A 144,179-nucleotide genomic window follows, 5' to 3' on the forward strand; every position below is an offset into this window, starting at 1 on the left:
ATTCTTTGATGATACATTTGCCTCTTTTTCTCAGCTGCAGGAAAAGTTCAATCTCCCCCAATCCCACTTTTTCCGCTATCTCCAGACTAGAAACTTTGTCAGGGCTAACACCTGGATTTCCCAATAGGCCTGCGAATACAGCTATAGAGAGCATCTTGGAGCTGAACAAGCTTCCTAGGGGCGCAATTTCAGATGTATATGCAATCATTCATGACTTACAGAACCCTTCTTTGGTGCCTTTAAAGACTCGATGGGAAAAGGATTTGGGGGAGGAACTTGGGGAAGACGCCTGGGAATCTGTGCTGCACAGGGTGCACTCGTCCTCTTTTAGCACTAGACACAGCCTCATTCAATTCAAGGTGGTTCACCGTATCCACTGGTCGGGGTCCAAACTTGGAAGAATATTCTCTGATTTTGATCCTACCTGTGTCAGATGTAAAGTGGAACCAGCCACACTGTTGCATATGTTTTGGGGCTGTCATAAACTGTCAGGTTTCTGGGAATTAATATTTAAATGTTTCTCTGATATGTATGACACTGTTATAGATCCGTCTCCCCTTACAGCCCTTTTTGGAGTATTGCCCATGGGTACCCCCTATCAAGAATCCAGTCGGACACTGTTGCTTATACAACTCTTTTAGCTAGACGGCTAATACTACAGAACTGGAAGATGGCAGCTCCCCCATCTTATAAATATTGGGTGAGGGATGTGTTGTGCTCTCTGAAACTAGAAAAAATAAAAATTAAATTCACGTGGGAACCCCAAACGGTTTGATGAGGCTTGGGCTCCATTCCGGTCTTACTTTAAACAGTCCATCCTCTGATGGCATTCCAATTAATACTAAAATAAGTCTGTGACTTAAGGGTTGGAGGAGCTTCTCTCTGTGTTTTTGCTGGGGGGGGCATTAAGGTCCATGTGCTTATTGATTGTGATCCGCAGATGCCTTGTTCATCTTGCCCAGGCAGAGACTGAAGTGTGAGCTTGTTTTTCCCAGTTATTTTTACATTTTGTTCACGCCTACATGAATAATCATTTTATTTTAAAGCATTGTAAACTTTTTTTTTGTCCAGTGGATGGTCGGTCTGTGGCCATGACTCTGAGTGGTTGCATTTCTCCACCCTTATCCCTTGACTGTTTACAGGAACAATGGTGAGATGTTTGCCCTGTCCCTGTACTATAGATTGCCCTTTAACCTCTGTAGCCTTCTGCCCGGTGTGTTTAACTTGTCTAAAGTATGGTTTCTTTAAAGCTATTTTTTTATTTGTATTTTTATTTGTATTTTTTTTTCTAGTTGAGTATATTATTTATATTGCTTTGTCTTGTCTGTGTGTGTGTATGTTCAAAACTTAATAAACAGAGTTAAAAAAAAAAAAATTCTCTGTTTGATAGGCTTAGCATCCCCGATGTCTATATCATGCTCAATTAAGTGGGTTTGCAATGGAGTTTCAGAACACAAAACTGGGTAGTTTCTAATAAGAGTTACCAATTCATCACGTTTCTCAGAGTCTATATGATCTACCAAAACCCCAAGGTTTTGCAAAGTCTGGGAGTTTTTCAACCGACCCTGTAAGACCTAATCCGAAACCCTAACGTCCTCCTCTTCTCATCCCCTCCACCAAATTAAAGCCACAAGATGTAGTGACTGGAGCAGCAGTCAACGCTGACCTCATTGCTGGAGTGCCTTCTGCTTTGCTTAGATCCCGGGAGTGATAACATTTTAACATGGCATAATTTAGAGGACTTCCTATGACTAGAGGTTTCAATAAGAGTTCAAATCTGACACTTTACGCAACACAGTGAAAGGACCACAGTATTTTGCCTGAAAAGGTGAACTGACAAGAGGCAGAGGAGCAAGTACACGATCACCGGGACTAAACTCACGCAGCTCAGCCTGGCCGTCATATCTCACTTTCATTTTCCGTTGAGAACATTTTAGTTTCTTTCGCCAGTTCACCAGCCCTATACAACTTCAACCTAAAACCATTTACATCGTCAATAAGGTTCTGAGGTGGTTCCTCAGGCAAACAACCATCCTGCAACACTGCTAAAGGCCCACGCACCTTATGACCAAACACTAAGTCGTTTGGGCTAAACCCTGTGCTTTCCTGCACTACTTCACGAGCAGCTAGTAACAGCCAAGGTAACCCCTCCTCCCAATCTGCAGACAGTTCTGTACAGTATGCACGAAGCAAGGATTTTAAAGTTTGATGAAAACGTTCCAAAGCTCCCTGGCTCTGGGCATGGAACGCAGTAGACTTGTTGTGTTTAACTTTAAGCTGTTTGAGAACCTGAGAAAATAAATGGGAGGTGAAGTTAGACCCCTGATCTGACTGGATGATTTTTGGAATCCCAAATGTTGAAATAAATTGAGTTAACGCTTTAACTACTGATTTTGAAGTTATGGTACGCAAGGAAAAAGCTGCCGGATATCTGGTTGCTTGACACATAACAGTTAATAAAGTAGCTATGACCTGACTTGGACCTTGGTAAAGGCCCAACACAATCGATAATAAGATGCTCAAAAGGTTGCCCTACGGCTGGTATTGGATACAAAGGTGCTGGCTTTACAACCTGGTTTGCTTGTGCGCTGACACGTATCACAAGTTTTAATAAACTGAGCTACATCCCGCTTTAAACGTGGCCAGAAAAAATAACGAAGTATGCAATCATAAGTTTTACGAACACCCATATGACCTGCCACATCTCTTTACTTACACACACACACACACACACACACACACACACGACCTGCCACATCACCATGTGAAGTTTGCAACACTTTATTTGGCAAAGTAGTAGGTACAACTATTTGAAAGACTGGACCCTGATCATAGTGTGGAACCCATTTCCTGACCAACAGCCCATCAAGAAGAAAATAACACTGAGCACTATTCGTCACCACTGAATCAGGAACAACTTTATCAAAAACAGATCAGCCAAGGTAGTATCGGCCTTTTGCTCAGCCATCAATGAATCTCTAGAACTAGTCAACTGTTCTGTCTGGAGTTTGACTGGCAACTCAAGACTTTCTGGCTTACTCTCAATCTCCTTACGAGAGGCCGCGCGGGTAACCGCACAAACTGGAAATACCTCAGGAGACATAGTTTTGATCCGGCGATTCCCTTGCAGGTGACACTGAAGGTTGCTTCTTACAGATGTTTAGTTTGCCATCTGCCCACACCTTACTACCTGCCAAGTCATTCCCCAAAATCATGTGGACTCCCTCTACTGGCAAATGGGGTCTAACCCCAACATCTACATCACCCTCTACCAGACCACATTTTAGGGTAACTTCATGTAAAGGACAAGAGAATGGAACTAAACCAATACCACATACCATTACACAACTGCCAGTATCAGACTCTTTAGAGAACGGCAAAAACAGATTCCAGAATAAAATAATCTAAAGCTCCAGTGTCTCTTAAGATCTTGATTTAAACATTTTTGTTGCCATCTACCAGGGACACTACACCATCTGAAATAAAGGCTGAAAAAAAATCACAGTGGGAAGACTGAGAATCAAACTCAACGAGTGGCTGAAAAAGCTCACCCTGGTGGTCAGAGGCTGTAACAGGACTTGCCATCACAGCAGGTTTAACTTGACCTGACTTTTTTTTGATTTAAGCAGAGGACAATCTTTCTTCCAATGTCCTTCAACTAAACAGCAGCGACAGGTATTTGCATTAACCGGTGCTTTAAGTCCTCCAGACCCAAACTTCTGCTGAGGCCTTTGGAAAGAAGCCCCAAAAAAAGGTGACCTACTATTTCTAGGAGTAAAGTTATTTTTATGGTACATGTCACTGTTTGTCTCAAAATGGCTTTTACTGTATGTGTGTATGCCTCATCTGCAAGGACTGCTGCATCACTTGGAGACTTATTAACTTCACGTTCATTCATGTATGTAGCAACCTGGTCAGACACAGAATTTCTTAACTGTTCTAACACAATCAAATTAGACAGACCCTCAAAAGTACTAACTTCAGAAGCTGTACACCAACGATTAAATGCAGAAGTCAAAATCACGAACAAACTTAGAACAGTTTTGTGAATCTAACTTTCTCCTGTAACGAAAACGTTGACGATATGCCTCTGGCACAAGCTTGTAGACCTTCAGAACTGCTGATTTAACCTTAGCAAAAATGTTACTGTCAGCTACACTCAGTGCTGTAAAAGCCTCACGTGCTTTACCTGTAAGTACACATTGCAACAACAGTCATGTCCAAATCTGACCGAGCTCTAGCTTCCACAATACGCCCAAATAAAGCAAAGTATGTGTCTGGATCTGACTCATCAAATTTAGGCAACAAACAAAGATTCTGTGAACCATCAAACTGTGCTAGTCCTTCTGGTCTATTAACATTTCTCAATCGCTCTATCTCTAACTGCATTTGCAACAGCTCCCTTTGCGGCTCAAAAGTTAATGAAGGGCTAGACTGAAAACCTGCACCCTCACTACTAGCAGACTGACCCCCAAAAACACCCATTTCTCTAAGACCCTGCTTTAATCTAGTTAACAGTCTCTTTAATTGTTTTATCAACAATCTTAATCTGATAATATTCAGCAATTTCAATGAATTGCTCTTTAGTACACAACTCTAAGGCTACCTCTGAAGGAGCTTGAACAAAACTACTCAAAATGGAAGACATTTTCCTCAACCAATACAAATATTACAAATGACATACATACAGACATACAGGCAACCCCTGGAGACAGTCACACAGTCAACCCCTAGATACAGTCAACCCCTGGATACAGACAGACAGTCAACCCCTGGATACAGTCAACCCCTGGATACAGACACACAGTCAACCCCTGGAGACAGACACACAGTCAACCCCTAGATACAGTCAACCCCTAGATACAGTCAACCCCTAGATACAGTCAACCCCTGGATACAGACACACAGTCAACCCCTGGATACAGTCACACAGTCAAACCCTGGATACAGTCAACCCCTGGATACAGACACACAGTCAACCCCTGGATACAGACACACAGTCAACCCCTAGATACAGTCACACAGTCAACCCCTGGATACAGTCACACAGTCAACCCCTGGATACAGTCCTACAGTCAACCCCTGGATACAGACACACAGTCAACCCCTAGACACAGTCAACCCCTGGATACAGTCAACCCCTAGATACAGTCACACAGTCAACCCCTGGATACAGTCACACAGTCAACCCCTAGACACAGTCAACCCCTGGATACAGACACACAGTCAACCCCTGGATACAGTCTTACAGTCAACCCCTGGATACAGTCACACAGTCAACCCCTGGATACAGACACACAGTCAACCCCTAGACACAGTCAACCCCTGGATGCAGACACACAGTCATCCCCTGGATACAGTCACACAGTCAACCCCTGGATACAGACACACAGTCAACCCCTAGATACAGTCAACCCCTGGAGACAGACACAGTCAACCCCTGGATACAGTCACACAGTTAACCCCTGGATACAGTCTTACAGTCAACCCCTAGATACAGTCACACAGTCAACCCCTAGATACAGTCAACCCCTGGAGACAGACACACAGTCAACCCCTGGATACAGACACACAGTCAACCCTAGATACAGTCAACCCCTGGATACAGACACACAGTCTACCCCTGGAGACAGTCACACAGTCAACCCCTAGATACAGTCAACCCCTTGATACAGTCAACCCCTGGATACAGACACACAGTCAACCCTAGATACAGTCAACCCCTGGATACAGACACACAGTCTACCCCTGGAGACAGTCACACAGTCAACCCCTAGATACAGTCTTACAGTCAACCCCTAGATACAGTCAACCCCTAGATACAGTCAACCCCTGGATTCAGACACACAGTCAACCCCTACATACAGTCACACAGTCAAACCCTAGATACAGTCAACCCCTGGATACAGTCAACCCCTAGACACAGTCAACCCCTGGATACAGACACACAGTCAACCCCTAGATACAGTCACACAGTCAAACCCTAGATACAGTCAACCCCTGGATACAGTCAACCCCTGGATACAGACACACAGTCAACCCCTAGATACAGACACACAGTCAACCCCTGGATACAGACACACAGTCAACCCCTGGATACAGTCAACCCCTGGATACAGACACACAGTCAACCCCTAGATACAGACACACAGTCAACCCCTAGATACAGACACACAGTCAACCCCTAGATACAGTCAACCCCTGGATACAGACACACAGTCAATCCCTGGAGACAGTCTTGCGGTCAACCCCTGGATACAGACACACAGTCAACCCCTGGATACAGTCACACAGTCAACCCAAGGAGACAGACACACAGTCAACCCCCGGAGACAGACACACAGTCAACCCCTGGATACAGTCAACCCCTGGATACAGATTAACAGTCAACCCCTGGAGACAGACACACAGTCAACCCCTGGAGATAGTCAACCCCTGGATACAGATTAACAGTCAACCCCTGGAGACAGTCAACCCCTGGATACAGATTAACAGTCAACCCCTGGAGACAGTCACACAGTCAACCCCTGGAGACAGATTAACAGTCAACCCATGGAGACAGACACACAGTCAACCCCTGGAGACAGTCACACAGTCAACCCCTGGAGACAGATTAACAGTCAACCCCTGGAGACAGACACACAGTCAACCCCTGGATACAGGTACACAGTCAACCCCTGGAGACAGACATACAGTCAACCCCTGGATACAGGTACACAGTCAACCCCTGGAGACAGTCAACCCCTGGAGACAGATTAACAGTCAACCCCTGGAGACAGTCAACCCCTGGAGACAGTCAACCCCTGGAGACAGATTAACAGTCAACCCCTGGAGACAGACACACAGTCAACCCCTGGAGACAGATTAACAGTCAACCCCTGGAGACAGTCAACCCCTGGAGACAGTCAACCCCTGGAGACAGATTAACAGTCAACCCCTGGAGACAGACACACAGTCAACCCCTGGAGACAGATTAACAGTCAACCCCTGGAGACAGACAGAGAATGAAATCAAACACTGGATGCAGACACACACACATCGTTTATTAGGTTTCGTCATCATTTAATATATTAGACCAACATGGGGGACACACACATGGAATTCACTTCTGAAGGTTGTTATTATTCATTCATGACTAATATTATTTATTTATACATGTGTAATATAATATAGATAACAAACTATTTGCCTCCCTTTCAAAGCGGGAGAGATTGACATCAGATAAATGTAAAAAATATGAAAATAATATTTTATCATGATAATAATAATAATAATGAAAAACAATGCATAGCATATAGGCTTTTCCAGAACAGCAAGTCTCTATCATCAGGTCTGAGGTGGTAAACTAGCTCTCCCCCCCCCCCCTCCTTCCTAGCCAATAGAAACCTGAGGAGGGTGTCCTATGCATCCTGGTACAAAGAACATGGTGAAACCATCTTGAAGCCCAGGCCTGCACATTTCCAATACTTTTACATTAGTGACGGAGTGCACACGTCAGGAGATAGGAGAGATTATTGGGATGCAGATTCGTGTAGGAGACCAGCTGTTTTGTATAGTATGACTCAGGATGGTGGCGAAGCCTCACTTATCTGTGATCGCTTAGCTTTGCCTGGTTCTGCACTGATCTGTGATCGCTTAGCTTTGCCTGGTGCTGCACTGATCTGTGATCGCTTAGCTTTGCCTGCCTGATTGTAAGTAAAGTGCAGTGGTCAACAGACTGCTCTGTCTGTGGTCATTTAAAGGAGCATGGAGTGTGTCTGTGGTCATTTAAAGGAGCATGGAGTGTGTCTGTGGTCTGGAAACGTCCTCAAAAGGCACCCTATTCCCTATTTAGTGCACTACTTTTGACTAGAGCCCTAAAGTAATCCACTACATATTGGATAGGGTGCTATTTGGGATGTGGACTTTAGTAGTGTGTGAGGAGGAGGAAGGGTGGGTTCAAAACACATTGATGAAAGACACTACCAGATTAAGAGGTATGGTCTATGGAATGGATCCAGGGTATGGTCTATGGTATGGATCCAGGGTATGGTCTATGGTATGGATCCAGGGTATGGTCTATGGAATGGATCCAGGGTATGGTCTATGGTATAGATCCAGGGTATGGTCTATGGTATGGATCCAGGGTATGGTCTATGGAATGGATCCAGGGTATGGTCTATGGAATGGATCCAGGGTATAGATCCAGGGTATGGTCTATGGTATAGATCCAGGGTATGGTCTATGGTATAGATCCAGGGTATGGTCTATGGTATAGATCCAGGGTATGGTCTATGGTATAGATCCAGGGTATGGTCTATGGAATGGATCCAGGGTATGGTCTATGGAATAGATCCAGGGTATGGTCTATGGAATAGATCCAGGGTATAGATCCAGGGTATGGTCTATGGAATGGATCCAGGGTATGGTCTATGGTATGGATCCAGGGTATGGTCTATGGTATAGATCCAGGGTATGGTCTATGGAATGGATCCAGGGTATGGTCTATGGTATGGATCCAGGGTATGGTCTATGGTATGGATCCAGGGTATGGTCTATGGTATAGATCCAGGGTATGGTCTATGGAATAGATCCAGGGTATGGTCTATAGAATGTATCCAGGGTATGGTCTATGGAATGGATCCAGGGTATGGTCTATGGTATGGATCCAGGGTATGGTCTATGGTATGGATCCAGGGTATGGTCTATGGAATGGATCCAGGGTATGGTCTATGGAATGGATCCAGGGTATGGTCTATGGTATGGATCCAGGGTATGGTCTATGGTATAGATCCAGGGTATGGTCTATGGAATAGATCCAGGGTATGGTCTATGGAATGGATCCAGGGTTTAGTCTATGGAATGGATCCAGTGTATAGTCTATGGTATATATCAAGGGTATGGTCTATGGAATGGATCCAGGGTATGGTCTATGGTATAGATACAGGGTATAGATCCAGGGTATGGTCTATGGAATAGATACAGGGTATGGTCTATGGAATAGATCCAGGGTATGGTCTATGGAATGGATCCAGGGTATGGTCAATGGAATGGATCCAGGGTATGGTCAATGGAATGGATCCAGGGTATGGTCTATGGAATAGATACAGGGTATAGATCCAGGGTATGGTCTATGGAATAGATCCAGGGTATAGATCCAGGGTATGGTCTATGGAATGGATCCAAGGTATGGTCTATGGAATGGATCCAGGGTATGGTCTATGATATAGATCCAGGGTATGGTCTATGGAATGGATCCAGGGTACGGACTACTGAATGGATCCAGGGTATAAATCCAGGGTATGGTCTATGGAATAGATACAGGGTATAGATCCAGGGTATGGTCTATGGAATGGATCCAGGGTATAGATCCAGGGTATGGTCTATGGTATGGATCCAGGGTATGGTCTATGGAATGGATCCAGGGTATGGTCTATGGTATAGATCAAGGGTATGGTCTATGGTATAGATCAAGGGTATGGTCTATGGAATGGATCCAGGGTACAGTCTATGGAATGGACCCAGGGTATAGATCCAGGGTATGGTCTATGGAATAGATCCAGGGTATGGTCTATGGTATAGATCCAGGGTATTGTCTATGGAATGGATCCAGGGTATGGTCTATGGTATGGATCCAGGGTATGGTCTATGGAATGGATCCAGGGTATGGTCTATGGTATAGATCAAGGGTATGGTCTATGGTATAGATCCAGGGTATGGTCTATGGAATGGATCCAGGGTATAGATCCAGGGTATGGTCTACGGTATGGATCCAGGGTATGGTCTATGGAATGGATCCAGGGTATGGTCTATGGTATAGATCAAGGGTATGGTCTATGGTATAGATCAAGGGTATGGTCTATGGTATGGATCCAGGGTATGGTCTATGGAATGGATCCAGGGTATAGTCTATGGAATGGATCCAGGGTATGGTCTATGGTATAGAGCCAGGGTATGGTCTATGGTATAGATCCAGGGTATTGTCTATGGAATGGATCCAGGGTATGGTCTATGGTATGGATCCAGGGTATGGTCTATGGAATGGATCCAGGGTATGGTCTATGGTATAGATCAAGGGTATGGTCTATGGTATAGATCCAGGGTATGGTCTATGGAATGGATCCAGGGTATAGATCCAGGGTATGGTCTACGGTATGGATCCAGGGTATGGTCTATGGAATGGATCCAGGGTATGGTCTATGGTATAGATCAAGGGTATGGTCTATGGTATAGATCAAGGGTATGGTCTATGGTATGGATCCAGGGTATGGTCTATGGAATGGATCCAGGGTATAGTCTATGGAATGGATCCAGGGTATGGTCTATGGTATAGAGCCAGGGTATGGTCTATGGTATAGATCCAGGGTATGGATCCAGGGTATGGTCTATGGAATAGACCCAGGGTATATGGTCTATGGAATAGATCCAGGGTATGGTCTATGGTATAGATCCAGGGTATGGTCTATGGAATGGATCCAGGGTAAAGGTCTATGGTATAGATCCAGGGTATGGTCTATGGAATGGATCCAGTGTATGGTCTATGGTATAGATCCAGGGTATGGTCTATGGTATAGATCCAGGGTATAGATCCAGGGTATAGATCCAGGGTATGGTCTATGGAATAGATCCAGGGTAAGGTCTATGGAATGGATCCAGGGTATGGTCTATGGTATAGATCCAGGGTACGGTCTATGGAATGGATCCAGGGTATGGTCTATGGTATAGATCCAGGGTACGGTCTATGGAATGGATCCAGGGTATGGTCTATGGCATAGATCCAGGGTATGGTCTATAGTATAGATCCAGGGTATGGTCTATGGTAAAGATCCAGGGTATGGTCTATAGTATAGATCCAGGGTATGGTCTATGGTATGGATCCAGGGTATGGTCTATGGAATGGATCCAGGGTATGGTCTATGGAATAGATCCAGGGTACGGATCCAGGTTATGGTCTATGGTATGGATCCAGGGTATGATCTTTGGTATGGATCCAGGGTATGGTCTATGGTATAGATCCAGGGTATGATCTATGGAATGGATCCAGGGTATGGTCTATGGTATAGATCCAGGGTATGGTCTATGGAATGGATCCAGGGTATGGTCTATGGTATAGATCCAGGGTATGGATCCAGGGTATGGTCTATGGTATAGATCCAGGGTATGATCTATGGAATGGATCCAGGGTATGGTCTATGGTATAGATCCAGGGTATGGTCTATGGAATGGATCCATGTTATGGATGGAGTCGATGTAAAGGGAACAAGATGCCTTGGACCGGTCCAATGTGCATGGAGGGGTGTGTCGTGTGTGTGTGTGTGTGTGTGTGTGTGTGTGTGTGTGTGTGTGTGTGTGTGTGTGAAGTATATATGTCTGTGTGCATATTGGTGTTTTTCCCCCTGGTGCACATCGTCATGGGCATTTGGCTGTTGTCACGTCTCGTTGCTACTATGCGAGCTGTTGTCATGACCACAGTTGTCATGGCTGTCCTCAAAGTGGGCATAAGGCACACACACAACAAGCCACGGCGACCGGTCACGAGGACTAAGGAATAAGAGACGTCATAATCAAGCTGTTTAGATTACCACATTCTCCTGCTGATCTTCATCTGTTTCCTGTCTCTTCATCTGTTTCCCCCTCGCCACCTCTCTCTCCATCTTGTTCTTTGGCACTGGGAGGAGTGGATGGACAGGAGTGAGGGATGATGGGAGGAAGCAAGGGGGCATCCCTGTTGTAGCTCGTTCTCTCCGTCTATTTGGAGAGTTTACTGATGACTCTGATCAGCGCTCCGTTCTCGTCTTTCAGCCTCTGGTTGTCAGCTCTCAGGTCACCGAGCACCTAGAGGAGCAGCGTTGTTATTGGCTGAGAAACTGACGATAGATGCAGCCAATGCACCCTACACACTGAGTATACAAAACATTAAGAACACCTTTCCATGACAAAGACTGACCAGGTGAATCCAGGTGAAAGCTATGATCCCTTATTGATGTCACTTGTTAAATACACTTCAATCAGTGTAGATGAAGGGGAGTAGACGAGGGTGAATGGGCAAGACTAAAGATTTAAGTGCCTTTGAACAGGGTATGGTAGTAGGTGTCTTTGAACAGGGGTATGGTAGTAGGTACCTTTGAACAGGGTATGATAGTAGGTGTCTTTGAACAGGGTATGGTAGTAGGTACCTTTGAACAGGGTATGGTAGTAGGTGTCTTTGAACAGGGTATGGTAGTAGGTGTCTTTGAACAGGGTATGGTAGTAGGTACCTTTGAACAGGGTATGGTAGTAGGTGTCTTTGAACGGGGTATGGTAGTAGGTGTCTTTGAACGGGGTATGGTAGTAGGTGTCAGGACTTCCGCTGTTTGTTGGACTGAAAACTAATTAACATTAACTTCAGCTGTTTGTTGGACTGAAAACTAATTAACATTGACTTCAGCTGTTTGTTGGACTGAAAACTAATTAACATTGACTTCAGCTGTTTGTTGGACTGAAAACTAATTAACATTGACTTCAGCTGTTTGTTGGACTGAAAACTAATTAACATTGACTTCAGCTGTTTGTTGGACTGAAAACTAATTAACATTGACTTCAGCTGTTTGTTGGACTGAAAACTAATTAACATTGACTTCAGCTGTTTGTTGGGCTGAAAACTAATTAACATTGACTTCAGCTGTTTGTTGGGCTGAAAACTAATTAACATTGACTTCAGCTGTTTGTTGGACTGAAAACTAATTAACATTGACTTCAGCTGTTTGTTGGGCTGAAATACATGTGACAGAAAGGAGGACCATTGGATAGCAGTACCAGTGATCTACCACCCTGAGCCTGGGTTCCCAAAGTGTCTAAGTATCAGGAGTGCTGATCTAGGATCAGTTTGGTCTTAGCCACCTTGTCCGAGAGAGATTTGCACGGTTATCAAATTGAATATAGGGTTCTATAGGGCTCTGGTCTAAAGTAGTGCACTATATAGGGAATAGGGTTCTATAGGGCTCTGGTCTAAAGTAGTGCACTATATAGGGAATAGGGTTCTATAGGGCCCTGGTCTAATGTAGTGGACTATATAGGGAATAGGGTTCTATAGGGCTCTGGTCTAAAGTAGTGCACTATATAGGGAATAGGGTTCTATAGGGCCCTGGTCTAATGTAGTGGACTATATAGGGAATAGGGTTCTATAGGGCTCTGGTCTAAAGTAGTGCACTATATAGGGAATAGGGTTCTATAGGGCCCTGGTCTAATGTAGTGGACTATATAGGGAATAGGGTTCTATAGGGCTCTGGTCTAAAGTAGTGCACTATATAGGGAATAGGGTTCTATAGGGTTCTGGTCTAATGTAGTGGACTATATAGGGAATAGGGTTCTATAGGGCCCTGGTCTAATGTAGTGGACTATATAGGGAATAGGGTTCTATAGGGCTCTGGTCTAAAGTAGTGTACTATATAGGGAATAGGGTTCTATAGGGCTCTGGTCTAAAGTAGTGCACTATATAGGGAATAGGGTTCTATAGGGCTCTGGTCTAATGTAGTGCACTATATAGGGAATAGGGTTCTATAGGGCCCTGGTCTAATGTAGTGGACTATATAGGGAATAGGGTTCTATAGGGCTCTGGTCTAATGTAGTGGACTATATAGGGAATAGGGTTCTATAGGGTTCTGGTCTAATGTAGTGCACTATATAGGGAATAGGGTTCTATAGGGCTCTGGTCTAATGTAGTGGACTATATAGGGAATAGGGTTCTATAGGGTTCTGGTCTAAAGTAGTGCACTATATAGGGAATAGGGTTCTATAGGGCTCTGGTCTAAAGTAGTGCACTATATAGGGAATAGGGTTCTATAGGGCTCTGGTCTAAAGTAGTGCACTATATAGGGAATAGGGTTCTATAGGGCTCTGGTCTAAAGTAGTGCACTATATAGGGAATAGGGTTCTATAGGGCCCTGGTCTAATGTAGTGGACTATATAGGGAATAGGGTTCTATAGGGCTCTGGTCTAAAGTAGTGCACTATATAGGGAATAGGGTTCTATAGGGCCCTGGTCTAATGTAGTGGACTATATAGGGAATAGGGTTCTATAGGGCTCTGGTCTAAAGTAGTGCACTATATAGGGAATAGGGTTCTATAGGGCCCTGGTCTAATGTAGTGGACTATATAGGGAATAGGGTTCTATAGGGCTCTGGTCTAAAGTAGTGCACTATATAGGGAATAGGGTTCTATAGGGTTCTGGTCTAATGTAGTGGACTATATAGGGAATAGGGTTCTATAGGGCCCTGGTCTAATGTAGTGGACTATATAGGGAATAGGGTTCTATAGGGCTCTGGTCTAAAGTAGTGTACTATATAGGGAATAGGGTTCTATAGGGCTCTGGTCTAAAGTAGTGCACTATATAGGGAATAGGGTTCTATAGGGCTCTGGTCTAATGTAGTGCACTATATAGGGAATAGGGTTCTATAGGGCCCTGGTCTAATGTAGTGGACTATATAGGGAATAGGGTTCTATAGGGCTCTGGTCTAATGTAGTGGACTATATAGGGAATAGGGTTCTATAGGGTTCTGGTCTAATGTAGTGCACTATATAGGGAATAGGGTTCTATAGGGCTCTGGTCTAATGTAGTGGACTATATAGGGAATAGGGTTCTATAGGGTTCTGGTCTAAAGTAGTGCACTATATAGGGAATAGGGTTCTATAGGGCCCTGGTCTAATGTAGTGGACTATATAGGGAATAGGGTTCTATAGGGCCCTGGTCTAATGTAGTGGACTATATAGGGAATAGGGTTCTATAGGGCCCTGGTCTAATGTAGTGGACTATATAGGGAATAGGGTTCTATAGGGCCCTGGTCTAATGTAGTGGACTATATAGGGAATAGGGTTCTATAGGGCTCTGGTCTAAAGTAGTGCACTATATAGGGAATAGGGTTCTATAGGGTTCTGGTCTAATGTAGTGGACTATATAGGGAACAGGGTGAAATTTCGGACTCAGGCTCAACGTACCCCTACAACACTGATGATTTGCAGCACAGTGATCAGTAATCAGGCGTGTGCATGTAGTGTCTGTGTGGAATACATGCTGGGTTCAAATACTGCTCATCCTACTGCTCATCTTACTGCTCATCTTTCTGCTCATCTTTCTGCTCATCTTACTGCTCATCTTACTGCTCATCTTTCAAATACTGCTCATCTTACTGCTCATCTTTCAAATACTGCTCATCTTATTGCTCATCTTTCAAATACTGCTCATCTTAATGCTCATCTTTCAAATACTGCTCATCTTACTGCTCATCTTTCAAATACTGCTCATCCTACTGTTCATCTTTCTGCTCATCTTTCTGCTCATCTTACTGTTCATCTTTCTGCTCATCTTTCTGCTCATCTTACTGCTCATCTTACTGCTCATCTTTCAAATACTTTGAGTGTTTAGCAAACGGCTTCTCTATTGGTTCCATTGCAACAGGCAATCTCAATCAAGCCCAGATAATGGATTTGAAAGATTTCGGATACTATTTGAACCCAGGTGAGATGATATATTTTCACCTTCAACTCTGCCTCCAGCTCAGCCACACGCCGCTCCAACATCCGACGCTCCTGATGAGACAGAGACAGAGAGAGCGTGAGAGAGAGATACAGAGAGAGAGAGACATTGACAGAGATATAGAGAGACAGAGAAACAGAGACAGAGACAGAGAGAGCGTGAGAGAGAGAGATACAGAGAGAGAGAGAGACATTGACAGAGATAGAGAGAGAGAGACAGAGAGAGCGTGAGAGAGAGAGATACAGAGAGAGAGAGAGACATTGACAGAGATAGAGAAACAGAGAAACAGAGACAGAGAGAGAGAAACAGAGAGAGAAACAGAGAGAGAGAGACAGAGAGAGACAGAGAGAGGAACGAAGAAAGCGTTTCAGGCAGCAGTAGCCAGTCATGAGGCTAGGCTCAGCATCAGGTGTTTGACACTAGTTACTGTACATATAACACAACACAAGCCACACACGGCAGGAAGGAGAGACTTACCTTCTTCTCCATCTCTAGCATTGCTGAACAATCACTAAAGCGCTCCTGTCTCTGTAGGATACAACACACAGACCAGCAGAAACATTGTTCATGTCAATACGTGTTATACAGTATGCAGTTCAATTGAAAGGCTGTAGGAGACTGTTTATCACGGTCATTATGAAACATATAATGTATGTTAGTGTTTGAGCTGTCTCCACACTGTCATTCAGGGATGTTCTGTAATACCGCCACTGAACACAAGGGGCACTATTTTCTAACCTCACAGCCTCAGTCCACCAAAAGGTTAGCAATGCCAACAAGTACATGTAAAATCCCATAGAGAATGTGAACCAAATGCTAACGCGCGCATTGCGAAGAAATTTATACAGTCTCTTGACCTAAACTACTTATCCGTACACCCTTCCTGTACCCAGGTCGACTCGAAGGCGACCAAACTACCTGTCAGTTATTTTCAATAGAAGACACACAGCAATGTAACCTTAACGTATGACCTGGGTAGGCTTGTCCACTCTGTCTGTGTCTCTGTGTGTGAGACCTGAGCAGGCTTGTCCACTCTGTCTGTGTCTCTGTGTGTGAGACCTGGTTAGGCTTGTACACACTGTCTGTCTGTGTCTCTGTGTGTGAGACCTGGTTAGGCTTGTCCACTCTGTCTGTCTGTGTCTCTGTGTGTGAGACCTGGGTAGCCTTGTCCACTCCGGGGGGGGGGGGGGGGGGGGCGGGGTGGGTGGTGTGTGTGAGTCAGTGAGTGAGAGAGAGAGACCTGGGTAGCCTTGTCCAGGTCCAGTCTAGTCTGAGAGACGGTCCTCTGGGTGTCCTGCAGCTGAGACTGGAGTTGACCATTCTCCCTGGACACCACCTCAAACAGCTGGGACAGAAAGACATTACTTTTTCATTCATACAAATGTTTTTTTAAATGTTTAATTCACTCTACTATAACAAGCAATGTTTGTAATAGAATTTCATCCACTATATATATAGCAAAAACATTGCCAATCCATTTGAGAGAGCGGGAAACGGAAACAGAGAGAGAAGGAGAGAGCGGAAGAGAGAGTTGAAGAGAGAGAGGGAAACAGAGAGAGAGTTATAGAGAGCGGGTAACGGAAACAGAGAGGGAGGGAGAGCGGGAGACATGGAGAGAGAAAGAGTCTGAAAACAAACAGGATGAGACTCCCAAATATTGACTAGACCCTTCCAACCATTCAAACTTTATTCCATGTCCCTACCTTCTTGTAATCGTTGGTCTCAGAGCCTCCTCTGTCGATACAGTCGTTACATGACACGTCAGACCTGGGTAAAGCACAGGTCAGAGATATAATAACGACAGTCAGGAAACAGGTCAGAGATATTATAATGACTCACTACTATGACAGTCAGGAAACAGGTCAGAGATATTATAACGACAGTCAGGAAACAGGTCAGAGATATAATAACGACAGTCAGGAAACAGGTCAGAGATATTATAATGACTCACTAATATGACAGTCAGGAAACAGGTCAGAGATATTATAATGACTCACTGCTATGACAGTCAGGAAACAGGTCAGAGATATAATAACGACAGTCAGGAAACAGGTCAGAGATATTATAATGACTCACTACTATGACAGTCAGGAAACAGGTCAGAGATATTATAACGACAGTCAGGAAACAGGTCAGAGATATTATAATGACTCACTACTATGACAGTCAGGAAACAGGTCAGAGATATTATAATGACTCACTACTATGACAGTCAGGAAACAGGTCAGAGATATTATAACGACAGTCAGGAAACAGGTCAGAGATATTATAATGACAGTCAGGAAACAGGACAGAGATATTATAATGCCTCACTACTATGACAGTCAGGAAACAGGTCAGAGATATTATAATGACTCACTACTATGACAGTCAGGAAACAGGACAGAGATATTATAATGACAGTCAGGAAACAGGTCAGAGATATTATAATGACTCACTACTATGACAGTCAGGAAACAGGACAGAGATATTATAATGACTCACTACTATGACAGTCAGGAAGCAGGACAGAGATATTATAATGACTCACTAGTATGCCAGTCAGGAAACAGGACAGAGACATTATAATGACTCACTACTATGACAGTCAGGAAGCAGGACAGAGATATTATAATGACAGCCAGGAAGCAGGACAGAGATATTATAATGACTCACTAGTATGACAGTCAGGAAACAGGACAGTTCAGTGTAAAGGTCAGATCCATACCTGGTGCTGGCGCGCCCACTGCCTCCAAACCCCTCCTCTCCACTGGGCTCGTTGTCATCAGTCTACAGGACCACAGACCACAGAACCTTATAACCACTCATTATGGATGTCAATGTCATCATTACGACAGGTTATTACCAGGATATAAACCTAGTAACCTTATAACCACTCATTATGGATGTCAATGTCCTCATTACGACACGTTATTACCAGGATATAACCTAGTAACCAGTTACAAACAGGACTATGACAGGTTATAATGCCCTGTTGAAAGGTTATAACCAGGACTAGCTCATGCACTCACCTTGCAAGAGAAATGAGGGTTATGAGCCATGCTCAAGGGAACAGAGAGATATTTTACCTAGTCATCTTTTGGTTACTGGCCCAAAGCTCTTAACTGCTCTGCTTCCTGCTGCCCATATATGACGGCGATGTCATCCTTATGAGCAAGGTTTTAGTAGGGTTACAGGGGTTGGAACCGACGTTTCGTTCAGAACAGAACCATTCTCTTCACTGTTCTGACCAGCAATATAAAGTTCTGAACCGGTTTGAACCCCCCAAAAGTACCGGTTTATATCGTTCCTTTCGGTTCCTTTTTTAACCTGTGAAATTAACAGTTTGATTTTTACACGTTTAGCACATTAAATGACTTCACCAATCAGTGCAGATGGAGGAGGTCAGCTAGTTGTTTAGACCAATCAGTGCAGATGGAGGAGGTCAGCTAGTTGTTTAGACCAATCAGTGCAGATGGAGGAGGTCAGCTAGTTGTTTAGACCAATCAGTGCAGATGGAGGAGGTCAGCTAGTTGTTTAGACCAATCAGTGCAGATGGAGGAGGTCAGCTAGTTGTTTAGACCAATCAGTGCAGACGGAGGAGGTCAGCTAGTTGTTTAGACCAATCAGTGCAGGTGGAGATCAGCTAGTTGTTTAGACCAATCAGTGCAGATGGAGGTGGTCAGCTAGTTGTTTAAACCAATCAGTGCAGATAGATGTCAGCTAGTTGTTTAGACCAATCAGGGCAGATGGAGGTCAGCTAGTTGTTTAGACCAATCAGTGCAGATGGAGGTGGTCAGCTAGTTGTTTAGACCAATCAGTGCAGATGGAGGAGGTCAGCTAGTTGTTTAGACCAATCAGTGCTGATGAAGCCGGCAAGCTAGTTGTTCAGATGCATGATGGACACACAAGTGTAGTCTATAGAGCAAGATGCAACTGAAATTTTGCAGGTGAGGAGAGAGCAAGAAAGGGTTGAGGAAGAGGCTTGAAGCACTGGGCATCTTGTTATGACATCATTATCTGAATTAGGTCCACAGAATTATACCTAAGAGGCTTCTATGGAGGAACCTTGAATGTCTTTTGAGCTAACTAGCTAACAATATTGTGTGTGCAGAGCGACACCAGAATTAAAAACACTTCTTACCTTTTTGTAGTTAAGAAATCCAAAGTGAAACGTGATAACTAAGCCTTTAGTATTTGTACTAGTTAATCCAATAATCTCTCTCCCTATCTTCTGAATAATGCTTGTAACGTCAGTACAGTAGCCTGGGATTCAGAGGGGGGAGGGGCTACAGTAGCCTGGGATTCAGAGGGGGGAGGGGCTACAGTAGCCTGTTTCAGTGGGGGGAACGTCAGGTAGCCTAAACAAGCACAGACACTGGAACAAGTTTCTGAGTGACAGATGCCAGAACTTAAAATAACGTAATTAACCGGTTCCCATGCTTTTAAAATAACAGTTCTGTTCTGTAACAGTATAGATCACTTTCATTCCTGGTTCCGTTTCTGTTCCTTGAACATTTTAGTTTTTTCCCCTCCTGTTTTTGGTTCTGTTCCCTGAACCAGTTCTAACCCCTGGTTATAAAGCATGGCTATGACAGATTACAATGCACTCACCTCTCCAGCCCTCTGAGCTCTCCTCCTGGTCCTCCGTCTCTCCCTGGCGATACGGTCGCTCTCACGTTCCCCTCCACTAGTCTCCTGGCTAGAGGTCGGGGGGCGAGAGGTACCATCCGGTTGAGTCAGCCCCAGCAGGTCAGACTTCTGCAGGTTGGCGATACGGGACCTCCAGCTTACCTCCTGAAGACAATAATACTACAATAATAATACAATCATAACAGAATACATAAACACAGATCACATCCAACATACAGGTGTAACAGTCACAACCAACACAACTATGCACCGTCAATACCACTGACCAAGAAAATCCCAGGGTAGGCAACTAGATTCAGCCGCGGGACGATATTTATCTGAGTGGATGACCACAACTAAGCCCCAAAATAGAGATTGTATTTGAAAATAACAATAATTTCATACCTGGGTTACATTGAGACACGATCACATCTCTTTTATTCCTGGGAAAACTTAGGAACAGATTTTTCCTAAATTAAATTCAAGTTATTTTTGTATATATTTTTTCAACAACCTTGGGGAGGCCAAGAAAAAACATCCGAGGGCCGGTTTAGGCCCCGAGGGCCGCCTGTTGTCAAACCCTGGCAGTACGTCCCGTGGTCGGTGACGTCACTTGCATGATGTTGTTCACCCCCTCATATATAAACACTGCTCTCACCCCCTCTTCTGCTCTCTTCTTATTGGCCGCCTCCTCCTCCTCCTCTTTCCTCGTCTTCTCTCTCCCTTCGTCCGTCTGGGCTGTCTTCATTGTCTTGTCAGCTTCCTGCAGGTCTGTGAGCGTCACGCCCTGATTGGACAACAGATAGAAGGTGCTGCTCATGTTAAATCAGTAACTTTTTGATAATTACATTTTTTAAAATGTAACCTTTATTGAACAAGTCAGTTAAAAACAAATTCTTATTTTCAATAGTCCTGTTGTTTCCGTGTTTTGTTGGCATCTCTATAAGCTGATTAAAGGGTGAATCCACAGTTGAAACAATAAAGCGGAGGGAGAAATGGAACCGCTCTCAGATGAACTGACATAACTACGGATGCAAGCACTGACCAGCCATTTTAGTTTTAACCATGTTATGAGGCTATACAATGTCTGTTTACATATACAATGTTTACAAACATTGGTTGAAAAACTGTTTTCTATTTTGGATTCTCATAACAGTTGAACTAAGCTCATTAGGCATCTTAAAATGAAATACTTCCAGGATCAATGGGTACATATATATAATTCATTTATAAGTCCAAAAATGGATGTAGAAACTACAGATTGCCCCTTTAAGTCTATAAAAAGCGTGTGAGTTTGATCATTTGTCTATTAGGCCTATGGATCTTTTATCTATTCAGCATGAATTTGATTGAGCCATAAAAGCCCCACTTCCCGGTCTTCGTTGTTGACAGTATGGAGCACAATGATTGACAGGCAGCCTACACTTCATCAATTCAATCTATATTGGGTTAAAATACACAGCAACCTCCATTCAATCTATATTGGGTTAAAATACACAGCAACCTCCATTCAATCTATATTGGGTTAAAATACACAGCAACTTCAATTCAATCTATATTGGGTTAAAATACACAGCAACCTCCATTCAATCTATATTGGGTTAAAATACACAGCAACCTCCATTCAATCTATATTGGGTTAAAATACACAGCAACCTCAATTCAATCTATATTGGGTTAAAATACACAGCAACCTCAATTCAATCTATATTGGGTTAAAATACACAGCAACCTTAATTCGTAAGACATAAAACAGCTAAATGAGAGAGCAGCAGTGTGATTCACATCAATATGTAGATATCAATAATAAGTGATATCCTTATCGCTCGTAGACTACGCCACTGATAATCTATGGATGCCGACAGCAGTCACGCCATTGGGGCGGCAGGGTGGCCTAGTGGTTAGAGCGTTGGACTAGTAACCGAAATGTTGCAAGATCGAATCCCCTGAGCTGACAAGGCAAAAACTGTCGTTCTGCCCCCTGAACAGGCAGTTAACCCACTGTTTCCTAGGCTGTCATTGTAAATAAGAATTTGTTCTTAACTGACATGTCTAGTTAAATAAAAGGTAAAACATTTGTTTTAAATTGGACTTAGATAACAAACGCCTATTCCTGTCAAAGTCCAGACCTGAATCCAATCGAGAATCTGTGGAAAGAACTGAAAACTGCTGTTCACAAATGCTCTCCATCCAACCTCACTGAGCTCGAGCTGTTTTGCAAGAAGGAATGGGAAAAAATGTCAGTCTCTCGATGTGCAAAACTGATAGAGACATACCCCAAGCGACTTACAGCTGTAATCGCAGCAAAAGGTGGCGCTACAAAGTATTAACTTAAGGGGGCTGAATAATTTTGCACGCCCAATTTTTCAGTTTTTGATTTGTTAAAAAAGTTTGAAATATCCAATAAATGTCGTTCCACTTCATGATTGTGTCCCACTTGTTGTCGATTCTTCACAAAAAAATACAGTTTTATATCTTTATGTTTGAAGCCTGAAATGTGGCAAAAGGTCGCAAAGTTCAAGGGGGGCAAATACTTTCGCAAGGCACTGTACATCTCCTGAACAAGCTTTGACCTGAGTGGATGGTCCTGACTGTCTGGCGAGCCAGCCTTTAATGTGTTTAACTGTACATGTCTAGGCATGTCTAGGCATGTGGGTCTGCCTGAGTGGATCGTCGTGACTTACAGTTGAAGTCAGAAGTGTACATACACCTTAGCCAAATAAATTTAAACTCAGTTTTTAACAATTCCTGACATTTAATCCTAGTAAAAATTCCCTGTTTTAGGTCAGTTAGAATCACCACTTTATTATAAGAATGTGAAATGTCAGAATAATAGTAGAGAGAATGATTTATTTCAGCTTTTATTTCTTTCATCACATTCCCAGTGGGTCAGAAGTTTAAATACATTCAATTAGTATTTGGTAGCATTGCCTCAAATGTTTCAGGTAGCCTTCCACAAGCTTCCCACAATAAGTTGGGTGAAATTTGGCCCATTCCTCCTGACAGAGCTGGTGTAACTGAGTCAGGTTTGTATGCCTCCTCGCTCACACACGCTTTTTCAGTTCTGCCCACAAATGTTCTATATGATTGAGGTCAGGGCTTTGTGATGGCCACACCAATACCTTGACTTTGTTGTCCTTAAGCCATTTTGCCACAACTTTGGAAGTATGCTTGGGGTCATTGTCCATTTGGAAGACCCATTTGCGACCAAGCTTTAACTTCCCGACTGAGGTCTTGAGATGTTGCTTCTGTAAATCTACATAATTTTCCATCCTCATGATGCCATCTATTTTGTGAAGTGTACCAGTCCCTCCTGCAGCAAAGCACCCCCACAACATGAGGCTGTCACCCCCGTGCTTCACGGTTGGGATGGTGTTCTTCGGCTTGCAAGCCTTCCCCTTTTTCCTCCAAACATAACAATGGTCATTATGGCCAAACAGTTCTATTTTGTTTCATCAGACCAGAGGACATTTCTCCAAAAAGTACGATCTTTGTCCCCATGTGCAGTTGCGAACCGTAGTCTAGCTTTTTTATGGTGGTTTTGGAGCAGTGGCTTCTTCCTTGCTGAGCAACCTTTCAGGTTATGTAGATATAGGACTCGTTTTACTGTGGATATAGATACTTCTGTACTTGTTTCCTCCAGCATCTTCACAAGGTCCTTTGCTGTTGTTCTGGGGTTGATTTGCACTTTTCACACCAAAGTACGTTCATCTCTAGGAGACAGAACGCGTCTCCCACCTGAGCGGTATGACGACTGCGTGGTCCCTTGCGCACTATTGTTTGTACAGATGAACGTGGTACCTTCAGGCGTTTGGAAATTGCTCCCAAGAATGAACCAGACTTGTGGAGGTCTACTATTTTTTCCTGAGTTCTTGGCTGATTTCTTTTGATTTTCCCATGATGCAAGCAAAGATGTACTGAGTTTGAAGGTAGGCCTTGAAATACATCCACAGGTACACCTCCAATTGACTCAAATGATGGCAATTAGCCTATCAGAAGCTTCTAAAGCCATGACATCATTTTCTGGAATTTTCCAAGCTGTTTAAAGGCACAGTCAACTTAGTGTATGTAAACTTCTGACCCACTGGAATTGTGATACAGTGAATTATAAGTTAAATAATTTGTCTGTAAACAATTGTTGGAAAAATTACTTGTGTTTAAGCATAAAGTAGATGTCCTAACCGACTTGCCAAAACTATAGTTTGTTAACAAGAAATTTGTGGAGTGGTTGAAAAACTAGTTTTAATGACTCCAACATAAGTGTATGTAAACTTCTGACTTCAACTGTATATCTCCCTCTCTAACTTTAAGCAGCTTACAGATAGTACTGTACCTGTACACAGCCCATCTGTAAATAGCCCACCCGACTACCTCATCCCCATATTATTACTTACCCTCTTGCTCCTTTGCACCCCAGTATCTCTACTTGCACATCATCATCTGCACATCTATCACTCCAGTATTGATGCTAAATTGTAATTATTTTGCCTCTATGGCCTATTTATTGCCTACCTCCCTACTCTTCTACATTTGCACACACTGTATACAGACTTTTCTATTGTGTTATTGACTGTACGTTTGTTTATGTGAAACTCTGTGTTGTTGTTTTTGTCGCACTGCTTTGCTTTATCTTGGCCAGGTCGAAGTTGTAAATGAAAACTTGTTCTCAACTGGCTTCCCTGGTTAAATAAAGGTGAAATAAAAATAAATAAATCTGTCTGGCGAGCCTTAAATGTAAATGTCTCGGCAGGTGGGCCTACCTGAGTGGATCGTCGTGACTGTCTGGCGTGTCTGGATCGAGCCTTCCTCTGAGCCTCCGCCTCCTCATCACGAACCGGGGTCAAGTAGGATCTGGACCGGGGAACACAGAACATTACCCATAACACACCACACCATTTAGACATCTCCCATCTGATCCCAATGTGTGAACATAACTACATGCATCTACATCTATATGACTACATTCATCTACATTTATAAATCTATGACTACATTCCTCTACATTTATAAATCTATATGACTACATTCATCTACATTTATAAATCTATATGACTACATTAATCTACATTTATAAATCTATATGACTACATTCATCTACATTTATAAATCTATATGACTACATTCATCTACATTTATAAATCTATATGACTATATGCATCTACATTTATAAATCTATATGACTACATTCATCTACATTTATAAATCTATATGACTACATTAATCTACATTTATAAATCTATATGACTACATTCATCTACATTTATAAATTTATGACTACATTCATCTACATTTATAAATCTATATGACTATATTCATCTACATTTATAAATCTATATGACTACATTCATCTACATTTATAAATTTATATGACTACATTCATCTTCATTTATAAATCTATATGACTACATTCATCTACATTTATACATTTATAAATCTATATGACTACATTCATCTACATTTATAAATCTATATGACTACATTCATCTACATTTATAAATCTATATGACTACATTCATCTACATTTATAAATCTATATGACTACATTCATCTACATTTATAAATCTATATGACTACATTCATCTACATTTATAAATCTATATGACTACATTCATCTACATTTATAAATCTGACTACATTCATCTACATTTATTATTTCTGACTACATTCATCTACATTTATAAATCTATATGACTACATTCATCTACATTTATAAATCTATATGACTACAGATAGGAGCAGAGGGGAACACAGAACATAACTACATTCAACTACATTCATCTACATTTATAAATCTATATGACTACATTCATCTACATTTATACATCTATATGTCTACATGCATCTTCATTTATAAATCTATATGACTACATTCATCTAAATTTATAAATCTATAGGACTACATTCCTCTACATTTATAAATCTATATGACTACATTCATCTACATTTATAAATCTATATGACTACAGATAGGAGCAGAGGGGAACACAGAACATAACTACATTTAACTACATTCATCTACATTTATAAATCTATGACTACATTCATCTTCATTTATAAATCTATATGACTACATTCATCTACATTTATAAATCTATATGTCTACATGCATCTTCATTTATAAATCTATATGTCTACATGCATCTTCATTTATAAATCTATATGACTACATTCATCTACATTTATAAATCTATATGTCTACATGCATCTACATTTATAAATCTATGACTACATGCATCTACATTTATAAATCTATGACTACATTCATCTACATTTATAAATCTATGACTACATTCATCTACATTTATAAATCTATGACTACATTCATCTTCATTTATAAATCTATATGACTACATTCATCTACATTTATAAATCTATATGTCTACATGCATCTACATTTATAAATCTATGACTACATGCATCTACATTTATAAATCTATGACTACATTCATCTACATTTATACAATTATATGACTACATTCATCTACATTTATAAATATATGACTACAGATAGGAGCAGAGGGGAACACAGAATATAATTGCATTTAACTACATTCATCTACATTTATAAATCTATATGACTACATTCATCTACATTTATAAATCTATAGGACTACATTCCTCTACATTTATAAATCTATATGACTACATTCATCTACATTTATAAATCTATATGACTACAGATAGGAGCAGAGGGGAACACAGAATATAATTACATTTAACTACATTCATCTACATTTATAAATCTATATGACTACATTCATCTACATTTATAAATCTATAGGACTACATTCCTCTACATTTATAAATCTATATGACTACATTCATCTACATTTATAAATCTATATGACTACAGATAGGAGCAGAGGGGAACACAGAACATAACTACATTTAACTACATTCATCTACATTTATAAATCTATATGACTACATTCATCTACATTTATAAATCTATATGACTACAGATAGGAGCAGAGGGGAACACAGAACATAACTACATTTAACTACATTCATCTACATTTATAAATCTATGACTACATTCATCTTCATTTATAAATCTATATGACTACATTCATCTACATTTATAAATCTATATGACTACATTCATCTAAATTTATAAATCTATATGACTACATTCATCTACATTTATAAATCTATGACTACATTCATCTACATTTATAAATCTATATGACTACATTCATCTACATTTATAAATCTATATGACTACATTCATCTACATGTATAAATCTATATGACTACATTCATCTACATTTATAAATCTATATGAATACATTCATCTACATTTATAAATCTATGACTACAGATAGGAGCAGAGGGGAACACAGAACATAACTACATTTATCTTCATTTAACTACACTATAATTATGTAAAGACATTCATCTTACATTTAACTACATATATAAATCTATGACTACATTTATAATAAGGACTACATTCATCTACATTTAACTAAATTCATAAATATATGACAATATTTATAAATATATAACTACATTAATCTACATTTATTCAGACAGAAAGGTAAGTGGGTTTTATGTATTCAGACAGAAAAGTAAGTGGGTTTTATTTAGACAGATAGAAAGGTAAATGGGTTTTATTTAGACAGACAGAAAGGTAAGTGGATTTTATTTAGACAGATAGAAAGGTAAGTGGGAAACAGAAATGGACAAAATTGAAAACTTGTAGATCAGCGATTTGAACCCCCATCACAGGTGACCATGCATGGCCCAGAGTTGGCAGTCTCCACTGTTACACCAGACATTGGCACTGCAGATGACCTCAACTATAAACCATTCACCAACACTCAACTACAACTGCAGGCAAACACTCCCAGCACGCCAGTGGTTAAGAGGTCAAACATCCATTAAACAGACTGCCTCTGTATCGCTGTCGTCATGGCAAACAGACTCACTTGCGCCTCTGCTTTGTCTCCAAGTCACCGCCGGTCGTCGTGGTGACAGAGTTGGAGGTGACAGAACACTGCTCCTTCTTCTTCTCTGCCTGCTCCTGAGCCAGTCTGAGGGAGATAAAGGGCTTAGGGTTGCATGGCAGATAAATGGTTTTGATACGTTTTTAAACAGACACTACAAAAGTCTGTCCTCTCCCAGTCTCCACCCCTCTGCGTCTCCTTCCCTGTCCTCCACTCCTCCCCTGTCCTCTTCCCCTCCTCCTCCCCTGTGCCCTCCCACTCCTCCCCTGTCCTCTCCTCCTCCTCTTCCCCTCCTCCTCCGCCCCTGTGCCCTCCCACTCCTCCCCTGTCCTCTTCCCCTCCTCCTCCTCCTCCCGTGCCCTCCCACTCCTCCCCTGTCCTTGCCTGTCCTCTCCTCCTCTTCCCCTCCTCCTCCTCCTCCTCCCCTGTGCCCTCCCACGTCCTCTCCTCCTCCTCCTCCTCCTCCCCTGTGCCCTCCCACTCCTCCCCTGCCCTTGCCTGTCTTCTCCTCCTCCCCTGTCCTCGCCTCCGCCCCATCTCCTCCCCTGTCCTTGCCTGTAATCTCCTCCTCCCCTCTCCTCGTCTACTTCCCTTCATCAGCACCAATTGGAAAAGACTTGAGGTGAAGTATACAGAGTCTTCAGAGAGTTTTCACACTCCTTGACTTTTAACAAATTTTGTTGTGTTACAGCTTGAATTTAAAATGGTTAATTGTCATTTTTTGTCTACACAAGTAGAAGGAAAAATGTTAAATAAATAAATATATAACTCAGCAAAAAAAGAAACCTCCTCTCACTGTCAACTGCGTTCATTTTTAGCAAACTTAACGTGTGTAAATATTTCAACAACTGAGACAAACTGAACAAGTTCCACAGACATTGTAAAATGTGTTAACTAACCTCCAGACGAGCTTCAATGCCATTACAACTCTCCTTCCGTGGCCTCCAACTGCTCTTAAACACTAGTAAAACTAAATGCATGCTTTTCAACCGATCCCTGCCCGCACCTTCCCGTCCAGCATCACTACTCTGGACTGTTCTGACTTAGAATATATGTACAAATACCTACAGTTGAAGTCAGAAACTTACATACACTTGTAAGTTGGAGTCATTAAATCTCATTTTTCAACCACTCCACAAATTTCTTGTTAACAAACTATAGTTTTGGCAAGTCGGTTAGGACACCTACTTTGTTTATGACACAAGTCATTTTTCCAACACTTGTTTACACACAGATTATTTAACTTATAATTCACTGTATCACAATACTAGTGGGTCAGAAGTTTACATACAGTTGACTGTGCCTTTAAACAGCTTGGAAAATTCCAGAAAATGATGTCATGGCTTTAGAAGCTTCTGATAGGCTAATTGCCATCATTTGAGTCAGTATAAACACCATGGGAACACGCAGCCGTCATACCACTCAGGAAGGAGACGCGTTCTGTCTCTTAGAGATGAACGTACTTTGGTGCGAAAAGTGCAAATCAATCCCAGAACAACAGCAAAGGACCTTGTGAAGATGCTGGAGGAAACAGGTACAAAAGTATCTATATCCACAGTAAAACGAGTCCTATATCGACATAACCTGAAAGGTCGCTCAGCAAGGAAGAAGCAACTGCTCCAAAACCACCATAAAAAAGCCAGACTACGGTTTGCAACTGCACATGGGGGCAAAGATCGTACTTTTTGGAGAAATGTCCTCTGGTCTGATGAAAAATAAAACTGTTCGGCCATAATGACCATCGTTATGTTTGGAGGAAAAAGGGGGAGGCTTGCAAGCCGAAGAACACAATCCCAACGGTGAAGCACGGGGGTGGCAGCATCATGTTGTGGGGGTGCTTTGCTGCAGGAGGGACTGGTGCACTTCACAAAATAGATGGCATCATGAGACAGAAAAATGACGTGGATATATTGAAGCAACATCTCAAGACATCAGTCAGGAAGTTAAAGCTTGGTCGTAAATGGGTCTTCCAAATGGACAATGACCCCAAGCATACTTCCAAAGTTATGGCAAAATGGCTTAAGGACAACAAAGTCAAGGTATTGGTGTGGCCATCACAAAGCCCTGACCTCAATCATATAGAAAATGTGTGGGCAGAACTGAAAAAGCATGTGTGAGCGAGGAGACCTACAAACCTGACTCAGTTACACCAGCTCTGTCAGGAGGAATGGGCCAAAATTCACCAAACTTATTGTGGGAAGCTTGTGGAAGGCTACCCGAAACATGTGACCCAAGTTAAACAATTTAAAGGCAATGTTACCAAATACTAATTGAGTGTATGTAGACTTCTGACCCACTGGGAATGTGATGAAAGAAATAAAAGCTGAAATATATAATTCTCTCTACTATTATTCTGACATTTCACATTCTTAAAATAAAGTGGTGATCCTAACTGACCTAAGACAGGGAATTTTTACTTGGATTAAATGTCAGGAATTGTGAAAAACTGAGTTTAAATGTGTTTGTCTAAGGTGTACGTAAACTTCAGACTTCGACTGTAGGTGTCTGGCTAGACTGTCAACTCTCCTTTCAGACTCACATCTCCAATCCTAAATTAAATCTAGAATCGGCTTCCTATTTCGCATCAAAGCATCCTTCACTCACGCTGTCAAACATATCCTCGTAAAACTGACTATCCTACCAATCCTCGACTTCGGCGATGTCATTTACAAAATAGCCTCCAACACTCTACTCAACAAATTGGAAGCAGTCTATCACAGTGCCATCCATTTTGTCACCAAAGCCCCATACACTACCCACCACTGCGACCTGTACGCTCTCGTTGGTTGGCCCTCACTACACATCCGTCGCCAAACCCACTGGCTCCAGGTCATCTACAAGTCTTTGCTAGGTAAAGCTCCGCCTTATCTCAGCTCACTGGTCACCATAGCAGCACCCTCCCCTAGCACGCGCTCCAGCAGGTATATCTCACTGGTCATCCCCAAAGCCAACACCTCCTTTGGCCGCCTTTCCTTCCAGTTCTCTGATGCCAATGACTGGAACGAATTGCACAAATCACTGAAGTTGGAGACTTATATCTCCCTCGCTAACTTTAAACATCGGCTGTCAGAGCAGCTAACCGATCGCTGCAGCTGTACACAGCCAATCTATAAATAGCCCATCCAACCACCTACCTCATCCCCATGTTGTTTTTATTCACTTTTTTGCACACCAGTATTTCTACTTGCACATCCTCATCTGGACATCTATCACTTCAGTGTTAATTGCTAAATTGTTAACTTAATTAACTGCTAAATTGTAATTACTTCGCTACTATGACCTGTTTATTGCCTTACCTCCTCATGCCGTTTGCACACACTGTACACATATTTTCTATTGTATTATTGATAGTACGTTTGTTTATCCCATGTCTAACTCTGTTGTTGTTTGTGTCGCACTGCTTTGCTTTATCTTGGCCAAGTCGCAGTTGTAAATGAGAACGTGTTCTCAACTGGCCTACCTAGTTAAATAAAAGGTAAAAATAAAATAAATCATTTTTTTTAAATTAAAGGTGAATTTGTCTCCCAGTGACTGTTGGAAAGCAGACTGAACCAAGTCTTCCTCTAGAATTTTGCCTGTGCTTAGCACTATTCCCGTTAATTTTTATCCTAAAAAAAACTCTTTAGTCCTTGCTGATGACAAGCATAGCCATAACATGATGCAGCTTGAAAATGTGAAGAGTTGTACTCAGTAATGTGTTGTGTTGGATTTTCCCCAAACATCACGCTTTGTGTTGAGGACAAAAAAATGCATGTTGCCTTTTTTGTTGTTGTTGCAGTATGACTTTAGTGACTTGTTGCAAACAGGATGCATGTTTTTGAATATTTTTTATTCTGTACAGACTTCCTTCTTTTCACTCTGTCATTTATATTACTATGTTTATGTTCAGGCTGTAACAACAAAATGTGGAAAAAGTTAAAGGGGCGGGAATACTTTCTGAAGGCCCTGTACATGATGGAAGCTGGTCATTAGGCTTAGCCCTGTACATGATGGAAGCTGGTCATCAGGCTTAGCCCTGTACATGATGGAAGCTGGTCATCAGGCTTAGCCCTGTACATGATGGAAGCTGGTCATTAGGCTTAGCCCTGTACATGATGGAAGCTGGTCATTAGGCTTAGCCCTGTACATGATGGAAGCTGGTCATTAGGCTTAGCCCTGTACATGATGGAAGCTGGTCATCAAGCTTAGCCCTGTACATGATGGAAGCTGGTCATTAGGCTTAGCCCTGTACATGATGGAAGCTGGTCATCAAGCTTAGTTAGCCCTGTACATGATGGAAGCTGGTCATTAGGCTTAGCCCTGTACATGATGGAAGCTGGTCATCAAGCTTAGCCCTGTACATGATGGAAGCTGGTCATCAGGCTTAGCCCTGTACATGATGGAAGCTGGTCATTAGGCTTAGCCCTGTACATGATGGAAGCTGGTCATCAGGCTTAGCCCTGTACATGATGGAAGCTGGTCATCAGGCTTAGCGTTCACCTGGACAGTTCTTTCAGATCAATGAAAGACATGAGAAAGAACCAATCACCCACCTCTGGGCCACTAGGATGTTGAGACGACTGAGTCCAGCAGAGAAGCTACTTCCAGTTCCTGTTGTTGAGGTCACTGTGGGGTCATCCAGTCTGCGTCCACAGGATGAGCTGGGAATACAACCAGACTTATTGACAATAATAAATACAGCCTCTGCCCTACAGCAGTGGTTCCCAAACCAGGGGTCGCGACTGCTATGAAAATGGGGTCGTGGGAGAATTTGCAACCCCCCGCCCCCAAAAGATATATATATATAAATAAACACTAAAAAAATATATTATAATATCTTCTTTGTATCTCAAAAGAATGTAAATGTGGTTTACTTAAAACATCTAAATGAAAATGATTCCAATTTAACGGCCACACTGTTGCACTTGAATCATTCCCATGGTGAATGACTAGCTACAATATGAAACTACACACTATAGCAGAGACTTTGATATTACCGGCCGCAATTGATATGGTGAAAACAATGAGTTGGGAGGCAGAGGAACAGAAACGAACAGCAATGCCTTTGTCAGATAACACTGTTAAACAAATCATTTATTCAATATCTAGCAATCAAGAGGAAACTCTGACTCAAAAACTCCCCAACCTTTGCTCTCCAAATGGACGTTAGCTGTGAGGGACACTCACAGCAGTTAATGTCCATTTGTAGAGAAGACAATCAGAAATACTGTTAATGTTTTTCAATGACAGTCACAGCTCTAAATAAAAAAAGTCAACATTGGCTGTTAATTACATAATTTTTGTTCACATGGGTGAGGGTCACAAATGGGGTCGTGGGGCAAAAATGTTTGGGAACCCCTGGTCTACAGCATATTCCCCACAGCATATTCCCCACAGCATATTCCCTACAGCATAACCCCTACAGCATAACCCCTACAGCATATTCCCTACAGCATAATATTCCCTACAGCATAACCCCTGATCTACAGCATATTCCATATGCTATTCCCTACAGCATATTTTCTACAGCATATTCCCTACAGCATATTCCCCACAGCATAACCCCTACAGCATATTCCCTACAGCATAACCCCTGATCTACAGCATATTCCCTACAGCATATTTTCTACAGCATATTCCCTACAGCATATTCCCCACAGCATAACCCCCTACAGCATATTCCCTACAGCATAACCCCTGATCTACAGCATATTCCCCACAGCATAACCCCTGATCTACAGCATAACCCCTACATCATATACCCTACAGCATATTCCCTACAGCATAAACCTTGATCTACAGCATAACCCCTACATCATATTCTCTACAGCATATTCCCTACAGCATATTCTCTACAGCATAACCTCTACAGCATATTCTCTACAGCATAAACCCTGATCTACAGCATAACCCCTACATCATATTCTCTACAGCATATTCCCTACAGCATATTCTCTACAGCATATTCTCTACAGCATAACCCCTGATCTACAGCATAACCCCTACAGCATATTCTCTACAGCATATTCTCTACAGCATATTCCCTACAGCATAACCCCTACAGCATATTCTCTACAGCATATTCCCTACAGCATATTCCCTACAGGATATTCTCTACAGCATGTTCTCTACAGCATATTCTCTATAGCATAACCCCTGGTCTACAGCATATTCTCTACAGCATATTCCCTACAGCATAACCCCTACAGCATATTCCCTACAGCATAACCCCTGATCTACAGCATAACCCCTACAGCATATTCCCCTACAGCATATTCTCTACAGCATATTCCCTACAGCATAACCCCTGATCTACAGCATAACCCCTACAGCATATTCCCCTACAGCATATTCTCTACAGCATATTCCCTACAGCATAACCCCTGATCTACAGCATAACCCCTACAGCATATTCCCCTACAGCATATTCTCTACAGCATATTCCCTACAGCATATTCTCTATAGCATAACCCCTACAGCATATTCTCTATAGCATATTTCCCACAGCATATTCCCTAAAGCATATTCTCTACAGCATATTCTCTACAGCATATTCCCTACTTCATATTCCCTACAACAGCCACATAAATAGCGTATGGCTGGTGCTTCCTTGTGAAATACGTTTTTTAGCCACTCTATGTTTCAGTGTTAAATCAGTTTGGATGGCAGACGAAGAGATCAAGCAGCCGGTTCAGACAGGAAACTCCAGTTCTGAATCAGATGCACCAAATAGTTAATCACTCTGTTAATATGACTGTCTATTTAGTCCACGAGGTTCTGCACACACTTCCCTGATGGCTGTGTCCTGGTGTGTCCTGGTGTATCCTGGCTATGTCCCTGGTGTATCCTGGCTATGTCCTGGTGTATCCTGGCTATGCCCTGGTGTATCCTGGTGTATCCTGGCTATGTCCTGGTGTATCCTGGCTATGTCCCTGGTGTATCCTGGCTATGTCCCTGGTGTATCCTGGTGTATCCTGGCTATGTCCCTGGTGTATCCCGGTGTATCCTGGCTATGTCCTGGTGTATCCTGGTGTATCCTGGCTATGCCATTGTGTATCCTGGTGTATCCTGGCTATGTCCTGGTGTATCCTGGCTATGTCCCTGGTGTATCCTGGCTATGTCCCTGGTGTATCCTGGTTATGTCCTGGTGTATCCTGGCTATGTCCCTGGTGTATCCTGGCTATGTCCCTGGTGTATCCTGGCTATGTCCCTGGTGTATCCTGGCTATGTCCCTGGTGTATCCTGGCTATGTCCTGGTGTATCCTGGCTATGTCCCTGGTGTATCCTGTTGTATCCTGGCTATGTCCCTGGTGTATCCTGGCTATGTCCCTGGTGTATCCTGGCTATGTCCCTGGTGTATCCTGGTGTATCCTGGCTATGTCCTGGTGTATCCTGGCTATGTCCCTGGTGTATCCTGGTGTATCCTGGCTATGTCCCTGGTGTATCCTGGCTATGTCCTGGTGTATCCTGGCTATGTCCTGGTGTATCCTGGCTATGTCCCTGGTATATCCTGGCTATGTCCCTGGTGTATCCTGGCTATGTCCTGGTGTATCCTGGCTATGTCCCTGGTGTATCCTGGCTATGTCCCTGGTGTATCCTGGTGTATCCTGGCTATGTCCCTGGTGTATCCTGGTGTATCCTGGCTATGTCCCTAGTGTATCCTGGCTATGTCCTGGTGTATCCTGGCTATGTCCTGGTGTATCCTGGCTCTCTCCCTGGTGTATCCTGGCGATGCCCTGGTATATCCTGGCTATGTCCTGGTGTATCCTGGCTATGTCCCTGGTGTGTCCTGGTGTATCCTGGTGTGTCCTGGTGTATCCTGGCTATGTCCTGGTGTATCCTGGTGTATCCTGGCTATGTCCCTGGTATATCCTGGCTATGCCCTGGTGTATCCTGGCTATGTCCCTGGTGTATCCTGGCTAAGTCCCTGGCTATGTCCTGGTGTATCCTGGCTATGTCCTGGTGTATACTGGTGTGTCCTGGTGTATCCTGGCTATGTCCCTGGTGTATCCTGGTGTATCCTGGCTATGTCCTGGTGTATCCTGGCTATTTCCCTGGTGGATCCTGGTGGATCCTGGCTATGTCCTGGTGTATCCTGACTATGTCCTGGTGTATCCTGGCTATGCCCTGGTATATCCTGGCTATGTCCTGGTGTATCCTGGCTATGTCCTGGTGTATCCTGGCTATGTCCTGGTGTATCCTGGCTATGTCCTGGTGTATCCTGACTATGTCCTGGTGTATCCTGACTATGTCCTGGTGTATCCTGGCTATGTCCCTGGTGTATCCTGACTATGTCCTGGTGTATCCTGGCTATGTCCTGGTGTATCCTGGCTATGTCCTGGTGTATCCTGGCTATGTCCTGGTGTATCCTGACTATGTCCTGGTGTATCCTGGCTATGTCCTGGTGTGTCCTGGTGCATCCTGGCTATGTCCTGGTGTATCCAGGCTATGTCCTGGTGTATCCTGGCTATGTCCCTGGTGTATCCTGGTGTATCCTGGCTATGTCCCTGGTGTATCCTGACCATGTCCTGGTGTATCCTGGCTATGTCCCTGGTGTATCCTGGCTATGTCCTGGTGTGTCCTGGTGTATCCTGGCTATGTCCCTGGTGTATCCTGGCTATGTCCCTGGTGTATCCTGGCTATGTCCCTGGTGTATCCTGGTGTATCCTGGCTATGTCCTGGTGTATCCTGGCTATGTCCCTGGTGTATCCTGGCTATGTCCCTGGTGTATCCTGGCTATGTCCCTGGTGTATCCTGGCTATGTCCTGGTGTATCCTGGCTATGTCCTGGTGTATCCTGGCTATGTCCCTGGTGTATCCTGGCTATGTCCTGGTGTATCCTGGCTATGTCCCTGGTGTATCCTGGTGTATCCTGGCTATGTCCTGGTGTATCCTGGCTATGTCCTGGTGTATCCTGGCTATGTCCCTGGTATATCCTGGCTATGTCCTGGTGTATCCTGGCTATGTCCCTGGTGTATCCTGACTATGTCCTGGTGTATCCTGGCTATGTCCTGGTGTATCCTGGCTATGTCCTGGTGTATCCTGGCTATGTCGTGGTGTATCCTGGCTATGTCCTGGTGTATCCTGACTATGTCCTGGTGTATCCTGACTATGTCCTGGTGTGTCCTGGTGCATCCTGGCTATGTCCTGGTGTATCCTGGTGTATCCTGGCTATGTCCCTGGTGTATCCTGGTGTATCCTGGCTATGTCCCTGGTGTATCCTGACCATGTCCTGGTGTATCCTGGCTATGTCCCTGGTGTATCCTGACCATGTCCTGGTGTATCCTGGCTATGTCCCTGGTGTATCCTGGCTATGTCCTGGTGTGTCCTGGTGTATCCTGGCTATGTCCCTGGTGTATCCTGGCTATGTCCCTGGTGTATCCTGGTGTATCCTGGCTATGTCCTGGTATATCCTGGCTATGTCCCTGGTGTATCCTGGCTATGTCCCTGGTGTATCCTGGCTATGTCCCTGGTGTATCCTGGCTATGTCCCTGGTGTATCCTGGTGTATCCTGGCTATGTCCTGGTGTATCCTGGCTATGTCCTGGTGTATCCTGGCTATGTCCCTGGTGTATCCTGGCTATGTCCTGGTGTATCCTGGCTATGTCCCTGGTGTATCCTGGTGTATCCTGGCTATGTCCTGGTGTATCCTGGCTATGTCCTGGTGTATCCTGGCTATGTCCCTGGTATATCCTGGCTATGTCCTGGTGTATCCTGGTGTATCCTGGCTATGTCCCTGGTGTATCCTGACTATGTCCTGGTGTATCCTGGCTATGTCCTGGTGTATCCTGGCTATGTCCTGGTGTATCCTGGCTATGTCGTGGTGTATCCTGGCTATGTCCTGGTGTATCCTGACTATGTCCTGGTGTATCCTGGCTATGTCCTGGTGTGTCCTGGTGCATCCTGGCTATGTCCTGGTGTATCCTGGTGTATCCTGGCTATGTCCTGGTGTATCCTGGCTATGTCCCTGGTGTATCCTGGTGTATCCTGGCTATGTCCCTGGTGTATCCTGACCATGTCCTGGTGTATCCTGGCTATGTCCCTGGTGTATCCTGGCTATGTCCTGGTGTGTCCTGGTGTATCCTGGCTATGTCCCTGGTGTATCCTGGCTATGTCCCTGGTGTATCCTGGCTATGTCCCTGGTGTATCCTGGTGTATCCTGGCTATGTCCTGGTGTATCCTGGCTATGTCCCTGGTGTTTCCTGTTGTATCCTGGCTATGTCCCTGGTGTATCCTGGCTATGTCCCTGGTGTATCCTGGTGTATCCTGGCTATGTCCTGGTGTATCCTGGCTATGTCCTGGTGTATCCTGGCTATGTCCCTGGTGTATCCTGGTGTATCCTGGCTATGTCCTGGTGTATCCTGGCTATCTCCCTGGTGTATCCTGGTGTATCCTGGCTATGTCCTGGTGTATCCTGGCTATGTCCTGGTGTATCCTGGCTATGTCCCTGGTATATCCTGGCTATGTCCCTGGTGTATCCTGGTGTATCCTGGCTATGTCCCTGGTGTAACCTGACCATGTCCTGGTGTATCCTGGCTATGTCCCTGGTGTATCCTGGCTATGTCCTGGTGTGTCCTGGTGTATCCTGGCTATGTCCCTGGTGTATCCTGGCTATGTCCCTGGTGTATCCTGGCTATGTCCCTGGTGTATCCTGGTGTATCCTGGCTATGTCCTGGTGTATCCTGGCTATGTCCCTGGTGTATCCTGTTGTATCCTGGCTATGTCCCTGGTGTATCCTGGCTATGTCCCTGGTGTATCCTGGCTATGTCCCTGGTGTATCCTGGTGTATCCTGGCTATGTCCTGCTGTATCCTGGCTATGTCCCTGGTGTATCCTGTTGTATCCTGGCTATGTCCCTGGTGTATCCTGGCTATGTCCCTGGTGTATCCTGGCTATGTCCCTGGTGTATCCTGTTGTATCCTGGCTATGTCCTGGTGTATCCTGGCTATGTCCTGGTGTATCCTGGCTATGTCCCTGGTGTATCCTGGTGTATCCTGGCTATGTCCTGGTGTATCCTGGCTATGTCCCTGGTATATCCTGGCTATGTCCTGGTGTATCCTGGCTATGTCCCTGGTGTATCCTGACTATGTCCTGGTGTATCCTGGCTATGTCCTGGTGTATCCTGGCTATGTCCTGGTGTATCCTGGCTATGTCCTGGTGTATCCTGGCTATGTCCTGGTGTATCCTGACTATGTCATGGTGTATCCTGACTATGTCCTGGTGTGTCCTGGTGCATCCTGGCTATGTCATGGTGTATCCTGGTGTATCCTGGCTATGTCCTGGTGTATCCTGGCTATGTCCCTGGTGTATCCTGACCATGTCCTGGTGTATCCTGGCTATGTCCCTGGTGTATCCTGGCTATGTCCTGGTGTGTCCTGGTGTATCCTGGCTATGTCCCTGGTGTATCCTGGCTATGTCCCTGGTGTATCCTGGCTATGTCCCTGGTGTATCCTGGTGTATCCTGGCTATGTCCTGGTGTATCCTGGCTATGTCCCTGGTGTATCCTGTTGTATCCTGGCTATGTCCCTGGTGTATCCTGGCTATGTCCTGGTGTATCCTGGCTATGTCCTGGTGTATCCTGGCTATGTCCTGGTGTATCCTGGCTATGTCCCTGGTGTATCCTGGTGTATCCTGGCTATGTCCTGGTGTATCCTGGCTATGTCCTGGTGTATCCTGGCTATGTCCCTGGTATATCCTGGCTATGTCCCTGGTGTATCCTGGCTATGTCCTGGTGTATCCTGGCTATGTCCCTGGTGTATCCTGGCTATGTCCCTGGTGTATCCTGGTGTATCCTGGCTATGTCCCTGGTGTATCCTGGTGTATCCTGGCTATGTCCCTAGTGTATCCTGGCTATGTCCTGGTGTATCCTGGCTATGTCCTGGTGTATCCTGGCTCTCTCCCTGGTGTATCCTGGCGATGCCCTGGTATATCCTGGCTATGTCCTGGTGTATCCTGGCTATGTCCCTGGTGTGTCCTGGTGTATCCTGGTGTGTCCTGGTGTATCCTGGCTATGTCCTGGTGTATCCTGGCTATGTCCCTGGTGTATCCTGGCTATGTCCTGGTGTATCCTGGCTATGTCCCTGGTGTATCCTGGTGTATCCTGGCTATGTCCTGGTGTATCCTGGCTATGTCCTGGTGTATCCTGGCTATGTCCCTGGTATATCCTGGCTATGTCCCTGGTATATCCTGGTGTATCCTGGCTATGTCCCTGGTGTATCCTGACTATGTCCTGGTGTATCCTGGCTATGTCCTGGTGTATCCTGGCTATGTCCTGGTGTATCCTGGCTATGTCGTGGTGTATCCTGGCTATGTCCTGGTGTATCCTGACTATGTCCTGGTGTATCCTGGCTATGTCCTGGTGTGTCCTGGTGCATCCTGGCTATGTCCTGGTGTATCCTGGTGTATCCTGGCTATGTCCTGGTGTATCCTGGCTATGTCCCTGGTGTATCCTGGTGTATCCTGGCTATGTCCCTGGTGTATCCTGACCATGTCCTGGTGTATCCTGGCTATGTCCCTGGTGTATCCTGGCTATGTCCTGGTGTGTCCTGGTGTATCCTGGCTATGTCCCTGGTGTATCCTGGCTATGTCCCTGGTGTATCCTGGCTATGTCCCTGGTGTATCCTGGTGTATCCTGGCTATGTCCTGGTGTATCCTGGCTATGTCCCTGGTGTATCCTGTTGTATCCTGGCTATGTCCCTGGTGTATCCTGGCTATGTCCCTGGTGTATCCTGGTGTATCCTGGCTATGTCCTGGTGTATCCTGGCTATGTCCTGGTGTATCCTGGCTATGTCCCTGGTGTATCCTGGTGTATCCTGGCTATGTCCTGGTGTATCCTGGCTATCTCCCTGGTGTATCCTGGTGTATCCTGGCTATGTCCTGGTGTATCCTGGCTATGTCCTGGTGTATCCTGGCTATGTCCCTGGTATATCCTGGCTATGTCCCTGGTGTATCCTGGTGTATCCTGGCTATGTCCCTGGTGTATCCTGACCATGTCCTGGTGTATCCTGGCTATGTCCCTGGTGTATCCTGGCTATGTCCTGGTGTGTCCTGGTGTATCCTGGCTATGTCCCTGGTGTATCCTGGCTATGTCCCTGGTGTATCCTGGTGTATCCTGGCTATGTCCTAGTGTATCCTGGCTATGTCCCTGGTGTATCCTGTTGTATCCTGGCTATGTCCCTGGTGTATCCTGGCTATGTCCCTGGTGTATCCTGGCTATGTCCCTGGTGTATCCTGGTGTATCCTGGCTATGTCCTGCTGTATCCTGGCTATGTCCCTGGTGTATCCTGTTGTATCCTGGCTATGTCCCTGGTGTATCCTGGCTATGTCCCTGGTGTATCCTGGCTATGTCCCTGGTGTATCCTGGTGTATCCTGGCTATGTCCTGGTGTATCCTGGCTATGTCCTGGTGTATCCTGGCTATGTCCCTGGTGTATCCTGGTGTATCCTGGCTATGTCCTGGTGTATCCTGGCTATGTCCCTGGTGTATCCTGGTGTATCCTGGCTATGTCCTGGTGTATCCTGGCTATGTCCCTGGTATATCCTGGCTATGTCCTGGTGTATCCTGGCTATGTCCCTGGTGTATCCTGACTATGTCCTGGTGTATCCTGGCTATGTCCTGGTGTATCCTGGCTATGTCCTGGTGTATCCTGGCTATGTCCTGGTGTATCCTGACTATGTCATGGTGTATCCTGACTATGTCCTGGTGTGTCCTGGTGCATCCTGGCTATGTCATGGTGTATCCTGGTGTATCCTGGCTATGTCCTGGTGTATCCTGGCTATGTCCCTGGTGTATCCTGACATGTCCTGGTGTATCCTGGCTATGTCCCTGGTGTATCCTGGCTATGTCCTGGTGTGTCCTGGTGTATCCTGGCTATGTCCCTGGTGTATCCTGGCTATGTCCCTGGTGTATCCTGGCTATGTCCCTGGTGTATCCTGGTGTATCCTGGCTATGTCCTGGTGTATCCTGGCTATGTCCCTGGTTATCCTGTTGTATCCTGGCTATGTCCCTGGTGTATCCTGGCTATGTCCCTGGTGTATCCTGGTGTATCCTGGCTATGTCCTGGTGTATCCTGGCTATGTCCTGGTGTATCCTGGCTATGTCCCTGGTGTATCCTGGTGTATCCTGGCTATGTCCTGGTGTATCCTGGCTATGTCCTGGTGTATCCTGGCTATGTCCCTGGTATATCCTGGCTATGTCCCTGGTGTATCCTGGCTATGTCCCTGGTGTATCCTGGCTATGTCCCTGGTGTATCCTGGTGTATCCTGGCTATGTCCCTGGTGTATCCTGGTGTATCCTGGCTATGTCCCTAGTGTATCCTGGCTATGTCCTGGTGTATCCTGGCTATGTCCTGGTGTATCCTGGCTCTCTCCCTGGTGTATCCTGGCGATGCCCTGGTATATCCTGGCTATGTCCTGGTGTATCCTGGCTATGTCCCTGGTGTGTCCTGGTGTATCCTGGTGTGTCCTGGTGTATCCTGGCTATGTCCTGGTGTATCCTGGTGTATCCTGGCTATGTCCCTGGTATATCCTGGCTATGCCCTGGTGTATCCTGGCTATGTCCCTGGTGTATCCTGGCTATGTCCCTGGCTATGTCCTGGTGTATCCTGGCTATGTCCTGGTGTATCCTGGTGTGTCCTGGTGTATCCTGGCTATGTCCCTGGTGTATCCTGGTGTATCCTGGCTATGTCCTGGTGTATCCTGGCTATGTCCCTGGTGTATCCTGGCTATGTCCTGGTGTATCCTGGCTATGTCCTGGTGTATCCTGGCTATGTCCCTGGTATATCCTGGCTATGTCCCTGGTGTATCCTGGCTATGTCCTGGTGTATCCTGGCTATGTCCCTGGTGTATCCTGGCTATGTCCCTGGTGTATCCTGGTGTATCCTGGCTATGTCCCTGGTGTATCCTGGTGTATCCTGGCTATGTCCCTAGTGTATCCTGGCTATGTCCTGGTGTATCCTGGCTATGTCTTGTGTATCCTGGCTCTCTCCCTGGTGTATCCTGGCGATGCCCTGGTATATCCTGGCTATTTCCTGGTGTATCCTGGCTATGTCCCTGGTGTGTCCTGGTGTATCCTGGTGTGTCCTGGTGTATCCTGGCTATGTCCTGGTGTATCCTGGTGTATCCTGGCTATGTCCCTGGTATATCCTGGCTATGCCCTGGTGTATCCTGGCTATGTCCCTGGTGTATCCTGGCTATGTCCCTGGCTACGTCCTGGTGTATCCTGGCTATGTCCTGGTGTATCCTGGCTATGTCCCTGGTGTATCCTGGCTATGTCCTGGTGTATCCTGGCTATGTCCCTGGTGGATCCTGGTGTATCCTGGCTATGTCCTGGTGTATCCTGGCTATGTCCTGGTGTATCCTGGCTATGTCCTGGTGTATCCTGGCTATGTCCTGGTGTATCCTGGCTATGTCCTGTCGTATCCTGGTGTATCCTGGCTATGTCCTGGTGTATCCTGACTATGTCCTGGTGTATCCTGACTATGTCCTGGTGTATCCTGGCTATGTCCCTGGTGTATCCTGACTATGTCCTGGTGTATCCTGGCTATGTCCTGGTGTATCCTGGCTATGTCCTGGTGTATCCTGGCTATGTCCTGGTGTATCCTGGCTATGTCCTGGTGTATCCTGACTATGTCCTGGTGTATCCTGGCTATGTCCTGGTGTGTCCTGGTGTATCCTGGTGTATCCTGGCTATGTCCTGGTGTATCCTGGCTATGTCCCTGGTGTATCCTGGTGTATCCTGGCTATGTCCCTGGTGTATCCTGACCATGTCCTGGTGTATCCTGGCTATGTCCCTGGTGTATCCTGGCTATGTCCTGGTGTGTCCTGGTGTATCCTGGCTATGTCCCTGGTGTATCCTGGCTATGTCCTGGTGTATCCTGGCTATGTCCTGGTGTATCCTGGCTATGTCCTGGTGTATCCTGACTATGTCCTGGTGTATCCTGGCTATGTCCTGGTGTGTCCTGGTGTATCCTGGTGTATCCTGGCTATGTCCTGGTGTATCCTGGCTATGTCCCTGGTGTATCCTGGTGTATCCTGGCTATGTCCCTGGTGTATCCTGACCATGTCCTGGTGTATCCTGGCTATGTCCCTGGTGTATCCTGGCTATGTCCTGGTGTGTCCTGGTGTATCCTGGCTATGTCCCTGGTGTATCCTGGCTATGTCCTGGTGTATCCTGGCTATGTCCTGGTGTATCCTGGCTATGTCCTGGTGTATCCTGACTATGTCCTGGTGTATCCTGGCTATGTCCTGGTGTGTCCTGGTGCATCCTGGCTATGTCCTGGTGTATCCTGGTGTATCCTGGCTATGTCCTGGTGTATCCTGGCTATGTCCCTGGTGTATCCTGGTGTATCCTGGCTATGTCCTGGTGTATCCTGGCTATGTCCTGGTGTATCCTGGCTATGTCCCTGGTATATCCTGCTATGTCCCTGGTGTATCCTGGCTATGTCCTGGTGTATCCTGGCTATGTCCCTGGTGTATCCTGGCTATGTCCCTGGTGTATCCTGGTGTATCTTGGCTATGTCCCTGGTGTATCCTGGTGTACCCTGGCTATGTCCCTAGTGTATCCTGGCTATGTCCTGGTGTATCCTGGCTATGTCCTGGTGTATCCTGGCTCTCTCCCTGGTGTATCCTGGCGATGCCCTGGTATATCCTGGCTATGTCCTGGTGTATCCTGGCTATGTCCCTGGTGTGTCCTGGTGTATCCTGGTGTGTCCTGGTGTATCCTGGTGTATCCTGGTGTATCCTGGCTATGTCCCTGGTATATCCTGGCTATGCCCTGGTGTATCCTGGCTATGTCCCTGGTGTATCCTGGCTATGTCCCTGGCTATGTCCTGGTGTATCCTGGCTATGTCCTGGTGTATCCTGGTGTATCCTGGCTATGTCCCTGGTGTATCCTGGTGTATCCTGGCTATGTCCTGGTGTATCCTGGCTATGTCCCTGGTGTATCCTGGCTATGTCCCTGGCTATGTCCTGGTGTATCCTGGCTATGTCCTGGTGTATCCTGGTGTATCCTGGCTATGTCCCTGGTGTATCCTGGTGTATCCTGGCTATGTCCTGGTGTATCCTGGCTATGTCCCTGGTGGATCCTGGTGTATCCTGGCTATGTCCTGGTGTATCCTGACTATGTCCTGGTGTATCCTGGCTATGTCCTGGTGTATCCTGGCTATGTCCTGGTGTATCCTGGCTATGTCCTGGTGTATCCTGGCTATGTCCTGGTGTATCCTGGCTATGTCCTGGTGTATCCTGACTATGTCCTGGTGTATCCTGACTATGTCCTGGTGTATCCTGGCTATGTCCTGGTGTATCCTGGCTATGTCCTGGTGTATCCTGGCTATGTCCTGGTGTATCCTGGCTATGTCCTGGTGTATCCTGACTATGTCCTGGTGTATCCTGGCTATGTCCTGGTGTGTCCTGGTGCATCCTGGCTATGTCCTGGTGTATCCTGGTGTATCCTGGCTATGTCCTGGTGTATCCTGGCTATGTCCCTGGTGTATCCTGGTGTATCCTGGCTATGTCCCTGGTGTATCCTGACCATGTCCTGGTGTATCCTGGCTATGTCCCTGGTGTATCCTGGTGTATCCTGGCTATGTCCCTGGTGTGTCCTGGTGTATCCTGGTGTATCCTGGCTATGTCCCTGGTGTATCCTGGCTATGTCCCTGGTGTATCCTGGCTATGTCCTGGTGTATCCTGTATTGCTCTAACATACATGTCTGTTTTCTGCTTTGCCACCTTCCTGTTAGGTTCTGGTTTTCCGTCCTGCAGGAAGTTGGTACAGAGTACCTTGTTCTCTGGCTGGATTTACTATCATCTTAACGCGATGCATGTTCTGGCAGCGAGAGAGCAGAGTCTACAGGCCACGTTCTGACGTACTGCGTGTATCTTATCTAACAAATGGTTCAACCAACCAAGCGGAGTTTCCTGTCTGAACCTGGTTAAAGAAAGGCTGAATGAACATAATATTCAGGAGACATCCAGCGACAATACTGAACACACAAACACCACAGAACGGGAAATTCACACTTCAACCAGAAGCCCCAAGAGTGGGAAGACACACCGACGGACGGAGCCAAGGCTGTAGGACATACCTGAGAGGCAAGGAGGGGGTGGAGCTACTGAGATCACATCCTGTGCTATTGAGGCGGCGGGTGTAAGAGGCGCTACGACTCAGCCAGCTGAGAGAGAGGGAGAGAGGAGGAGGGGTGTAAGAGGCGCTACGACTCAGCCAGCTGAGAGAGAGGGAGAGAAGAGAGAGGAGGAGGGGTGTAAGAGGCGCTACGACTCAGCCAGCTGAGAGAGAGGGAGAGAGGAGGAGGGGTGTAAGAGGCGCTACGACTCAGCCAGCTGAGAGAGAGGGAGAGAGGTGTAAGAGGCGCTACGACTCAGCCAGCTGAGAGAGAGGGAGAGGAGAGAGAGGAGGAGGGGTGTAAGAGGCGCTACGACTCAACCAGCTGGGAGAGAGGGAGAGAAGAGAGAGGAGGAGGGGTGTAAGAGGCGCTACGACTCAACCAGCTGGGAGAGAGGGAGAGAGGAGGAGGGGTGTAAGAGGTGCTACAACTCAACCAGCTGAGAGAGAGGGAGAGAGGAGGAGGGGTGTAAGAGGCGCTACAACTCAACCAGCTGAGAGAGAGGGAGAGAGGAGGAGGGGTGTAAGAGGCGCTACAACTCAACCAGCTGAGAGAGAGGGAGAGAAGGGTGATGCAGTGAAGCTCAAAACCTGTTTAGCTATTCTCACAAACGCACTCAGCCACACACACACAGTGAAGCCGATGAGCAGCCTTTCACTTCCATTCCATACTGTGGTACGTGACAGCATCATGTGAGGCAAGCTGAGCCCACCTGCTAGTGTTGTCTGGGTTGGTGTCTGGTATACTGAAGAGACAGACGTCTGGTTGGAATGGGGTTCACAAACCTGCTACTGCTGTCTGGGTTGCTGTCTGGTATACTGAAGAGACGTCTGGTTGGACTGGGGTTCACAAACCTGCTAGTGCTGTCTGGGTTGCTGTCTGGTATACTGAAGAGACGTCTGGTTGGAATGGGGTTCACAAACCTGCTAGTGCTGTCTGGGTTGGTGTCTGGTATACTGAAGAGACGTCTGGTTGGACTGGGGTTCACAAACCTGCTAGTGCTGTCTGGGTTGCTGTCTGGTATACTGAAGAGACGTCTGGTTGGAATGGGGTTCACAAACCTGCTAGTGCTGTCTGGGTTGGTGTCTGGTATACTGAAGAGACGTCTGGTTGGACTGGGGTTCACAAACCTGCTAGTGCTGTCTGGGTTGCTGTCTGGTATACTGAAGAGACGTCTGGTTGGACTGGGGTTCACAAACCTGCTAGTGCTGTCTGGGTTGGTGTCTGGTATACTGAAGAGACGTCTGGTTGGAATGGGGTTCACAAACCTGCTACTGCTGTCTGGGTTGCTGTCTGGTATACTGAAGAGACGTCTGGTTGGACTGGGGTTCACAAACCTGCTAGTGCTGTCTGGGTTGCTGTCTGGTATACTGAAGAGACGTCTGGTTGGACTGGGGTTCACAAACCTGCTAGTGCTGTCTGGGTTGCTGTCTGGTATACTGAAGACACGTCTGGTTGGATTGGGGTTCACAAACCTGCTAGTGCTGTCTGGGTTGCTGTCTGGTATACTGAAGACACGTCTGGTTGGACTGGGGTTCACAAACCTGCTAGTGCTGTCTGGGTTGCTGTCTGGTATACTGAAGACACGTCTGGTTGGACTGGGGTTCACAAACCTGCTAGTGCTGTCTGGGTTGCTGTCTGGTATACTGAAGAGACGTCTGGTTGGACTGGGGTTCACAAACCTGCTAGTGCTGTCTGGGTTGGTGTCTGGTATACTGAAGAGACGTCTGGTTGGACTGGGGTTCACAAACCTGCTAGTGCTGTCTGGGTTGGTGTCTGGTATACTGAAGACACGTCTGGTTGGACTGGGGTTCACAAACCTGCTAGTGCTGTCTGGGTTGCTGTCTGGTATACTGAAGAGACGTCTGGTTGGACTGGGGTTCACAAACCTGCTAGTGCTGTCTGGGTTGGTGTCTGGTATACTGAAGACACGTCTGGTTGGACTGGGGTTCACAAACCTGCTAGTGCTGTCTGGGTTGCTGTCTGGTATACTGAAGAGACGTCTGGTTGGACTGGGGTTCACAAACCTGCTAGTGCTGTCTGGGTTGGTGTCTGGTATACTGAAGAGACGTCTGGTTGGACTGGGGTTCACAAACCTGCTAGTGCTGTCTGGGTTGCTGTCTGGTATACTGAAGAGACGTCTGGTTGGACTGGGGTTCACAAACCTGCTAGTGCTGTCTGGGTTGGTGTCTGGTATACTGAAGAGACGTCTGGTTGGACTGGGGTTCACAAACCTGCTAGTGCTGTCTGGGTTGCTGTCTGGTATACTGAAGAGACGTCTGGTTGGACTGGGGTTCACAAACCTGCTAGTGCTGTCTGGGTTGGTGTCTGGTATACTGAAGACACGTCTGGTTGGACTGGGGTTCACAAACCTGCTAGTGCTGTCTGGGTTGGTGTCTGGTATACTGAAGAGACGTCTGGTTGGACTGGGGTTCACTCTGGCAGTCCTGGGTTCCTGAAAGTACAAGGACGTTTGATGATCTATCAATATCTAGCTATGAATAGTTTCAAACATATCACTACTAACTAGATGGTCCAGTCTAAGAGGACAGTAGTGATGTCGTTGGTCCAGTCTAAGAGGACAGTAGTGATGTAGATGGTCCAGTCTAAGAGGACAGTAGTGATGTAGATGGTCCAGTCTAAGAGGACAGTAGTGATGTAGATGGTCCAGTCTAAGAGGTCAGTAGTGATGTAGATGGTCCAGTCTAAGAGGACAGTAGTGATGTAGTTGGTCCAGTCTAAGAGGACAGTAGTGATGTCGTTGGTCCAGTCTAAGAGGTCAGTAGTGATGTATTTGGTCCAGTCTAAGAGGACAGTAGTGATGTCGTTGGTCCAGTCTAAGAGGTCAGTAGTTTATTAGAGGTGGTGATGTAGTTGGTCCAGTCTAAGAGGACAGTAGTGATGTAGATGGTCCAGTCTAAGAGGACAGTAGTGATGTCGTTGGTCCAGTCTAAGAGGTCAGTAGTGATGTATTTGGTCCAGTCTAAGAGGACAGTAGTGATGTAGATGGTCCAGTCTAAGAGGACAGTAGTGATGTCGTTGGTCCAGTCTAAGAGGACAGTAGTGATGTCGTTGGTCCAGTCTAAGAGGTCAGTAGTGTATTAGAGGTGGTGATGTAGTTGGTCCAGTCTAAGAGGACAGTAGTGATGTAGATGGTCCAGTCTAAGAGGACAGTAGTGATGTAGATGGTCCAGTCTAAGAGGACAGTTGTGTATTAGAGGTGCTGATGTAGATGGTCCAGTCTAAGAGGACAGTAGTGATGTAGATGGTCCAGTCTAAGAAGACAGTAGTGATGCAGATGGTCCAGTCTAAGAGGACAGTAGTGATGTAGATGGTCCAGTCTAAGAGGACAGTAGTGATGTAGATGGTCCAGTCTAAGAGGACAGTAGTGATGTAGATGGTCCAGTCTAAGAGGACAGTAGTGATGTCGTTGGTCCAGTCTAAGAGGACAGTAGTGATGTAGATGGTCCAGTCTAAGAGGACAGTAGTGATGTAGATGGTCCAGTCTAAGAGGACAGTAGTGATGTCGTTGGTCCAGTCTAAGAGGACAGTAGTGATGTAGATGGTCCAGTCTAAGAGGACAGTAGTGATGTAGATGGTCCAGTCTAAGAGGACAGTAGTGATGTAGATGGTCCAGTCTAAGAGGACAGTAGTGATGTAGATGGTCCAGTCTAAGAGGACAGTAGTGATGTAGATGGTCCAGTCTAAGAGGTCAGTAGTGATGTCGTTGGTCCAGTCTAAGAGGACAGTAGTGATGTAGATGGTCCAGTCTAAGAGGACAGTAGTGATGTAGATGGTCCAGTCTAAGAGGACAGTAGTGCATTAGAGGTAGTGATGTAGTTGGTCCAGTCTAAGATGTAGTTGTATTTCCTTGATTCCTTGTGTTCTCTCTCCTTGCGTACTTCTCTAAATAGATTAGAGGTTGTTTTGTGAAGGAAATGAGGAGAGGAATCAAAGAAATACAATGAGGAGAGGAATCAAGGGAATACAATGAGGGGGCGAATCAAGGGAATACAATGAGGAGACGAATCAAGGGAATACAATGAGGGGACGAATCAAGGGAATACAATGAGGAGACGAATCAAGGGAATACAATGAGGGGACGAATCAAGGGAATACAATGAGGAGACGAATCAAGGGAATACAATGAGGGGGCGAATCAAGGGAATACAACTCAAATTCACCCTGTGATGCTCCTGTACTGTATCTGTAAAGAATCAACAGTTGTCACAAATAATTCTCAGCCTGTGATGCTCCGGTACCTTTTAAAGGTGTGTTTTTACCATCAATGTGGTCTGGTTCCAGTACCTTGGTGTCTGTACTGGTGTCAGAGCTGAGGCGTGGGCTGGAGGCAGAGCGGATCATACCCAGGCCCGACTGAGGCGCCCCGCAGTTGGACTCCTGGCTTGGGTCGGTGGTACCTGAAGGCCCCAGGGTCACGGAGCTGCCTGCTTTACGAAGAGAGGTCCTCCAGGAGCCAGGGGCAGCACCATGGGCTGAGCTAGGTGCTGCCTCTGGGGCTGGGGGCTTCCCTGGGTCCTGCTGCAGAAGGAGAGAGAGATGTACGATTCACTGATCAAATCAACTTAGATTAATGACCTGCCAACAGAGGTAATAAAAGACAATTTACCAAATCACTTTAAATAGTCAATAGCAGAGTGCACAGGTTGTTCATCTGAGTCCCCCCCAGGCCGTAGCTGACTCCATCACCAGGGAGATACCAAGTCATAGCTGCCCTACCCAGCATTCTGGCGTTCAAACACCAACAGAAACATACCTTTTTAACAGTGTTTCCTGAAGTGCTGGTTGCCATGGAGGTAGCATGGGGGGAGGAGCTGTTGCGTTTGTTGTTCAAGTTGTTGATGATCTCTCGGTTTTTGGCTTTCTCTGCAACAATCACCATAAGCCAGTTAATGACATGATTCTCTGCAACAATCACCATCAGCCAGTTAATGACATGATTCTCTGCAACAATCACCATCAGCCAGTTAATGACATGATTCTCTGCAACAATCACCATCAGCCAGTTAATGACATGATTCTCTGCAACAATCACCATCAGCCAGTTAATGACATGATTCTCTGCAACAATCACCATCAGCCAGTTAATGACATGATTCTCTGCAACAATCACCATCAGCCAGTTAATGACATGATTCTCTGCAACAATCACCATAAGCCAGTTAATGACATGATTCTCTACAATAGAACAACTCCACATGATTCCCTACAATAGAACAACTCCACATGATTCCCTACAATAGAACAACTCCACATGATTCCCTACAATAGAACAACTCCACATGATTCCCTACAATAGAACAACTCCACATGATTCCCTACAATAGAACAACTCCACATGATTCCCTACAATAGAACAAGTCCACATGATTCCCTACAATAGAACAAGTCCACATGATTCCCTACAATAGAACAACTCCACATGATTCCCTACAATAGAACAACTCCACATGATTCCCTACAATAGAACAACTCCACATGATTCCCTACAATAGAACAACTCCACATGATTCCCTACAATAGAACAACTCCACAATGGGTTTCAGTCTTTTAGGTATCTGTCATGACAGGGTTTAGGTCCATTCCATTTCAATTCAGTAAACTCAAATGTTACTTCATGAATGGACTAGACTGAAATGCACTTGACACCAGGGAAACTTCATTTTCTCTCAGTCGCTCACCTGATTCTGCATCGCTCTCAGACTCGTCCTCCTCTTCTTCTGAACTGGAGCTGCTGGAGGCTTGGGCCTGTCCCTGTGTCCCATGCTGAGTCTGTACCCCCTCCTCATCCTCATCCTCAGCAGGGCTGCTGGTCAGGGCAGGGGGAGGGTGCTTCTCCCTCTCGTGGAGGCAGATCTTCTCTCGGCTGCTCATACGAGAGATTGAGGTCCTGCAGGGGAGAGGATGACAGGTAGGCATGGAGGAACCAGTCAGTGACGGTGATCACTAAGGGCGAAGACAATCCGTGTGTGTGTGTAAACAAAAACAAACAAAACCAGGATTTGGACTGTAACTGGATCCTGTGTGGGAGACTGAGGGACAGCTTAACTATATGAATACTATTGGATGACCAGGCCATCACTGTAAATAACAACTGTGTCTGATTCTATTGGTAGAGAGGTGTCAGGTGGGTAACAGACCGTGTCTGATTCTATTGGTAGAGAGGTGTCAGGTGGGTAACAGACAGTGTGATTCTATTGGTAGAGAGGTGTCAGGTGGGTAACAGACAGTGTCTGATTCTATTGGTAGAGAGGTGTCAGGTGGGTAACAGACAGTCTGATTCTATTAGTAGAGAGGTGTCAGGTGGGTAACAGACAGTGTGATTCTATTGGTAGAGAGGTGTCAGGTGGGTAACAGACAGTCTGATTCTATTAGTAGAGAGGTGTCAGGTGGGTAACAGACAGTGTGATTCTATTGGTAGAGAGGTGTCAGGTGGGTAACAGACAGTGTGATTCTATTGGTAGAGGTGTCAGGTGGGTAACAGACAGTGTCTAATTCTATTGGTAGAGAGGTGTCAGGTGGGTAACAGACAGTCTGATTCTATTAGTAGAGAGGTGTCAGGTGGGTAACAGACAGTGTGATTCTATTGGTAGAGAGGTGTCAGGTGGGTAACAGACAGTCTGATTCTATTAGTAGAGAGGTGTCAGGTGGGTAACAGACAGTGTGATTCTATTGGTAGAGAGGTGTCAGGTGGGTAACAGACAGTGTGATTCTATTGGTAGAGAGGTGTCAGGTGGGTAACAGACAGTGTGATTCTACTGGTAGAGAGGTGTCAGGTGGGTAACAGACAGTGTGATTCTATTGGTAGAGAGGTGTCAGGTGGGTAACAGACAGTGTGATTCTATTGGTAGAGAGGTGTCAGGTGGGTAACAGACAGTGTGATTCTATTGGTAGAGAGGTGTCAAGTGGGTAACAGACAGTGTGATTCTACTGGTAGAGAGGTGTCAGGTGGGTAACAGAGTGTGATTCTATTGGTAGAGAGGTGTCAGGTGGGTAAAAGACAGTGTCTGATTCTCTTGGCTCATATCAGTAACACACTAAGCTACGTCTGTGGTTCTGTATCAGTGATTCCTAGGTGGGTAACAGACTGGCACAGACAACAGACATGCTGGGGCACTGACTTGCGTGGTCGAACCGATGCCATATTGATAGGAGGGCTGGTCTCGATGACAGGAGGCTGGGACAGCTTGGCTTTTTCTGTACGCAGCTAGAGAGATATACAGGAAGACATATACAGAGTAAATATACAGGAAGACATATACAGAGTAAATATACAGGAAGACATATACAGAGTAAATATACAGAGTAAATATACAGGAAGACATATACAGAGTAAATATACAGGAAGACATATACGGAGTAAATATACAGGAAGACATATACAGAGTAAATATACAGGAAGACATATACAGAGTAAATATACAGAGATATATACAGAGTAAATATATAGAGTCAATATACAGAGTCAATATAGAGGAAGACATATACAGAGTAAATATTTATTGATTTATTTATTTTCACCTTTATTTAACCAAGTAGGCAAGTTGAGAACAAGTTCTCATTTACAATTGCGACCTGGCCAAGATAAAGCAAAGCAGTTCGACACAAACAACGACACAGAGTTACACATGGAGTAAAACAAACATACAGTCAATAATACAGTATAAACAAGTCTATATACGATGTGAGCAAATGAGGTGAGATAAGGGAGGTAAAGGCAAAAAAGGCCATGGTGGCAAGGTAAATACAATATAGCAAGTAAAACACTGGAATGGTAGATTTGCAATGGAAGAATGTGCAAAGTAGAAATAAAAATAATGGGGTGCAAAGGAGCAAAATAAATAAATTAATTAAATACAGTAGGGAAAGAGGTAGTTGTTTGGGCTAAATTATAGGTGGGCTATGTACAGGTGCAGTAATCTGTGAGCTGCTCTGACAGTTGGTGCTTAAGGCTAGTGGGGGAGATAAGTGTTTCCAGTTTCAGAGATTTTTGTAGTTCGTTCCAGTCATTGGCAGCAGAGAACTGGAAGGAGAGGCGGCCAAAGGAAGAATTGGCTTTGGGGTTCACCAGAGAGATATACCTGCTGGAGCACGTGCTACAGGTGGGTGCTGCTATGGTGACCAGCGAGCTGAGATAAGGGGGGACTTTACCTAGCAGGGTCTTGTAGATGACCTGGAGCCAGTAGGTTTGGCGACGAGTATGAAGTGAGGGCCAGCCAATAAGAGCGTACAGGTCGCAGTGGTGGGTAGTATATGGGGCTTTAGTGACAAAACGGATGGCACTGTGATAGACTGCATCCAGTTTGCTGAGTAGAGTGTTGGAGGCTATTTTGTAAATGACATCGCTGAAGTCGAGGATTGGTAGGATGGTCAGTTTTCCAAGGGTATGTTTGGCAGCATGAGTGAAGGATGCTTTGTTGCGAAATAGGAAGCCAATTCTAGATTTAACTTTGGATTGGAGATGTTTGATGTGAGTCTGGAAGGAGAGTTTACAGTCTAACCAGACACCTAGGTATTTGTCCACATATTCTAAGTCAGAGCCGTCCAGAGTAGTGATGGACAGGCGAGCAGGTGCAGGCAGCGATCGGTTGAAGAGCATGCATTTAGTTTTACTCGTATTTAAGAGCAATTGGAGGCCACGGAAGGAGAGTTGTATGGCATTGAAGCTCGCCTGGAGGTTAGTTAACACAGTGTCCAAAAGGGGCCAGAAGTATACAGAATGGTGTCGTCTGCATAGAGGTGGATCAGTGAATCACCAGCAGCAAGAGCGACATCATTGATGTAAACAGAGAAGAGAGTCGGTCCAAGAATTGAACTCTGTGGCACCCCCATAGAGACTGTCAGAGGTCCAGACAACAGGCCCTCCGATTTGACACACTGAACTCTATCAGAGAAGTAGTTGGTAAACCAGGCGAGGCAATCATTTGAGAAACCAAGGCTGTCGAGTCTGCCGATGAGGATGTGGTGATTGACAGAGTCGAAAGCCTTGGCCAGGTCAATGAATACGGCTGCACAGTATTGTTTCTTATCGATGGCAGTTAAGATATAGTTTAGGACCTTGAGCGTGGCTGAGGTGCACCCATGACCAGCTCGGAAACAAGATTGCATAGCGGAGAAGGTATGGTGGGATTCGAAATGTTCGGTAATCTGTTTGTTGACTTGGCTTTCGAAGACCTTAGAAAGGCAGGGTAGGATAGATATAGGTCTGTAGCAGTTTGGGTCTAGAGTGTCACCCCCTTTGAAGAGGGGGATGACCGCGGCAGCTTTCCAATCTTTGGGAATCTCAGACGACACGAAAGAGAGGTTGAACAGGCTAGTAATAGGGGTGGCAATAATTTTGGGAGAGTAAATATACAGGAAGACATATACAGAGTAAATATACAGAGTAAATATACAGAGTAAATATACAGGAAGACATATACAGAGTAAATATAGAGTAAATATACAGGAAGACATATACAGAGTAAATATAGAGTAAATATACAGGAAGACATATACAGAGTAAATATAGAGTAAATTTACAGGAAGACATATACAGAGTAAATATACAGAGTAAATATACAGGAAGACATACACAGAGTAAATATACAGAGTCAATATACAGGAAGACATACAGTACCAGTGAAAGTTTGGACACACCTACTCATTCAAGTGTTTCCCTTTAGTTTTACTATTTTATAAAATGTAGAATAGTGGAGACATCAACACTATGAAATAACACACATGGAATCATGTTGTAACAAAAAAAGCGTTAAATAAACCAAAAATATATTTTATATTAATAGTAGTGCACTTTATAGGGCATAGGATGCCATTAGGACGGCGACAGAGACTTACAGAATTTTGTTTCTTTGTCAGCTCCTCCAGAGTGTCCACTAGGGTGTCATCTGCTACCTCTAGAGGGGTTTGTCCCTGGAACAAGGACACACATGGTTTAATGTAGAGCATCAGAGTCCACTAGGGTGTCATCTGCTACCTCTAGAGGGGTTTGTCCCTGGAATAAGGACACACATCATTTAGTGCATTGACATTATGAGTGTCCAAAATGGCACCCTATTCCCTGGATAATACACTACTTTAGTAGTGCGCTATATAGGGAATAGGGTTCTATAGGGCTCTGGTCCAAAGTAGTGCACTATATAGGGAATAGGGTTCTATAGGGCTCTGGTCTAAAGTAGTGCACTATATAGGGAATAGGGTTCTATAGGGCCCTGGTCTAAAGTAGTGCACTTTATAGGGAATAGGGTTCTATAGGGCTCTGGTCTAAAGTAGTGCACTATATAGGGAATAGGGTTCCATTTGTGTAACAATACTGCTGAGTCAGCATGTAGTACAGATGTGATTACATTGCATGAGCCGTTACATACTCAGCGTGATTGAGATGCTCCGTGTCTGGGCACATAGGGAGACTAATACAGCCCCAGACTGGAGGTGTCATAATACCCATAAAACCTAGCGGTCAAACAGGGAAACGCTTCCAATCGTTTTTCTACCATTCATTATCCTGATAGGGGAAAACCTGTAGGTGTGACTTTTCTATAACCGTGTAAATCTCTCTCGGACAAGGTGACTTTGATCAATAAAATGCAGCTGTATTTACTTTCAGATTGGAACATGCTAATTGTTGCTAATGCTAATGCTAATGCTAATGCTAACATGCGGGGGGGGGGGGTGTGTACTTAATGCTTTGTACATTCAGGGAGTGCGTGTATCTTCTCCCACTCACCACGTTGTTGAGAGCAGCCATCTCACACATGTTGTCAGCCAGCAGAGAACACACCTCCTGCTGTCCCCAGTGAGCAGCAGCATGCAGGGCTGTCCAGCCGTCCACATCACCACTGTCCAAATCCAGACCACACTGGAGCAGGACCCTGTGAGGGGGCGGGGGGGGGGGGGGAGAGAGAGAGATGAACAGGGTGAGGGAGAGAGAGAGAGAGGAAGGGGAGAGAGAGAGAGAGACAGGAGAGGGAGAGAGATGGAGAGAGAGAGAGAGACAGGAGGGGGAGAGACAGATGGAGGGAGAGAGAGAGAGAGAGAGAGAGAGAGAGAGAGAGACAGGAGGGGGAGAGAGAGATGGAGAGAGAGAGAGAGAGAGAGAGAGAGAGAGGAGGGGGAGAGAGAGATGGAGAGAGAGAGAGAGAGAGATGGAGAGAGAGAGAGAGAGAGAGATGGAGAGAGAGAGAGATGATCGTGAGAGACAGAGGAGGGGGAGTGAGATGAACAGGGTGAGGGAGAGAGAGAGGAAGGGGAGAGAAAGAGAGACAGGAGGGGGAGAGAGATGAACAGGGTGAGGGAGAGAGAGAGGAAGGGGAGAGAGCGAGAGAGAGAGAGAGAGAGGGTGAGACAGGAGGGGGAGAGAGAGATGAAGAGAGATGAGGGTGAGACAGGAGGGGGAGAGAGACAGGAGGGGGAGAGATATGAAGAGGGAGAGAGAGACGAAGAGGAAGGGGAGAAAGAGAAGCAGACAACTAGAAAGAGGAGGAGGTTGAGGTAAGGCAAAATGTGAGGTGGTGATGAGGATGACTAACAATCGGGGCAACGTTGAGCATTTTTAGCATGTGTAGCATGTTTAGCATTTTTAGCATGTGTAGCATGTTTAGTATGTGTAGCATGTTTAGTATGTGTAGCATGTATAGTATGTGTAGCATTTTTAGCATGTGTAGCATGTTTAGTATGTGTAGCATGTATAGTGTGTGTAGCCTTTTTAGTATGTGTAGCATGTATAGTATGTGTTGCATGTTTAGTATGTGTAGCATGTATAGTATTTGTAGCATGTTTAGCATGTGTAGCAAGTTTAGCATGTTTAGCATGTTTAGTATGTGTAGCATGTTTAGCATGTTTAGTATGTGTAGCGTGTTTAGTATGTGTAGCATGTTTAGCATGTGTGGTATGCGTAGCATGTTTAGTACGCGTAGCATGTCTAGTATGTTTGGTATGCGTAGCATGTTTAGTACGGTCTAGTATGTTTGGTATGCGTAGCAAGTTTGGTACGTTTAGTATGCGTACCATGTCTAGTACATTTAGTATGCGTAGCATGTCTAGTATGTTTGGTATGCGTAGCATGTTTAGTATGTCTAGTATGTTTAGTATGTGTAGCATGCGTAGCATGTTTACTATGTTTAGTAGCACCTGGCCCACTGACTAGCACCCGACCCACTGACGAGCACCCGACCCACTGACGAGCACCCGACCCACTGACGAGCACCCGACCCACTGACTAGCACCTGATCCACTGACTAGCAACTGGCCCACTGACTAGCACCTGATCCACTGACTAGCAACTGGCCCACTGACTAGCACCCGGCCCACTGACTAGCACCCGACCCACTGACTAGAACCTGACTAGCACCTGACCCACTGACGAACACCTGACGAGCACCCGACCCACTGACGAACACCTGACGAGCACCCGACCCACTGACTAGCACCTGACCCACTGACTAGAACCTGACTAGCACCTGACCCACTGACGAACACCTGACGAGCACCCGACCCACTGACGAACACCTGACGAGCACCTGACCCACTGACTAGCACCTGACCCACTGACTAGCACCTGACGAGCACCCAACCCACTGACTAGCACCCGACCCACTGACTAGCACCTGACGAGCACCTGACCCACTGACTAGCACCCGACCCACTGACTAGCACCCGACCCACTGACTAGCACCCGACCCACTGACGGGCACCCGACCCACTGACGGGCACCCAACCCACTGACTAGCACCCGACCCACTGACTAGCACTTTGACTAGCACCCGGCCCACTGACTAGCACCTAACCCACTGACTAGAACCTGACTAGCACCTAACCCACTGACTAGCACCTGACGAGCACCCGACCCACTGACGAACACCTGACGAGCACCTGACCCACTGACTAGCACCTAACCCACTGACTAGCACCCGACCCACTGACTAGCACCTGACCCACTGACGAACACCTGACGAGCACCCGACCCACTGACGAACACCTGACGAGCACCCGACCCACTGACTAGCACCTAACCCACTGACTAGCACCCGACCCACTGACTAGCACTTTGACTAGCACCCAACCCACCGACTAGCACCCAACCCACTGACTAGCACCTAACCCACTGACTAGCACCTAACCCACTGACTAGCACCCGACCCACTGACTAGCACCTAACCCACTGACTAGCACCTAACCCACCGACTAGCACCCGACCCACCGACTAGCACCCGACCCACTGACTAGCACCTAACCCTCTGACTAGCACCTAACCCTCTGACTAGCACCTAACCCACTGACTAGCACCTAACCCACTGACTAGCACTTTGACTAGCACCCGACCCACTGACTAGCACCTAACCCACTGACTAGCACCTAACCCTCTGACTAGCACCTAACCCACTGACTAGCACCTAACCCACTGACTAGCACTTTGACTAGCACCCGACCCACTGACTAGCACCTAACCCACTGACTAGCGCCTGACGAGCACCCGACCCACTGACTAGCACCTAACCCACTGACTAGCGCCTGACGAGCACCCGACCCACTGACTAGCACCTAACCCACTGACTAGCGCCTGACGAGCACCCGACCCACTGACTAGCACCTGACTAGCACCTGACGAGCACCTGACGAGCACCTGACGCACTGACTAGCACCTGACCCACTGACGAGCACCTGACGAGCACCTCACCCACTGACTAGCACCTGACCCACTGACGAGCACCTGACCCACTCACTTCATGACCTCTATGTAGCCCTTGGCAGCGGCCACGTGCAGCGCTGTGGCCTTGGTGTTAGGATGAGGTGTCAGCACGCCACTTCCTGCCAGCACCGCGTTGGCATCCGCCAGCATCACCCGCTCTTCTTCCCGCCGTGCCATGTCCACGTCAACCCCTAAGAGAGAGGAAGAGGGACACAGGCAACAAACTACATAATAATCCCTAGTTGACCTGCATCTAGAACACCCAGACTACATAATAATCCCTAGTTGACCTGCTTCTAGTATTATAGAACACCCAGACTACAAAATAATCCCTAGTTACCCTGCTTCTAGTATTATAGAACACCCAGACTACATAATAATCCCTAGTTGACCTGCTTCTAGTATTACAGAACACCCAGACTACATAATAATCCTTAGTTACCCTGCTTCTAGAACACCCAGACTACATAATAATCCTTAGTTACCCTGCTTCTAGAACACCCAGACTAGATAATAATCCCTAGTTGACCTGCTTCTAGTATTACAGAACACCCAGACTACATAATAATCCTTAGTTACCTGCATCTAGAACACCCAGACTACATAATAATCCCTAGTTGACCTGCTTCTAGTATTATAGAACACCCAGACTACATAATAATCCTTAGTTACCCTGCTTCTAGAACACCCAGACTACATAATAATCCTTAGTTACCCTGCTTCTAGAACACCCAGACTAGATAATAATCCCTAGTTGACCTGCTTCTAGTATTACAGAACACACAGACTACATAATAATCCTTAGTTACCTGCATCTAGAACACCCAGCCTACATAATAATCCCTAGTTACCCTGCTTCTAGAACACCCAGACTACATAATAATCCCTAGTTGACCTGCTTCTAGTATTACAGAACACCCAGACTACATAATAATCCTTAGTTACCCTGCTTCTAGAACACCCAGACTACATAATAATCCTTAGTTACCCTGCTTCTAGAACACCCAGACTAGATAATAATCCCTAGTTGACCTGCTTCTAGTATTACAGAACACCCAGACTACATAATAATCCTTAGTTACCTGCATCTAGAACACCCAGACTACATAATAATCCCTAGTTACCTGCATCTAGTATTATAGAACACCCAGACTACATAATAATTCCTAGTTGACCTGCTTCTAGTATTATATAACACCCAGACTACATAATAATCCCTAGTTACCCTGCATCTAGTATTATAGAACACCCAGACTACATAATAATCCCTAGTTGACCTGCTTCTAGTATTATAGAACACCCAGACTACATAATAATCCCTAGTTGACCTGCTTCTAGTATTATATAACACCCAGACTACATAATAATCCCTAGTTACCCTGCTTCTAGAACACCCAGACTACATAATAATCCCTAGTTGACCTGCATCTAGAACACCCAGCCTACATAATAATCCCTAGTTACCTGCATCTAGTATTATAGAACACCCAGACTACATAATAATTCCTAGTTACCCTGCTTCTAGAACACCCAGACTACATAATAATCCCTAGTTACCTGCATCTAGTATTATAGAACACCCAGACTACATAATAATTCCTAGTTACCCTGCTTCTAGAACACCCAGACTACATAATAATCCCTAGTTACCCTGCTTCTAGAACACACCCAGCCTACATAATAATCCCTAGTTACCTGCATCTAGTATTATAGAACACCCAGACTACATAATAATTCCTAGTTACCCTGCTTCTAGAACACCCAGACTACATAATAATCCCTAGTTACCCTGCTTCTAGAACACCCAGACTACATAATAATCCCTAGTTACCCTGCTTCTAGTATTATAGAACACCCAGACTACATAATAATCCTTAGTTACCCTGCTTCTAGAACACCCAGCCTACATAATAATCCCTAGTTACCTGCATCTAGTATTATAGAACACCCAGACTACATAATAATTCCTAGTTACCCTGCTTCTAGAACACCCAGACTACATAATAATTCCTAGTTACCCTGCTTCTAGAACACCCAGACTACATAATAATCCCTAGTTACCCTGCTTCTAGAACACCCAGACTACATAATAATCCCTAGTTACCCTGCTTCTAGAACACCCAGACTACATAATAATCCCTAGTTACCCTGCTTCTAGAACACCCAGACTACATAATAATCCCTAGTTACCCTGCTTCTAGTATTATAGAACACCCAGACTACATAATAATCCCTAGTTGACCTGCTTCTAGTATTATAGAACACCCAGACTACATAATAATTCCTAGTTACCCTGCTTCTAGAACACCCAGACTACATAATAATCCCTAGTTACCCTGCTTCTAGTATTATAGAACACCCAGACTACATAATAATCCCTAGTTGACCTGCTTCTAGAACACCCAGACTACATAATAATTCCTAGTTACCCTGCATCTAGAACACCCAGACTACATAATAATCCCTAGTTACCCTGCTTCTAGAACACCCAGACTACATAATAATCCCTAGTTACCCTGCTTCTAGTATTATAGAACACCCAGACTACATAATAATCCCTAGTTGACCTGCTTCTAGTATTATAGAACACCCAGACTACATAATAATCCCTAGTTGACCTGCTTCTAGAACACCCAGACTACATAATAATCCCTAGTTACCCTGCTTCTAGTATTATAGAACACCCAGACTACATAATAATCCCTAGTTAACCTGCTTCTAGTATTATAGAACACCCAGACTACATAATAATCCTTAGTTACCCTGCTTCTAGAACACCCAGACTACATAATAATCCCTAGTTACCTGCTTCTAGTATTATATAACACCCAGACTACATAATAATCCCTAGTTGACCTGCTTCTAGAACACCCAGACTACATAATAATCCCTAGTTACCCTGCTTCTAGAACACCCAGACTACATAATAATCCCTAGTTACCCTGCTTCTAGAACACCCAGACTAGATAATAATCCCTAGTTGCCCTGCATCTAGAACCCTCAGACTACATAATAATCCCTAGTTACCCTGCTTCTAGTATTATAGAACACCCAGACTACATAATAATCCCTAGTTACCCTGCATCTAGAACACCCAGACTACATAATAATCCCTAGTTACCCTGCATCTAGAACACCCAGACTACATAATAATCCCTAGTTACCCTGCATCTAGAACACCCAGACTACATAATAATCCCTAGTTACCCTGCTTCTAGAACACCCAGAATAATCCCTAGTTGACCTGCATCTAGAACACCCAGACTAGATAATAATCCCTAGTTGACCTGCTTCTAGTATTATAGAACACCCAGACTACATAATAATCCCTAGTTACCCTGCTTCTAGAACACCCAGACTACATAATAATCCCTAGTTACCCTGCTTCTAGAACACCCAGACTACATAATAATCCCTAGTTACCCTGCTTCTAGAACACCCAGACTAGATAATAATCCCTAGTTGCCCTGCATCTAGAACCCTCAGACTACATAATAATCCCTAGTTACCCTGCTTCTAGTATTATAGAACACCCAGACTACATAATAATCCCTAGTTACCCTGCATCTAGAACACCCAGACTACATAATAATCCCTAGTTACCCTGCATCTAGAACACCCAGACTACATAATAATCCCTAGTTACCCTGCATCTAGAACACCCAGACTACATAATAATCCCTAGTTACCCTGCTTCTAGAACACCCAGACTACATAATAATCCCTAGTTGACCTGCATCTAGAACACCCAGACTAGATAATAATCCCTAGTTGACCTGCTTCTAGTATTATAGAACACCCAGACTACATAATAATCCCTAGTTACCCTGCTTCTAGAACACCCAGACTACATAATAATCCCTAGTTACCCTGCTTCTAGAACACCCAGACTACATAATAATCCCTAGTTACCCTGCATCTAGTATTATAGAACACCCAGACTACATAATAATCCCTAGTTACCCTGCATCTAGAACACCCAGACTACATAATAATCCCTAGTTACCCTGCTTCTAGTATTATAGAACACCCAGACTACATAATAATCCCTAGTTACCCTGCTTCTAGGTCTCTCCCTATAGCATCGTCAGGGGGGTAATGACTATGTTAATATGGGTCATTGTGTTAACACCCTACCTTGTTTCTTGATCTCCCCCTTCAACAGTCTCTCCATAGCATCCTCAGTGACCACATCCAGAGGAAGCTCTCCTTCACTGTTCACCGCCCCCACACGTGCACCGTGCTCTATCAGGTACCTGCAACATAGACACACAACATAATGGTTCCTACACACAACATAATGGTTCCTACACACAACATAATGGTTCCTACACACAACATAATGGTTCCTACTCACAACATAATGGTTCCTACTCACAACATAATGGTTCCTACTCACAACATAATGGTTCCTACTCACAACATAATGGTTACTACACACAACATAATGGTTCCTACGCACAACATAATGGTTCCTACACACAACATAATGGTTCCTACTCACAACATAATGGTTCCTACTCACAACATAATGGTTCCTACACACAACATAATGGTTCCTACGCACAACATAATGGTTCCTACACATAACATAATGGTTCCTACTCACAACATAATGGTTCCTACACACAACATAATGGTTCCTACGCACAACATAATGGTTCCTACACACAACATAATGGTTCCTACGCACAACATAATGGTTCCTACACACAACATAATGGTTCCTACACATAACATAATGGTTCCTACTCACAACATAATAGTTCCTACAAACAACACCACATCAATATCAATGTATTGCACAGTGCAGTGGTTCTTCATCCTGGTCCCAAGGGGTGCATATTTAACACTACACACCTGATTCCACTGATCAAAGGTTTGATGATGATTAGTTGAGTCAGGTGTGCAACCCCCTTTGGGGTCCTCAGGACCAGGATGTAGAACCAGTCGTATAGTGGAACGGTGTAATATTAAATAGACACCCACTTGGTGATCTGTATGAACCCACAGGAGGCAGCAGCGTGGAGGGGAGTCCACCCCTCGTTGTCCCCCCGGTTCACATCACTCCCACTCTCCACCAGGAACTGGACCATCTCTGCATTCTCATCTATACACGCCTGGAGACGACAGGAAACACATTGGAAGGTGAGATATGAGAGGACATGAAACACATTGGAAGGTGAGAGATGAGAGATGAGAGAGGAAACACATTGGAAGGTGAGAGATGAGAGATGAGAGAGGAAACACATTGGAAGGTGAGAGATGAGAGATGAGAGAGGAAACACATTCGAAGGTGAGAGATGAGAGATGAGAGAGGAAACACATTGGAAGGTGAGTGATGAGAGGACAGGAAACACATTGGAAGGTGAGATATGAGAGGACAGGAAACACATTGGAAGGGGAGATATGAGAGGACAGGAAACACATTGGAAAGTGAGAGATGAGAGGACATGACACACATTGGAAGGTGAGATATGAGAGGACATGAAACACATTGGAAGGTGAGATATGAGAGGACAGGAAACACATTGGAAGGTGAGAGATGAGAGAACTGGACACACATTGGAAGGTGAGATATGAGAGGACATGAAACACATTGGAAGGTGAGATATGAGAGGACAGGAAACACATTGGAAGGTGAGAGAGAGAGAGGAAACACATTGGAAGGTGAGAGATGTAAGTGACCTTGATTATAAATCAAGTTTTAAAAGCATACTGTGAGTTTTGGGTCTAATGAGGCCTTCATCAGACAATACATGATCAAACGCTAAATCTTTACACATTGATCAAAACATTTTTCCTCGACCTAGAGAGGGGGAACAGAGACTTGTTAGAGATGAGATTGTGGTTTCAATGGCTAAATGGATTAGTGCACGGTGCTAGCAACACCGGGGTTTGGGGTTTAATTCCCAGATGGGCCATTGAATAAATACAGTCTCTGTCAATGTTGACATTTCTGTCCCATCGCATAAAAGCATCTGCTTAAATAACCATATTTCTTATTCTGGACAACTTTGGACTATGTAAGGCAATAAGAGGTGTTCTTGATTAGTAGCACACTCCTGGATAACTAACCTTGGGCAAGCAGCTAATACAAGCGACAGTTCTAAAACCTGGAGTGTCTGTCTGTCTCTAAAGGGCCTGGAGTGTCTGTCTGTCGCTAAAGGGCCTGGAGTGTCTGTCTGTCTCTAAAGGGCCTGGAGTGTCTGTCTGTCTGTCTTTAAAAGGTCTGGAGTGTCTGTCTGTCTCTAAAGGGCCTGGAGTGTCTGTCTGTCTCTAAAGGGCCCGGAGTGTCTGTCTGTCTCTAAAGGGCCTGGAGTGTCTGTCTGTCTCTAAAGGACCTGGAGTGTCTGTCTGTCTCTAAAGGGCCCGGAGTGTCTGTCTGTCTCTAAAGGGCCCGGAGTGTCTGTCTGTCTCTAAAGGGCCCGGAGTGTCTGTCTGTCTCTAAAGGGCCTGGAGTGTCTGTCTGTCTCTAAAGGGCCCGGAGTGTCTGTCTGTCTCTAAAGGGTCTGGAGTGTCTGTCTGTCTCTAAAGGGCCCGGAGTGTCTGTCTGTCTCTAAAGGGTCTGGAGTGTCTGTCTGTCTCTAAAGGGCCCGGAGTGTCTGTCTGTCTCTAAAGGGCCTGGAGTGTCTGTCTGTCTCTAAAGGGCCCGGAGTGTCTGTCTGTCTCTAAAGGGCCCGGAGTGTCTGTCTGTCTCTAAAGGACCTGGAGTGTCTGTCTGTCTCTAAAGGGCCCGGAGTGTCTGTCTGTCTCTAAAGGGCCTGGAGTGTCTGTCTGTCTCTAAAGGACCTGGAGTGTCTGTCTGTCTCTAAAGGGCCCGGAGTGTCTGTCTGTTTCTAAAGGGCCTGGAGTGTCTGTCTGTTTCTAAAGGGCCTGGGGTGTCTGTCTGTTTCTAAAGGACCTGGAGTGTCTGTCTGTCTCTAAAGGGCCTGGAGTGTCTGTCTGTCTGTCTCTAAAGGGCCTGGAGTGTCTGTCTGTCTGTCTCTAAAGGGCCTGGAGTGTCTGTCTGTCTCTAAAGGGCCCGGAGTGTCTGTCTGTCTGTCTCTAAAGGACCTGGAGTGTCTGTCTGTCTGTCTCTAAAGGGCCTGGAGTGTCTGTCTGTCTCTAAAGGGCCCGGAGTGTCTGTCTGTCTCTAAAGGGCCCGGAGTGTCTGTCTGTCTCTAAAGGGTCTGGAGTGTCTGTCTGTCTCTAAAGGGCCCGGAGTGTCTGTCTGTCTCTAAAGGGCCCGGAGTGTCTGTCTGTCTCTAAAGGGCCTGGAGTGTCTGTCTGTCTGTCTCTAAAGGGCCTGGAGTGTCTGTCTGTCTGTCTCTAAAGGGCCTGGAGTGTCTGTCTGTCTCTAAAGGGCCCGGAGTGTCTGTCTGTCTGTCTCTAAAGGACCTGGAGTGTCTGTCTGTCTGTCTCTAAAGGGCCTGGAGTGTCTGTCTGTCTCTAAAGGGCCCGGAGTGTCTGTCTGTCTCTAAAGGGCCCGGAGTGTCTGTCTGTCTCTAAAGGGTCTGGAGTGTCTGTCTGTCTCTAAAGGGCCCGGAGTGTCTGTCTGTCTCTAAAGGGTCTGGAGTGTCTGTCTGTCTCTAAAGGGCCCGGAGTGTCTGTCTGTCTCTAAAGGACCTGGAGTGTCTGTCTGTCTCTAAAGGGCCCGGAGTGTCTGTCTGTCTCTAAAGGGCCTGGAGTGTCTGTCTGTCTCTAAAGGACCTGGAGTGTCTGTCTGTCTCTAAAGGGCCCGGAGTGTCTGTCTGTTTCTAAAGGGCCTGGAGTGTCTGTCTGTTTCTAAAGGGCCTGGGGTGTCTGTCTGTTTCTAAAGGACCTGGAGTGTCTGTCTGTCTCTAAAGGACCTGGAGTGTCTGTCTGTCTCTAAAGGGCCTGGAGTGTCTGTCTGTTTCTAAAGGGCCTGGAGTGTCTGTCTGTCTCTAAAGGGCCTGGAGTGTCTGTCTGTCTCTAAAGGGCCTGGAGTGTCTGTCTGTCTCTAAAGGGCCCGGAGTGTCTGTCTGTCTCTAAAGGGCCTGGAGTGTCTGTCTGTCTCTAAAGGGCCTGGAGTGTCTGTCTGTCTCTAAAGGGCCTGGAGTGTCTGTCTGTCTCTAAAGGGCCCGGAGTGTCTGTCTGTCTCTAAAGGGCCCGGAGTGTCTGTCTGTCTCTAAAGGGCCTGGAGTGTCTGTCTGTTTCTAAAGGGCCTGGGGTGTCTGTCTGTCTGTCTTTAAAGGGTCTGGAGTGTCTGTCTGTCTGTCTTTAAAGGGTCTGGAGTGTCTGTCTGTCTCTAAAGGGTCTGCGGTGGGAAGGTAGACAAAATAGCATGTTTAGAAGGTACCAGGTTAGGATTTGATTTGGGGTTGCAGGGTACTAGGTTAGGATTTGACTCCAGACCTCACGCTGAACTAATAAACAACTCCAGACTTCAGGCTGAACTAATAAACGACTCCAGACCTCAGGCTGAACTAATAAACGACTCCAGACCTCAGGCTGAACTAATAAACGACTCCAGACCTCAGGCTGAACTAATAAACGACTCCAGACCTCAGGCTGAACTAATAAACGACTCCAGACCTCAGGCTGAACTAATAAACGACTCCAGACCTCAGGCTGAACTAATAAACGACTCCAGACCTCAGGCTGAACTAATAAACGACTCCAGACCTCAGGCTGAACTAATAAACGACTCCAGACCTCAGGCTGATCTAATAAACGACTCCAGACCTCAGGCTGATCTAATAAACGACTCCAGACCTCAGGCTGAACTAATAAACGACTCCAGACCTCAGGCTGAACTAATAAACGACTCCAGACCACAGGCTGAACTAATAAACGACTCCAGACCTCAGGCTGAACTAATAAACGACTCCAGACCTCAGGCTGATCTAATAAACGACTCCAGACCTCAGGCTGAACTAATAAACGACTCCAGACCTCAGGCTGAAATAATAAACGACTCCAGACCTCAGGCTGAACTAATAAACGACTCCAGACCTCAGGCTGAACTAATAAACGACTCCAGACCTCAGGCTGAACTAATAAACGACTCCAGACCTCAGGCTGAACTAATAAACGACTCCAGACCTCAGGCTGAACTAATAAACGACTCCAGACCTCAGGCTGAACTAATAAACGACTCCAGACCTCAGGCTGAACTAATAAACGACTCCAGACCTCAGGCTGAACTAATAAACGACTCCAGACCTCAGGCTGATCTAATAAACGACTCCAGACCTCAGGCTGAAATAATAAACGACTCCAGACCTCAGGCTGAACTAATAAACGACTCCAGACCTCAGGGTGAACTAATAAACGACTCCAGACCTCAGGCTGAACTAATAAACGACTCCAGACCTCAGGCTGATCTAATAAACGACTCCAGACCTCAGGCTGAACTAATAAACGACTCCAGACCTCAGGCTGAACTAATAAACGACTCCAGACCTCAGGCTGAACTAATAAACGACTCCAGACCTCAGGCTGATCTAATAAACGACTCCAGACCTCAGGCTGAACTAATAAACGACTCCAGACCTCAGGCTGAACTAATAAACGACTCCAGACCTCAGGCTGAACTAATAAACGACTCCAGACCTCAGGCTGAACTAATAAACGACTCCAGACCTCAGGCTGAACTAATAAACGACTCCAGACCTCAGGCTGATCTAATAAACGACTCCAGACCTCAGGCTGAACTAATAAACGACTCCAGACCTCAGGCTGAACTAATAAACGACTCCAGACCTCAGGCTGAACTAATAAACGACTCCAGACCTCAGGCTGAACTAATAAACGACTCCAGACCTCAGGCTGAACTAATAAACGACTCCAGACCTCAGGCTGAACTAATAAACGACTCCAGACCTCAGGCTGATCTAATAAACGACTCCAGACCTCAGGCTGAACTAATAAACGACTCCAGACCTCAGGCTGAACTAATATACGACTCCAGACCAGAGGCTGAACTAATAAACGACTCCAGACCTCAGGCTGAACTAATAAACGACTCCAGACCTCAGGCTGAACTAATAAACGACTCCAGACCTCAGGCTGAACTAATAAACGACTCCAGACCTCAGGCTGAACTAATAAACGACTCCAGACCTCAGGCTGAACTAATAAACGACTCCAGACCTCAGGCTGATCTAATAAACGACTCCAGACCTCAGGCTGGCTGATGAACTAATAAACGACTCCAGACCTCAGGCTGAACTAATAAACGACTCCAGACCTCAGGCTGAACTAATAAACGACTCCAGACCTCAGGCTGAACTAATAAACGACTCCAGACCTCAGGCTGAACTAATAAACGACTCCAGACCTCAGGCTGAACTAATAAACGACTCCAGACCTCAGGCTGATCTAATAAACGACTCCAGACCTCAGGCTGATCTAATAAACGACTCCAGACCTCAGGCTGATCTAATAAACGACTCCAGACCTCAGGCTGAACTAATAAACGACTCCAGACCTCAGGCTGAACTAATAAACGACTCCAGACCTCAGGCTGAACTAATAAACGACTCCAGACCTCAGGCTGAACTAATAAACGACTCCAGACCTCAACTAATAAACGACTCCAGACCTCAGGCTGAACTAATAAACGACTCCAGACCTCAGGCTGAACTAATAAACGACTCCAGACCTCAGGCTGAACTAATAAACGACTCCAGACCTCAGGCTGAACTAATAAACGACTCCAGACCTCAGGCTGAACTAATAAACGACTCCAGACCTCAGGCTGAACTAATAAACGACTCCAGACCTCAGGCTGAACTAATAAACGACTCCAGACCTCAGGCTGAACTAATAAACGACTCCAGACCTCAGGCTGAACTAATAAACGACTCCAGACCTCAGGCTGAACTAATAAACGACTCCAGACCTCAGGCTGAACTAATAAACGACTCCAGACCTCAGGCTGAACTAATAAACGACTCCAGACCTCAGGCTGAACTAATAAACGACTCCAGACCTCAGGCTGAACTAATAAACGACTCCAGACCTCAGGCTGAACTAATAAACGACTCCAGACCTCAGGCTGAACTAATAAACGACTCCAGACCTCAGGCTGAACTAATAAACGACTCCAGACCTCAGGCTGACCTCAGGCTAATAAACGACTCCAGACCTCAGGCTGAACTAATAAACGACTCCAGACCTCAGGCTGAACTAATAAACGACTCCAGACCTCAGGCTGAACTAATAAACGACTCCAGACCTCAGGCTGATCTAATAAACGACTCCAGACCTCAGGCTGAACTAATAAACGACTCCAGACCTCAGGCTGAACTAATAAACGACTCCAGACCTCAGGCTGAACTAATAAACGACTCCAGACCTCAGGCTGAACTAATAAACGACTCCAGACCTCAGGCTGAACTAATAAACGACTCCAGACCTCAGGCTGATCTAATAAACGACTCCAGACCTCAGGCTGAACTAAAATAAACGACTCCAGACCTCAGGCTGAACTAATAAACGACTCCAGACCTCAGGCTGAACTAATAAACGACTCCAGACCTCAGGCTGAACTAATAAACGACTCCAGACCTCAGGCTGAACTAATAAACGACTCCAGACCTCAGGCTGAACTAATAAACGACTCCAGACCTCAGGCTGAATCTAATAAACGACTCCAGACCTCAGGCTGAACTAATAAACGACTCCAGACCTCAGGCTGATCTAATAAACGACTCCAGACCTCAGGCTGAACTAATAAACGACTCCAGACCTCAGGCTGAACTAATAAACGACTCCAGACCTCAGGCTGAACTAATAAACGACTCCAGACCTCAGGCTGAACTAATAAACGACTCCAGAGGCTGAACTAATAAACGACTCCAGACCTCAGGCTGAACTAATAAACGACTCCAGACCTCAGGCTGAACTAATAAACGACTCCAGACCTCAGGCTGAACTAATAAACGACTCCAGACCTCAGGCTGAACTAATAAACGACTCCAGACCTCAGGCTGAACTAATAAACGACTCCAGACCTCAGGCTGAACTAATAAACGACTCCAGACCTCAGGCTGATCTAATAAACGACTCCAGACCTCAGGCTGAACTAATAAACGACTCCAGACCTCAGGCTGAACTAATAAACGACTCCAGACCTCAGGCTGAACTAATAAACGACTCCAGACCTCAGGCTGAACTAATAAACGACTCCAGACCTCAGGCTGAACTAATAAACGACTCCAGACCTCAGGCTGAACTAATAAACGACTCCAGACCTCAGGCTGAACTAATAAACGACTCCAGACCTCAGGCTGAACTAATAAACGACTCCAGACCTCAGGCTGAACTAATAAACGACTCCAGACCTCAGGCTGAACTAATAAACGACTCCAGACCTCAGGCTGAACTAATAAACGACTCAAGACCTCAGGCTGAACTAATAAACGACTCCAGACCTCAGGCTGAACTAATAAACGACTCCAGACCTCAGGCTGAACTAATAAACGACTCCAGACCTCAGGCTGATCTAATAAACGACTCCAGACCTCAGGCTGAACTAATAAACGACTCCAGACCTCAGGCTGATCTAATAAACGACTCCAGACCTCAGGCTGAACTAATAAACGACTCCAGACCTCAGGCTGATCTAATAAACGACTCCAGACCTCAGGCTGAACTAATAAACGACTCCAGACCTCAGGCTGATCTAATAAACGACTCCAGACCTCAGGCTGAACTAATAAACGACTCCAGACCTCAGGCTGAACTAATAAACGACTCCAGACCTCAGGCTGAACTAATAAACGACTCCAGACCTCAGGCTGAACTAATAAACGACTCCAGACCTCAGGCTGAACTAATAAACGACTCCAGACCTCAGGCTGAACTAATAAACGACTCCAGACCTCAGGCTGAACTAATAAACGACTCCAGACCTCAGGCTGAACTAATAAACGACTCCAGACCTCAGGCTGAACTAATAAACGACTCCAGACCTCAGGCTGATCTAATAAACGACTCCAGACCTCAGGCTGAACTAATAAACGACTCCAGACCTCAGGCTGAACTAATAAACGACTCCAGACCTCAGGCTGAACTAATAAACGACTCCAGACCTCAGGCTGAACTAATAAACGACTCCAGACCTCAGGCTGAACCACTTACTCCAGGTTCCAGTCTGAGATCCCCGCTCTGCCATTTACTCGGACTGGGAAGGCCAACCGTCAATAAGCCATTCTCTAAGAGGCTTTCCTTTTAAAATCAACCAATTACAAAGCTATTTTAGGTCCACTTCCTTGTTCATAAAGTGAGATAACTGGTTGACTGGAACAATAAAAATAAACTTACCCTACACCACATTACATAGACTTAGAGCTAATTTACTGTAGCGAGAGAGAGAGGAACAGGGAGACCCCCTCCAGGCTAATACTATACTCCTCTCACCGCAACATAGTCCAAGTACCTATTCCCCATAGGGGCCTGGTCTAAAGTAGTGCACTATATAGGGAATAGGGTTCTATAGGGCTCTGGTCTAAAGTAGTGCACTATGTAGGAAATAGGGTTCTATAGGGCTCTGGTCTAAAGTAGTGCACTATGTAGGAAATAGGGTTCTATAGGGCTCTGGTCTAAAGTAGTGCACTATATAGGGAATAGGGTTCTATAGGGCTCTGGTCTAACGTAGTGCACTATATAGGGAGTAGGGTTCTATTTGGGACTCAGACTACTCCCCTCCACGGGCCAACTAGCTGAATGAACAAGAGGAAATTTCTTGTCTCTTTCTCCTTGTTGTGAATGTGGCTGTGCATAGTTTTCTACCAGTGGTTCAACGGTTCCTTCACTGGTTCATCAAGTAACTCGGTCATTGTGGAAATGGAGCAGCAGCAGCTTGAGCAGCTGTTAGAAGGAGAATGTTTTCCATTTCTTCATCTGAAATTCCCAAAGTCCCCACCATCGGGATTGGAAAGGGAGAAACAGAGGGAGAGAGAGAGAGAAGAGGGGAGGAAGGGGGAGAGAGAGACAGAGAGAGGGAAGTCCCCACCATCGGGATTGGAAAGGGAGAAACAGAGGGAGACTGAGGGAGAGAGAGAGAGAGAGAGAGAAGAGGGGAGGAAGGGGGAGAGCGAGACAGAGAGAGGGAAGAGGGAAATGAGGGGGCAGAGGAGAGAGAAGACAGAGGCTTTAGATGGAAAATGGGTGGAAAGTTTGGAGTGAGGGCCTATATTTAATTATCGTTGCCATGCAACTAGTGAGCAACAAAGGAGAAAGGGATGGATGGCACTGGGTGACAGCAGGACCAGACCGAAGTATAGTCTGCTTCCCAACGAACACCCTGTTCCCTACGTAGCCAAAAGAAGTGTACTACGTAGGGAACATGGCGCCATTTGGTACGTACATCTAGAGAAGGGAGCAGTTGCAAGGACACGTGCAAAAGACCGCAACCTCACATCTCACATAGACACGTTCTCATCAGTAGAACAACAGGCCACAGGAAAGTGGAGATGAAATAGAAATGAAATTTCGTCACAGGCCCATCCTCTCTCTAAACTGGGGGGGGGGGGGGGGGGGGGGTTCGTTAACAACTCTGTAGAGATGTTAGGGATCTCCAGAGTTAGCCATATCTCTGGCCCGTACATCTATAGGTTAACAACTCTGTAGAGATGTTAGGGATCTCCAGAGTTAGCCATCTCTCTGGCCCGTACATCTATAGGTTAACAACTCTGTAGAGATGTTAGGGATCTCCAGAGTTAGCCATCTCTCTGGCCCGTACATCTATAGGTTAACAACTCTGTAGAGATGTTAGGGATCTCCAGAGTTAGCCGTCTCTCTGGCCCGTACATCTATAGGTTAACAACTCTGTAGAGATGTTAGGGATCTCCAGAGTTAGTCATCTCTCTGGCCCGTACATCTATAGGTTAACAACTCTGTAGAGATGTTAGGGATCTCCAGAGTTAGCCATCTCTCTGGCCCGTACATCTATAGGTTAACAACGAGGTAAGGTGTGGAGGAAGTTTATGCAAGAGGGCTGTATTGACAAGGAGGGTGCAATGCATTGATCTACGAGACTTTAAGAAGGGCCAGCCCACATTCTGATACAGAATGCAGTGATGTGTACTGAACCTATCGACCATAATAAAACGATATCCCCATAGTCACACAGACGATATCCCCATTGTCACACAGACAATATCCCCATAGTCACACAGACGATATCCCCATCGTCACACAGACAATATCCCCATAGTCACACAGACGATATGCCCATAGTCACACAGACGATATGCCCATAGTCACACAGACGATATCCCCATAGTCACACAGACGATATGCCCATAGTCACACAGACAATATCCCCATAGTCACACAGACGATATCCCCATAGTCACACAGACGATATCCCCATAGTCACACAGACGATATCCCCATAGTCACACAGACGATATCCCCATAGTCACACAGACGATATGCCCATAGTCACACAGACGATATCCCCATAGTCACACAGACGATATCCCCATAGTCACACAGACGATATGCCCATAGTCACACAGACGATATCCCCATAGTCACACAGACGATATCCCCATAGTCACACAGACGATATGCCCAGTCACACAGACGATATCCCCATAGTCACACAGACGATATGCCCATAGTCACACAGACGATATCCCCATAGTCACACAGACGATATCCCCATAGTCACACAGACGATATCCCCATAGTCACACAGACGATATGCCCATAGTCACACAGACGATATCCCCATAGTCACACAGACGATATCCCCATAGTCACACAGACGATATCCCCATAGTCACACAGACGATATGCCCATAGTCACACAGACGATATCCCCATAGTCACACAGACGATATCCCCATAGTCACACAGACGATATCCCCATAGTCACACAGACGATATGCCCATAGTCACACAGACGATATCCCCATAGTCACACAGACGATATGCCCATAGTCACACAGACGATATCCCCATAGTCACACAGACGATATCCCCATAGTCACACAGACGATATCCCCATAGTCACACAGACGATATCCCCATAGTCACACAGACGATATGCCCATAGTCACACAGACGATATCCCCATAGTCACACAGACGATATCCCCATAGTCACACAGACGATATCCACATAGTCACACAGACAATATGCCCATAGTCACACAGACGATATCCCCATAGTCACACAGACGATATCCCCATAGTCACACAGACGATATCCCCATAGTCACACAGACGATATCCCCATAGTCACACAGACGATATCCCCATAGTCACACAGACGATATCCCCATAGTCACACAGACGATATCCCCATAGTCACACAGACGATATCCCCATAGTCACACAGACGATATCCCCATAGTCACACAGACGATATGCATGTTGAATTAGTTGTTTTCAGCTTTTTAATGAAAGACAGAACCTTTTCCTATAGAAGACTATTTAAAAAAGAATATTAATAATTTGTAAACTAACTCATCAACATGCTTTTTGAAAGATAGATTTTCATCAATCCAGATGCCCAGATATTTTTAAACAAGGACACAAATCAATGAGGGTACCATCCAAAGTACACAAGCCGAAGAAAACCATCCCAACTGTGTAGCACGGGGGTGGCAGCATCATGTTGTGGGGGTGCTTTGCTACAGGAGGGACTGGTGCACTTCACAAAATAGATGGCATCATGAGGATGGAAAATTATGTGGATCTATTGAAGCAACATCAAGACATCAGTCAGGAAGTTAAAGCTTGGTCGCAAATGGGTCTTCCAAATGGACAATGACCCCAAGCATACTTCCAAAGTCGTGGCAAAATGGCTTAAGGACAACAAAGTCAAGGTATTGGAGTGGCCATCAGAAAGCCCTGACCTCAATCCTATGGAAAATTTGTAGGCAGAACTGAAAAAGTGTGTGCGAACAAGGAGGCCTACAAACCTGACCAGCTCTGTCAGGAGGAATGGGCCAAAATTCACCCAACTTATTGTGGAAGGCTACCCAAAACATTTGACTCAAGTTAAACAATTTAAAGGCAATGCTACCAAATACTAATTGAGTGTATGTAAACTTCTGACCCACTGGGAATGTGATGAAAGAAATAAAAGCTTAAATAAAATCACTCTCTACTATTATTCTGACATTCTTAAAATAAAGTGGTGATCCTAACTGACCTAAGACAGGGAATTTTTACTAGGATTAAATGTCAGGAATTGTGAAAAACTGAGTCTAAATATATTTGGCTAAGGTGTATATAAACTTCCGACTTCAACTGTATCATCATTTGGTTGTAATCCAGAGAGGTTAGAAAAAGTATCTAGATCCTCTGAGGCTGTGGAGGGATTCTAATTATGGATTTAAAAGAAAACATGAATCAATGGCACCTTTGTTTTTAAGCCCTGGATTTCTAGGCCCTTGATATTATTGTTGGATATGAATTTAATAGCTAACATTTCGATGGCCATAATAAATAGATATGCCGATAATGGACAACCTTGTTTTACTCATCTTGATGAACGTTGTTTCCTCGGGGACATTGATGCAGCTGGCTTCCGGGTTAAGTGAGTGGGTGGTAAGAAACTCGGCTTGGGGGTCATGTTTCTGAGGACGCATGACTCGACCTTCGGCTCTCCTGAGCCCGATGGGGAGTTGCAGCGATGAGACAAGATCGTAATCTCCCAATTTTTTTTTATTTTAAATATCATAAAATAAAATGTATAAAAATAAACATTGTCCTGTGTCTTGAAATTTCGTTACAAAAACCCACATATTTTCATGAGGAGGGAGGAAAAAGAAACTCCACAGAAGTAACAAGTATTAAATAGTAAGGTAGTAAGGTATTAGTAAGGTAGTAAGGTATTAATTAGTAAGGTAGTAAGGTATTAATTAGTGAGGTAGTAAGGTATTAGTAAGGTAGTAAGGTATTAGTAAGGTAGTAAGGTATTAATTAGTAAGGTAGCAAGGTATTAGTAAGGTAGTAAGGTATTAGTAAGGTAGTAAGGTATTAGTAAGGTAGTAAGGTAGTAAGGTATTAATTAGTAAGGTAGTAAGGTAGTAAGGTATTAATTAGTAAGGTAGTACGGTATTAGTAAGGTAGTAAGGTATTAAGGTAGTAAGGTATTAATTAGTAAGGTAGTAAGGTATTAAGGTAGTAAGGTATTAATTAGTAAGGTAGTACGGTATTAGTAAGGTAGTAAGGTATTAAGGTAGTAAGGTATTAATTAGTAAGGTAGTACGGTATTAGTAAGGTAGTAAGGTATTAAGGTAGTAAGGTATTAATTAGTGAGGTAGCAAGGTAGTAAGGTATTAGTAAGGTAGTAAGGTAGTACGGTATTAGTAAGGTAGTAAGGTATTAATTAGTAAGGTAGTAAGGTAGTAAGGTAGTACGGTATTAGTAAGGTAGTAAGGTATTAAGGTAGTAAGGTATTAATTAGTAAGGTAGTAAGGTATTAATTAGTAAGGTAGTAAGGTATTAATTAGTAAGGTAGTAAGGTAGTAAGCTATTAGTAAGGTAGTAAGGTATTAATTAGTAAGGTAGTAAGGTATTAGTAAGGTAGTAAGGTATTAGTAAGGTAGTAAGGTATTAATTAGTAAGGTAGTAAGGTATTAATTAGTAAGGTAGTAAGGTATTAATTAGTAAGGTAGTAAGGTATTAATTAGTAAGGTAGTAAGGTATTAATTAGTAAGGTAGTAAGGTAGTAAGCTATTAGTAAGGTAGTAAGGTATTAATTAGTAAGGTAGTAAGGTATTAATTAGTAAGGTAGTAAGGTATTAGTAAGGTAGTAAGGTATTAATTAGTAAGGTAGTAAGGTATTAATTAGTAAGGTAGTAAGGTAGTAAGCTATTAGTAAGGTAGTAAGGTATTAATTAGTAAGGTAGTAAGGTATTAGTAAGGTAGTAAGGTATTAATTAGTAAGGTAGTAAGGTATTAATTAGTAAGGTAGTAAGGTAGTAAGGTATTATTAAGGTAGTAAGGTATTAATTAGTAAGGTAGTAAGGTATTAATTAGTAAGGTAGTAAGGTATTAATTAGTAAGTCTTGGTAACAGAAAATTGTTATCGGAATTGGTGACGCAATAAAAACAAAATCATAGTAGTCACAAACCACAGTTGGGTTCACAAGATTGTACAGAAAAGTAGAGTTCAGCACAGCAGAAAGGAAAAGTAGAGTTCAGTAAAGTAGACAGTAGCACACAGAGTATACTATAACGGGGCGGCAGGGTAGCCTAGTGGTTAGAGTGGAGGGGCGGCAGGGTAGCCTAGTGGTTAGAGCGTTGGACTAGTCACCGGAAGGTTGCAAGTTCAAATCCCCGAGCTGACAAGGTACAAATCTGTCGTTCTGCCCCTGAACAGGCAGTTAACCCACTGTTCCTAGGCTGTCATTGAAAATAAGAATTTGTTCTTAACTGACTTGCCTAGTTAAATAAAGGTATAATTTTTTTTTTTAAATGTACTGTATTATGTATGCTCTACTGCACTTTGATGTCTTAACTTAACTTGTGAAACATAGACATCTATGATTGGTTCAAATTTGGTCTCGCTTCTGGGCAGATCTCATTAAATAATATCCAGTGTATAGAATGTATAGAATCATGGCCTTGAAAGATGCTGCAGAGGACCAGGATCAAGTAAGTCAGCTCTAGCAGATTGATGAAAAAAAAACAATCAGAGGATCAGGATCAAGTAAGTCAGCTCTAGTAGATTGATGTAAAAAAACAATCAGAGGACCAGGATCAAGTAAGTCAGCTCTAGTAGATTGATGTAAAAAAACAATCAGAGGACCAGGATCAAGTAAGTCAGCTCTAGTAGATTGATGTAAAAAAAACAATCAGAGGATCAGGATCAAGTAAGTCAGCTCTAGTAGATTGATGTAAAAAAAACAATCAGAGGATCAGGATCAAGTAAGTCAGCTCTAGTAGATTGATGTAAAAAAACAATCAGAGGATCAGGATCAAGTAAGTCAGCTCTAGTAGATTGATGTAAAAAAATAAATAAATCTTGCGCATCACAAGAAGAAAGTTGTTGAAATGAAAATAAATGATTCACTAGAAGTTGAGGGATCTTCCATCATGTCAACTAGAGACTTGAAGAAAGGGCAGGCAGTCAACTGGCTGACCAGAGTCAATTAAAGCACCTTTAATTTCAAATAAAACTCCTGCCGAGATAACATGCTGATTAAAAGTGTCACTTGTTTATTTTTTCTCAGTAATGATGTGAGTCTGACAACTTGGACGGAGAGGAATTTCCACAATTCAATGCATTAACTGCATATGCCACTGTCCTACAAGTAAAACAAATTGCTATTAAGAAAAAATATATAAATATTAGATTGAGCTATGTCGGAGTGGCATTGACTAAAATACAATAGTCTTTTTAAAATGTTTATTTCACCTTTATTTAACCAGGTAGGCTAGTTGAAAACAAGTTCTCGTTTACAATTGCGACCTGGCCAAGATAAAGCAAAGCAGTTCGACACAAACAACAACACAGAGTTACACATGGAATAAACAAGCGTACAGCCAACACAATAGGAAAAAAAGAAAGTCTATATACAGTGTTTGCAAACGGCATGAGGAGGTAAGGCAATAAATAGGCCAATAGTAGCGAAGTAATTACAATTTAGCAATTTACACTGGCGAGATAGATACAGTGCCTTGCGAAAGTATTCGGCCCCCTTGAACTTTGCGACCTTTTGCCACATTTCAGGCTAAAGATATAAAACTGTATTTTTTTGTGAAGAATCAACAACAAGTGGGACACAATCATGAAGTGGAACGACATTTATTGGATATTTCAAACTTTTTTAACAAATCAAAAACTGAAAAATTGGGCGTGCAAAATTATTCAGCCCCCTTAAGTTAATACTTTGTAGCGCCACCTTTTGCTGCGATTACAGCTGTAAGTCGCTTGGGGTATGTCTCTATCAGTTTTGCACATCGAGAGACTGAAATTTTTTCCCATTCCTCCTTGCAAAACAGCTCGAGCTCAGTGAGGTTGGATGGAGAGCATTTGTGAACAGCAGTTGTATGCATATGAGGATGTGCAAGTAGAAATACTGGTGTGCAAAAGAGCAGAAAAACAAAAACAAATATGGAGATGAGGTAGGTAGTTGGTTGGAGGGGCTATTTACAGATGGGCTGTGTACAGCTGCAGCAATCGGTTAGCTGCTCTGACAGCTGACGCTTAAAGTTAGCGAGGGAGATATAAGTCTCCAACTTCAGTGATTTTTGCAATTTCTTCAAGTCATTGGCAGCAGAGAACTGGAAGGAAAGGCGGCCAAAGGAGGTGTTGGCTTTGGGGGTGACCAGTGAGATATACCTGCTGGAGCGCGTGCTACGGGTGGGTGTTGTTATCGTGACCAGTGAGCTGAGATAAGGCGGAGCTTTACCTAGCAAAGACTTATAGATGACCTGGAGCCAGTGGGTTTGGCAACGAATATGTAGCGAGGACCAGCCAACGAGAGCATACAGATCGCAGTGGTGGGTAGTGTATGGGGCTTTGGTGAAAACGGATGGCACTGTGATAGACTGCATCCAGTTTGCTGAGTAGGGTATTGGAGGCTATTTTGTAAATGACATCACCGAAGTCAAGGATCGGTAGGATAGTCCGTTTTACGAGGGTAAGTTTGGCAGCGTGAGTGAAGGAGGCTTTTGTTGCCTCACACGTAAATCCTTAAAGAGATGGGTGGGGCTAAAGCTTAAAGAGGGTGTGAACGATGCTGAATGGGTGGGGCTAAAGCTTAAAGAGGGTGTGAACAATGCTGAATGGGTGTCGACAAAGAAGAGCTCTCATCATTACGACTGACTGAACAGTCGCTGAACTACGTGTCAATCATTTCCCCCACCTTTCAGGGATATAACTTTACAATTGTATAGCTAATAGACTATATCTTTATAGGTGGACTGAGGTGAAGGAACCTTCAACGGTGATACTGGCTGGGGATATTTGTTGCTACTCTCCAAATAGCATTTGTGTTGTTGTTGTATAGAAATGCAGTAAATGAACTTCAAAAAAACAATTTCCAAAATAAAAATGTTGCAATGACATAATATTATAATAATATAATGCCTACTATTCTGAACTGTTTTTGGATAGGAAGCATGCAGAAAAGCCTTCATGGCCCTGATTCTATTCCTGCAATGAGGTAAGTGTGCCTACTCATATCCCTGTTCTGTGGCGTCTTAATATAACCATGATTGCGTTCCGACCCCAGTGCAGCTCAGTGTAAACAAGCCTAATGGCAGGGTAGGAGTCATCTGACTAGCAGCCGCCTTTTCCAGTCTTGTGTCGAGTTCATCCGAGAGAGAGAGAACACACACTTGGAAGGCAACAGTTCCAATGAACCAATCTACTTTAGCGCGCGCACACACACACACACACACACACACCGGAATTATCATGACAATGTTCCAACATCACGATAAACAAGTTGTGTAGTTTTATAAACATTCAAACCACTGATTTGAGCATGATTAAAAGTTGAGTTAATGTTACTTGTCGATGTTTAATTTGACCAAAGGGTTACTGTGTTACAGTAGCTATGTGGACATGTTTGTTTGGCGGTAGGATACAACACAGATCGTTACATAGTTTCAACCCGCCATTACCACTAGGTTCCCCAAACACCAGCCTGCAACAATGGAACTACTTTGTAACGAGTTAAATACCTGGTGAAGCGCTGTCAGTCCGTCTATATTGGCGTGGTTGATGTCAGCGCCCTGTCGTAGGAGCGCCGCTACCTCCTCTCTGTCCCCGGCCGAACAGGCTGCCATAAACACGGCTCCCTGAGCGAACCGAACCCGGGCCCGCCGCGTCCCGGTTCCCGTCGACCCGTCCCGCGTCCCCGGTCCCGTCTGATCGGTTTCCGAGCCCAGCCATCGCTGTAACTGATCCTGCCGTCGCTGCTTTGCAGCTTCAGACCGGGAACGGTCCGTGGCCGCCATCTTCTTCGGTCTGTCCCGGGTAGAGTCAGTTGATGTCGCGGGTAGAGCCAAAGTGGAGCAGCAGCAGCTCCTCTCGGAGAGACTACGCCCCCTGGCCGTAGCAACACGACCGTAGGAAACCAACCCAACTTCAGAAAGGACTGGACATTCTCCAGAGGTGTATTCATTACGGAAACCGTTTACCGTTTAACAACCAAACGGAAGCTAACAAAGCTAAACGTGTTACTATTGAACATATTCACTTAGCTCACTCCCGTTTCGTTCAGTTTGCTTCCGTTTAAGACACGTTTTTGCACTAGAATCTGCGTAATGAATAGACCCCAGGTATGACTATTGCGTTGCAGAACTCCCACGCAGGCTTTTACCCCAACATGGATAAGCTGTCCTGTGTGTAATGCAAATATGATAAAGCTTCGACATTAGCCTAGGCAAAACAGAAACAGACTGTAGCCTGCACAGAACATGAACTGGGACGTCAACAGTTGGCCCTTGAGAACCTATAATTGGAGAATATTATTTGAGAGGTCATGGAAAGTTAAACTTTTTATATAATTTCCTGACAAACACATGATTCTCTGCAATATATATATATATATATTTAAAAAAAATACAAAATCAAAAGTCCAACCTGAATTAACATTTTATTGAAAGGAATTGAGGACAACAAAAAAAATCCAAAATTAAGTAAGCGTTTATATTTATTTAAAATCCAGAACCCATAATTTATTTAATTTCATCTACAGTTAAAGGATATACTGTATGCAGTGAACCATCCATATCATTCACTGGCATTTCCATTCAGTATTGACCAATGTGTGTAATAAAAAAAAAATGAAAAACAACATTCATACTAAACTAACAACAAAACACATGTCTATTTTCAATATTTATCCCATGTGTTCATTCATGTAAAGTATTTTATTTGGTATTATTATTGACATGTATTCCCGTTGGATCTCATTGTATATTTCAGAGTCATGCTGATTGTTTGTTGGTAAGACAGAATCATGTGTCCGTGGTACATTTTTAAATACTGTAATAGCAAGGTATTGTCAGGTTATTAATAAATATTATCAAAACAAGTTGACCTGTAGAAAGTGGCACAAATAAACAGTACAATTGGTTCATAATGAATACTGCATTGGTTGGCACATGCATTGAGTCCCTTATAGTCATTAGTCATACAGAGAGCCAGGTACTGCATAGAGTCCCTTATAGTCATTAGTCATACAGAGCTCTAACAGAGAGCCAGATACTGTATAGAGTCCCTTATAGTCATTAGTCATACAGAGAGCCAGGTACTGCATAGAGTCCCTTATAGTCATTAGTCATACAGAGAGCAAGGTACTGTATAGAGTCCCTTATAGTCATTAGTCATACAGAGAGCCAGGTACTGCATAGAGTCCCTTATAGTCATTAGTCATACAGATCTCTAATAGAGTCCCTTATAGTCATTAGTCATACAGAGAGCCAGATGCTGCATAGAGTCCCTTATAGTCATTAGTCATACAGATCTCTAATAGAGTCCCTTATAGTCATTAGTCATACAGATCTCTAATAGAGAGTCCCTTATAGTCATTAGTCATACAGAGAGCCAGATACTGCATAGAGTCCCTTATAGTCATTAGTCATACAGAGAGCCAGGTACTGCATAGAGTCCCTTATAGTCATTAGTCATACAGAGAGCCAGGTACTGCATAGAGTCCCTTATAGTCATTAGTCATACAGAGAGCCAGGTACTGCATAGAGTCCCTTATAGTCATTAGTCATACAGAGCTCTAACAGAGAGCCAGATACTGTATAGAGTCCCTTATAGTCATTAGTCATACAGATCTCTAATAGAGTCCCTTATAGTCATTAGTCATACAGAGAGCCAGGTACTGCATAGAGTCCCTTATAGTCATTAGTCATACAGATCTCTAATAGAGTCCCTTATAGTCATTAGTCATACAGAGAGCCAGATGCTGCATAGAGTCCCTTATAGTCATTAGTCATACAGATCTCTAATAGAGTCCCTTATAGTCATTAGTCATACAGATCTCTAATAGAGAGTCCCTTATAGTCATTAGTCATACCGAGCTCTTTTCCCTTATTATATTCTTGGTATTTTCTCAGGTCTGTTGGTGCTGCTGGGTCAGTTCACTTGGCACCTAACATTAGATAATACTCTGAAACAGAGTGAAATGTCCAATAAGACATACTTGTTTGTTTTCGTTGTCCGTTTGGAAACAGTTTTGCGTCGGTGTACCCTGCTGAACACAGTTCTGTGTTTGAGTAGAGACTGTGTTCAGCCTGTGTTCAGCCTGTATTCCTGTGTTCCTGTGTTCAGCCTGTGTTCCTGTGTTCAGCCTGTGTTCAGCCTGTATGTGTGTTCCTGTGTTCAGCCTGTGTGCGTGTGTGTGTGTGCGTGTGTGTGTGTGTGTGTTCATGGTTCTAGGCTACCTGCTCTAACCACTAGGCTACCTCCTCTAACCACTAGGCTACCTCCTCTAACCACTAGGCTACCTGCTCTAACCACTAGGCTACCTGCTCTAACCACTAGGCTACCTGCTCTAACCACTAGGCTACCTGCTCTAACCACTAGGCTACCTCCTCTAACCACTAGGCTACCTGCTCTAACCACTAGGCTACCTGCTCTAACCACTAGGCTACCTCCTCTAACCACTAGGCTCCCTCCTCTAACCACTAGGCTCCCTACTCTAACCACTAGGCTACCTGCTCTAACCACTAGGCTACCTGCTCTAACCACTAGGCTACCTGCTCTAACCACTAGGCTACCTGCCTCTCTAACCACTAGGCTACCTGCTCTAACCACTAGGCTACCTGCTCTAACCCCTAGGCTACCTGCCTCTCTAACCACTAGGCTACCTGCCTCTCTAACCACTAGGCTACCTGCTCTAACCACTAGGCTACCTGCTCTAACCCCTAGGCTACCTGCTCTAACCCCTAGGCTACCTGCTCTAACCCCTAGGCTACCTGCTCTAACCCCTAGGCTACCTCCTTTAACCACTAGGCTACCTCCTCTAACCACTAGTCTACCTCCTCTAACCACTAGGCTACCTGCTCTAACCACTAGGCTACCTCCTCTAACCACTAGGCTACCTGCTCTAACCATTAGTCTACCTCCTCTAACCACTAGGCTACCTGCTCTAACCACTAGGCTACCTGCTCTAACCACTAGTCTACCTGCCACCCTAATAATAATAATAATAAGTAGTAGTACATGTCAATATAAGACACGTGGAAAATAGATCAGATCAGAAGAGATCAGATCAGATGAGATCAGATTTTGCTGTCGACTCACTGACCCTCATTTAAGGACTGACACACTTTCCAAACAGTAAAATGACGTGATCAACAGCAAATACTATCAGATATCTGTATATGCATGACCAGATGCTTATCGTCTTACAGTCAAAAGGCTATATTGAATGGACAACTCCTGGAATTAAACAGATAATAAAACCCTAATTTACCAGAATGCAATTCACTGGGGAACCGCAATTAATAGAACCAATAGAACCTGACGCGAGAGATTCCAGATGTGACAGACATGAACATCTTCATTAGTAACTTAGAAAGAGGAGGAATCTAATAGCAACAACCAGGATGGGTTGATAATATGACCAGGATGGGTTGATAATATGACCAGTATGGGTTGATAATATGACCAGGATGGGTTGATAATATGACCAGGATGGGTTGATAAAATGGGTTGATAATAGGACCAGGATGGGTTGATAATATGACCAGTATGGGTTGATAATATGACCAGGATGGGTTGATAATATGACCAGGTTGGGTTGTTAATATGACCAGGATGGGTTGATATGACCAGGATGGGATGATAATATGACCAGGATGGGTAGATAATATGACCAGGATGGGTTGAGAATATGGGTTGATAATATGACCAGGATGGGTTGATAATAGGACCAGGATGGGTTGATAATATGACCAGGATGGGTTGATAATACGGGTTGATACTATGACCAGGATGGGTTGATAATATGACCAGGATGGGTTGATACTATAACCAGGATGGGTTGATAATAGGACCAGGATGGGTTGATAAAATGACCAGGATGGGTTGATAATATGACCAGGATGGGTTGATAATAGGACCAGGATGGGTTGATAACATGACCAGGATGGGTTGATAACATGACCAGGATGGGTTGATAACATGACCAGGATGGGTTGATAATATGACCAGGATGGGTTGATAATAGGACCAGGATGGGTTGATAATAGGACCAGGATGGGTTGATAATATGACCAGGATGGGTTGTTAATATGACCAGGATGGGTTGTTAATATGACCAGGATGGGTTGTTAATATGACCAGGATGGATTGATAATATGACCAGGATGGGTTGATAATATGGGTTGATAACATGACCAGGATGGGTTGATAATAGGACCAGGATGGGTTGATAATAGGACCAGGATGGGTTGATACTATGACCAGGATGGGTTGATAATATGACCAGGATGGTGCCTTTGGCTTCTGGACAACGAAAGAAAGTTGATATGAAAACCAATAGAACAGGAGAGAAATGCTGGTTAACGGCATGAGGAAGTCTATATATAATAATTGATTCCATGTTGCTATGGATGGATTTTTGGCAAGGCTACTTAGACGCAAGGTAAGACACACCTCATTATTTGAAGTAAAGTAACACGTTCAGGTTTCAAACAATTCTACTGTCTCCACATTACATTATACTGTCTCCACATTACATTATACTGTCTCCACATTACATTATACTGTCTCCACATTACATTATACTGTCTCCAGCTCACGTTACATTATACTGTCTCCACATTACATTATACTGTCTCCAGCTCACGTTACATTATACTGTCTCCACATTACATTATACTGTCTCCACATTACATTATACTGTCTCCACATTACATTATACTGTCTCCAGCTCACGTTACATTATACTGTCTCCACATTACATTATACTGTCTCCAGCTCACGTTACATTATACTGTCTCCACATTACATTATACTGTCTCCAGCTCACGTTACATTATACTGTCTCCACATTACATTATACTGTCTCCACGTTACATTATACTGTCTCCACATTACATTATACTGTCTCCACATTACATTATACTGTCTCCACATTACATTATACTGTCTCCACATTACATTATACTGTCTCCACGTTACATTATACTGTCTCCAGCTCACGTTACATTATACTGTCTCCAGCTCACGTTACATTATACTGTCTCCACATTACATTATACTGTCTCCACATTACATTATACTGTCTCCACGTTACATTATACTGTCTCCAGCTCACGTTACATTATACTGTCTCCAGCTCACGTTACATTATACTGTCTCCACATTTCATTATACTGTCTCCAGCTCACGTTACATTATACTGTCTCCACATTACATTATACTGTCTCCACATTACATTATACTGTCTCCACATTACATTACACTGTCTCCACATTACATTATACTGTCTCCACATTACATTATACTGTCTCCAGCTCACGTTACATTATACTGTCTCCAGCTCACGTTACATTATACTGTCTCCACATTACATTACACTGTCTCCACATTACATTATACTGTCTCCAGCTCACGTTACATTATACTGTCTCCACATTACATTATACTGTCTCCACATTACATTATACTGCCTCCACATTACATTATACTGCCTCCACATTACATTATACTGTCTCCATCTCACGTTACATTATACTGTCTCCACATTACATTATACTGTCTCCAGCTCACATTACATTATACTGTCTCCAGCTGGTAGGCAGACTATAGCCTATGACTATAGCCTATGCATCTGAATGGCGAATGGGAGGCGCTTTATGAGTTGAGATTGAGAAATAAAAATAATTCCTTTTTAATCATAGCCACAAGTTTTTAACAAGCGGTTGCATTTAGAATTGTTATTTGTTGTGCAATGACTGGGCTGATCAATGACTGGGCTGACCAATGACTGGGCTGATCAATGACTGGGCTGACCAATGACTGGGATGACCAATGACTGGGCTGACCAATGACTGGGCTGACCAATGACTGGGATGACCAATGACTGGGATGACCAATGACTGGGCTGACCAATGACTGGGATGATCAATGACTGGGCTGACCAATGACTGGGCTGACCAATGACTGGGCTGATCAATGACTGGGCTGACCAATGACTGGGATGACCAATGACTGGGCTGACCAATGACTGGGATGACCAATGACTGGGATGACCAATGACTGGGCTGACCAATGACTGGGCTGATCAATGACTGGGCTGACCAATGACTGGGATGACCAATGACTGGGCTGATCAATGACTGGGCTGACCAATGACTGGGCTGACCAATGACTGGGATGACCAATGACTGGGCTGACCAATGACTGGGATGACCAATGACTGGGCTTCCAACAGCAGGCTTCACTACAGTAGCCTACAGGAGCTACTCTGTCGCTGTCTGACAGGTAGTATTCATCTCCTCGAACTAGTCTCTGTATGCTGTGCGTATGTGACAAATAAAATGCATGATTACTAATGGAAATACACACGTGGCAATTTTAATTCCACAAAATTATTCAAATGAACCTATAGACCGATAAGCATGACCCGGGTGAAATGTATTTTCGGTCGGGCTAACCGGCTAACCGGTTCATCGGTAACATCCCTAGTCCTTGAACATGTTTGGTATCAACAGTCAACGGTAAAGACTTTTTACTGTTTATTATCTTAATGACTTTAATATATTTTTTAATGTTTTGTAAAAGTCACATTGACACGATGCAGATCAGCGGCTCCTTGTAGGTTCCTGGGTATCCTCGGCATCCCAATGGGCAGGTGAGTGAATCAAATGTTAGCGAACAAGGCACTGTGTCATCGATGATGAGACAACACACGTTGGTGTACTGTCCCTTTAATTTGAAGGTGTCTACCTGGCTGTTATACCTGTTCTACCTGTCTACCTGGCTTTTATTAGAATCTGTCTGTAATACTAAATGGTCACCCCCCCCCCCCCAGGGGGCCCTCAGTGTCTCCTGAATGGCATACATTATATTACTATAGTGAGGCTGGAAGAGCCGCAGTAGAGTTGTGGTTTTCACTGAGCCTCCTCATCATCAGCCCCATCCCCTCTACCTCCTCTGGGTTTATGATGGGGGATGTAAGAGACAGGGCTGGTCCTGGTCCTCCTTCCCCAGCTCTGGTGGACCCTCCTGGGACTGTGCTCCCTCCTGTGGGACCCCCGGTGTAGAAGGAACCCTGGAGGTCCAGGTTAACACAGAAGAAGCCCGGCAGCAGCTGCCTCTGGTACTGGTCCAAACGACTGATAACATCCAGGATAGAGGAGCTGCCTCCACTCACCCATCTTGGGAGCAGGCTGGCAGGGATGAGCTGGGCAGGCAGGGACTGGCAGTGACGCAGCTCCAACTGGTAGGAAAACCTAGAGAGAGAGAGAGACTCAATACATTATGAGGGCATACGGGCTTAAAATGAGAGTGTGGAAAAGTGTCTGTAGGAAAACCTAGAGGGATACGATGGACATAACATTTACGATACCAAATTTAAATTTACAAAAACAAAAAAAGACTGCGTTTTTGTCTTTTGAGCTTGTAGTCATGAAATCTATGCAGCCTACTCAATCACTGTTTATAGCTACTGTTACCAGGCCTCCTGGGCCATATACATAGTTCCTCACTGAGTTCCCTGAATTCCTATTGGACTTTGTAGTCATAGCAGATAATATTCTAATTTTTGGTGACTAATATTCACGTGGAAAAGTCCACACACCCACTCCAAAAGGCGTTCGGAGCCATCATCGACTCAGTGGGTTTTGTCCAACATGTCTCTGGACCATGTCTCTGGACCTACTCACTGTCACAGTCATACTCTGGACCGAGACTTCTCCGGTGGAATAAATGTTGGGGATCTTAATGTTTTTTCTCATAATCCTGGACTATCGGACCACCATTTTATTACGTGTGCAATCGCAACAAATAATCTGCTCAGACCCCAACCAAGGAACATCAAAAGTCGTGCTATAAATTCTCAGACAACCCAAAGATTCCTTGATGCCCTTCCAGACTCCCTCCACCTACCCAAGGACATCAGAGGACAAAAATCAGTTAACCAGCTAACTGTGGAACTTCATGTAACCATAGCAATACTCAAGATATAGTCGCACCCCTAAAAACATTTGTCATAAGAAACTAGCTCCCTGGTATACAGAAAATACCCGAGCTCTGAAGCAAGCTTCCAGAACATTGGAACGGAAATGGCGCCACACCAAACTGGAAGTCTTCCGACGAGCTTGGAAAGACAGTACCGTGCAGTATCGAAGAGCCCTCACTGCTGCTCGATCATCCTAACTTAATTGAGCAGAATATTTTTGATACTGTCGCAAAGCTAACTAAAAAGCAGTATTGAGAGGATGGCTTTCACTTCAGCAGTGATAAATTCGTGAACTTCTTTGACGAAAAGCTCATGATAATTAGAAAGCAAATTACGGACTCCACTTTAAATATGCATATTTCTCCAAACCTCAGTTGTCCTGAGTCTGCACAGAACTGCCAGGCCCTAGGATCAAGGGAGACACTCAAGTTTTTTAATCCTGTATCTCTTGACACATTGATGAAAATAATCATGGCCTCTAAACCTTCAAGCTGCATACTGGACCCTATTCCAACTAAACTACTGAAAGAGCTGCTTCCTGTGCTTGGCCCTCCTATGTTGAACATAATAAATGGCTCTCTATCCACCGGATGTGTACCAAACTCACTAAAAGTGGCAGCCTCTCTTAAAAAAGCCAAACCTTGACCCAGTCTATATCGAATCTCCCATTCCTCTCAATGTTAGAAAAAGCTGTTGTGCAGCAACTCACTGCCTTCCTGAAGACAAACAATGTATACGAAATGCTTCAGTCTGGTTTTAGACCCCATCATAGCACTGAGACGGCACTTGTGAAGCTGGTAAATGACCTTTTAATGGCGTCAGACCCGAGGCTCTGCATCTGTCCTCGTGTTCCTAGACCTTAGTGCTACTTTTGATACCATCGATCACCACATTCTTTTGGAGAGATTGGAAATCCAAATTGGTCTACACGGACAAGTTCTGGCTTGGTTTAGATCTTATCTGTCGGAAAGATATCAGTTTGTCTCTGTGGATGGTTTGTCATCTGACAAATCAACTGTACATTTCGGTGTTCCTCAAGGCTCCGTTTTAGGACCACTATTGTCTTCACTATATATTTTACCTCTTGGGGATGTCATTCGGAAACATAATGTTAACTTTCATTGCTATGCAGATGACACACAGCTGTACATTTCAATGAAACATGGTGAAGCCCCAAAATTGCCCTCGCTAGAAGCCTGTGTTTCAGACATAAGGAAGTGGATGGCTGCAAACTTTCTACTTTTAAACTCGGACAAAACAGAGATGCTAGTTCTAGGTCCCAAGACACAAAGAGATCTTCTGTTGGGTCTGACAATTAATCTTGATGGTTGTACAGTCGTCTCAAATACAACTGTGAAGGACCTCGGCGTTACTCTGGGCCCTCATCTCTCTTTTGACGAACATATCAAGACTGTTTCAAGGACAGCTTTTTTCCATCTACGTAACATTGCAAAAATCTGAAGCTTTCTGTCCAAAAATTAGGCAGAAATATGTAGCCATGCTTTTGTTACTTCTAAGTTAGACTACTGCAATGCTCTACTTTCCATCTACCCGGATAAAGCACTAAATAAACTTCAGTTAGTGCTAAATAAAGCTGCTAGAATCCTGAGTAGAACCCCAAAATTTGATCATATTACTCCAGTGCTAGCCTCCCTACACTGGCTTCCTGTTAAGACTAGGTATCATTTCAAGGTTTTACTGCTAACCTACAAAGTATTACATGGGCTTCCTTCTACCTATCTTTACGATTTGGTCCTGCCGTACATACCTACATGTACGCTACGGTCACAAGACACAGGCCTCCTTACTGTCCATAGAATTTCTAAGCAAACAGCTGGAGGCAGGGCTTTCTCCTATAGAGCTCCATTTCTATAGAATGGTCTGCCTACCCATGTGAGAGACGCAGACTCGGTCTCAACCTTTAAGTCTTTACTGAAGACTCATCTCTTCAGTGGGTCATATGATTGAGTGTAGTCTGGCCCAGGAGTGTGAAGGTGAACAGAAAGGCTCTGGAGCAACGAACCGCCCTTGCTGTCTCTGCCTGGCCGGTTCCCCTCTTTCCACTGGGATTCTCTGCTTCTAACCCTATTACAGGGGCTGAGTCATTGGCTTACAAGGGCTCTTTCATACCGTCCTTAGGAGGGGTGCATCACTTGAGTGGGCTGAGTCACTGACTTGATCTTCCTGTCCGGTTTGGCACCCCCCCCCCCCCCGGGTTTGTGCCGTGGGGGAGCTCTTCGTGGGCTATACTCGGCCCCGCTCTCAGGATGGTAAGTTGGTGGTTGAAGATATCCCTCTAGTGGTGTGGGGGCTGTGCTTTGGTAAAGTGGGTGGGGTTATATCCTGCCTGTTTGGCCCTGTCCGGGGGTATCGTCGGACGGGGCCACAGTGTCTCCCGACCCCTCCTGTATTTATGCTGCAGTAGTTTATGTGTTCGGGGGGCTAGAGTCAGTCTGTTATATCTGGCGTATTTCTCCTGTCTTATCCAGTGTCCTGTGTGAATTTAAGTATGCTCTCTCTAATTCTCTCTCTCTTTCTCTCTTTCTTTCTCTCTCTCGGAGGACCTGAGCCCTAGGACCATGCCTCAAGACTACCTGGCCTGATGACTCCTTGCTCTCCCCAGTCCACCTGGTCGTGCTGCTGCTCCAGCTTCAACTGTTCTGCCTGCGGCTATAGAACCCTGACCTGTTCACCGGACGTGCTACCTGTCCCAGACCTGCTGTTTTCAACTCTCTAGAGACAGCAGGAGTGGTAGAGATACTCTGAATGATCGGCTATGAAAAGCCAACCTGTTGCACCCTCGACAACTACCGTGATTATAATTATCTGACCTTGCTAGTCATTTATGAACATTTGAACATCTTGTCCATGTTCTGTTATAATCTCCACCCGGCACAGCTAGAAGAGGACTGGCCACCCCTCATAGCCTGGTTCCTCTCTAGGTTTCTTCCTAGGTTTTGGCCTTTCTAGGGAGTTTTTCCTAGCCACCATGCTTCTACACCTGCATTGCTTGCTGTTTGGGGGTTTAGGCTGGGTTTCTGTACAGCACTTTGTGACATCAGCTGATGTAAGTAGGGCTTTATAAATACATTAGATTGATGGAGGATTATAAAGTGTCTGTAGGAAAACCTAGAGGGATACGAGGGACACGGAAGAGTATTTTGAGGTCATACAGAAAGTTAGTTTTTTCCACCCCACTCCACCCCACCCCACCCCACTCCACCCCACCTCACCCCACCCCACTCCACCCCACCTCACCCCACCCCACCTCACCTCACCTCACCCCACCCCACCCCACTCCACCCCACTCCTCTTCGCTTGTTTTGGTGTATTTTAGACTTGTTCTATTGTTGCTACATTCACTTAGCTACTGACTTGTTCTATTGTTGCTATTCACTTAGCTACTGACTTGTTCTATTGTTGCTATTCACTTAGCTACTGACTTGTTCCATTGTTGCTATTCACTTAGCTACTGACTTGTTCTATTGTTGCTACATTCACTTAGCTACTGACTTGTTCTATTGTTGCTATTCACTTAGCTACTGACTTGTTCTATTGTTTCTACATTCACTTAGCTACTGACTTGTTCTATTGTTGCTACATTCACTTAGCTACTGACTTGTTCTATTGTTGCTACGTTCACTTAGCTACTGACTTGTTCTATTGTTGCTATTCACTTAGCTACTGACTTGTTCTATTGTTTCTACATTCACTTAGCTACTGACTTGTTCTATTGTTGCTACATTCACTTAGCTACTGACTTGTTCTATTGTTTCTACATTCACTTAGCTACTGACTTGTTCTATTGTTGCTACATTCACTTAGCTACTGACTTGTTCTATTGTTTCTACATTCACTTAGCTACTGACTTGTTCTATTGTTGCTACGTTCACTTAGCTACTGACTTGTTCTATTGTTGCTGCATTCACTTAGCTACTGACTTGTTCTATTGTTGCTACATTCACTTAGCTACTGACTTGTTCTATTGTTGCTACGTTCACTTAGCTACTGACTTGTTCTATTGTTGCTACATTCACTTAGCTACTGACTTGTTCTATTGTTGCTACATTCACTTAGCTACTGACTTGTTCTATTGTTGCTACATTCACTTAGCTACTGACTTGTTCTATTGTTGCTACGTTGTCGCGAGGTTAACCTACAAGGAAGCATTTCACTGCACTGTGTACATTAGGTGTATATGACTAATAAACTAACTTGAACAAACGTGTACAAACTGTGAGTCGGTCTGTCGGTCTGTCAGAGTGTGTGTGTGTGTGGTGTGTGTGCGTGTGGTGTGTGTGAGTGCGTGCGGTTGGCATCTCACTTTGCAGAGACCCTGTTGGACACAGTCTTGGTGGCCCGTGTCACAGCACACTGTAGCATCTTAATCGTTTGTTCTCCGATCCATCCCACGTCCTCCTGCACATCAGGCAGCCATTCTAACAGTCTGGGAGGAGAGACAGGACATTAGTAATATATAATAATATATAACAGTCTGGGAGGAGAGACAGGACATTAGTAATATATAATAATATATAACAGTCTGGGAGGAGAGACAGGACATTAGTAATATATAATAATATATAACAGTCTGGGAGGAGAGACAGGACATTAGTAATATATAATATATTATAACAGTCTGGGAGGAGAGACAGGACATTAGTAATATATAATAATATATAACAGTCTGGGAGGAGAGACAGGACATTAGTAATATATAATATATTATAACAGTCTGGGAGGAGAGACAGGACATTAGTAATATATAATATATATATAACAGTCTGGGAGGAGAGACAGGACATTAGTAATATATAATATATTATAACAGTCTGGGAGGAGAGACAGGACAATAGTAATATATAATATATTATAACAGTCTGGGAGGAGAGACAGGACATTAGTAATATATAATAATATATAACAGTCTGGGAGGAGAGACAGGACATTAGTAATATATAATATATTATAACAGTCTGGGAGGAGAGACAGGACATTAGTAATATATAATATATAACAGTCTGGGAGGAGAGACAGGACATTAGTAATATATAATATATTATAACAGTCTGGGAGGAGAGACAGGACAATAGTAATATATAATATTTTATAACAGTCTGGGAGGAGAGACAGGACATTAGTAATATATAATAATATATAACAGTCTGGGAGGAGAGACAGGACATTAGTAATATATAATATATTATAACAGTCTGGGAGGAGAGACAGGACAATAGTAATATATAATATATAACAGTCTGGGAGGAGAGACAGGACATTAGTAATATATAATATATTATAACAGTCTGGGAGGAGAGACAGGACATTAGTAATATATAATAATATATAACAGTCTGGGAGGAGAGACAGGACAATAGTAATATATAATATATTATAACAGTCTGGGAGGAGAGACAGGACAATAGTAATATATAATATATTATAACAGTCTGGGAGGAGAGACAGGACATTAGTAATATATAATAATATATAACAGTCTGGGAGGAGAGACAGGACAATAGTAATATATAATATATTATAACAGTCTGGGAGGAGAGACAGGACATTAGTAATATATAATATATTATAACAGTCTGGGAGGAGAGACAGGACATTAGTAATATATAATAATATATAACAGTCTGGGAGGAGAGACAGGACATTAGTAATATATAATATATTATTGTTACTCTAACAGTTTAGGAGAGGAAGACAGAACAACATGTCAATAGTCATGATAGTCAATAACACTGCATGGTCAGGGTGGTATTCATTACTGCACACTGTAGAAAAACATATAGCAACACTTTTTGCAATGGTTTGATATTGGCTGTCCTAACACAGGTCACATGATGAACCTGACCCATTCACAGGTCACATGATGAACCTGATCCAGTCACAGGTCACATGATGAACCTGACCCAGTCACTGGTCACATGATGAACCTGATCCAGTCACAGGTCACATGATGAACCTGATCCAGTCACTGGTCACATGATGAACCTGATCCAGTCACAGGTCACATGATGAACCTGATCCAGTCACAGGTCACATGATGAAACTGATCCAGTCACTGGTCACATGATGAACCTGATCCAGTCACAGGTCACATGATGAACCTGACCCAGTCACTGGTCACATGATGAACCTGACCCATTCACTGGTCACATGATGAACCTGATCCAGTCACAGGTCACATGATGAACCTGACCCAGTCACTGGTCACATGATTAACCTGATCCAGTCACAGGTCACATGATGAACCTGACCCATTCACTGGTCACATGATGAACCTGATCCAGTCACAGGTCACATGATGAACCTGACCCAGTCACTGGTCACATGATGAACCTGATCCAGTCACAGGTCACATGATGAACCTGACCCAGTCACTGGTCACATGATGAACCTGATCCAGTCACAGGTCACATGATGAACCTGATCCAGTCACTGGTCACATGATGAACCTGATCCAGTCACAGGTCACATGATGAACCTGACCCAGTCACTGGTCACATGATGAACCTGACCCATTCACTGGTCACATGATGAACCTGATCCAGTCACAGGTCACATGATGAACCTGACCCAGTCACTGGTCACATGATTAACCTGATCCAGTCACAGGTCACATGATGAACCTGACCCATTCACTGGTCACATGATGAACCTGATCCAGTCACAGGTCACATGATGAACCTGACCCAGTCACTGGTCACATGATGAACCTGACCCAGTCACTGGTCACATGATAAACCTGACCCAGTCACTGGTCACATGATGAACCTGACCCAGTCACAGGTCACATGATGAACCTGACCCATTCACTGGTCACATGATGAACCTGACCCATTCACAGGTCACATGATGAACCTGACCCAGTCACTGGTCACATGATGAACCTGACCCATTCACAGGTCACATGATGAACTTGACCCAGTCACTGGTCACATGATGAACCTGACCCAGTCACTGGTCACATGATGAACCTGACCCAGTCACTGGTCACATGATAAACCTGACCCAGTCACTGGTCACATGATGAACCTGACCGAGTCACTGGTCACATGATGAACCTGACCCAGTCACTGGTCACATGATGAACCTGACCCAGTCAATGGAATATTTATCTTTGAGGGGAAGGGGGAAGTCCAGAAGATTTGAAACAGAGTTATCTTGCTACACAGGCCTAGATAGAGAAAGTGCACAGCTACATGTACAGAACTATAACAGGTCCGACCCAACACAGGAGTAAGCGGTTCACTGCGGCTACAGAGCCATCGGGCCTGGACTATATCCCTGTTTGTAGTCCAGTGTGTTTGTAGTCCAGTGTGTTTGTAGTCCAGTGTGTTTGTAGTCCAGTGTGTTTGTAGTCCAGTGTGTTTGTAGTCCAGTGTGTTTGTAGTCCAGTGTGTTTGTAGTCCTGTGTGTTTGTAGTCCTGTGTGTTTGTAGTCCTGTGTGTTTGTAGTCCTGTGTGTTTGTAGTCCTGTGTGTTTGTAGTCCAGTGTGTTTGTAGTCCAGTGTGTTTGTAGTCCAGTGTGTTTGTAGTCCAGTGTGTTTGTAGTCCAGTGTGTTTGTAGTCCTGTGTGTTTGTAGTCCTGTGTGTTTGTAGTCCTGTGTGTTTGTAGTCCTGTGTGTTTGTAGTCCAGTGTGTTTGTAGTCCAGTGTGTTTGTAGTCCTGTGTGTTTGTAGTCCTGTGTGTTTGTAGTCCTGTGTGTTTGTAGTCCAGTGTGTTTGTAGTCCTGTGTCTTTGTAGTCCAGTGTGTTTGTAGTCCTGTGTGTTTGTAGTCCTGTGTGTTTGTAGTCCTGTGTGTTTGTAGTCCTGTGTGTTTGTAACGACACGAGCAGAGAGCTTTGTCTTACCTAACAGTCATGGACAGAGCAGACTCCAAGGGGAGGGTATAGGGTCTAGTCCTACCTAACAGTCATGGATAGAGCAGACTCCAGGGTCTAGGGTCTAGTCCTACCTAACAGTTATGGACAGAGCAGACTCCAGGGTATAGTGTCTAGTCCTACCTAACAGTCATGGACAGAGCAGACTCCAAGGGGAGGGTATAGGGTCTAGTCCTACCTAACAGTCATGGACAGAGCAGACTCCAGGGTCTAGGGTCTATTCCTACCTAACAGTTATGGACAAAGCAGACTCCAGGGTATAGGGTCTAGTCCTACCTAACAGTCATGGACAGAGCAGACTCCAAGGGGAGGGTATAGGGTCTAGTCCTACCTAACAGTCATAGACAGAGCAGACTCCAAGGGGAGGGATAGGGTCTAGTCCTACCTAACAGTCATAGACAGAGCAGACTCCAAGGGGAGGGTATAGGGTCTAGTCCTACCTAACAGTCATGGACAGAGCAGACTCCAGGGGAGGGTATAGTGTCTAGTCCTACCTAACAGTTATGGACAGAGCAGACTCCAGGGTATAGGGTCTAGTCCTACCTAACAGTCATGGACAGAGCAGACTCCAGGGTATAGGGTCTAGTCCTACCTAACAGTTATGGACAGAGCAGACTCCAGGGGAGGGTATAGGGTCTAGTCCTACCTAACAGTCATAGACAGAGCAGACTCCAAGGGGAGGGTATAGGGTCTAGTCCTACCTAACAGTCATGGACAGAGCAGACTCCAGGGTATAGGGTCTAGTCCTACCTAACAGTCATGGACAGAGCAGACTCCAGGGGAAGGGTATAGGGAAGCATCATAGCCGTCACCATCCTGACTGGCAGCAGGTTGCTTAGCGACTGGACCAGACTGTATCTCTCCTTGCAGGCTTCAACCAGAGCTACAGAGAGAGACAGAGAGAGAGAGCGAGAGAGTGACAGAGAGAGTGACAGAGAGAGAGTGACAGAGAGAACACATCACTGACTAAATACATGACCTAAATACATGAGTTACAGAGAGAGGATAGAGAACAATTCACTCACTGAAAACATTACCTTAATACATGAGAGTTACAGAGAGAAGATTAGAGAACAATACATAGCTTTTATTTAGCAGGTGCTGTTCTTTACTCTGCCTACAGAGAGCAGCAGAGAGAAGAGACACTCCCTCACTCAAACATTTCCTGAATACAGGGCAGAACACACTGTACCAAAGGTCAGCAGCACTACACACTGGATCCGTTGGAGCTACATGGGGATATAGTTGTTCAGCACAAGGCCTTTCTACTGAAACATCTGCTGTCTCACTACAGAAACAGGAGATGGACTAGTGTCCTGTCCAGGGGGTGTCCTGTACATCAAGCTGTCTCACTACAGTAACAAGAGATAGACTAGTGTCCTGTACATAAAGCTGTCTCCCTACAGAAACAGGAGAGAGACTAGTGTCCTGGTACGTCAAGCTGTCTCTCTACAGAAACAGGAGAGAGACTAATGTCCTGGTACATCAAGCTGTCTCCCTACAGAAATAGGAGACAGACTAGTGTCCTGGTACATCAAGCTGTCTCTCTACAGAAACAGGAGATAGACTAGTGTCCTGGTACATCAAGCTGTCTCCCTACAGAAACAGGAGATAGACTAGTGTCCTGGTACATCAAGCTGTCTCTCTACAGTAACAGGAGATAGACTAGTGTCCTGTCCAGGGGGTGTCCTGGTACAACAAGCTGTCTCACTACAGAAACAGGAGACAGACTAGTGTCCTGTCCAGGGGGTGTCCTGGTACAACAAGCTGTCTCACTACAGAAACAGGAGACAGACTAGTGTCCTATCCAGGGAGTGTCCTGGTACATCAAGCTGTCTCACTACAGGAGATAGACTAGTGTCCTGGTACATCAAGCTGTCTCACTACAGTAACAGGAGATAGACTAGTGTCCTGCTACATCAAGCTGTCTCACTACAGAAACAGGAGAAAGACTAGTGTCCTGGTACATCAAGCTGTCTCCCTACAGAAACAGGAGAGAGACTAGTGTCCTGGTGCGTCAAGCTGTCTCTCTACAGTAACAGGAGATAGACTAGTGTCCTGTCCAGGGGGTGTCCTGGTACATCAAGCTGTCTCACTACAGAAACAGGAGATAGACTAGTGTCCTGTCCAGGGGGTGTCCTGTACATCAAGCTGTCTCACTACAGAAACAGGAGATAGACTAGTGTCCTGTCCAGGGGGTGTCCTGTACATCAAGCTGTCTCTCTACAGAAACAGGAGATAGACTAGTGTCCAGTACATCAAGCGGTCTCTCTACAGTAACAGGAGATAGACTAGTGTCCTGTACATCAAGCTGTCTCTCTACAGAAACAGGAGATAGACTAGTGTCCTGTCCAAGGGGTGTCCTGTACATCAATCTGTCTCACTACAGAAACAGGAGATAGACTAGTGTCCTGTCCAGGGGGTGTCCTGGTACATCAAGCTGTCTCACTACAGAAACAGGAGATAGACTAGTGTCCTGTCCAGGGGGTGTCCTGTACATCAAGCTGTCTCACTACAGTAACAGGAGATAGACTAGTGTCCTGTCCAGGGGGTGTCCTGGTACATCAAGCTGCCTCTCTACAGAACCAGGAGATAGACTCCTGCCCTATGGGACGTTCTGGTACATCAAGCTGCCTCTCTACAGAACCAGGAGATAGACTCCTGCCCTATGGGTCGTTCTGGTACATCAAGCTGCCTCTCTACAGAAACAGGAGATAGACTAGTGTCCTGTACATCAAGCTGTCTCTCTACAGTAACAGGAGATAGACTCCTGCCCTATGGGCCGTTCTGGCTCAGACGAGGCTTACTTACAAGGCCTTTCTCAAGTCCAGTCTCGTTGATTGGATATTTGTCAGTTGTCTCGTGCCTTTCTGAGACTATGTTCTGGAGATGGGTCTTGAGGTAGGCCTCTAAAATGTATGGGCAACGATTCATACCCCTTATTTAGCAAGTAAAAGATGTTTAAAATACATTTAATAGATGTTGAAATACGTATTTTTATTTGAAAAGACATCTTTTCAACCAATTTTGCTCACTGGGATTAACTTGCTGTTCTTTAGTCTTACCTTTGTGTAGTCTGGGTGGCAGATGTTCAAAGATGTGATCCTCAATGGCGGATTTGTATTGGGAGGGGTTTACCACTACCCCATCCTCGCTGGGTCTGATCTCGTTCTCTACATGATGCTCCTCATGCTCTTCCTCATCATCATCCTCGTTCATGATGTCATCTTCGTCATCCTCGCCGTCAGCTATCAGAGGTCTGTGGGGTCCTGGTTGATTCAGTAGTCCTGAAACATCAACAAAGAACACAGTTACGAACCTGCAGTCTGTCTGGTTGGTCGTCAGTCTGTCTGGTTGGTCATCGGTCTGTCTGGTTGGTCATCGGTCTGTCTGGTTGGTCATCAGTCTGTCTGGTTGGTCGTCGGTCTGTCTGGTTGGTCGTCGGTCTGTCTGGTTGGTCGTCGGTCTGTCTGGTTGGTCATCAGTCTGTCTGGTTGGTCATCAGTCTGTCTGGTTGGTCGTCGGTCTGTCTGGTTGGTCGTCGGTCTGTCTGGTTGGTCATCAGTCTGTCTGGTTGGTCATCGGTCTGTCTGGTTGGTCATCGGTCTGTCTGGTTGGTCATCGGTCTGTCTGGTTGGTCATCGGTCTGTCTGGTTGGTCATCGGTCTGTCTGGTTGGTCATCGGTCTGTCTGGTTGGTCGTCGGTCTGTCTGGTTGGTCATCGGTCTGTCTGGTTGGTCATCGGTCTGTCTGGTTGGTCATCGGTCTGTCTGGTTGGTCATCGGTCTGTCTGGTTGGTCATCGGTCTGTCTGGTTGGTCATCGGTCTGTCTGGTTGGTCATCGGTCTGTCTGGTTGGTCATCGGTCTGTCTGGTTGGTCATCGGTCTGTCTGGTTGGTCGTCGGTCTGTCTGGTTGGTCGTCGGTCTGTCTGGTTGATCATCAGTCTGTCTGGTTTGGGTATCAGTCTGTCTGGTTGGTCATCAGTCTGTCTGGTTGGTCATCAGTCTGTCTGGTTGGTCATCAGTCTGTCTGGTTGGTCGTCGGTCTGTCTGGTTGGTCATCAGTCTGTCTGGTTGGTCATCAGTCTGTCTGGTTGGTCATCAGTCTGTCTGCTTGGTCATCAGTCTGTCTGGTTGGTCATCGGTCTGTCTGGTTGGTCATCGGTCTCTCTGGTTGGTCGTCGTTCTGTCTGGTTGGTCATCAGTCTGTCTGGTTGGTCATCGGTCTGTCTGGTTGGTCATCAGTCTGTCTGGTTGGTCATCAGTCTGTCTGGTTGGTCACCGGTCTGTCTGGTTGGTCATCAGTCTGTCTGGTTGGTCGTCAGTCTGTCTGGTTGGTCATCGGTCTGTCTGGTTGGTCATCAGTCTGTCTGGCTGGTCATCAGTTTGTCTGGTTGGTCATCAGTCTGTCTTGTTGGTCATTGGTCTGTCTGGTTGGTCATCAATCGGTCTGGTTGGTCATCGGTCTGTCTGGTTGGTCATCAGTCTGTCTGGTTGGTCATCAGTGTATACTAAAGCATTAAATACAAAGCCTAAGAAAGGTCTCTTACCGTTCTTCTTCAGGAAGTGAAGGGCGTCTTTATATCCCTGTTTACACATGGTCTTCATAACCTGAAACAAAGAAACACAGACACAGTAAATATCCTCATTCAGAGAGTCTGTCTCCGTCAGACACCTTGTAAATAACAGTACGTAATGTCCTGTGTGGCTCGGGTTGGTAAGAATGTGTGGTGGTAGCAATGCTAAGCTCGTCGGGGTTTCAATTCATGCACGGATCACACCACACATACTAAAACAAACACACAATGTACTGTCGCTTCGGATAAAAATGGCTGATGAATGGCATATATTATTATATTATTACATTATTACATTATGTAAATTAGCATATTATTACATTATTACATTATGTAAATGAGTATATTATTACAGTATGTAAATACATATATTATCATACCATTAGCACATTATGTAAATTACAACAGTATCATATTATTAGTAGTAGTAGTATTACATTATGTAAATTAGCATCTTATCTTATTGCTATTACATTATGTAAATACATATATTTTCATATCATTAGTACATTATGTGAATACATATATTATCATACCATTAGCACATTATGTAAATTAATGTATTATCATAGTATTAGTACATTATGTAAATGCATGTATATATGAATACATGTAAGTTACTACAGTACCTGTGGCTCAGGGGGAAACAGAGTTCTGGACACCTTCTGTAGAGGTGTGTGTGTGTGTGTGTGTGTGTGTACCTGTGGCTCAGGGGGAAACAGAGCTCTGGACACTCTGTAGAGGTTGGTGAGTGTAAACTGGATGGAGGTGTTGGTGAATCGTAGTTCATGCATGTTGGTGGATCGGTCTCTAGGGCAGATGTCACTCTCTCCAGAGAACGGAGACACAGTGATGGTATTCTTCAGTTCATACTGAGGCAGATTATCACTGATACCACCGTCCACGTAACGCTGGGGGGAGGGAGGGAGGGAGGGAGGAGAAAGGGAGGGAGGGAGGGAGGGGGAGGGAGGGAGGATGGAGGGATGCAGGGGGGAGGGAGGGAGGGAGCGAGGGAGTGGAGGGAGGGAGGGAGGGAGGGAGGGAGGGGAGGGAGGGAGAGAGAGAGGGAGGGATGCAGGGGGGAGGGAGGGGGGAGGGAGGGAGGGGGTGGAGGGGGGAGGGAGGGATGCGGGAGGGAGGGAGGGAGGGAGGGAGGGGAGGGAGGGAGAGAGAGAGGGAGGGATGCAGGGGGGAGGGAGGGGGGAGGGAGGGAGGGGGTGGAGGGGGGAGGGAGGATGGAGGGAAGGAGGGAGGGAGGGAGGGATGGAGGGAGGGAGGGAGCGAGGGAGTGGAGGGGGGGAGGGAGGGGGGAGGGAGGGAGGGAGGGAGAGAGAGTCAGGCAAAGAGATACTAAACTAAAGTAGAAACCATTTTGAGTCAGTTAAAACGTTGCTACATGGAGGGACACTCTGTAATTCCAGTGGGTCAGAGGTTTACATACACTAAGTTGACTGTGCCTTTAAACAGCTCAGAAAATTCCAGAAAATTATGTCATGGCTTTAGAAGCTTCTTATAGGCTAATTGACATCATTTGAGTCAATTGGAGGTGTACCTGTGGATGTATTTCAAGGCCTACCTTCAAACTCAGTGTCTCTTTGCTTGACATCATGGGAAAATCAAAAGAAATCAGCCAAGAACTCAGGAAAAAAATGGTAGACCTCCACAAGTCTGGTTCATCTTTGGGAACAATTTCCAAACGCCTGAAGGTACCACGTTCATCTGTACAAACAATAGTACGCAAGTATAAACACCATGGGACCAAGCAGCCGTCATACCGCTCAGGAAGGAGACGAGTTCTGTCTCCTAGATATGAACGTACTTTGGTGCGAAAGGTGCAAACAATCCCAGAACAACAGCAAAGGACCTTGTGAAGATGCTGGAGGAAACAGGTACAAAAGTATCTATATCCACAGTAAAACGAGTCCTATATCGACATAACCTGAAAGGTCGCTCAGCAAGGAAGAAGACACTGCTCCAAAACCACCATAAAAAAAGCCAGACTACGGTTTGCAACTGCACATGGGGACAAAGATCGTACTTATTGGAGAAATGTCCTCTGCTCTGATGAAACAAAAATAGAACTGTTTGGCCATAATGACCATCGTTATGTTTGGAGGAAAAAGGGGGAGGCTTGCAAGCCGAAGAACACCATCCCAACCCTGAAGCAATGGGGTGGCAGCATCATGTTGTGGGGGTGCTTTGCTGCAAGAGGGACTGGTGCACTTCACAAAATGGATGGAAAATTATGTGGATATATCTCAAGACATCAGTCAGGAAGTAAAAGCTTGGTCGCAAATGGGTCTTCCAAATGGACAATGACCCCAAGCATACTTCCAAAGTTGTGGCAAAATGGCTTAAGGACAACAAAGTCAAGGTATTGGAGTGTCCATCACAAAGCCCTGACCTCAATCATATAGAACATTTGTGGGCAGAACTGAAAAAGCGTGTGTGAGCGAGGAGGCATACAAACCTGACTCAGTTACACCAGCTCTGTCAGGAGGAATGGGCCAAAATTCACCCAACTTATTGTGGGAAGCTTGTGGAAGGCGCACCGAAACGTTTGAACCAAGTTAAACAATTTAAAGGCAATGTTACCAAACACTAATTGATTGTATGTAAACTTCTGACCCACCGGGAATGTGATGAAAGAAATAGAAGCTGAAATAAATCCTTCTCTCTACTATTATTCTGACATTTCACATTCTTGGGTGTATATGGTAACAACATACTAGAGTGTATATGGTAAAAGTAACACCATACTAGGGTGTATATGGTAACAGCATACTAGAGTGTATATGGTAAAAGTAACACCATACTAGAGTGTATATGGTAACACCATACTAGAGTGTATATGGTAACAACATACTACAGTGTACATGGTAAAAGTAACACCATACTAGGGTGTATATGGTAACAACATACTAGAGTGTACATGGTAAAAGTAACACCATACTAGGGTGTATATGGTAACAGTAACACCATACTAGAGTGTATATGGTAACACCATACTAGAGTGTATATGGTAACACCATACTAGAGTGTATATGGTAACAACATACTAGAGTGTATATGGTAACAACATACTAGAGTGTATATGGTAACAGTAACACCATACTAGAGTGTATATGGTAACAACATACTAGAGTGTATATGGTAACAACATACTAGAGTGTATATGGTAACAGTAACACCATACTAGAGTGTATATGGTAACAACATACTAGAGTGTATATGGTAACAGTAACACCATACTAGAGTGTATATGGTAACACCATACTAGAGTGTATATGGTAACAACATACTAGAGTGTATATGGTAACACCATACTAGAGTGTATATGGTAACAGTAACACCATACTAGAGTGTATATGGTAACAGTAACACCATACTAGAGTGTATATGGTAACAACATACTAGAGTGTATATGGTAACACCATACTAGAGTGTATATGGTAACAACATACTAGAGTGTATATGCTAACACCATACTAGAGTGTATATGGTAACAACATACTAGAGTGTATATGGTAACAACATACTAGAGTGTATATGGTAACAGTAACACCATACTAGAGTGTATATGGTAACAACATACTAGAGTGTATATGGTAACAACATACTAGAGTGTATATGGTAACAACATACTAGAGTGTATATGGTAACACCATACTAGAGTGTATATGGTAACAACATACTTGAGTGTATATGGTAACAACATACTAGAGTGTATATGGTAACAGTAACACCATACTAGAGTGTATATGGTAACACCATACTAGAGTGTATATGGTAACAACATACTAGAGTGTATATGGTAACAGTAACACCATACTAGAGTGTATATGGTAACACCATACTAGAGTGTATATGGTAACAACATACTAGAGTGTATATGGTAACACCATACTAGAGTGTATATGGTAACAACATACTAGAGTGTATATGGTAACACCATACTAGAGTGTATATGGTAACACCATACTAGAGTGTATATGGTAACAACATACTAGAGTGTATATGGTAACACCATACTAGAGTGTATATGGTAACAGTAACACCATACTAGAGTGTATATGGTAACAACATACTAGAGTGTATATGGTAACAGTAACAACATACTAGAGTGTATATGGTAACAGTAACAACATACTAGAGTGTATATGGTAACACCATACTAGAGTGTATATGGTAACACCATACTAGAGTGTATAGCAGGTAGCAAGTTTTAGAGAGTAGCAAGTTTTAAGTTCCTCGGCGTACACATCACAGACAAACTGAATTGGTCCACTCACACAGACAGCATTGTGAAGAAGGCGCAGCAGCGCCTCTTCAACCTCAGGAGGCTGAAGAAATTTGGCTTGTCACCAAAAGCACACAAACTTCTACAGATGCACAATCGAGAGCATCCTGGCGGGCTGTATCACCGCCTGGTACGGCAACTGCTCCGCCCTCAACCGTAAGGCTCTCCAGAGGGTAGTGAGGTCTGCACAACGCATCACTGGGGGCAAACTACCTGCCCTCCAGGACACCTACACCACCCGATGTCACAGGAAGGCCATAAAGATCATCAAGGACATCAACCACCCGAGCCACTGCCTGTTCACCCCGCTATCATCCAGAAGGCGAGGTCAGTACAGGTGCATCAAAGCTGGGACCGAGAGACTGAAAAACAGCTTCTATCTCAAGGCCATCAGACTGTTAAACAGCCACCACTAACATTGCGTGGCTGCTGCTAACACACTGACACTGACTCAACTCCAGCCACTTTAATAATGGGAATTGATGGGAAATGATGTAAATATATCACTAGCCACTTTAAACAATGCTACCTTATATAATGTTACTTACCCTACATTATTCATCTCATATGCATACGTATATACTGTACTCTATATCATCGACTGTATCCTTATGTAATACATGTATCACTAGCCACTTTAACTATGCCACTTTGTTTACATACTCATCTCATATGCATATACTGTACTCGATACCATCTACTGTATCTTGCCTATGCTGCTCTGTACCATCACTCATTCATATATCCTTATGTACATATTCTTTATCCCCTTACACTGTGTATAAGACAGTAGTTTTGGAATTGTTAGTTAGATTACTTGTTATTACTGCATTGTCGGAACTAGAAGCACAAGCATTTCGCTACACTCGCATTAACATCTGCTGACCATGTGTATGTGACAAATAAAATTTGATTTGATTTGATTTGATTTATATGGTAACACCATACTAGAGTGTATATGGTAACACCATACTAGAGTGTATATGGTAACAACATACTAGAGTGTATATGGTAACAACATACTAGAGTGCATATGGTAACAACATACTAGAGTGTATATGGTAACAACATACTAGAGTGTATATGGTAACAGTAACACCATACTAGAGTGTATATGCTAACACCATACTAGAGTGTATATGGTAACAGTAACACCATACTAGAGTGTATATGGTAACAGTAACAACATACTAGAGTGTATATGGTAACAGTAACAACATACTAGAGTGTATATGGTAACAGTAACAACATACTAGAGTGTCTTTGGTAACAGTAACACCATACTAGAGTGTATATGGTAACACCATACTAGAGTGTATATGGTAACAACATACTAGAGTGTATATGGTAACACCATACTAGAGTGTATATGGTAACAACATACTAGAGTGTATATGGTAACACCATACTAGAGTGTATATGGTAACAACATACTAGAGTGTATATGGTAACAACATACTAGACTGTATATGGTAACAACATACTAGAGTGTATATGGTAACAGTAACACCATACTATAGTGTATATGGTAACAACATACTAGAGTGTATATGGTAACAACATACTAGAGTGTATATGGTAACACCATACTAGAGTGTATATGGTAACAACATACTAGAGTGTATATGGTAACAACATACTAGAATGTATATGGTAACACCATACTAGAGTGTATATGGTAACACCATACTAGAGTGTATATGGTAACAACATACTAGAGTGTATATGGTAACAGTAACACCATACTAGAGTGTATATGGTAACACCATACTAGAGTGTATATGGTAACAACATACTAGAGTGTATATGGTAACACCATACTAGAGTGTATATGGTAACAGTAACACCATACTATAGTGTATATGGTAACAGCATACTAGAGTGTATATGGTAACAGTAACAACATACTAGAGTGTATATGGTAACAGTAACAACATACTAGAGTGTATATGGTAACACCATACTAGAGTGTATATGGTAACACCATACTAGAGTGTATATGGTAACACCATACTAGAGTGTATATGGTAACACCATACTAGAGTGTATATGGTAACAACATACTAGAGTGTATATGGTAACAACATACTAGAGTGTATATGGTAACAACATACTAGAGTGTATATGGTAACAACATACTAGAGTGTATATGGTAACAGTAACACCATACTAGAGTGTATATGCTAACAGTAACACCATACTAGAGTGTATATGGTAACACCATACTAGAGTGTATATGGTAACAGCATACTAGAGTGTATATGGTAACAGTAACACCATACTAGAGTGTATATGGTAACACCATACTAGAGTGTATATGGTAACAGTAACACCACACTAGAGTGTATATGGTAACAGTAACACCATACTAGAGTGCATATGGTAACAACATACTAGAGTGTATATGGTAACACCATACTAGAGTGTATATGGTAACAGCATACTAGAGTGTATATGGTAACAGTACCACCATACTAGAGTGTATATGGTAACAACATACTAGAGTGTATATGGTAACAACATACTAGAGTGTATATGGTAACAGTAACACCATACTAGAGTGTATATGGTAGCAACATACTAGAGTGTATATGGTAACAGTAACACCATACTAGAGTGTATATGGAAACAACATACTAGAGTGTATATGGTAACAGTAACAACATACTAGAGTGTATATAGTAACAACATACTAGAGTGTATATGGTAACAACATACTAGAGTGTATATGGTAAAAGTAACACCATACTAGAGTGTATATGGTAACAACATACTAGAGTGTATATGGTAACAACATACTAGAGTGTATGTGGTAACAACATACCAGAGTGTATATGGTAACAACATACTAGAGTGTATATGGTAACAACATACTAGAGTGTATATGGTAAAAACATACTAGAGTGTATATGGTAACAACATACTAGAGTGTATATGGTAACAACATACTAGAGTGTATATGGTAACAGTAACAAAATACTAGAGTGTATATGGTAACACCATACTAGAGTGTATATGGTAACAGTAACACCATACTAGAGTGTTTATGGTAACAACATACTAGAGTGTATATGGTAACAACATACTAGAGTGTATATGGTAACAACATACTAGAGTGTATATGGTAACAGTAACACCATACTAGAGTGTATATGGTAACAGCATACTAGAGTGTATATGGTAACAGTAACAACATACTAGAGTGTATATGGTAACAACATACTAGAGTGTATATGGTAACAACATACTAGAGTGTATATGGTAAAAGTAACACCATACTAGAGTGTATATGGTAACACCATACTAGAGTGTATATGGTAACACCATACTAGAGTGTATATGGTAACAACATACTAGAGTGTATATGGTAACAACATACTAGAGTGTATATGGTAACAACATACTAGAGTGTATATGGTAACAACATACTAGAGTGTATATGGTAACAACATACTAGAGTGTATATGGTAACAACATACTAGAGTGTATATGGTAACAACATACTAGAGTGTATATGGTAACAGTAACACCATACTAGAGTGTATATGCTAACACCATACTAGAGTGTATATGGTAACAACATACTAGAGTGTATATGGTAACAGTAACACCATACTAGAGTGTATATGGTAACAACATACTAGAGTGTATATGGTAACACCATACTATAGTGTATATGGTAACAACATACTAGAGTGTATATGGTAACAACATACTAGAGTGTATATGGTAACAACATACTAGAGTGTATATGGTAACAACATACTAGAGTGTATATGGTAACAACATACTAGAGTGTATATGGTAACAACATACTAGAGTGTATATGGTAACAGTAACACCATACTAGAGTGTTTATGGTAACAGTAACACCATACTAGAGTGTATATGGTAACAGTAACACCATACTAGAGTGTATATGGTAACAACATACTAGAGTGTATATGGTAACAGCATACTAGAGTGTATATGGTAACAGTAACACCATACTAGAGTGTATATGCTAACACCATACTAGAGTGTATATGGTAACAACATACTAGAGTGTATATGGTAACAACATACTAGAGTGTATATGGTAACAACATACTAGAGTGTATATGGTAACAACATACTAGAGTGTATATGGTAACAGTAACACCATACTAGAGTGTATATGCTAACACCATACTAGAGTGTATATGGTAACAACATACTAGAGTGTATATGGTAACAGTAACACCATACTAGAGTGTATATGGTAACAACATACTCGAGTGTATATGGTAACACCATGCTATAGTGTATATGGTAACAACATACTAGAGTGTATATGGTAACAACATACTAGAGTGTATATGGTAACAACATACTAGAGTGTATATGGTAACAACATACTAGAGTGTGTATGGTAACAACATACTAGAGTGTATATGGTAACAACATACTAGAGTGTATATGGTAACAGTAACACCATACTAGAGTGTTTATGGTAACAGTAACACCATACTAGAGTGTATATGGTAACAGTAACACCATACTAGAGTGTATATGGTAACAACATACTAGAGTGTATATGGTAACAGCATACTAGAGTGTATATGGTAACAGTACCACCATACTAGAGTGTATATGGTAACAACATACTAGAGTGTATATGGTAACAGTAACAACATACTAGAGTGTATATGGTAACAACATACTAGAGTGTATATGATAACAACATACTAGAGTGTATATGGTAACAACATACTAGAGTGTATATGGTAACAACATACTAGAGTGTATATGGTAACAGTAACACCATACTAGAGTGTTTATGGTAACAACATACTAGAGTGTATATGGTAACAACATACTAGAGTGTATATGGTAACAGTAACAACATACTAGAGTGTATATGGTAACAACATACTAGAGTGTATGTGGTAACAACATACTAGAGTGTATATGGTAACAACATACTAGAGTGTATATGGTAACAGTAACACCATACTAGTGTGTATATGGTAACAACATACTAGAGTGTATATGGTAACAACATACTAGAGTGTATATGGTAACAGTAACACCATACTAGAGTGTATATGGTAACAGTAACACCATACTAGAGTGTATATGGTAACAACATACTAGAGTGTATATGGTAACAACATACTAGAGTGTATATGGTAACACCATACTAGAGTGTATATGGTAAAAGTAACACCATACTAGAGTATATATGGTAACACCATACTAGAGTGTATATGGTAAAAGTAACACCATACTAGAGTATATATGGTAACACCATACTAGAGTATATATGGTAACACCATACTAGAGTGTATATGGTAACAACATACTAGAGTGTATATGGTAACAGTAACAACATAATAGAGTGTATACGGTAACACCATACTAGATTATATATGGTAACACCATACTAGAGTGTATATGGTAACAACATACTAGAGTGTATATGGTAACAGTAACAACATAATAGAGTGTATACGGTAACAACATACTAGACTGTATATGGTAACAGTAACAACATACTAGAGTGTATATGGTAACAACATACTAGAGTGTATATGGTAACAGTAACAACATACTAGAGTGTATATGGTAACAGTAACAACATAATAGAGTGTATACGGTAACAACATACTAGACTGTATATGGTAACAGTAACAACATACTAGAGTGTATATGGTAACAACATACTAGAGTGTATATGGTAACAGTAACACCATACTAGAGTGTATATGGTAACAACATACTAGAGTGTATATGGTAACAACATACTAGAGTGTATATGGTAACAGTAACACCATACTAGAGTGTATATGGTAACAGTAACACCATACTATAGTGTATATGGTAACAACATACTAGAGTGTATATGGTAACAGTAACACCATACTAGAGTGTATATGGTAACAACATACTAGAGTGTATATGGTAACAGTAACAACATACTAGAGTGTATATGGTAACAACATACTAGAGTGTATTTGGTAAAAGTGCTTGTGGGAGGCATGTGATGTGATGTCAATTGATAGTGTCTATAGTGACGTCGGGCCCAGTGTCCCGCCAGCACGAGGCCAGCAGAGGACAACCTTGAGACCTCTGCCAACACACTCATAAATCTGGCACTGTCACATTGGTGCTCAGGCCCGGAGTTCACACACACGCACACGCACACGCACACACACACACACACACACACACACACACACACACACACACACACACACACACTAACACTTCCCAAAGGCCAAAGAGAAACACTGATGTCAAATGTAATCTAATCCTTGTTAGAAAGTTAGCTAGGGTTCTGGCCAAAACATTACGGTGTGGAACTGTGCCTTTATGACTTTAGTCTAAATTGACAATGATTGAGCTGTATAGTCAAAGCCAAGTCACATGTCACGTCATTCAAGAGTCAGAACACATGGAAAGAAAGCTAACATTACAGAAATAGAGCAAGAGGCACCAAGAGAGAAAGAGGGAGGGGTAGGGGAGGATAAGAGACAGACAGGAGAGGGTAGAGGAGGAGAAGAGACAGACAGGAGAGGAGAGAGGAGGAGAAGAGACAGACAGGAGAGGATAGAGGAGGAGAAGAGACAGACAGGAGAGGAGAGAGGAGGAGAAGAGACAGACATGAGAGGATAGAGGAGGATAAGAGACAGACAGGAGAGGAGAGAGGAGGAGAAGAGACAGACAGGAGAGGAGAGAGGAGGAGAAGAGACAGACAGGAGAGGATAGAGGAGGAGAAGAGACATACAGGAGAGGATAGAGGAGGAGAAGAGACAGACAGGAGAGGATAGAGGAGGAGAAGGGAGACAGGAGAGGATAGAGGAGGAGAAGAGACAGACAGGGGAGGATAGAGGAGAAGAGGCAGACAGGAGAGGGTAGAGGAGGAGAAGAGACAGACAGGAGAGGATAGAGGAGGAGAAGAGACAGACAGGAGAGGGTAGAGGAGGAGAAGAGACAGACAGGAGAGGATAGAGGAGGAGAAGAGACAGACAGGAGAGGATAGAGGAGGAGAAGAGACAGACAGGAGAGGGTAGAGGAGGAGAAGAGACAGACAGGAGAGGATAGAGGAGGAGAAGAGAGACAGGAGAGGATAGAGGAGGAGAAGAGACAGACAGGAGAGGATAGAGGAGGAGAAGAGACAGACATGAGAGGATAGAAGAGGAGAAGAGACAGACAGGAGAGGATAGAGGAGGAGAAGAGACAGACATGAGAGGATAGAGGAGGAGAAGAGACAGACAGGAGAGGAGAGAGGAGGAGAAGAGACAGCCAGGAGAGGATAGAGGAGGAGAAGAGACAGACAGGAGAGGGTAGAGGAGGAGAAGAGACAGACAGGAGAGGATAGAGGAGGAGAAGAGACAGACAGGAGAGGGTAGAGGAGGAGAAGAGACAGACAGGAGAGGATAGAGGAGGAGAAGAGACAGACAGGAGAGCATAGAGGAGGAGAAGAGACAGACAGGAGAGGGTAGAGGAGGAGAAGAGACAGACAGGGGAGGATAGAGGAGAAGAGAGACAGGAGAGGGTAGAGGAGGAGAAGAAACAGACAGGAGAGGATAGAGGAGGAGAAGAGACAGACAGGAGAGGGTAGAGGAGGAGAAGAGACAGACAGGAGAGGATAGAGGAGGAGAAGAGAGACAGGAGAGGATAGAGGAGGAGAAGAGACAGACAGGAGAGGGAGGGGTAGAGGAGGAGAAGAGACAGACAGGAGAGGGTAGAGGAGAAGAGACATACAGGAGAGGATAGAGGATAAGAGACAGACAGGAGAGGATAGAGGAGGAGAAGAGACAGACAGGAGAGGGTAGAGGAGGAGAAGAGACAGACAGGAGAGGGTAGAGGAGGAGAAGAGACAGACAGGAGAGGGAGGGTAGAGGAGGAGAAGAGACAGACAGGGAGGGTTCAGCGAGAGCAGGAGGGTAGAGAACTGGCTCTCCCTGAGCCAAGGAAGAAGGACAACAACAATACAAGGAAACCATAGTCAGGGAACGGGATTAAAGGTCAATAGGCTGGACGAACTTTGAGCTTGACCAATCACAGTGAGGAATAGGGAGAGCTTGACCAATAAGAGTCAAGGAGAGGGGAGAGCCAACAATTAATTTTGAAAACGATCACATCTGTTCTAAAACGGTCACTACTGACAACAGCTGTGCTTTCTCAAAACTCATGTTTTGCACCTGGAAACAGAAAAGTATCTGTTTTGAAATGGTGCTCCGTATGTTTGTGTTGTGTAGAATCCCACTTGATAAATGATAAGAAGAGTTCCCACTATATGGCCAAGATGGAAAATCAGAATGGGCTATATCGTAAACATCAAAATAATAAAATACACTTTTCTGGTCTTAATTTAAAGGTTCAAATGTAGGCATAAGGTTCGCAGTGTGGTTAGTGTTAGGGTTTAAACATCAGATTCTAAGAAGAGAAATTGTAAAACTTCGGGCTTGCACATTGGCCAGATAGTGACAACCAATAAGAAGGGAGTTGTACTCACCACACCCTGCAGTGTCGGGGGGATCAGTCCACAGTACACAGGGATGTAGGCACTGCAGACACAGGCCTAGATCAGAACACAACATGTTATTATGAGTCTAGGACACAGACACAGGCCTAGATCAGAACAGACACAGGCCTAGATCAGAACAGACACAGGCCTAGATCAGAACACAACATGTTATTATGAGTCTAGGACACACACACGCAGGCACGCACACACACACACACACACACACACACGTACGCACATTATTATTTAGACAACATCACAACACAAATGAAAACGTGTGTGTGTGTGTGTGTGTGTGTGTGCGTGCCTGCGTGTGTGTGTGTGTGTGTGTGTGTGCGTGCCTGCGTGTGTGTGTGTGTGTGTGTGTGTGTGTGTGTATGTGTGTGTGTGTGTGTGTGTGTGTGTGTGTGTGTGTGTGTTTGTGGCACAATTTCCTGGTCTTGTGTGTCAATGTCTCGATCGGTGACATCGTAATGGAACGTCTCAGTATTTAATGCCTACTGGTTTCAGTTCAGAAGATACTTTGGCTCTAGGTGAGGACTTGAGACACTCACGTGCATTAGGATCAATGAGTCAGTCGGAGTGTTGGTATCGATATCTGGGTTATATGGCTATGAGATGTTTAATGATCTGTGTCTGTCTCAATAACAGTTAGAAATGTTAGTTACCTACATTTCTAAGTATTTAATGCAAATCAGCTTCAATTCACAGCAAGTCAATGTTTCAAAACTCTCACCTGCACTTAGCATTATGAATATGAGATGTTTCGTGCCAGTCTCAAAACGAGCTCTCTATTGGCCGCTTTCCCAAACAGAAGTTAAAGCTAGTCTGGACTAAAAAAAATCCCTTCCAATAGTAATGTCTCAGACAGACTGACAAAGAAGTTACCATAGAACTGTCCTGACTAGTGGCGGTCACGAAATTTCATCAGCCGGTGATTGTGAAGCAAATAACTGGTCAGTGTCACGGTAGTTGACCGTTAATTAACATAAACACATTTAGCATCTCCTGGACTCCACAGACAGACATAGACTAAAAGCCACTTTAAAAAGTATAATAAATCCATGTAATATAGCCTACACCTTCACAATAAACCCATTATTTATTTTAGACCGGTCTAAAGAAGCATGATAATAGAAAATGTCGCCTAACAGAACAGAATAGCACACTCTGAGTTGTCTGTTAGGTCCTGATCTGGCTGATCTGGCCATATGGCTGTGGGCTACACCAGTTCATTTAGCAGACAACATTTGCGTAGAATTCGATGGCATTATTTTATATTATTATTTATATTATGAAGAATACAATTGAACAAAGCTGAATAAAATCTTAATATTTTCTCCAAACGATTTGAGGGATTGTGCAGCTGCGGCTATTCTGTGTCGAAGCGGTTACGAGAGAAATAGGTACTGCTATATGCTTCATTTAGAGTTATTTATGTAACTTTAGTTGTTCTACAAACATGGGCCTATATGTTTTGATGTTTAATACATTGTAAGGCTGCACGATGAGACTCTAATGATAATTAGAAAAAAAAAGTCGCTTGAAAGGCGTGAGCTCTGCTTAGTTTTTTTTGCGCAGGCTGTGCACACTCCAATAGTCACTCATTCACAATTTGACAAACCCTTGATAATGCATCGAATATCACGGTGGCATCCCCTTTGTGGCCGCAATGCCCCCTAAAAAAACATGCCTTTTGTGGCCTGGGGAGCTGTGTTGTGGCCTTCTCCATTTGAGTGTTTTGCAATCCAAAGCGTCAGTAACGCGGCTCTCCGTCATGTGATTGGGTCTTTCTGACAGGCTACAACCGCGCGCGTCCTTATCCGATTCCGTAGCACATATCGAAGATGTATTAGTCTATGTCAATCTACTATCACCAATAGGACAAAAGTGGACCTATTCAATTCTGTGCGAGAAATAAATATTCCAAACATATTCTGGGACAGTGGTGGGATGCGATTGACCTCACATTATCTTCCCCTAAACGTGAAACAATATTTTAAAAAAGTTTAAATTAAAAATTAAAATAAAAAAAATGTTTGCCAAATTAGGCTCTACACTCCGTTGTAAAGCAGATTATTGTTCTTAAATGTAATACGTTATTTGGCTACTTTAGTTGTGATACTAACCTTATTAAAACATATAGGTCTGTGGGTTAGGCTTCATGAGGTGTGATACTAACCTTATTAAAACATATAGGCCTATGGGTTAGGCTTCATGAGGTGTGATACTAACCTTATTAAAACGTATAGGCCTATGGGTTAGGCTTCATGAGGTGTGATACTAACCTTATTAAAACGTATAGGCCTATGGGTTAGGCTTCATGGTGTGTGATACTAACCTTATTAAAACGTATAGACCTATGGGTTAGGCTTCATGAGGTGTGATACTAACCTTATTAAAACATATAGACCTATGGGTTAGGCTTCATGAGGTGTGCGACTATGATTTGAACCAAGTAGCAACAAAAAAAGGCATTGTTTCTTTTGCTGGGCATCCTTCACAAGTGATAATATATAATTCACAAGTGATGGGCTAATATTATCTCCCATCAGACTATTCTTGATTTAATCTTGTCTTTACATATACTAAATAATATACAGTTTAAGCAAAATATATTTAAACTCATTTTTTTTCTCACAATTCCTGACATGTAATCCTAGTAAAAATTCCCTGTCTTAGGTCAGTTAGGATTCCCTTTATTTATTTTAATCATGTGAAATGTCAGAATAATAGTAGAGAGAATGATTTATTTCAGCTTTTATTTCTTTCATCTCATGCCCAGTGATTCAGAAGTTTACATACACTCAAATAGTATTTGGTAGCATTCCTGACTGATGTCTTGAGATGTTGCTTCAATATATCCACATAATTTTCCAGCCTCATGATGCCATCTATTTTGTGAAGTGCACCAGTCCCTCCTGCAGCAAAGCACCCCCACAACATGATGCTGCCACCCCCGTGCTTCACCGTTGGGATGGTATTCTTCGGCTTGGAAGCCTCCCACTTTTTCCTCCAAACATAACGATGGTCATTATGGCCAAACAGTTCTATTTCTGTTTCATCAGACCAGAGGACATTTCTCCAAAAAGTACGATCTTGTGCAAACCGTAGTCTGACTTTTTTATGGCGGTTTTGGAGCAGTGGCTTCTTCCTTGCTGAGCGGCCTTTCAGGTTATGTAGATATAGGACTCGTTTTAATGTGGATATAGATACGTTTGTACCTGTGGCCTCCAGCATCTTCACAAGGTCCTTTGCTGTTGTTCTGAGATTGTTATTGACCAAATACCTATTTTCCACCATAATTTGCAAATAAATTCATTAAAAATCCTACAATGTGATTTTCTGGATTTTTTTTCTAATTTTGTCTGTCATAGTTGAAGTGTACATATGATGAAAATTACAGGCCTCTCTCAGCTTTTTAAGTGGGAAAACTTGCACAATTGGTGGCTGACTAAATACTTTTTTTCCCCATTGTACATAGAGAATGGAGGACGCTTTCCCATTGTTCATTTTCATGCCAGCCAGGTAGGCTATATTCCTGTTGTAAAGAGAAGCAATGTGCTTCATATTAGTAATGTTGAGAAATAAATATAGAACATGTACTGTATCTGTTGGGATCCTCCTCTTTTTATTAGAGGCCATCACTCTGTTTTCTCGTGCAATTGCATAGCCTATAGAAATGTTGTGCAACATGAGCTCATGGGTTCTCATGAAATGTTCGATTAGATTTACGATTACATTTGCAGTGATGTCAGAGTGATTAGAGGGACAACAGAGTGCTGAGTACCAGGCAGTTAGCCAGTTTGGCAGGATACTAATGACCATCAGCAGCATCAAAGCTTGAAGAAGCCTAATTAAAGTGACTAAACAGGTGAACGTGGTATTTGACTGCCTTCATGATTCGTGACCGCCGGTGTGGCGGTAATACGGTCACCACAACAGCCCTAGTCATGACACAACGGGATGTGTCAGATAACAAGCAGCATTAGTTCAGGTGCTTTGGAAAAATCACGATTTTGCAACTGTTAGCTTCTTTAGATGTTTGGAAGGGGAGGGGACATTTAGACTTGCAAAGAGAGAGGGTGGAGCTCCCTTGTTCCGGTTCCAATCTCTTCTGGACCCAGAACTTAATCAACCATCTGACAAATTACGCAAAATGTTTGTTCTGGGTTAACCTGAGATTAATTCAATAGAATAGAATCTCCATGGAGAATGTTTTTTTTTTGTCCAGGATCAGGCTTAATCTGTGTCTGGGAAACCAGTCCTATGTGTCTCAATGGTAATTTATTCCGATCAGAACATGTTTTGAGACCCTCACCTGCACCAGCTCCTCCTTGCTGTTGAAGTGGGACACCAAGACATTCTCTCCGTCGGTCACCCTGGTCAGTGATATGCCCAGCCTCCCTGTGGCTCTGTGGTGGGAATCGGGTGGCAGGGTTTTATACAGCATGTTACGCATGATCTTGACCAGGTTGAAAGACGGGTGCATAGGACCCAGGAAACGCTTCCGGGCATCCTTAGCCACATCAATGATGTTGGCGCCTGCCTCACCTGATGAGGAATCAAGAAGATGACAGAATATTGTTATTATACAGTAGGTCACAGATCATTAGACCTGCGCGTGTATGGTAACTTTATTTCGTGACGTCATAATGGGCGTTTCTATTATTGGCAACTGGAAAAACATGAATGTGTATCATTTTCCCAAGGTTGCCATCAAGCAGAACAGGGTGGGTAACAGTAGACAATCAACAAGAAAAAAGACAGGGCAGACAGCAAAAACAAGCACGAAACTGACACACACACACACACACACACAGTCAAATTATTATGTAATAATTAGAGTAAAGTTCAGCACTGCCTACCTAAACACGCTCCGGTGACCAGCGCAGATGCGGTGAGCGCCCCTGCCGATGCCCCGTATATGTGGCGGGCGTTGTGGACTAGAAAAGGACACTGTTCCAGTAGACAACTCGCTACACCAATATGATAGATCCCCAAGAAACCACAACCTGCAAAGGAAATGTTCCACGTAGAATCTAGAGGAAACATAGCTAGCCACTATCTGAGAGACAGTCGACTGAAAAGACAGAAAGCTCTGCAAAAGTTCACAACTAGTTATCTAAAGTGCTGGTAATACCACACAGTCTTTGAAAAAATTTCAGCTATTGGTAGTTGTTGTCCCCTTGTCGTTCCCTGAGCGATCTGTCTGTTTTCATATAGTTCAACACTTGACTGACTGTCAACAAGTTGATTGTCTTTCTGTTCTTGAAGACATCTTCACCATTCCCTTCCTCACACCGTTTATTATTTTTGTAAGGCAATTGCCTGTTGTTCGATAGTAACGTATTTGTCCAAAAAACAATCACTTTATCCAGGTGAAAACTGTTCAACATCTGTCATTGAAAGCTGTGTCCCCTCTCTGGCACTTTCGTTCTTCTCTGTCGCATTTGTGTACACAGCGAGGAGGAAGGGCGTGATGTTTAATCGCAATGTCCAATCAGAATCTGTATCCCTGAAACACCCGTTCTATCAGTGGCTGAGTTCCATGTGACGGTCTCCTCACCCTCTATCTGCCGTCACTCAGAATATCTTGGATTTTCTGAGAGGGGCTTTTCGGTGTCCCCGTTTGTCACCTGTCCCTGTCGCATTTCGACTATATCTTCTCTTACTCTTGAATGAAATTGGTCAACAGATTACTTACATAATTTTATTTTAAATTGAGACAAGAATACATTCATACTCTCGTCATACTCAGGAATCTAATTGCTGTGTAGCTAATAAACTGTCTGTTATAGACTAGACCGTCATTGTAAATAACAATGTGTTCTTTAACTGACTTGCCTAGATAAATAAAGGTTAAATTATGTATTTAAAAAACATTTTTTTTAAACATTGTCAACAAAGACCTCTAGGGACAAAAAAAATATATTCCACCTCAGTAGGAATGTGTTTACATAGTTTAAAGACGCAATTGACAATAATATTGTTGTTTATAGCCATTGGCCCACATAAAAACGAGTGTTCTTTTGATGGGACTGTGTGTTTATCAAGCAAATAATACACTTATTTTGTGCTTCCTTTGGTTTACATTTCGTTTTTTCTATTACTTCCAAACAACAACGAACAATACAGTGTAGAGTGTCTGCTACCACTAGAAAAACATGAAATAAACAACAAACCAGAAAGACTGTTGTTTGATTTCAACTTTCCTCCATGACACCTTTGCCAGAATCCAAAACGGCATTGTGCTTTACTTATAGTGCAATAACATCTGTTATATATGGGTCCAGGTAACTCAATTTGCATGATTTATTCATCAGTATATATCCCTTTTTTTTCAATATTTTAAGTGTTGTTCACGGCATGGAAAGAACAGAGTGTAGGGAAGATATTTGTATCTTGTGAAACAATTGTGAACAACTGTCAAAAACCCTGGAAAAACATTACCACATCATGAAGTAACGTGGCTGCAATTCTCCAATGGATAATTTTAGGACATTCACGGAATACATTCCTGCCAAGAATAACAACATATTATATCATAACATCTGTTTGTTTCTCCTTATTAATCATCTCCCAGACTGGCATATGTATTTGTTCAAGTTTGTGTGTGTGTGTGTGTGTGTGTCTGTGTGTGTGTGTGTGTGTGTGTGTGTATGTGTGTGTGTGTGTGTGTGTGTGTGTGTGTGTGTGTGTGTGTGTGTGTGTGTGTGTGTGTGTGTGTGTGTGTGTGTGTGTGTGTGTGTGTGTGTGTGTGTGTGTGTGTGTGTGTGTGTGTGTGTGTATGTGTGTGTGTGTGTGTGTGTGTGTGTGTGTGTGTGTGTGTGTGTGTGTGTGTGTGTGTGTGTGTGTGTGTGTGTGTGTGTGTGTGTGTGTGTGTGTGTGTGTGTGTGTGTGTGTGTGTGTGTGTGTGTGTGTGGTAGTAGTAGTAGAATATCAATATGTTCTATAATGATATAATATGTATACACTATGAATATATCATATTATGAAACCAAACTTCTCTGACACACACACACACACACACACACACACACTCTGTAACGGCTCTCGTTTGTTGAATGAAGAGTGGACCAAGGCGCAGCGTGGAAAGTGTTCATGATTTTAATATTAAAAAAAACACTCAAACAAAATAACAAACGTGAAAACGAAAGCGCACAGTTCTGTCAGGCAAAAACCACTAAACAGAAAACAAAACCCAAAAGGAAAATCACAACTTATATATGATCCCCAATCAGAGAGACAACGATAGACAGCTGCCTCTGATTGGGAACCGGCCAGAAACAACAAAGAAATGGAAAACATAGACTTTTCACACCAAACATAGAGAATAAATAAGGATCTCTAAGGTCAGGGCGTGACACACACACACACATACAGTAGTTCCCAATTACCATAAACAGTTCTAATCTGAATCCTTAAATAGCCTATGACTAATGTCGCTGTTAGGGATTGTCAATCATCATAATCAACCATGGGAATACCTTCAGACAAAGTCATTTGAGTTGCTTTAAAATGTTTCTTATTTTATGTCCCTGTACATGTAAATGCACAGAACCAAAATATAAAACACAACATGGAAAGTGTTGGTCCCATGTTTCATGAGCTGAAATGAAAGACCCCAGAAAAGTTCCATGTGCACTAAAAAAAGCTTATTCATCTGAAATTTGTTTACATCCCTAGTTAACAGTGTGGCATATCAAGAAGCTGATTAAACAGCGTGATCATTACACAGGTGCACCTTGTACTGGGGGTCAATAATTGGCCACTTTAAAATGTGCAGTTTTGTCACACAACACAATGCCACAGATGTCTCAAGTTTTGAGGGAGTGTACAATTGATATGCTGACTGTAGAGCTGTTGCCATAGAATTTTAGGTTTATTTCTCTACCATAAGCCACTTCCAGCATCGTTATAGAGAATTTGGCAGTACGTCTAACTGGCCTCACAACTGCAGACCACGTGTAACCACTCCAGCCCAGGACCTCCACATCCGGCTTCTTCACCTGAGGGATCGTCTCAGACCAGCCACCCAGACAGCTGATGAAACTGTGGGTTTGCTTAAACCTGAGGCCCATTGTCATGCCATTCATCCTCTGCCATCATCTCATGTTTCAGCATGATAATGCACGACCCCATGTCACAAGGATCTGTACACAATTCCTGGAAGCTGAAAAGGTCCCAGTTCTTCCATGGCCTGCATACTCACCAGACATGTCACCCATTGAGCATGTTTGGGGTGCTCTGGATCGATGTGTACGACAGCGTGTTCCAGTTCCCACCAATATCCAGCAACTTCACACAGCCATTGAAGAGGAGTGGGACGACATTCCACAGGCCACAATCAACAGCCTGATCAACTCTATGTGAAGGAGATGTGTCATGCTGCATGAGGTAAATGGTGGTCACACCAGATACTGGCTGGTTTTCTGATCCACACCCCTACCCTTTTTGTTAAGATATGTGTGACCAACAGATGCATATCTGTATTCCCAGTCATGTGAAATCTATAGATTAGGGCCTAATGCATTTATTTCAATTGACTAGAACCAAATCTTACGTTTGGCACACACATATAAATGTTTTCGTCTTTCACGAGAGACTACCATAATAAATATCTCTCTGTTGTTGGTTTTTAACTCTGTCAAAGGTTCATCCGAGACAGTGATTACGCAAAGGAGAGAGATTATTTTTATTCTATGGTCCTCAAATTCAACTCTGGACCTGGAAGTCAGTTCTACTCCTTATTTTCATTGTTCCCCTCTAATCAGGGACTGATTTAGACCTGGGACACCAGGTGGGTGGTTCCCCTCTAATCAGGGACTGATTTAGACCTGGGACACCAGGTGGGTGATTCCCCTCTAATCAGGGACTGGGACACCAGGTGGGTGATTCCCCTCTAATCAGGGATTGATTTAGACCTGGGACACCAGGTGGGTGATTCCCCTCTAATCAGGGACTGATTTAGACCTGGGACACCAGGTGGGTGATTCCCCTCTAATCAGGGACTGATTTAGACCTGGGACACCAGGTGGGTGATTCCCCTCTAATCAGGGACTGATTTAGACCTGGGACACCAGGTGGGGGATTCCCCTCTAATCAGGGACTGATTTAGACCTGGGACACCAGGTGGGTGATTCCCCTCTAATCAGGGACTGAGTTAGACCTGGGACACCAGGTGGGTGCAATTAATTATCAGGTAGAACAGAAAATTACGTACCTCCTGGGTAGGATTTGAATAGCCCTGTTTTATGGTCTCTAGGAAAGACCTGATCTACAGTAAGCCGTTGACCACATCCATAGAACTGATGTGAGAAGTGCTCAAAGCTGACCACTTTCGTGTAAATATTGACCTCGATAGGCTATACATTCAGGAAATTAAAACACTGAAGAGATCAGTGCCGATTTTAGCATGTACATCTTGATGGGGCCAGCAAAGCCACTACCCTATACAACCCTTAACAATACATTTATTGCACTATAACGGTGACACAAACTGTTAGGGCCTACATAAAGCTATCCCAACAGCAGAGTCCCAACCTTACCACTGCTACACCTGGCTATCAGTGGAGCCTTGTCTGGCAGCCAAACAGTTCATTCAGACTAACTTACTGCCTTTTAAAAAACACAGCTAACATGGCTGACTTGCTTAAACAAATGTGGTTTCTACTGACAATTGAGATGTACAAACTATGGCATAAGGGGATGACAAGTGGATAAGAGACAATCCGTAATTTCGATTAAGACATTTATGAGCGAGCTAGGATGGACATAGTCAATATAACTTTTGAAATGTATAGTGACATAACATGGGCTGTTCTTACAGTATTCTCCCTGTACACCAAGTCAATACCGTATGATAAATAAAGGGGCATATAAGCAGATAATGAAAGCTCTTACAATATTCAATGATTACATTTCTCTAGAACAGGTTATAGGCTACATATGCACCACCAAGTCAGAAATGTAGGTGAAATTAAGAGGTGAAAATAGACCAAATTATTAGGGTGAGGCACATGGGCTACTAACATCTTACTACACAACATACACTTAGTATTACTTTCTTAGCTACAGTATACATATATCCCTGGCATATTTCATGGTCGACAGACCACCCCACTCACACACCCTACCGACCACACCACTCATACCATATCCAAGAAAGCAGGTGAGAGACTACGTATGTCTTACGCAGAGACAGCAGGGGCACTTCCCGGGGCCAGGTGAGAGACTAGAGGGTCGGGACAACTGACAGAGAGCGCAGAAGATATTATAATGTTTGGAATAAGCTTTCATAAATGGTTATACACTCTTTATATATTATCATAAATGGTTCTAAGTGCTTTATATATTATCATAAATGGTTCTAAGTGCTTTATATATTATCATAAATGGTTCTAAGTGCTTTATATATTATCATAAATGGTTCTAAGTGCTTTATATATTATCATAAATGGTTCTAAGTGCTTTATATATTATTATAAATGGTTCTAAGTGCTTTATATATTATCATAAATGGTTCTAATGCAGATAGTTTTGAATGCTTATAATACTTAGAAATGTTTAGAAATGCTGGAAATGTGACGATATAGGAAGTAGGGATTTAAAATATATAATGTTAGAAAAAAAGACTATTCAGTATCTAAAGAGTCTTCGGGTCAGAGGAGAACTCTTATCGCTCTTCTCCAGCGGGGAGGTTCCCATTGACCTACCAGAGGGGAGGTTCCCATTGGCCTACCAGAGGGGAGGTTCCCATTGGCCTACCAGAGGGGAGGTTCCCATTGGCCTACCAGAGGGGAGGTTCCCATTGGCCTACCAGAGGGGAGGTTCCCATTGGCCTACCAGAGGGGAGGTTCCCATTGGCCTACCAGAGGGGAGGTTCCCATTGACCTACCAAAGGGGAGGTTCCCATTGACCTACCAGAGGGGAGGTTCCCATTGGCCTACCAGAGGGGAGGTTCCCATTGGCCTACCAGAGGGGAGGTTCCCATTGGCCTACCAGAGGGGAGGTTCCCATTGGCCTACCAGAGGGGAGGTTCCCATTGACCTACCAGAGGGGAGGTTCCCATTGGCCTACCAGAGGGGAGGTTCCCATTGGCCTACCAGAGGGGAGGTTCCCATTGACCTACCAAAGGGGAGGTTCCCATTGACCTACCAGAGGGGAGGTTCCCATTGGCCTACCAGAGGGGAGGTTCCCATTGACCTACCAGAGGGGAGGTTCCCATTGGCCTACCAGAGGGGAGGTTCCCATTGGCCTACCAGAGGGGAGGTTCCCATTGACCTACCAGAGGAAGTGGCCAGGAAGAAGAAAGGACACAACTATACTCAACTATACCTGTGGGCTATGCTCGGCCTTGTCTCAGGATGGTAAGTTGGTAGTTGAAGATATGCCTCTAGTGGTGTGGCAGCTGTGCTTTGGCAAAGTGGGTGGGGTTATATCCTGCCTGTTTGGCCCTGTCCGGGGGTATCGTCGGATGGGGCCACAGTGTCTCCTGACCCTTCCTGTCTCAGCCTCCAGTATTTTATGTGTCGGGGGGCTAGGGTCAGTCTGTTATATCTGGAGTATTTCTCCTGTCTTATCCGGTGTCCTGTGTGAATTAAAGTATGCTCTCTCTAATTCTCTCTTTCTTTCTCTCTCTCGGAGGACCTGAGCCCTAGGACCATGCCTCAGGACATCCTGGCATGATGACTCCTTGCTGTCCCCAGTCCATCTGGCCGTGCTGCTGCTCCAGTTTCAACTGTTCTGCCTGCGGTTATGGAATCCTGACCTGTTCTCCGGACGTGCTATCTGTCCCAGACCAGCATTTTTCAACTCTCTAGAGACAGCAGGAGTGGTAGAGATTCTCTGAATGATCGGCTATGAAAAGCCAACTGACGTTTAATCCTGAGGTGCTGACCTGTTGCACCCTCAACAACTACTGTGATTATTATTATTTGACCATGCTGGTCATTTATGAACATTTGAACATCTTGTCCATGTTCTGTTATAATCTCCACCCGGCACAGCCAGAAGAGGACTGGCCACCCCTCATAGCCTGGTTCCTCTCTAGGTTTCTTCCTAGGTTCTGGCCTTTCTAGGGAGTTTTTCCTAGCCACCGTGCTTCTACACCTGCATTGCTTGCTGTTTGGGGTTTTAGGCTGAGTTTCTGTACAGCACTTTGAGATATCAGCTGATGTAAGAAGGGCTTTATAAATACATTTGATTTAATTTGATTGACAACAGCTAATGGCTGAACACCTCAAACTTCCTGTCAGTTATGTTTTTGCCTCTGATAGTAACATGTTTAAATCCTTACCATGAGCTTATTTCAGAAATCACAGGGATTACTAATTCGTATCAACATATTGTTCACACAATACTGTAGTCTGAAATCTGATGTTCCCATAGTAATATTAAAGTTATTTAAGGAGGATAAGCAACAGGAATGGCGTACCCAGTACTGTCTGAGGCAATCAACGTCTGTAGCACCATCTAGTGGTCAGAACTGGTAATATCCCCTCCTCTCATAAAACTCCCCTCCTCTCCTCCTCTCCTAAAACTCTCCTTATCCTCTCCTCTTCTCCTCCTCCTCTCCTCCTCTCCTACTCCTATCCCCCTCTCCTTCTCCTCCTCTCCTAAAACTCCCCTTTTCCTCTCCTCCTCCTCCTCCTCCTCCTCTCCTTCTCCTTCTCCTCTAATCCTCCACTCCTCCTCCTCTCCTAAAACTCTCCTTGTCCTCTCCTCTTCCTCCGCTCCTCCTCCTCCTCCTCCTCCTCTCCTCGCCCTCCTCTCCTCCTCCTCCTCTCCTCCCCTTCCTCCTCTCCTTCTCCTCTCCTCTACTCTCCTTCCCCTCCCCTCCCCTCCCCTCCCCTCCCCTCCCCTCCCCTCCCCTCCTCCTCCTCCTCCTCCTCCTCAACCTCCTCTCCTCATCCTCCTCCTCTCCTCCTCCTCCTCCTCCTCCTCCTCATCACTCTTTTCTTTCCCCTCCTATCCAGGAACTCAGAGAACGGTGGTATGGACTGGGAGCAGCCCCAGTCCATACCACCTGTGGTACCTGTGGTACCTGTGCAACACAGAGAGCGGGTACCTGACAGAGGCGAACCCGCTGGCCATCGCCCTGTAGATCCATCGGTATCAACCTGGGAATCAGCTACCAGGAGCTGGACAACATATAGTACAAAAACAGGTGGGTACCTACATAAGAACTTCATAACACATTCATAACCCATAGAGATGGGCACCTACATAAGAACTTCATAACACATTCATAACCCATAGAGATGGGCACCTACATAAGAACTTCATAACACATTCATAACCCATAGAGATGGGCACCTACATAAGAACTTCATAACACGTTCATAACCCATAGAGATGGGCACCTACATAAGAACTTCATAACACATTCATAACCCATAGAGATGGGCACCTACATAAGAACTTCATAACACGTTCATAACCCATAGAGATGGGCACCTACATAAGAACTTCATAACACGTTCATAACCCATAGAGATGGGCACCTACATAAGAACTTCATAACACGTTCATAACCCATAGAGATGGGCACCTACATAAGAACTTCATAACACATTCATAACCCATAGAGATGGGCACCTACATAAGAACTTCATAACACATTCATAACCCATAGAGATGGGCACCTACATAAGAACTTCATAACACATTCATAACCCATAGAGATGGGCACCGTGACAATGTTCTATCCTCTAGAACCCAGCAGTTACTCTTTATCAAGTCTTCTTTAATGATGAAACAGGGGGCGTGTTTATTAGGCACCAAACGGAAGAAAACAGAGTGAAACGGGGGAGGGATACGAACATATGTGACGGTCATATGTCACAGCTGCACATTACATACAGGTAACTGCCAAAATAAAGGAAACACCAACATCGTGTGTTTAAAAAGGGGGTGGATCAGCTTTAATATTGGGGAAAGATTGTTACTTCCATCAATGTAATTGTCTGCATCATTTCCAATCCCTGCTTTACTGACATTACCAGACACTGCAAAACAACAAATAGAGAAGTACGTCTTCTGATTGGCCAAGTGCACGGTTCTGACTGGTGGCTGACCTGTCTATACTGTGCCCCTCTCTCTCCGCCCATTGCTCGCTATGACACATGTGAGCGTGGAAAGGAATCAGGTCAGTAGTACAGGTCAGTAGTACAGGTCAGTAGTAGTAGTGCAGGTCAGTAGTACAGGTCAGTAGTACAGGTCAGTAGTACAGGTCAGTAGTGGTAGTACAGGTCAGTAGTACAGGTCAGTAGTACAGGTCAGTAGTACAGGTCAATAGTACAGGTCAGTAGTGGTAGTACAGGTCAGTAGTACAGGTCAGTAGTACAGGTCAGTGGTACAGGTCAGTGGTGGTAGTACAGGTCAGTAGTACAGGTCAGTAGTGCAGGTCAGTAGTACAGGTCAATAGTACAGGTCAGTAGTACAGGTCAATAGTACAGGTCAGTAGTAAAGGTCAGTAGTACAGATCAGTAGTAGTAGTGCAGGTCAGTAGTACAGGTCAGTAGTACAGGTCAGTAGTACAGGTCAGTAGTGGTAGTACAGGTCAGTAGTACAGGTCAGTAGTACAGGTCAGTAGTGGTAGTACAGGTCAGTAGTACAGGTCAGTAGTACAGGTCAGTGGTACAGGTCAGTAGTACAGGTCAGTAGTACAGGTCAGTAGTGGTAGTACAGGTCAGTAGTACAGGTCAGTAGTGGTAGTACAGGTCAGTAGTGGTAGTACAGGTCAGTAGTACAGGTCAGTAGTACAGGTCAGTAGTACAGGTCAATAGTACAGGTCAGTAGTGGTAGTACAGGTCAGTAGTACAGGTCAGTAGTGATAGTACAGGTCAGTAGTGGCAGTACAGGTCAGTAGTACAGGTCAGTAGTACAGGTCAGTAGTACAGGTCAATAGTACAGGTCAGTAGTGGTAGTACAGGTCAGTAGTACAGGTCAGTAGTGATAGTACAGGTCAGTAGTGGCAGTACAGGTCAGTAGTACAGGTCAGTAGTACAGGTCAGTAGTACAGGTCAGTAGTGGTAGTACAGGTCAGTAGTACAGGTCAGTAGTACAGGTCAGTAGTACAGGTCAGTGGTGGTAGTACAGGTCAGTAGTGGTAGTACAGGTCAGTAGTGCAGGTCAGTAGTACAGGTCAGTAGTGCAGGTCAGTAGTACAGGTCAGTAGTGGTAGTACAGGTCAGTAGTACAGGTCAGTAGTGGTAGTACAGGTCAGTAGTGCAGGTCAGTAGTGCAGGTCAGTAGTACAGGTCAGTAGTGGTAGTACAGGTCAGTAGTACTGGTCAGTTGTACAGGTCAGTGGTACAGGTCAGTGGTACAGGTCAGTAGTGGTAGTACAGGTCAGTAGTACTGGTCAGTTGTACAGGTCAGTGGTACAGGTCAGTGGTACAGGTCAGTAGTGGTAGTACAGGTCAGTAGTACAGGTCATTAGTACAGGTCAGTAGTGGTAGTACAGGTCAGTAGTACAGGTCAGTAGTACAGGTCAGTAGTGGTAGTACAGGTCAGTAGTACAGGTCAGTAGTACAGGTCAGTAGTGCAGGTCAGTAGTACAGGTCAGTAGTACAGGTCAGTAGTACAGGTCAGTAGTGGTAGTACAGGTCAGTAGTACAGGTCAGTAGTGCAGGTCAGTAGTACAGGTCAGTAGTACAGGTCAGTAGTACAGGTCAATAGTACAGGTCAGTAGTACAGGTCAGTAGTACAGATCAGTAGTAGTAGTGCAGGTCAGTAGTACAGGTCAGTAGTACAGGTCAGTAGTACAGGTCAGTAGTGGTAGTACAGGTCAGTAGTACAGGTCAGTAGTGGTAGTCCAGGTCAGTAGTACAGGTCAGTAGTACAGGTCAGTAGTACAGGTCAGTGGTACAGGTCAGTAGTACAGGTCAGTAGTACAGGTCAGTAGTGATAGTACAGGTCAGTAGTGGCAGTACAGGTCAGTAGTACTGGTCAGTTGTACAGGTCAGTGGTACAGGTCAGTAGTGGTAGTACAGGTCAGTAGTACAGGTCAGTAGTGGTAGTACAGGTCAGTAGTACAGGTCAGTAGTACAGGTCAGTAGTGCAGGTCAGTAGTACAGGTCAGTAGTACAGGTCAGTAGTACAGGTCAGTAGTACAGGTCAGTATTGGTAGTACAGGTCAGTAGTACAGGTCAGTAGTACAGGTCAGTAGTACAGGTCAATAGTGCAGGTCAGTAGTACAGGTCAGTAGTACAGATCAGTAGTAGTAGTGCAGGTCAGTAGTACAGGTCAGTAGTACAGGTCAGTAGTACAGGCCAGTAGTGGTAGTACAGGTCAGTAGTACAGGTCAGTAGTACAGGTCAGTAGTGGTAGTACAGGTCAGTAGTACAGGTCAGTAGTGGTAGTCCAGGTCAGTAGTACAGGTCAGTAGTACAGGTCAGTAGTACAGGTCACTGGTACAGGTCAGTAGTACAGGTCAGTAGTACAGGTCAGTAGTGGTAGTACAGGTCAGTAGTGGTAGTACAGGTCAGTAGTACAGGTCAGTAGTACAGGTCAGTAGTACAGGTCAATAGTACAGGTCAGTAGTGGTAGTACAGGTCAGTAGTACAGGTCAGTAGTGATAGTACAGGTCAGTAGTGGCAGTACAGGTCAGTAGTACAGATCAGTAGTACAGGTCAGTAGTACAGGTCAGTAGTGGTAGTACAGGTCAGTAGTACAGGTCAGTAGTACAGGTCAGTAGTACAGGTCAGTGGTGGTAGTACAGGTCAGTAGTGGTAGTACAGGTCAGTAGTGCAGGTCAGTAGTACAGGTCAGTAGTGCAGGTCAGTAGTACAGGTCAGTAGTGGTAGTACAGGTCAGTAGTACAGGTCAGTAGTGGTAGTACAGGTCAGTAGTACAGGTCAGTAGTGGTAGTACAGGTCAGTAGTACAGGTCAGTAGTGATAGTACAGGTCAGTAGTGGCAGTACAGGTCAGTAGTACTGGTCAGTTGTACAGGTCAGTGGTACAGGTCAGTGGTACAGGTCAGTAGTGGTAGTACAGGTCAGTAGTACAGGTCAGTAGTACAGGTCAGTAGTGGTAGTACAGGTCAGTAGTACAGGTCAGTAGTGGTAGTCCAGGTCAGTAGTACAGGTCAGTAGTACAGGTCAGTAGTACAGGTCAGTGGTACAGGTCAGTAGTACAGGTCAGTAGTACAGGTCAGTAGTGGTAGTACAGGTCAGTAGTACAGGTCAGTAGTGGTAGTACAGGTCAGTAGTACAGGTCAGTAGTACAGGTCAGTAGTACAGGTCAATAGTACAGGTCAGTAGTGGTAGTACAGGTCAGTAGTACAGGTCAGTAGTACAGGTCAGTAGTACAGGTCAGTAGTGGTAGTACAGGTCAGTAGTGGTAGTACAGGTCAGTAGTACAGGTCAGTAGTACAGGTCAGTAGTACAGGTCAATAGTACAGGTCAGTAGTGGTAGTACAGGTCAGTAGTACAGGTCAGTAGTACAGGTCAGTAGTACAGGTCAGTGGTGGTAGTACAGGTCAGTAGTGGTAGTACAGGTCAGTAGTGCAGGTCAGTAGTACAGGTCAGTAGTGCAGGTCAGTAGTACAGGTCAGTAGTGGTAGTACAGGTCAGTAGTACAGGTCAATAGTGGTAGTACAGGTCAGTAGTGCAGGTCAGTAGTGCAGGTCAGTAGTACAGGTCAGTAGTGGTAGTACAGGTCAGTAGTACTGGTCAGTTGTACAGGTCAGTGGTACAGGTCAGTGGTACAGGTCAGTAGTGGTAGTACAGGTCAGTAGTACAGGTCATTAGTACAGGTCAGTAGTGGTAGTACAGGTCAGTAGTACAGGTCAGTAGTACAGGTCAGTAGTGGTAGTACAGGTCAGTAGTACAGGTCAGTAGTACAGGTCAGTAGTGCAGGTCAGTAGTACAGGTCAGTAGTACAGGTCAGTAGTACAGGTCAGTATTGGTAGTACAGGTCAGTAGTACAGGTCAGTAGTACAGGTCAGTAGTACAGGTCAGTAGTACAGGTCAGTAGTGGTAGTACAGGTCAGTAGTACAGGTCAGTAGTGCAGGTCAGTAGTACAGGTCAGTAGTGCAGGTGAGTATTGCAGGTCAGTAGTGCAGGTCAGTAGTACAGGTCAGTAGTGCAGGTCAGTAGTGGTAGTACAGGTCAGTAGTACAGGTCAGTAGTACAGGTCAGTAGTACAGGTCAGTAGTACAGGTCAGTAGTGGTAGTACAGGTCAGTAGTGGTAGTACAGGTCAGTAGTACAGGTCAGTAGTGATAGTACAGGTCAGTAGTGGCAGTACAGGTCAGTAGCACAGGTCAGTAGTACAGGTCAGTAGTACAGGTCAGTAGTGGTAGTACAGGTCAGTAGTACAGGTCAGCAGTACAGGTCAGTAGTACAGGTCAATAGTACAGGTCAGTAGTGGTAGTACAGGTCAGTAGTACAGGTCAGTAGTGGTAGTACAGGTCAGTAGTACAGGTCAGTAGTGGTAGTACAGGTCAGTAGTGCAGGTCAGTAGTGCAGGTCAGTAGTACAGGTCAGTAGTGGTAGTACAGGTCAGTAGTACTGGTCAGTTGTACAGGTCAGTGGTACAGGTCAGTGGTACAGGTCAGTAGTGGTAGTACAGGTCAGTAGTACTGGTCAGTTGTACAGGTCAGTGGTACAGGTCAGTGGTACAGGTCAGTAGTGGTAGTACAGGTCAGTAGTACAGGTCATTAGTACAGGTCAGTAGTGGTAGTACAGGTCAGTAGTACAGGTCAGTAGTACAGGTCAGTAGTGGTAGTACAGGTCAGTAGTACAGGTCAGTAGTACAGGTCAGTAGTGCAGGTCAGTAGTACAGGTCAGTAGTACAGGTCAGTAGTACAGGTCAGTAGTGGTAGTACAGGTCAGTAGTACAGGTCAGTAGTGCAGGTCAGTAGTACAGGTCAGTAGTACAGGTCAGTAGTACAGGTCAATAGTACAGGTCAGTAGTACAGGTCAGTAGTACAGATCAGTAGTAGTAGTGCAGGTCAGTAGTACAGGTCAGTAGTACAGGTCAGTAGTACAGGTCAGTAGTGGTAGTACAGGTCAGTAGTACAGGTCAGTAGTGGTAGTCCAGGTCAGTAGTACAGGTCAGTAGTACAGGTCAGTAGTACAGGTCAGTGGTACAGGTCAGTAGTACAGGTCAGTAGTACAGGTCAGTAGTGATAGTACAGGTCAGTAGTGGCAGTACAGGTCAGTAGTACTGGTCAGTTGTACAGGTCAGTGGTACAGGTCAGTGGTACAGGTCAGTAGTGGTAGTACAGGTCAGTAGTACAGGTCATTAGTACAGGTCAGTAGTGGTAGTACAGGTCAGTAGTACAGGTCAGTAGTGGTAGTACAGGTCAGTAGTACAGGTCAGTAGTACAGGTCAGTAGTGCAGGTCAGTAGTACAGGTCAGTAGTACAGGTCAGTAGTACAGGTCAGTAGTACAGGTCAGTATTGGTAGTACAGGTCAGTAGTACAGGTCAGTAGTACAGGTCAGTAGTACAGGTCAATAGTGCAGGTCAGTAGTACAGGTCAGTAGTACAGATCAGTAGTAGTAGTGCAGGTCAGTAGTACAGGTCAGTAGTACAGGTCAGTAGTACAGGCCAGTAGTGGTAGTACAGGTCAGTAGTACAGGTCAGTAGTACAGGTCAGTAGTGGTAGTACAGGTCAGTAGTACAGGTCAGTAGTGGTAGTCCAGGTCAGTAGTACAGGTCAGTAGTACAGGTCAGTAGTACAGGTCACTGGTACAGGTCAGTAGTACAGGTCAGTAGTACAGGTCAGTAGTGGTAGTACAGGTCAGTAGTGGTAGTACAGGTCAGTAGTACAGGTCAGTAGTACAGGTCAGTAGTACAGGTCAATAGTACAGGTCAGTAGTGGTAGTACAGGTCAGTAGTACAGGTCAGTAGTGATAGTACAGGTCAGTAGTGGCAGTACAGGTCAGTAGTACAGATCAGTAGTACAGGTCAGTAGTACAGGTCAGTAGTGGTAGTACAGGTCAGTAGTACAGGTCAGTAGTACAGGTCAGTAGTACAGGTCAGTGGTGGTAGTACAGGTCAGTAGTGGTAGTACAGGTCAGTAGTGCAGGTCAGTAGTACAGGTCAGTAGTGCAGGTCAGTAGTACAGGTCAGTAGTGGTAGTACAGGTCAGTAGTACAGGTCAGTAGTGGTAGTACAGGTCAGTAGTACAGGTCAGTAGTGGTAGTACAGGTCAGTAGTACAGGTCAGTAGTGATAGTACAGGTCAGTAGTGGCAGTACAGGTCAGTAGTACTGGTCAGTTGTACAGGTCAGTGGTACAGGTCAGTGGTACAGGTCAGTAGTGGTAGTACAGGTCAGTAGTACAGGTCAGTAGTACAGGTCAGTAGTGGTAGTACAGGTCAGTAGTACAGGTCAGTAGTGGTAGTCCAGGTCAGTAGTACAGGTCAGTAGTACAGGTCAGTAGTACAGGTCAGTGGTACAGGTCAGTAGTACAGGTCAGTAGTACAGGTCAGTAGTGGTAGTACAGGTCAGTAGTACAGGTCAGTAGTGGTAGTACAGGTCAGTAGTACAGGTCAGTAGTACAGGTCAGTAGTACAGGTCAATAGTACAGGTCAGTAGTGGTAGTACAGGTCAGTAGTACAGGTCAGTAGTACAGGTCAGTAGTACAGGTCAGTAGTGGTAGTACAGGTCAGTAGTGGTAGTACAGGTCAGTAGTACAGGTCAGTAGTACAGGTCAGTAGTACAGGTCAATAGTACAGGTCAGTAGTGGTAGTACAGGTCAGTAGTACAGGTCAGTAGTACAGGTCAGTAGTACAGGTCAGTGGTGGTAGTACAGGTCAGTAGTGGTAGTACAGGTCAGTAGTGCAGGTCAGTAGTACAGGTCAGTAGTGCAGGTCAGTAGTACAGGTCAGTAGTGGTAGTACAGGTCAGTAGTACAGGTCAATAGTGGTAGTACAGGTCAGTAGTGCAGGTCAGTAGTGCAGGTCAGTAGTACAGGTCAGTAGTGGTAGTACAGGTCAGTAGTACTGGTCAGTTGTACAGGTCAGTGGTACAGGTCAGTGGTACAGGTCAGTAGTGGTAGTACAGGTCAGTAGTACAGGTCATTAGTACAGGTCAGTAGTGGTAGTACAGGTCAGTAGTACAGGTCAGTAGTACAGGTCAGTAGTGGTAGTACAGGTCAGTAGTACAGGTCAGTAGTACAGGTCAGTAGTGCAGGTCAGTAGTACAGGTCAGTAGTACAGGTCAGTAGTACAGGTCAGTATTGGTAGTACAGGTCAGTAGTACAGGTCAGTAGTACAGGTCAGTAGTACAGGTCAGTAGTACAGGTCAGTAGTGGTAGTACAGGTCAGTAGTACAGGTCAGTAGTGCAGGTCAGTAGTACAGGTCAGTAGTGCAGGTGAGTATTGCAGGTCAGTCGTGCAGGTCAGTAGTACAGGTCAGTAGTGCAGGTCAGTAGTGGTAGTACAGGTCAGTAGTACAGGTCAGTAGTACAGGTCAGTAGTACAGGTCAGTAGTACAGGTCAGTAGTGGTAGTACAGGTCAGTAGTGGTAGTACAGGTCAGTAGTACAGGTCAGTAGTGATAGTACAGGTCAGTAGTGGCAGTACAGGTCAGTAGCACAGGTCAGTAGTACAGGTCAGTAGTACAGGTCAGTAGTGGTAGTACAGGTCAGTAGTACAGGTCAGCAGTACAGGTCAGTAGTACAGGTCAATAGTACAGGTCAGTAGTGGTAGTACAGGTCAGTAGTACAGGTCAGTAGTACAGGTCAGTAGTACAGGTCAGTGGTGGTAGTACAGGTCAGTAGTGGTAGTACAGGTCAGTAGTGCAGGTCAGTAGTACAGGTCAGTAGTGCAGGTCAGTAGTACAGGTCAGTAGTGGTAGTACAGGTCAGTAGTGGTAGTACAGGTCAGTAGTACAGGTCAGTAGTACAGGTCAGTAGTACAGGTCAATAGTACAGGTCAGTAGTGGTAGTACAGGTCAGTAGTACAGGTCAGTAGTGATAGTACAGGTCAGTAGTGGCAGTACAGGTCAGTAGTACAGGTCAGTAGTACAGGTCAGTAGTACAGGTCAGTAGTGGTAGTACAGGTCAGTAGTACAGGTCAGTAGTACAGGTCAGTAGTACAGGTCAGTGGTGGTAGTACAGGTCAGTAGTGGTAGTACAGGTCAGTAGTGCAGGTCAGTAGTACAGGTCAGTAGTGCAGGTCAGTAGTACAGGTCAGTAGTGGTAGTACAGGTCAGTAGTACAGGTCAGTAGTGGTAGTACAGGTCAGTAGTACAGGTCAGTAGTGGTAGTACAGGTCAGTAGTACAGGTCAGTAGTGATAGTACAGGTCAGTAGTGGCAGTACAGGTCAGTAGTACTGGTCAGTTGTACAGGTCAGTGGTACAGGTCAGTGGTACAGGTCAGTAGTGGTAGTACAGGTCAGTAGTACAGGTCAGTAGTACAGGTCAGTAGTGGTAGTACAGGTCAGTAGTACAGGTCAGTAGTGGTAGTCCAGGTCAGTAGTACAGGTCAGTAGTACAGGTCAGTAGTACAGGTCAGTGGTACAGGTCAGTAGTACAGGTCAGTAGTACAGGTCAGTAGTGGTAGTACAGGTCAGTAGTACAGGTCAGTAGTACAGGTCAGTAGTGATAGTACAGGTCAGTAGTGGCAGTACAGGTCAGTAGTACTGGTCAGTTGTACAGGTCAGTGGTACAGGTCAGTGGTACAGGTCAGTAGTGGTAGTACAGGTCAGTAGTACAGGTCATTAGTACAGGTCAGTAGTGGTAGTACAGGTCAGTAGTACAGGTCAGTAGTGGTAGTACAGGTCAGTAGTACAGGTCAGTAGTACAGGTCAGTAGTGCAGGTCAGTAGTACAGGTCAGTAGTACAGGTCAGTAGTACAGGTCAGTAGTACAGGTCAGTATTGGTAGTACAGGTCAGTAGTACAGGTCAGTAGTACAGGTCAGTAGTACAGGTCAATAGTGCAGGTCAGTAGTACAGGTCAGTAGTACAGATCAGTAGTAGTAGTGCAGGTCAGTAGTACAGGTCAGTAGTACAGGTCAGTAGTACAGGCCAGTAGTGGTAGTACAGGTCAGTAGTACAGGTCAGTAGTACAGGTCAGTAGTGGTAGTACAGGTCAGTAGTACAGGTCAGTAGTGGTAGTCCAGGTCAGTAGTACAGGTCAGTAGTACAGGTCAGTAGTACAGGTCACTGGTACAGGTCAGTAGTACAGGTCAGTAGTACAGGTCAGTAGTGGTAGTACAGGTCAGTAGTGGTAGTACAGGTCAGTAGTACAGGTCAGTAGTGGTAGTACAGGTCAGTAGTACAGGTCAGTAGTGGTAGTACAGGTCAGTAGTACAGGTCAGTAGTGATAGTACAGGTCAGTAGTGGCAGTACAGGTCAGTAGTACTGGTCAGTTGTACAGGTCAGTGGTACAGGTCAGTGGTACAGGTCAGTAGTGGTAGTACAGGTCAGTAGTACAGGTCAGTAGTACAGGTCAGTAGTGGTAGTACAGGTCAGTAGTACAGGTCAGTAGTGGTAGTCCAGGTCAGTAGTACAGGTCAGTAGTACAGGTCAGTAGTACAGGTCAGTGGTACAGGTCAGTAGTACAGGTCAGTAGTACAGGTCAGTAGTGGTAGTACAGGTCAGTAGTACAGGTCAGTAGTGGTAGTACAGGTCAGTAGTACAGGTCAGTAGTACAGGTCAGTAGTACAGGTCAATAGTACAGGTCAGTAGTGGTAGTACAGGTCAGTAGTACAGGTCAGTAGTACAGGTCAGTAGTACAGGTCAGTAGTGGTAGTACAGGTCAGTAGTGGTAGTACAGGTCAGTAGTACAGGTCAGTAGTACAGGTCAGTAGTACAGGTCAATAGTACAGGTCAGTAGTGGTAGTACAGGTCAGTAGTACAGGTCAGTAGTACAGGTCAGTGGTGGTAGTACAGGTCAGTAGTGGTAGTACAGGTCAGTAGTGCAGGTCAGTAGTACAGGTCAGTAGTGCAGGTCAGTAGTACAGGTCAGTAGTGGTAGTACAGGTCAGTAGTACAGGTCAATAGTGGTAGTACAGGTCAGTAGTGCAGGTCAGTAGTGCAGGTCAGTAGTACAGGTCAGTAGTGGTAGTACAGGTCAGTAGTACTGGTCAGTTGTACAGGTCAGTGGTACAGGTCAGTGGTACAGGTCAGTAGTGGTAGTACAGGTCAGTAGTACAGGTCATTAGTACAGGTCAGTAGTGGTAGTACAGGTCAGTAGTACAGGTCAGTAGTACAGGTCAGTAGTGGTAGTACAGGTCAGTAGTACAGGTCAGTAGTACAGGTCAGTAGTGCAGGTCAGTAGTACAGGTCAGTAGTACAGGTCAGTAGTACAGGTCAGTATTGGTAGTACAGGTCAGTAGTACAGGTCAGTAGTACAGGTCAGTAGTACAGGTCAGTAGTACAGGTCAGTAGTGGTAGTACAGGTCAGTAGTACAGGTCAGTAGTGCAGGTCAGTAGTACAGGTCAGTAGTGCAGGTGAGTATTGCAGGTCAGTAGTGCAGGTCAGTAGTACAGGTCAGTAGTGCAGGTCAGTAGTGGTAGTACAGGTCAGTAGTACAGGTCAGTAGTACAGGTCAGTAGTACAGGTCAGTAGTACAGGTCAGTAGTGGTAGTACAGGTCAGTAGTGGTAGTACAGGTCAGTAGTACAGGTCAGTAGTGATAGTACAGGTCAGTAGTGGCAGTACAGGTCAGTAGCACAGGTCAGTAGTACAGGTCAGTAGTACAGGTCAGTAGTGGTAGTACAGGTCAGTAGTACAGGTCAGCAGTACAGGTCAGTAGTACAGGTCAATAGTACAGGTCAGTAGTGGTAGTACAGGTCAGTAGTACAGGTCAGTAGTACAGGTCAGTAGTACAGGTCAGTGGTGGTAGTACAGGTCAGTAGTGGTAGTACAGGTCAGTAGTGCAGGTCAGTAGTACAGGTCAGTAGTGCAGGTCAGTAGTACAGGTCAGTAGTGGTAGTACAGGTAAGTAGTGGTAGTACAGGTCAGTAGTACAGGTCAGTAGTACAGGTCAGTAGTACAGGTCAATAGTACAGGTCAGTAGTGGTAGTACAGGTCAGTAGTACAGGTCAGTAGTGATAGTACAGGTCAGTAGTGGCAGTACAGGTCAGTAGTACAGGTCAGTAGTACAGGTCAGTAGTACAGGTCAGTAGTGGTAGTACAGGTCAGTAGTACAGGTCAGTAGTACAGGTCAGTAGTACAGGTCAGTGGTGGTAGTACAGGTCAGTAGTGGTAGTACAGGTCAGTAGTGCAGGTCAGTAGTACAGGTCAGTAGTGCAGGTCAGTAGTACAGGTCAGTAGTGGTAGTACAGGTCAGTAGTACAGGTCAGTAGTGGTAGTACAGGTCAGTAGTACAGGTCAGTAGTGGTAGTACAGGTCAGTAGTACAGGTCAGTAGTGATAGTACAGGTCAGTAGTGGCAGTACAGGTCAGTAGTACTGGTCAGTTGTACAGGTCAGTGGTACAGGTCAGTGGTACAGGTCAGTAGTGGTAGTACAGGTCAGTAGTACAGGTCAGTAGTGGTAGTACAGGTCAGTAGTACAGGTCAGTAGTGGTAGTCCAGGTCAGTAGTACAGGTCAGTAGTACAGGTCAGTAGTACAGGTCAGTGGTACAGGTCAGTAGTACAGGTCAGTAGTACAGGTCAGTAGTGGTAGTACAGGTCAGTAGTACAGGTCAGTAGTGGTAGTACAGGTCAGTAGTGGTAGTACAGGTCAGTAGTACAGGTCAGTAGTACAGGTCAGTAGTACAGGTCAATAGTACAGGTCAGTAGTGGTAGTACAGGTCAGTAGTACAGGTCAGTAGTACAGGTCAGTAGTACAGGTCAGTAGTGGTAGTACAGGTCAGTAGTGGTAGTACAGGTCAGTAGTGCAGGTCAGTAGTACAGGTCAGTTGTGCAGGTCAGTAGTACAGATCAGTAGTGGTAGTACAGGTCAGTAGTACAGGTCAGTAGTGGTAGTACAGGTCAGTAGTGCAGGTCAGTAGTGCAGGTCAGTAGTACAGGTCAGTAGTGGTAGTACAGGTCAGTAGTACTGGTCAGTTGTACAGGTCAGTGGTACAGGTCAGTGGTACAGGTCAGTAGTGGTAGTACAGGTCAGTAGTACAGGTCATTAGTACAGGTCAGTAGTGGTAGTACAGGTCAGTAGTACAGGTCAGTAGTGGTAGTACAGGTCAGTAGTACAGGTCAGTAGTACAGGTCAGTAGTGCAGGTCAGTAGTACAGGTCAGTAGTACAGGTCAGTAGTACAGGTCAGTATTGGTAGTACAGGTCAGTAGTACAGGTCAGTAGTACAGGTCAGTAGTACAGGTCAGTAGTACAGGTCAGTAGTGGTAGTACAGGTCAGTAGTACAGGTCAGTAGTGCAGGTCAGTAGTACAGGTCAGTAGTGCAGGTCAGTATTGCAGGTCAGTAGTGCAGGTCAGTAGTACAGGTCAGTAGTGCAGGTCAGTAGTGGTAGTACAGGTCAGTAGTACAGGTCAGTAGTACAGGTCAGTAGTACAGGTCAGTAGTACAGGTCAGTAGTGGTAGTACAGGTCAGTAGTGGTAGTACAGGTCAGTAGTACAGGTCAGTAGTGATAGTACAGGTCAGTAGTGGCAGTACAGGTCAGTAGCACAGGTCAGTAGTACAGGTCAGTAGTACAGGTCAGTAGTGGTAGTACAGGTCAGTAGTACAGGTCAGCAGTACAGGTCAGTAGTACAGGTCAATAGTACAGGTCAGTAGTGGTAGTACAGGTCAGTAGTACAGGTCAGTAGTACAGGTCAGTAGTACAGGTCAGTGGTGGTAGTACAGGTCAGTAGTGGTAGTACAGGTCAGTAGTGCAGGTCAGTAGTACAGGTCAGTAGTGCAGGTCAGTAGTACAGGTCAGTAGTGGTAGTACAGGTCAGTAGTACAGGTCAGTAGTGGTAGTACAGGTCAGTAGTACAGGTCAGTAGTACAGGTCAGTAGTGCAGGTCAGTAGTACAGGTCAGTAGTACAGGTCAGTAGTACAGGTCAGTATTGGTAGTACAGGTCAGTAGTACAGGTCAGTAGTACAGGTCAGTAGTACAGGTCAGTAGTACAGGTCAGTAGTGGTAGTACAGGTCAGTAGTACAGGTCAGTAGTGCAGGTCAGTAGTACAGGTCAGTAGTGCAGGTCAGTATTGCAGGTCAGTAGTGCAGGTCAGTAGTACAGGTCAGTAGTGCAGGTCAGTAGTGGTAGTACAGGTCAGTAGTACAGGTCAGTAGTACAGGTCAGTAGTACAGGTCAGTAGTACAGGTCAGTAGTGGTAGTACAGGTCAGTAGTGGTAGTACAGGTCAGTAGTACAGGTCAGTAGTGATAGTACAGGTCAGTAGTGGCAGTACAGGTCAGTAGCACAGGTCAGTAGTACAGGTCAGTAGTACAGGTCAGTAGTGGTAGTACAGGTCAGTAGTACAGGTCAGCAGTACAGGTCAGTAGTACAGGTCAATAGTACAGGTCAGTAGTGGTAGTACAGGTCAGTAGTACAGGTCAGTAGTACAGGTCAGTAGTACAGGTCAGTGGTGGTAGTACAGGTCAGTAGTGGTAGTACAGGTCAGTAGTGCAGGTCAGTAGTACAGGTCAGTAGTGCAGGTCAGTAGTACAGGTCAGTAGTGGTAGTACAGGTCAGTAGTACAGGTCAGTAGTGGTAGTACAGGTCAGTAGTGCAGGTCAGTAGTGCAGGTCAGTAGTACAGGTCAGTAGTGGTAGTACAGGTCAGTAGTACTGGTCAGTTGTACAGGTCAGTGGTACAGGTCAGTGGTACAGGTCAGTAGTGGTAGTACAGGTCATTAATACAGGTCAGTAGTGGTAGTACAGGTCAGTAGTACAGGTCAGTAGTACAGGTCAGTAGTGGTAGTACAGGTCAGTAGTACAGGTCAGTAGTACAGGTCAGTAGTGCAGGTCAGTAGTACAGGTCAGTAGTACAGGTCAGTAGTACAGGTCAGTATTGGTAGTACAGGTCAGTAGTACAGGTCAGTAGTACAGGTCAGTAGTACAGGTCAGTAGTACAGGTCAGTAGTGGTAGTACAGGTCAGTAGTACAGG

General features: G+C 44.4%; 2 protein-coding genes across 2 annotated transcripts; both read right to left on the minus strand.

Annotated features, from left to right (window-relative positions):
* Nucleotides 1-11,340: 11,340 nt before the first annotated feature.
* LOC139383309 (protein phosphatase 1 regulatory subunit 12A-like) lies at nucleotides 11,341-82,801 on the minus strand. The gene is made up of 23 exons (XM_071127791.1): nucleotides 82,468-82,801; nucleotides 64,844-64,974; nucleotides 63,992-64,110; nucleotides 59,889-60,045; nucleotides 56,894-57,038; nucleotides 56,005-56,079; nucleotides 53,289-53,374; nucleotides 51,849-52,057; nucleotides 50,924-51,033; nucleotides 50,455-50,688; nucleotides 48,519-48,601; nucleotides 46,108-46,194; nucleotides 32,582-32,689; nucleotides 28,032-28,136; nucleotides 24,861-24,951; nucleotides 20,759-20,887; nucleotides 20,083-20,265; nucleotides 18,197-18,258; nucleotides 17,193-17,256; nucleotides 16,730-16,834; nucleotides 15,967-16,017; nucleotides 15,492-15,542; nucleotides 11,341-11,814 (listed from the first exon to the last, which is right to left on the minus strand). Exons 1-23 carry the CDS (start codon nucleotides 82,741-82,743, stop codon nucleotides 11,728-11,730), a joined length of 2,748 nt encoding a protein of 915 aa, XP_070983892.1. The 5' UTR covers nucleotides 82,744-82,801; the 3' UTR covers nucleotides 11,341-11,727.
* Nucleotides 82,802-89,307: 6,506 nt separating this feature from the next.
* LOC139376654 (patatin-like phospholipase domain-containing protein 2) lies at nucleotides 89,308-121,656 on the minus strand. The gene is made up of 9 exons (XM_071119481.1): nucleotides 121,070-121,656; nucleotides 120,523-120,755; nucleotides 116,190-116,255; nucleotides 104,109-104,318; nucleotides 103,381-103,441; nucleotides 101,895-102,116; nucleotides 99,580-99,712; nucleotides 95,260-95,382; nucleotides 89,308-90,207 (listed from the first exon to the last, which is right to left on the minus strand). Exons 1-9 carry the CDS (start codon nucleotides 121,254-121,256, stop codon nucleotides 89,826-89,828), a joined length of 1,617 nt encoding a protein of 538 aa, XP_070975582.1. The 5' UTR covers nucleotides 121,257-121,656; the 3' UTR covers nucleotides 89,308-89,825.
* Between the last annotated feature and the right edge of the window lie 22,523 nt (nucleotides 121,657-144,179).

This window comes from Oncorhynchus clarkii, chromosome 2 (assembly GCF_045791955.1).
Source record: "Oncorhynchus clarkii lewisi isolate Uvic-CL-2024 chromosome 2, UVic_Ocla_1.0, whole genome shotgun sequence".
NCBI lineage: Eukaryota > Metazoa > Chordata > Actinopteri > Salmoniformes > Salmonidae > Oncorhynchus > Oncorhynchus clarkii.

Bases quoted from the DNA above. Each gene is read 5' to 3' on its own strand.
- LOC139383309 (XM_071127791.1), bottom strand. From the start codon at position 82,743: ATGGCGGCCACGGACCGTTCCCGGTCTGAAGCTGCAAAGCAGCGACGG. The intron at 18,259-20,082 runs GTGAGTGCATTG...GTGGTCCTGTAG, and splicing joins GAGCTCAGAGGGCTGGAGAG to ACTGATGACAACGAGCCCAG. The intron at 16,835-17,192 runs GTAGGGACATGG...TTTCTGTCCCAG, and splicing joins AGACCAACGATTACAAGAAG to CTGTTTGAGGTGGTGTCCAG.
- LOC139376654 (XM_071119481.1), bottom strand. From the start codon at position 121,256: ATGTTTCCTCTAGATTCTACGTGGAACATTTCCTTTGCAGGTTGTGGT. The intron at 103,442-104,108 runs GTACACACACAC...TCTTTGTTTCAG, and splicing joins TGTTTCCCCCTGAGCCACAG to GTTATGAAGACCATGTGTAA. The intron at 95,383-99,579 runs GTAGGACTAGAC...CTCTCCTCCCAG, and splicing joins GCTCTGTCCATGACTGTTAG to ACTGTTAGAATGGCTGCCTG.